Source organism: Macaca mulatta, chromosome 10, assembly GCF_049350105.2.
Source record: "Macaca mulatta isolate MMU2019108-1 chromosome 10, T2T-MMU8v2.0, whole genome shotgun sequence".
NCBI lineage: Eukaryota > Metazoa > Chordata > Mammalia > Primates > Cercopithecidae > Macaca > Macaca mulatta.
Window position 1 is genome coordinate 102,737,326 of NC_133415.1, and position 141,512 is coordinate 102,878,837.

A 141,512-nucleotide genomic window follows, 5' to 3' on the forward strand; every position below is an offset into this window, starting at 1 on the left:
CACTGCACTCCAGCCTGGGTGATAAAGTGAGACCCTGTCTCAAAAAAAAAAAAAAAAAAAAAATCTATACTGCTGAAAGTGGATCTACAGATTCAATGCAATCCCTATAAATGGCATTTTTTACAGAAATAGAAAAATAAAACCATCCTAAAACTCATATGGGATCTCAAGGGACCCTGAATAGCCAAAACAATCTTAAAAAAGAACAAAGTTGGAACCTTACACTTCATGGTTTCAAAACATATTACAGAGCTACAGTAATCAAACTAGTGTGGTACTGGCATGAAAACAGGTATACACTCATAAACCAATGGAATAGAGAGCCCAAAAATAAACCCTCACATATATGGTCAAATGATGTTCTACAAAAGTACCAAAACCACTCAATGGGGAAAGGACTATCTCTTCACCAGATAGTGTTGGGAAAACTGGACATTCATAAGGAAAAGAATGAAGTTAGACCCTTACCCTATTCTGTATACAAAAATTACCTCAAAATAGATTAAAGACCTAACCCAAAACCAACTAAGGGGAAACTACATGACATTGGATTTGGCAATTATGTCTTAGATATTATACCAAAAGCATAGGCAGTAAAAGCAAAAATAGACAAATGGGATTACATCAAACTTTTTTTTTTTTTTTTTTTTGAGACAGTCTCACTCTCTTATCCAGGCTAGAGTGCAGTGGCGCAATCTTGGCTCACTGCAGTCTCTGCCTTCTGGGTTCAAGTGATTCCTCTGCCTCAGCCTCCTGAGCAGCTGGGATTACAGGGGTTTCACCATGCTGGCCAGGCTAGCCTCAAACTCCTGACCTTAGGTGATCTGCCAGCCTCAGCCTCCCAAACTGCTAAGATTACAGGTGTGAGCCAGCCGACTACATCAAACTTTTAAACTTTTGCACATCAAAAGAAACAACAGAATGAAAAAGATAACCTATGGAATGGGAGGAAATATTTGTAAATCATGTATCTGATAAGGGATCAATATCCAGACTATATAAAGAACTGCAAATAAAAAACAAAAAATTTACCCTAAAGTGGGCAAAGGGCTGGGCACAGTGGCTCATGCCTGCAGTCCCAGCACTTTAGGAGGCCGAGATAGGAGGATAATTTGAGCCCAGGAGTTTGAGACAAGCCTGGGCAACATAGAGAGATCCCGTCTCTATTTTTAAAATAACAAAAATTAAAAGTGAGCAAAGGACTTGAATAGACATTTCTCGAAAGAAGATATATAAATGGCCAAAAAGCATATGAAAAGATGCTCAACATCACTAATCATTAGAGAAATATGAATCAAAACAATAAGATATCATCTCACCCCATTAGGAAGGCTGCTATAAAAACAAACCCCAGAAAATAACAAGTGTTAGCAAAGATGTGGAGAAATGGGGACTCTTGTACTGTGGGTGGGAATATAAAATGGTACCGCTGGCCAGGCGTGGTGACTCAAGCCTGTAATCCCAGCACTTTGGGGGGCTGAGGCAGGTGGATCACTTGAGTCCAGGAGTTTGAGACCAGCCTGTGTGTATATGATGAAACCCCTCTCTACTAAAAATACAAAAAAATTAGCCAGGCACGGTGGCATGCCTCTGTCGTCCCAGCTACTGGGGAGACTGAGGTGGGAGGATCACCTGAGCCTAGGAGGTCGAGGCTGCAGTGAGCCAAGATCATGCCAACTGTATTTTAGCCTGGGTAATCGGAGTCAGACTCTCTCTCAAAAAAATAAAAAATATTAAGTTCAGGGGTACAATAAGAAAATTAATAAAAATAAAAATGATAAAATGGGTACAGCTGCTATGGAAACAGTATGGAGACTCCTCAAAACATTAAAAATAGAACGCCCTATAGTCCTGCAGTTCCACTTGAACCGCCGCCTCCTCCTCACACAGGACCTGAAATGTGTTGCCAGCGGAGATTCGCATGTCTGAAAACCTGGACCTACTCGCATCCCTTAAGCTCACCGCTGCCTTAGTTCAGTGATTTCCTCTTATCCCTCGTTTATGAAGCTGCAGCCTGGAATCATACCTATAAGAAGTGTTTATTTTTCTGCTTTTGCACAGTATGTGCAAATAACAGTAGGAAATTGGGGGTAAACAGAGAGAATAACTACCCCCAGTGCTAAAACAACAAGCAGGCTGAAATAAACATTTAGGCTCTGGCAAACTCTAAAGGACAAACAATCCAGTTTCCTCAACAAACACGTCACAAGAAAAAAGTCAGATGTGATGGTAATACTGTCTCAGCCTGTTCAGGCTTCAAAATACCATCGACTGGGTAGCTTTTATACAACAAAAATGTATTTCTTAGTTCTGGAGGCTGAGAAGTCCAAGATGAAGGCACTGGCAGATTCAGTGTCTGGCAAGGGCCCAATTCCTGGTTCACAGAGGGTCATCTTGCCGGGTCTTTTTGTGCTGGGAGAACTCCATTCTCTTCAGCCCTTGTAAGGGCACCCATCCCATTCATGAAGGCCCCATCCACATGACCTCATCACCTCCCAAAGTGCCCTCCTAATACCAGGACACCAGGGGGATTAGGTTTCAACATTTTTTTTGGCGGGGGGGAGGGGGGACATATGCAGTCCGTAGCAGGTATCAGGTTTTAAAAGCCCTTGTCTTTTAGATAAACACTGAAAAATTCACAAATGAGATAGATGTCTAGAATTTGCTTCAGAGGAGTTCAGGAGCAGGGAAGTGGATGGCCAGGGTAGAGACAAAACCAGATTGGCCTCAAGTTGGTAACTAACTGTTCAATTGCTGAAGCTTGGATTCATTATACTAGTTTCACTTTTTTGCTTGTTCCTCCCACCTCAGCCTCCCAAGTAGCTGGGGACCAAAGGCATGTGCCACCATGCCCATCTAATTTTTTTTTTAATGGGGTCTCACTATGTTGCCCAGATTAGGCTTCACGTCTTTTGTAAACAAAAAGGTTTTAAAAATAGACAAACTGGGGGGAAAGTGACTTAAGTGACGTAACAGTTTATTTTTCATATAACAGACCTAGAGGCAGGCAGCATGGGCAGGCCCTGGGGGCAGCCTCCAGAGCATCAGGGCCAGCTGCTGTACCTGCTGCCCACCCTTTCCTCAATCGGCCCCCTCAGCTTCACAGAGCAGCTCCATCTCCAGCCATCACAGCCATTCCAGCCAGGAAGAGGGGCGGGGTGGGAAGGGCAAGCTCCCTTCCTTGAAGGCCATGCCCAGACACCACACAAACACCTCTCCATCCAGACACCAGACAGTCATCCGACCACATGTGGCTGCAGGAAGACTTTATTATAGCTGGCCACAGATTTGAAAACCAGGGCTTCTACTACAAGGGGGAAGGGATGGAGACTGGGGTACAGTTTGGTGTCTGCCACAGCTCTCATCCCTGAGATTGGTAATCTGGCATCCCAGGTGCCACAGATTGGTCAGCGGAGCTAATGCTGTCCAGCTGGTGGGCCCAATGAGGTTTAAATATGCTTGTCATTTACATGTGCAAATGGAGCAATCTGCTCTGAAGTCCCTGCTCCCCTTTGGATGCGGAGCGAGCGCCTGGCTTCCTTAGCTCTCCCAGGGTAGGTGTGCATCTCCAGGAAACTGCTAACCCCAACAGCCAGGGTGGCAATGCTGTTTCCTATGCTATAGCTCAAAGCAATCCAGCACCTGAGCCTCGTTTTGGCCCAAGGCCTGGGTATTTGTTCAGCCAGCGAATGAAATGGAGAAACCTGTTCAGTGTCTGCCCTGACAGCTGAGCTGCCTGGTGGGAGCCCACACAGCAGCATGGTCAGTGGGTGGGCACAGGGCTGCTGCTGCTGCCTTAACATTTCTGCCATGTATTTGGTTTTAAGTCAATCCTCACTTAAGAAAAAAACACCTTGATTTTTTTTTTTTCCGAGACGGAGTTTCACTCTTGTCACCGAGGCCGGAGTGCAATGGCACGATCTTGGCTCGTTGTAACCTCCGTCTCTCGGGTTCAGGCGATTCTCCTGCCTCAGCCTCCCGAGTAGCTGGGATTACAGGCACCCGCCACCACGCCCAGCTAATTTTTGTATTTTTAGTAGAGACGGGGTTTCACCATGTTGGCCAGGCAGGTCAACCTCCTGACCTCAGGTGATCCTCCCGCCTCGGCCTCCCAAAGTGCTGGGATTACAGGCGTGAGCCACTGCGCTCAGCCCTTAAATTTATTTTTAAAGCAAACCTGTCACTGTTATAATGGAAAAGTAGTATGGTCTGCCCTAGACAGAAGGTAACAAAACCTGCTAAGAGCCTGCCACAGGCTGTGTCTGATGCCAGGTTTCTCTGTTAAAGACAAGGAAGCATCAAAATGACTCCCTCCTCGAGACAGTTAAATGGATGGAAAAAAATTTAAATGGAATTAACTTTTAAAAAACATTTTCCAGGCCGGGCGCAGTGGCTCACGCCTGTAATCCCAGCACTCTGAGAGGCCAAGGCGGGTGGATCACGAGGTCAGGAGTTTGAGACCAGCCTGATCAACATGGTGAAACCCCATCTACTAAAAATACAAAAATTAGCTGGGCGTGGTGACACATGCCTGTAATCCCAGCTAATTAGGAGGCTGAGGCAGGAGAACTGCTTGAACCCAGGAGGCAGAGATTGCAGCGAGCCGAGATTGCGCCATAGCACTCCAGCCTGGGCAACAGAGCGAGACTCTGTCTCAAAATAAATAAATAAAGAAATACATCTTCCAATGTTATTAATGCTTCTTTGTCTGTACTAACAAGCATTTCTCCTGGATGATGCAGTCCCCTCCTTGGAAAACATCTGAACTCTGTACCGCCATTTCCCCATATGCAAGATGGAGATCGTAACAGTGCCTATTTAACAGGATGACTGAAGCTAGCAAACAAGATCATGCACATAGTCTCAGGATACAAATGCCTGGTGAAAGGATCACTTGAGCCTAGGAGATTGAGACCAGCCTGGGCAAGATAGTGAGACCCCACCTCCACAAAAAATTAAAATTAGCCAGATGTAGTGGTGCGCACCTGTAGCTACTTGGGAGGCTGAGGTGGGAAGATCACTCAAGTCCAAGAGGTCCAGGCTACAGCTAGCCATGATCACACAACTGTACTCCAGACTGGGAAGTAACAGAGCAAGACCCTGTCTTAAATTAAAAAAAAAAAAAAACTAGGCCAGGCGCAGTGGATCACACCTGTAATCCCAGCACTTTAGGAGGCAGAGGCGGGCAGATCACGAGGTCAGGAGATGGAGACCATCCTAGCTAACATGGTGAAACCCTGTCCGTCTCTACTAAAAATAACAAAAAATTAGCCGGGCGTGGTGGCAGGTGCCTGTAGTCCCAGCTACTCGGGAGGCTGAGGCAGGAGAATGGCGTGAACCCAAGAGGCGGAGCTTGCAGTGAGCCAACATTGCGCCACTGTGCTCCAGCCTGGGTGACAGAGCGAGATTCCGTCTCAAAAAAAAAAAGAAAAAAAAAATCAAAACATTTTTTACAAAAAATTTAAAAAATAAAAAGTGCCAGGCTCACAGTATAGCACTCAAATGCTATTTGTCAGTTTCATGGAAGAGAAAATTTAAGTCTTGTCATTAAAAAACTAAATACCACTTGAGGAAAAATAAACTCCCAAGTAACCAAACTTCAAAGAAGCGGGGACAGAGGACATAAGACCCCAAACACTTCATTTAACAATGGAAGACACTTTATTATTTTTAATCATCTCTCAACATTTCAACTCTTGGTAGAAATCAAATGCAAAACACCTGCATTTTTAAATTAGCATGTATTTAACTACCTCAGTCACGGCAACCTCATCCAGTAAGATGCACACCAGGGAGCAGGGCTGTAGTATCTCCTATTCCAGTCTGTGACCACAGTGCGTCCGTGATGACAGGTACACTGGACTTTCCCTCCTACGATGTGTTAGTCACTCCTGCTTTCGTCCACTGGGTAAGTTACGTGGCATCACGGTTGGTTAAAAAGAGTTAGTTACTGTAATGCTGACGCAATCTGGAAATGGAAAACTAGAAAACTAGGGCTCTCAGGAGCGGGCCAGCCAGTGCCGATTCTGAAAGGTGAAAAGGAAGAACATCAAAGATGAATACCCCGCTAGGCTGGTCTTAGGAATAAAGTTGGTTGAAATTCAGCTTAACATACACACTGTACATCTACATGTGATCTACCAGAAAGAGATATATATATATATGTATATATTTAAAAAAAAGAGCCATAGAAGATTTGGAAAACCTTAAAATCACTCAACTGAGTTGGAAGAACATCAGCAAATTCACAGTGGCCTCAGGATTCAGCCAGACTTAAACTTGCTCAAGAGCTGAATAACTTTCTCCCAGAAAAACCCACTGCATATAAATCCCTTAACATTGTGTACATCACAAACAGTTATGGCTAAAATATGTTAGTTCACAAGGAAGGGGCTTTATTTCCAATCTCTTGCCCCACTCCTGCTCTTGTACCCCCACGAGGAAACTCCGGGGGCTGGTAATTCACATGAGGAGCTGAAGGGGCCTTCAGGCTTGGAAGCGCTTAGGCTTAGCTGAGCATCTGAGGAGCCGTCTGTCTGATGGGCACATGCCGACTCCTGCCCACTTTTAGTGCAAAAAGATCGCAAATGTTGCAGATGAGTCCTGGAAACTGGTGAAGAGAAGAGGACTGAGATGGAGGGGCAGTAGGAATCCCAAATGATTTTCCTTCTGAAACGAGACTCAAGAAGTGTGAAGTGCGAGGTTCCTGCTCAGCAAGCTATAGGTCCGACAGGTGAGGTCCCTGAATTGTCACTAGGTTAGCAGTCTGCGGGCACACAGACCTCGACACCCGCACTCACCCCCTAAGTGCACACTGGAGGTAGGTGTATAGCTAGTTACTGCAGGGAAGACAGTGACTCTCCACCAGCTCAAGAGAAGGAGGCTTCGTGTCTGTTCCTCCCTACCCCAAACTCTCCTCTCCCCTTGGGCCGTAGTGAGTGGAGGATACAATATGATGGGCGCGAGGCCCTCCCTTGGAAGACTAAAGAACCCAGGGCATTTAATAAATAGCTACATAATTCATTTTTTTAACCACGTTGAAACACACAGCAAGTTGAATATTTATTTAAAAATAAATCTCAAAAATATCTATTGGTAGTACAGTAAGAGGGGCATGTGCAAACAACAGAAAAGGGGGGAAGTCAGTCCTGCTGTGGGAAGCCCCCACATCAGTGTGTTGGAGCAAAGTTCACGAAGGCCATGGGCTGACTGAGCTGTGGTGTACAAAATGACATTCAGCTAATACTGGACTTGGTTCACCTTTGACACCTGGAGAGGTGGGAAAGCCAGGGGTGGGAAGTCCAGCTGGGGATCCTTGCGTTTGGGAAGGGGGCGGCCAAGGGATGAGCCTTTGGGAGAGGCCCCGTGTGGCAGGAGGGCTCATTTCACAAGCCAACAGGCCTCTAGCTCGCCGCTCCAGGTGGATGTCTGGTGGCCTGAAGGGCCCTTCCCAGTCCAAGTCGGCTTTGTAATGGGAGGGGTAGGTGCGGTGAGGGTCCCAGAGATAGAAATCCTCTTTAAAGGAAAAACAAAACAATAAAACCAAACCAAACCCAAAAAAAAGAAACAACTGAACAGGGAGTGGAGAGATCAGCAAAATGAATCTGAACGGAAGTGCCACCTTCTCCCTTGTCAGACAACAAAGCAGCCATTGGTTGAAACATCTGAGTCGCTAAGTGAACTCCCACGTGGACACAGTCAGCCCACGATCTCTGCCACCTACATGGTCAAGTGCAGGCCTCCGCCTCTGAGATCAATGCATGAGTACTTCTTCACCGTGAAACCCGAAAGGTTGGTGATGTAGCCCTTGGAGCTGGAAGGGGCGAGGCCGGTCTATCTGTACACGAGATGGGAGAGCTGGGTGGACTTGTAGTTCAGCTGCTTGTTGGGCATGAACTTGTGCAGCTCACTCTTTTTGTAGCAGGGGTCGTAATGGTAAGCGCTGAGGCAGGCGTCACATGAGACTTTTGAACACTGGGTGCAGGTGTTGGTGGCACCTGGGCGGTTGCAGAAGCCACAGCGGGAAGTGGGCGTGGAGGTGGGCTTCGATTTGGAGTGAAGGTGCGGGAGGCGGTCGAGGCCCTGAGTCTGGCCTGGGTACTTCTCCCGCAGAGATGCCCCGTGGGCCAGGCTGTCATGAGTGGAGGCCTTGCTGGGGAAGACGCTGGGCTTGGAAGCTGGAGGACAGGTGAGCAGGCTGTCACAGCGCTGGCAGAGGGAGGAGCTGCAGGACAGCCCACAGCTTTGGCACTTGGAGAGGGCGGACTCTTTGGCAGGGGGCGAGCGCTTGTGGTAGAGGGGGTGGGCGTCGTTTCTGACCAGCCACACATCCGGCCGCAGAGCATCCTGCCGACGGTAGGTGGCCCTGGGTTCGGAGTCTGTGTACAGATCCACGTCATCCTGAGTGGAGAAGTAGGTACCACGCAGCAGGCCAGGGCCGTTGCTGGGGGAAGCAGGTGGAAGGGCATCCGGGCTGCCGTGGGGAGAGCTGGCCATGGTCAGCAGCGAAGGGGACGGGCGGATGATCTCGTCCTTGAGGTCATCCCCCACATCCGCTGCCACAGGCTCCTTCCGAAGACTCAATGAGGCCTTCAGTGGTGGCTTCCGGCTCTCCCAGTAGCTGTCATAGGCATCCACCGACCTCGAGGGCTTGGTCACGCGGGGCTTGTAGTAGTCCTTGGCCGCCCGCTCGCTGGCTGACTTCTGGAGTGCCACTCGTGACATGGAGGCCGTCAGGTGCTCCCGGCCCTCTGCCCGCCGCCGTAGGGCGTCTGAGCAGCCGCGCACGTCCTCCGCACTGCTCTTGCGCTCGCTCACGATGTCCAGCTCGGAGTAGCCCTTGTCCTTCACTTGTGAGTGGATTTCCAGCATCTGCTCACACTCGACTTTGGCCAGAAAGAGCTCGAAGGAGACCATCTTCACCTGGAGGGTCTCTACGAGCTCTCTGAGCTTGTATGCAGTGCCCAGCTCAGGTGCGTAGCCCATGCAGCTCAGGATGGCTCGGATGTCCTCTTCCAGTAATGTCGACTTGACATAATAAACAAAAGGGCCCGTGTAGGTCTAGAAGGAAGGGAGTAGAAAAGAGAGGTGGGGTTTTCTCTCAGAGACACAAGACAGACTATGTCAAAGCAAAGGATATCCAGCTCTGAAGTGGGGCGGCGGGGAAAGGGCAGGGCAGGGAAGGATCCTGACAGCCTTACCCTGCGGGAGGCAGAGGAGGCAGGGCTGGGACTTACTAAGCACTCAGGAGTTGTGCAAGGAAATGACCCAGCAGCTCCTTTTTTTTTTTTTTTTTGAGACGGAGTCTCACTCTGTCGCCCAGGCGGGAGTGCAGTGGCTCGATCTCGGCTCACTGCAAGCTCCACCTCCCGGCTTCAAGCAATTCTCCTGCCTCAGCCTCCTGAGTAGCTGGGATTACAGGTACCCGCCACCACACCCAGCTAATTTTTGTATTTTTAGTAGAGACGGGGTTTCACCATGTTGGTCACGCTGGTCTCCAACTCCTGACCTCATGATTCACCCGCCTTGGCCTCTCAAAGTGCTGCGATTACAGGCGTGAGCCACCAGCAGCAGCTCCTTTCTTAAACACAGGGAGCAAAACCTCTCGCTTCCTAGTGGGGCGCAAAGACTCGGCTCCATATGAAGAGGGAGCCTGGGTGAATAAAGGGGCCAGATTATAGGCAGAGCGGTGACAATCAGAACCTTCCTCTCTGGCATTTCCATGATGGGCTGAGTAACACGGCAGACTGAAGGGGCTGGCTAGGTGACAGCTCTCCCGTGCCATCCCCTCTCTCGATTACTGCTCCTCCCACGGCAGAATGAAGAAGCCTGGCTAGGTGACAGCTCTCCTGTGCGTGGTCTGATTCAGGATCCCTCTCTCAATTCCCCCTCCTCCCCTACTATTACCACTTAGTCCAGAACACCCCTCAGCTTGCTGGGACCGCTGAGAAGCTTCCTAACTGCTCTCCCCACCCCTCTACAGCCCACTTCCCATACCACAGCCAGAATGACCCTCTTCAGATGCAAGCCAGATCCCACACTGCCTCCTTTCCCGCCTACTCTGAACAAATTCAAGCCTTGCCCTAGGCTACAAGACCCTGTATAACCTGGCTGCCCCTGCCTTCCCAGTCTCTCTGCTTAAGGTGTGGCAGCCAGGCCAGAAACAGTTCAGAGGTGATGCTGGAGAGAAGGGGAAGGTATGGAGCCCAGAAGGATCTGAGAGCAGAGGACGGATGGACTCAGACTGGCATAGCCTCTCAGGACGGACTGCCAGGGGCAGGAAGAGAGGAGGAGGGCCTGTATGGAGGCTGCTCCAGGACCTCACCTTGATGCTCCTGAATTCCTTCTTCCACGGGTAAAGGAAGAGGTTGATGCCCACTGTCTCCAGCATGCTGAAGGCACCGTGCAGAGCCCGCAGGCTGGAGGAGCTGAGCGAGCGCAGGGAGCTCTCCACCACCTCATAGAACTGGATCAGCCGGAATCGATAAAAGGGATCCACCTTGTGCAGGCTGAGCAGGGTCGATGCTGCCACCCGCAGACACTCATCGCCGCCAGGCCGCTGCCTGCTGGTGGTGGTATCCACTTTGCCCTCATGGAACTGCACATACTTCCGAAATAAGTCATCCTTGAATTTTGTATCCATTGAACTGGGCTTCCCCATCCGATCGAGGGGGGCTACCTTATCTCCTCCATGGCTTCTGGATTAGAGGCAGGGACATCGCTAAAAGCAGGGACATGTTGCCGCCTGGACCAGCGGAGTGCTCTGGAAGGAGGGGAACAAGAAGCATGTCATTCCTCGAAACGGTCCGCGCTTCGGCTTCAGGCCGCTGAGGCAAAATGAACAGCAGAACTGGCCTAGGCTACCCCGGGCCCCAGCAGCACGTTACAGAGCAGGTCCTACAAGCAGGGGTACCACAGAGGCCAGAGAGAGATGGACCTTGACTTTGTTGTGCTTGCAAATGAAAAATACGATTAATATTCCTGAAAGAGAAGTGTGGGTGAGTACAGAAAGGGCTCCTGTCCTGGTTTCACTGGGGAAGGGGGAGTTTAGGAAAGCCCTCTTGAGACAGCAACAGACCTGAAGGATGAGGAGTTTGCCAGGTCAAGAGGCCAGGGAAGGAGCTGCAGCAGAGGAAGGCCCTGAGCTAACACTACCAGACGCTCCAGACACGTGACAAGCTTCGCACACACTAACTCGCCTTTTTTTTTTTTTGAGATGGAGTCTTGCTCTGTTGCCCAGGCTGGAGTGCAGTGGTGTGATCTAGGCTCACTGCAACCTCTGCCTCCCGGGTTCAAGCGATTCTCCTGCATCAGCCCCACAAGTGGCTGGGATTACAGGCACCCGCCAACATGCCTGGCTAAGTTTTGTATTTTTGTCAAGACGGGGTTTCACCATGTTGGTCAGGCTGGTCTCAAACTCCTGACCTCAAGTAATCAACTGGCCTCGGCCTCCCAAAGTGCCAGGATTACAGGCGTGAGCCCCCACACCCAGCCTCACTTTCTCTTCTTAAACAATCCTAGGAGAGAGGCGCTACAGTTAGCCCCAGTGGACCCATGTGCAAACTGAGACACAGACATTAGAAACTGCTCAAGGTAGGCCAGGCACGGCGGCTCACACCTGTAATTCCTGAACTTTGGGAGGCTGAGAGGGAAGGATGGCTTGAGTCCAGGATCTCGAGACCAGCCTGGGAAACATGGTAAAACCATATCTCTACAAAAATACAAAAAAATTTTTAAGAAAAAGAAACTGCCCAAGGTTACAGAACTCTTAAGAGGCAGAGGAGCTGAGCTCAGAACCCAGGCAATCTGGCTCTAAAGTCCATGCCCTTACCCACCACACCCTGCTTTCCTGAGGCAGGAAGCCTGGCACAGGAACAGAACTGCAGCCAGTGAGGCCGAGGCCACGAGGGCAGGGGCGTGAGGAGAGGCAGCTGCCAGCACCAGCGGGACCCTCAGCCCCAAGGCTGCAAGAGCACATTCAGAATTTGATATTTTATACAAAGAGCCACGTGAAGCCACTGAAGAGTTTATAGCAAGGGGAGAGGGATATGGTCTTCTTTACAATTTTCAAAAGAGGCCACAGTGGCTGCCAGCCCCTGGAATGCTGTTACCAGCCTTTGACAGCCTGCATCCCCTTTATCACAAGAGCGCTTTGCAGCCCCCTGTTGGGAGAGGATAGAATGTTCTGAGCTGGGACACAGGCTTTATACAATCTTGTCATCTGCTTAGCCACTTGTTAGTAGAACAGGCACAGATCCAGCAATATTCTTGTCACCACAATGCTGGGAGCGAATCCAGATTAATGGAGGGACACTGCCAGGGCCAAGGAGACAACACGCGCAGGGTCATGGACATGGGGTCCAAGGCCAGGTACCTGCGAGCGAGGCCAGGGCTGCTTCTCCAGGTTACTCGGGCAAATTGCTCCACCTCCCTGGGTGGCGGTTTTCTCATCTGAAACAAGGGGTTAATAATAGCGCCTCTGTCCAGAGCTGGCAAGAGGATTAAGCATGACGGGATACGAAGCTGCTCAGAGAGCCGGCTCCAGGAAGTCCTCGATGGCCGCTGCTGTAGCCCTAAGCGGCCAGGCCTTCTCTGAGTGGGGCAGATACCACTGACTGGGTGGTAGATGTGCATTTTCACATGCTCTGGGCCTGCCGCTCCTGCCCAGAAGCTCCGTGGGTACAGGACTGTGACCATCTTGCTCAGTAAGGTGAGCTGTGTGCTTCATAAATGTCTGCTGAGTGTGGGAGATGGCAAGGGACTGAGAGAAGTTGCAGCAGGACTGGGCCTGGCGTGTGGGGGGCTCCTTTAGCAGACCTGTGTTCAGCCAGGAAGGTCCTACAAGCCTGGCAACTATCATGAGGTCAACAAAATCATCCTCATCTCCATGAGCCACTAGTCTGGCTCCTCCATGGTTTTTGTACCCAGGAGGAGACTCCTGGGGGTATTAATGGTGGGGTGAGAGGTAGGATGTGTAGCAAAACTAGGGACACAGAGAGGCCACTGTCTCCAACACACTGCACTGCTGAGGGAGCCCAGTGCTACAGCGACAAACAAGGCTGAGGAGCGCAGGAGGCAAACACATCCACTTAGGGGCCAGGCGCGGGGGCTCACGCCTGTAATCCCTGAAATTTGGAAGGCCAATGCAGGAGGATTGCTTGAGGCCAGGAGTTTGAGACCAGCCTGGGCAACATAGCAATACCCTGTCTTTACAAAAGAAAACAAAATGCACTTAGGATAAAATTATGCCTCATGAAGATTCTCATCATTCAGGCCTCAGTTCAAACATCAGCCCCTAGAGGTACCACCCTATTTCACCTTCCCAGTTCCGTATTGTCACATTCTCCTACGATAACCACAATCTGAAACTATCAACTTTATTCATTTACTAGCTTCCTCTCTTTGTCCACCCCCCACCCTCCCTGGTAAGCTGGCAAGCTGGTAAGCTCCTGGTAAGCTCCATAAAGGCAAGGACCATGTCTGTGTTGTTCACCACGATGCCTAACACAGAGCCTGCCTGTGCCTGATAAAGTAGGTGAAATGGATGCTGCAGCCGGGCATGGTGGCTCATGCCTGTAATCTCAGCACTTTGGGAGGCCGAGGCAGGTGGATTGCGAGACCAGCCTGGGCAACATGGTGAAACTCCGTCTCTACTAAAATTTTTTTAAAAAATTAGCCGGGCATGGCAGCATGCACCTGTAATCACATCTACTCGGGAGGCTGAAGCAGGAGAATTGCTAGAACCCAGGAGGCAGAGGTTGCAGTGAGCCGAGATTGCCCCACTGCACTCCAGCCAGCCTGGGTAACAGAGCGAGACTCCATCTCTAAAAAAAAAAAAAAAAAAAAAAAGAGAGAGAGAGAAAGAAAAAAAGAGAAATAGATGCATGGATGCTGTAAAGGATGTCAGCATTCATGATGCCACCACTTTAGTTTCTCATTGGTACCTCCCAAGAATCCTGGGAGATCAGCTGGAGAGCAAAGAAACAGGCTCAGAAAGACGGCATGAGGTACAACAAGTAGCTCAAGGTTAGCAGCAGATGGACCCAATAATCCAAGCCTGGCATTCTGACTTGGAACCTGTATTCCTCTCACCACCCCACGATTCCCATGTCCAACAAGCATTTCTGCAGCCCCCACCTTCTGCCTGAGCTGGACCCAGTGGGGGAATGGGGATGGGTGAGGAAGGTAGAGGACAGCAATGAAGGAGACACATCCTGCCTGCAAATCTAGCTGGAAGAGCATACCACTTCGTATCAAAGTATGTATGTGCTCTATGTTCATACTGTTCTGTCCATAAAAAAATAAACAATTTAAAATGTATATTCTCTTAAAAAATAAAAATGTAGGCCAGGTGCGGTGGCTCATGCCTGTAATCCTAGCACTCTGGGAGGCCAAGATGGGTGGATCGCCTGAAGTCGGGATTTTGAGACCAGCCTAGGCAACATAGCAAAACCCCATCTCTACTAAAAATACAAAAATTAGCTGGGCGTGGTGGCGAACGCCTGTAATCCCAGCTACTGAGGAAGCTGAGGCAGGAGAATGGCATGAACACGGGAGGAGAGGCTGAAGTGACCTGAGATCGTGCCATTGCACTCCAGCCTGGACAACAGAGCAAAAACTCCATCTCTACATAAAGAAATGTATTTTGCAACACTGGAGAGGATAGTCACACATGCATTTACCATTCTTGACTTAGAGAAGCTGCAATCACGCCTCTGGCCCCAGGGCTTGTTTTCTGGTAGCCTGAGAACCATTCAAACACAGAGACATTAAGTTTCTGAATACTGCTGTAATTTTTTTCCAAGGAAGTCAGCCTTGAACTCAAAGAGACTGATTTTTTACAAAGTCAGCCAGTCGCAAGCTCGGCTCAGCGTATGCTGCTCTATAATCGCACCACAGTCCACACCCTTGTTTGTTGCTGAAAAACAATAAATAAAGCAAAGGGATCCAAACAGCCCAGCTGATGTTCAAAATCTGAACAACAAGGACAGGAAGTCCAAAATATCTAAAACAAATCTCCAAACAACCTGGGTAGGTGAGGGAAAAGGCGGAAGAAAGTAAAAGCTAAAAGATAATTAAGGGCAAGACATGCCTGGACAACATAGACTCCATCTCTACAAAAATAATAATAATAATAATTATTATTATTATTATTAGGTGGGTGTGGTGACATGCACCTATAGTCTTAGCTACTTGGGAGTCTGAGGTGGGGGGATCCACTGAGCCCAGGAGTTTGAGGCTGCAGTGAGCTATGATGGCACCACTGCACTCCAGCCTGGGTGACAGAGCAAGATTCTGTCTCAATCAGTCAGTAAGGAAAGGAAAGAAAGAGACTAACAATTACTGAGGTCCTACTATGTGCTAAGTATTGGGCTTCCCACTTTACCTACATCATCCCATTTAATCCTCACAACTCTATAAGGAAAACAGGCTCTCCCATTAAAACAACCTGTCCAACAGAGTTTGAAAGGATCAGAGCTGGAATCTGAACTCTTGTTGGCAGGCCCTGATGCCTGGGGCTTTCTCCAATTTATCTCACTCATTTATTGTTACATCAGTACCATTTACCAAGGGATTACTGTGTGGCAGCTCTCTGCTAACTGCTCTATGAAAAACAATGAAATCCATAGGATAGATCCAAGGTTAAAGAGGAAACTGAGGCTCGGAGAGGCCAACTCACTTACCCTAAGTCATAAGGCTAGGAAGAAGTGGCTCTGAGCTCTGAACCTAGGTCTAATGCCAAAACTCTGACTCTTGCAAAGCCATCCTGCTGCATCTGCTGGACAGCTCTACTCGAAAGTGTCTGGCTAAGTTAGAATGCCTTATGGCGGCGCGAGCAGAGTTGAGTTACAAAAATTCCTGTAGTAGCAAAATTCCCATCTTCCCACACCGAATGGGGCTAGGAGAGCTAATCTCTATATGATGTAAGCTCAAGGGCCGAGGAAAGAGGCTGGCCGGAGACATCGGCCAGTGATGAAGCAGCTGACATCATCCCTGCTGAAAACATTTTCTGAGAATACAAGATGCCTTGTAGCTGGTCATAGCTGGTGTTTTTTCTGAGCACAGAGCCAGCAATTCATTCCCAGCACTCTGCAAGAACAACAAAATACGCTCTCTGCAAAAACATCGTGGTTACAGGAGACCGAGACAGCCCAACGACAGAAGCTGTTAATTTCTCCAAGCAACCCAAGGATTGGAACGCCAAGCCGTGCCAGTCTGGTGGGAGAAAAAAAAAAAAACCCAAAAGACAAAAAAACAGCACTGTGAATATCCTGAACATAGAGGCAGGCAGGTGCCCAGAGTCAACAGCTCCAGTCAGCACCTCCTGAACCCACAATCTAGGCACCCTCTTGAAAAGCAAGTCAATGGAAAGAGAGATATTGCAGTCAGGGAGGCAGTGGCTTATTTAGTTATTTTCTAAACATCTAAGAGGAAAGCTGTATCTGTTTAGACTCCCACTGCATGGAAGTGAAGTGATTCCGAGTAACAAAGCATTCGCTTGGCTTTACCTCAGCTGGCCCATTCAAGCAGAAATGTTCCCCAAGCAGTATTTGAAGGCGCCCCCTCTCTGCACAGGCAGAGCTATTTTGGTCTGTGCACTGCCCCTGTCCACAGGTTTACACATCCCTGGTCTAGCTCCATCAGCCTCCAAACAGCAGACGAGGAAGTCAGTTCAACCCCCTCCACCTCCCCACCCACACCAATGCACTCGTTCCAAGCAAGAGGCTCCGAGACACATCCAAGGCACCTTCCACGGGCTGTGAAACACCAGAAGGTCCCCACACTCCTACTAGATTCCAAAGAAATTCACACAGAGTCCTTCCAAACCTCTGAAAATAACCTCAGCGGTGCCGAAAGAAGCTTCCCTAGTGGCAGCTGCCTCTGAAGGAAGCTGTTTCCCTCCCTGCAAGGGACAGAAGCTGGCGGCTGCTAAGTCCCAGCTCGGTCATTCCTACAGCCTCGGGGGGCCACGTCAGTTGTGAAAAACAGCCCAGTCTCAAATTCTGGCCCTCCCCACGGGTTCGTGAATTGAATGAAGTAACAGGAACTATCACTTACTGGACGCCTGCTGTATGCCAGGGGCCCTGCATGATCTCATTCCATCTCTACTCCAGCCCTAGCAACCAGGTTCAATCACACTTAAACAGGCAACTGAGGCTCTTAAGATGAAGTGACTTATCCAAGGTCACACAGTGAGTACAAACCCAGGTGTGCCGCCAGAGAGTCTGAACTGGGAACCCCTGCGCAGTAACCGCCTCGTGGCGAAATCGGGGTGTCCTTCTGTTTGGCCAGTCGCCGAAGAGAGGGTGCTCCTCTTGAGCGGCCCTGAGCCACCCTCGGTGGGTTCCAGGAGCTTACAAGGCAGCTCCCAGGAGAATGGGGATCCTGAGGATAGGCTGGGGGTCCCGGGAGCGCCGAAACAACGGGCCCACCTGTAGTCCTGCCTGACGTGAGGGGACCCCGCTCACGGGCCAGCAGAGCCCTGCCGCTGTCTGGCGCCCCCTCCACCTGGGGAAGCCCCGGACACAGTTTCCGCTCGCGGCCGCCCGTCACTCACCCTGACACTGCCGCCGAGGGCTGCCCGGCCGAGGGAAGCAAGCGGGAGGCGCGGCTGCCGCCGGAGCCGGGCCCCACTGGGCTCTAGCCGCTCCGGCCGGCTGCAGGGGTACTGAGACCAGTACCCGCGGGCCAGCAGCGACCCGGAAACACTCGGCCCGGAAGTGAAGTCGCCAGGAGGCGGGTCCGAAGAGAGGGTGGACCACGGCTGCGCGCTGGCTCCGGGAAGCGGTCGATGCCCGCGGCCGACGGAGACTACAAGCCAGAGGCCGAGAACAAAGCGGAAGGCCGAAGAACGAGGACGAAAGCGGCGGAACGGCAGTTTGGAGCCTAACGAGCCATCGTCGCGTCTGGAGCTAGGACCCGGAAGTAAACAGGCCGGACGTGACGGAAGCCACTCGGTTTAGGGATGGTGGCTGGCCGGGTTGTCATGGAAACCGCTACGGAGCCTGGAGCTGCATTCATGACTCCGCACAAGCAAGCAGGGGCTAACGGTCGGATCCCTCGCCCCCATTGTACGAACAGAAATACTGAGGCTCAAAGAGAGCCAGTGAGACGCTGAAATCACGCGTGATTGGAATCCAGCCTTGCTAGGGCTGTCGGTGTTACGGGCTGTGGGCGACGGTTAAGAGCGTGGGTCCCATTTTTAGCTTTGCCACTTACTAGCTGTGTGACCTTGGACAAGTTACCTAACCTCTCTGAGTCTCAGCTTTATAACCTGTAAAATTAATAAAGCCAGGCGTGGTGGCACGCGACTGTAGTCCCAGCTACTCGTGAGGCTGAGGCGGGAGGATCGCTTGATCCAAGGTGTTCGAGACCAACCTGGGCAACATAGCAAGGCCATGTCTCTTAAAAAAAAAAAAAAAAAAAAAAAAAAAAGCCGGGCACGGCGGCTCACGCCTATAATCCCAACACTTTCAGATAAATTATATATATATAAAATATATATAAATATAAAATATATATATAAAATCTGACATCCCCACCAGACCCTGAGCTTCTTATTCATCTGTTTCCCCCCAAGCTCCGCACATGTCTGATGAGGAGGCACACAATAGATGTTCATTGATTGTAGGATTCTCACTCTGAGTCTCGGTGACCCCAGCTAAAACCGGTGGGCCTTGTGTGATGAATCAGTGACTTTAATACTGGGAAACGTTTGGAGAACCAGCAATCTGCTGTCCAAACAGTAGCATTACTGTGTTTACCTGTAATTGCCTGAGCACCGCTCAAGGTCCCTGTGTTCTTTATCAGCTCATGTTTAAGCTCCTCTCTTCATTATCTGCAACGTGATAATGTTCACAGGAATTTCATCTGAGACAAACTGTCCCACCTTAAGTCTGCCTTTACAACAACTCAACACTCTGGTTTGGTAGCTCTTACAATATTGCATTTTCACGTGGGACTGCTAAAAAAAAAAAAAGTCCCCTCCAGCTCTGTGGGTCTGTGACAGCCAAAAGAGAAACAAAGATTTTGAAGAAGGGCTTTACCAGTAGGAAACCCTGGTCATCGAAACTTGGTGACATCTACTATCAGAAAAGACCCAAAGTCTCCAAAGAAAGTCACATTTCTCATCTTTTTTTTTTTTTTTTTTAAAGATGGAGTCTCGTTCTGTCACCCAGGCTGAAGTGCAATGGCACGATCTCAGCTCACTGCAAGCTCCAAGCTCCGCCTCTCGGGTTCACACCATTCTCCTGCCTCAGCCTCCCGAGTAGCTGGGACTACAAGGGCCCGCCACAACGCCTGGCTGATTTTTTGTATTTTCAGTAGAGACGGGGTTTCACCATGTTAGCCAGGATCGTCTGGATCTCCTGAACTCGTGATGCACCCGCCTTGGCCTCCCAAAGTGCTGGGATTACAGTTGTGAGCCATCGCGCCCAGCCTTTTTTTTTTTTTTTTCTTTTTTTTTTGAGACAGAATCTTGCTCTGTAGCCACGCTGGAGTGCAGTGGTGCAATCTCGGCTCACTGCAACCTCTACCTCCTGGGTTCAAGTGATTCTTCTGCCTCAGCCTCCCAAGTAGCTGGGATTACCGGCAAGCGCCACCACGCCCAGCTAATTTTTGTATTTTCAGTAGAGACGGGGTTTCACCATGGTGACCAGGATGGTCTCGATCTCTTGACCTCGTTATCCCCCACCTTGGCCTCCCAAAGTGCTAGGATTACAGGCGTGAGCCACTGTGCTCGGCCATGCTTCTCATCTTTTAAACACAGTTGAAGGCTTGTGACTTCTCTACGTGGTGATGTAGAAATGACAGGAGCATCCTTTCCCGACTTTATTATATAATGATTAGCAGATTATATAAGGGTCACATGACAGTGATTAGGCACTTCTACTTCCGAAGAGCCAACAACACGAACAATCTACCTACCTCTTTCTATTTTTTAGGTTTTTTTTCCCATCACCAAAGTAATACATGATTCCAACAATACAGAGGAGTATAGAACAAAAAGCGAAAGAGAAAAGCTACCCCATGACCCAGCAATTGGATTTCTCAAAATCTACTAGAGAAACATACACATGTGCACAAAGAGAACTTTTGCATCATTGTTTCTAATGCAAAAGCAATAATGGGGAATATTTAAATCTCCATCACTGAGGTAATGGTGTATCCATACTAACAAATACTGTGGATCGCTTAAAAAGGGTGATGCATGGCCGGGCAGTGGCTCATGCCTGTAATCCCAGCACTTTGGGAGGCCGAGGTGGGCGGATCACGAGGTCAGGAGATTGAAACGATCCTGGCTAACATGGTGAAACTCCCGTCTCTACTAAAAATGCAAAAAATTAGCCAGGTGTTGTGGCGCCTGTAGTCCCAGCTACTTGGGAGACTGAGGCAGGAGAATGACATGAACCCGGGAGGCGGAGTTTGCAGTGAGCCGAGATTGTGCCACTGTACTCCAGCCTGGGCGAAAAAGCGAGACTCCGTCTCAAAAATAATAATAATAATAAAATAAAATAAATAATAAAAAAAGAGTGATGCAAACCTACATAACTGCAGGACACACCATGGAATAAAAACAGAGAGACATACTGTGAAATGGAAAACAAAACATCACCCAATACTTTATATTTTCTTTTTTTTTTTTTTTTTTTTTTTTTGAGACGGAGTCTCGCTCTGTCGCCCAGGCTGGAGTGCAGTAGCGCGATCTCTGTTGACTGTAAGCTCCGCCTCCCGGGTTCATGCCATTCTCCTGCCTCAGCCTCCCAAGTAACTGGTACTACAGGTGCCTGCCACCACGCCCAGCTAATTTTTTGTATTTTTAGTAGAGATGGGGTTCACTGTGTTAGCCGGGATGGTCTTGATCTCCTGACCTCGTGAACCGCCTGCCTCGGCCTCCCAAAGTGCTGGGATTACAGGCATGAGCCATCGCACCCAGCCAATACTTTATATTTTCTAAGGGTATATATATAGTCAACTAGGGGCCAGGGCGATGACTCACACCTGTAATCCCAGCACTTTGGGAGGTTGTGGTGGGCGAATCACCTGAGGTCAGGAGTTTGAGACCAGCCTGGCCAACATGATGAAATCCTGTCTCTACTAAAAAAAAAAAAAAAAAAAAATTAGCTGGGTCTGGTGGCAGGCGCCTGTAGTCCCAGGAAGTCCCAGCTTCCTGGAAGGCGGAGGTTGCAGTGAGCCGAGATGGCGCCACTGCACTCCACCCTGGGCTACAGGGTGAGACTCCGTCTCAAAAACACAAAACAAAAAGTCAACTAGGGACAGGAACACAGATACAGATATCTGTCTTTCATTCCACAAACACACATTTATGTGATCTATATTAACATCTTTCTCCCCCAGAAGTCAATGAACTCCACGAGGACAAAACTATGTCTATTTTGTTCATAATTATATCGCTACTACCTGGCATATATGCACTACCTAGCACACAATAGGGTGTTCAACATAATTCGTTTCTAACCAGAATTTTCACTGAATACCTACCATGTGCCAGGTTTGATGTCAGATTTTTTTTTTTTTTAATTGAGACAGGATCTCACTCTGTCACCCTGTCTGGAGTGTAGTGGCATGATCATAGCTGACTGTAGCCTCAACCTTCTAGGTTCAAGCGATCCTCCCACCTTAGCCTCCTGAGTGGTGGGGACCACAGTTGCACACCACCACATCTGGCTAATTTTGTTAACTATTTTGTAAAGAGAGGGTCTCGCAATTTTGCCAAGGCTGCTCTCGAACTCCTGGGCTCAAGTGATCCTCCCACCTTGGCTTCCCAAGGTGCTGGGATTACAGGCATGAGTCACCACGCCCGGCCTGATGTTAGGTTTAAAGGGCATAACTGTTGAGTGAGGACAGACACAGTTCCTGCCCTCACAGAGCATCCAGTCTCTTTATCAGAAAGAGAATATTCATAACATAGGAGTAGGATGAATAAAACCCTAGAATTCAGGATAGAAGATGGTGAATGATATGAGAGGGGTATAGAGCTTAGAGCATGGAGAAGTGACCTCTGAAAGGGTAAATTAAGGGTAGCCTCCAGTAGGAGGTAGAATTTGAGCTGGGCTTTGAGTGACTTGGACATGAGAGGATGTCCAGCTTTTCTTCTAGCTGGAGTAAAGGGAGCAATCAAAGGCAAGGACCTGAGGTCAAAAACTCAGCTACCTGTGACTGGGCTCAGTGGCACACGCCTGTAATCCCAGCACTTCGGAAGGCTGAGTCAGGCAGATCTCTTGAGGTCCAGAGTTCAAGACCAGCCTGACCAATATGGTGAAACCCCATCTCTACTAAAATCACAAAAATTAGCCGGCCTGTAGTAGCACGTGCCTGTGGTCCCAGCTACTCAGGAGGCTGAGGCTAGAGAATCGCTTCAATCTGGGAGGCGGAGGTGGCAGTGAGCCAAGATCATGCTACTACATGGTAGCCTGGGACACAGAGGGAGACCCTGTCTCAAAAAAACAAAAACAAAAACACAAATTCAGCTACCTGCAAGTACATAATGTGGACAAATACGAGGTACTAGAGTACTATAGCCTCACACTGCGTAGGACCGGAAATTAGTAATGTAATCTAACATAGTACCTGGCTCACAGCAGGCATCCAATAAGTACTTCTGTGAGAAAACAAATATTGTTGAATCCCTTCCATCTTCAGCTGACTTGTGGCCAAGCTTCCTGCTCACCAGGCGTGACCAGATACTCTGATTTTTGGAGACAAGTTAGAGATCCAGATTGTTTATTTATTTATTTACTTACTTATTTAGAGATAAGGTCTTGATCTATCATCCAGACTGGAGTACAGTGGCACGATCATGGCTTACTGCAACCTCAAACTCCTGGGCTCAAGGGATACTCCCACCCCAGCCTCCCACATAGCTGGGACTACAGGCTTATGCCATCATGCCCAGTTAATTATTTTGTGAAGACATGGGATCTTGCTATGTTGCCCAGGGTGGTCTCAAACTCCTAGCCTCACGTGATCCTCCCACTTCAGCCACCAAAGTGCTGGGATTACAGGCACCAGCCACTGCGTCCAGCCTGGAATCCAGATTTTTAAATAAAATTTCTTAATTGTAAACACCATTTGTAAGTATACCTCCTGTTTCTATCTGTTGACAGGGCCTAGAAGAAATGGCACCCCTGTAGCAACAAGCGCCTAGACTAAGACTAACCAGAGCTTAGTCCCTGGAACCAGGGCTTCCTGGAGAAATGGCTGATTCCCAGGGATGGGTCAGGGAAACTACAACATAAGGTTGGAACATATTATTCAGCCAGAAAGTAGGAAGTGCCCAAAGAATGATGGGACATGTTAAAAGCACACAAAAGCCAGGATGGAGAGTCCCTATTGGCCAGATCTGGGGCAATGTGAGTATCAAAATAAATAATAATAGCAGATTATAATAACTTAATTGTGGGGAGAGAAGTTATGAGCCCATACTAATGCTAAACATAAAATATCATGATTCAGCCAGTAATCTCAGCACTTTGGGAGGCCGAGGCAGGTGGATCACCTGAGGTCAGGAGCCTGGCCAACATGGTGAAACCCCATCTCTACAAAAATACAAAACAAAATTAGCCAGTAATGATGGCGGGTGCCTGTATCCCAGCTACTTTGGAGGCTGAGGAGGGAGAATTACTTGAACCCAGAAGGTGGAGGTTGCAGGGAGCTGAGATCACACCACCGCACTCCAGCCTGGGTGACAGAGCGAGACTCTGTCTCAAAACAACAACAACAACCACAACCATGTTTTATTTGTTTATTTTTTTTAAGCTAGTCAAGTGAAGCAATGGGAATGGAGAAGAAACAAATCTATAACTGGTTTGGATGAATTAGTTGTAAGCACCACTGCCATTGGACCAGCTAATACCATGGTTATCACAGGAGCGTGTCTGAGGCTGTGTTTGGCCCTGAGTGCCAGGTCTGCACCCTGCACTAAGGATGAGTGAGGAACAACAGGCAGTCGAGCTGGTTGGTGCTACAAGTAACAATAGTACCTACCAAAATACAAGTTAAATGAGATAGTCCTTGTGATACGATAACATGTTAATTACTCAATTAGCATTAGCTATCATGAATCAACCCTTTTATATGTTTTAAAGATTAGAGAAGCACTTTATCCATAGTGGCTGCTTATTACATTTATTACATTTCTCTTGATTGAATGAAATGATACGGTTTTGCTAACTACTAGCTCTTATTTCCCATACTGTTTTCTTTTCAGGATCCTCACTCTAGTCTAAGAGCATGATTTAATTGTGTTGTCAGACAGCTTATCTTCAGGGTTATGATATGGAGTCATACTGCCTGGGACATCATCTTTATTTATTTAGTTTTTTGAGACAGGGTCTCTCTCTGTCGCCCAGGCTAGAGTGCAGTGGTGCCATCTCGGCTCACTGCAACCTCCACCTCCCAGGCTCAAGCGATCCTCCTACCTCAGCCTCCCAAGTAGCTGAGACTACAGGCGTGCACCACCATGCCCTTGTATTTTTTGTAGAGACAGGCTTTGGTCATGTTGCCCAGGCTGGTCTCAAACTCCTGAGTTCAAGCAATCCACCCGCCTTGGCTTCCCAAAGTGCTGGGATTACAGGCATAAGCCACTGCGCCCAGCCTCACCATCTTTCTAAGCCTCAGTTTCCCCACCTGTAAAATGGAGCTGATCATAGTATCTTCTTCATAAGGTTATTTGCATTTTGAATGGGATAACATGTGCAAAGAAGTTCCCCCGGTGCCTGGAAGGGAGTGATCCTGCATCAAATGTTATCCACGATTAGGATTCTTGTTGTCCCACATGAATTTGCTGGGTGCTACAGATTCCGTCTGGCTCCCAAAGCTCAGAATTCATTCTGGCCTCCCACGGGTGGAGGCAGGGTTTGGGGGAGGTTTGTAATTCTAAAGATGGCACGTCTTGAACTGAAAGCTGGCGCTGTCAAGCTTCTTCACAATCAGTAAGAACGGCTTTCTTCCCCCTTTTCCCTAAATATAAACCCAACTGCCAATCGCTTTAAAGTCTTCATGTCTGCAGCAGAAGCAATCCATGAGTCCAAAAGTGAGGCAGCTGGCAGAGGGCTGTTGTTAGTGGGATCCACCCAGCCCGGCCCAGCTCCAGGGAGACACACTTCACGGGATTGGATGTGGGCAACTCAGCATTTCTTCCTTATGATTCTTAATTGCACCTGAAAACAGTAACCCCGAGGTTACGAGCCCCGGGTGTGTACTACAACAGTCTCTTAAAGTACTGGGTTTCAGGGCCAGGCACAGTGGCTCACTCGTGTAATCCCAGCACTTTGGGAGGCCAAGGTGGGCGGATCACTTGAGGACAGGAGTTCAAGACCAGCCTGGCCAATATAGTGAAACACCATCTCTAGTAAAAATACTAAAATTAGCCAGGCATGGTGGCGCATGCCTGTAATCCCAGCTACTTGGGAGGCTGAGGCAGGAGAATTGCTTGAACCGGGAGGCAGAGGTTGCAGTGAGCCGAGATTACACCACTGCACTCCAGCCTGGGCAACAGAGCAAGACTCCGTTGCAAAAAAAAAAGGTATTGGGTTTTAGAAGACTGCTTGCTGGAAGCAAACATCATTGTCCTTGCCTCTCCCTTGAAGCAAGCAAAGAAAAGCCACACACAGGTTGTCCTTACTACATAGCAACATTATCCCTAGGCTAGAAGTCAAAGTAGGCTCTGGAGCTGAAAGGCTTGAGTTCAGATCCCAGCCCTGCCGCTTTCCATCTGTGTGACCTTGGACAAGCTATCTAACCTTTCTGGGACTGCCTCCATTTCTTATCAGTAAAATGGGATTAATAGTAACCCTGAGGATTACTGAGAGATTAAATGAGCTAGTAACATACGATGCCAACTGCAGAGTGAGCATTCAACGCAAGCCAGGTATAACTGACTCAGTCACAGAGCTTGCCAGGCTGGGGTGTAGAGTCAGCCTCAGACCAATGGGGAACATAATGGGACTTATGCCATTATGGTCAGGCCTTGACACCTTGCATTTATGCTGCTCAAAAGAGTAGGATTTTGGCCAGGGGCCATGGCTCACCATGTAATCCCAATGCTTTGAGAGGGCAAGGCTGGAGATTGCTTGAGGCCAGGAGTTGGAGACCAGTCTAGGCTATATAGTAAAGCCCCATCTCTCCAAAAAATTTTTAAAATTAGGTAGACACGTGGCATGAGCCCATAGTCCTAGCTACTGGGGAGTCTGAGGTGGGACAATCTCTTGAGTCCAAGAATTTGAGGTTACAGCAAACTATGATGGCACCACTGCACTCCAGCCTCAGTAACAACAGAGTGAGACCCTGTCTCTAAAAAAAGTAAGTTAAAAAAAGAGTAGAATTGTATAACATCAAGAATATATGAAGAATTTCTGTAACTCAACAACAAATAGACAATCCAATTTAAAAATGGGCAAAGGTGGTTGGGCATGGTAGCTCACACCTATAATCCCAGCGCTTTCAGAGGCCAAGGGGAGGCGGATCATTTGAGCTCAAGAGTTCAAGATCAGCCTGGTCAACATGGCAAAATCCCATTTCTACTAAAAATACAAAAATTGGCCGGGTGTGGTGGCTCACGCCTGTAATCCCAGCACTTTGGGAAGCCAAGGTGCGTGGATCACCTGAGGTTGGGAGTTTGAGACCAGTCTGGCCAACATAGTGAAAGCACATCTCTACTAAAAATACAAAAATTAGCCAGGCATGGTGGCATGTTTCTGTAATCCCAGCTACACAGGAGGCTGAGGCAGAATTGCTTGAACCCAGGAGGTGGAGGTTGCAGTGAGCCGAGATAGCGCCATTGTACTCCAGCCTGGGAGACTCTGTCTTTAAAAAAAAAAAAGAAAAGAAAAGAAAAATTAGCCAGGCATGGTGGCAGGCACCTGTAATCCCAGCTACTCAGGAAGCTGAGGCAGGAGAATCGCTTGAACCCAGGAGGCGGAGGTTGCAGTGAGCCAAGATCACGCCATTGCACTCTAGCCTGGGTGACAAGAGCGAAACTCCGTCTCAAAAAAACATATATAAGGCCGGGCACGATGGCTCACGCCTGTAATCCCAGCACTTTGGGAGGCCAAGGCGGGTGGATCACGAGGTCAGGAGATCGAGACCATCCTGGCTAACACGGTGAAACCCCGTCTCTACCAAAAAATACAAAAACTTAGCCTGGCGTGGTGGTGAGTGCCTGTAGTCCCAGCTTCTTGGGAGGCTGAGGCAGGAGAATGGTGTGAACCTGGGAACCAGAGCTTGCAGTGAGCCAAGATTGCACCACAGCACTCCGGCCTGGGCAACAGAGCAAGACTCCATCTCAAAAAATAAATAAATAAATAAATATATATATATATATATATAAAATTTAAAAAAATTAAAATACAAAAATTAGCTGGGTGTGGTGGCAGGTCCCTATAATCCCAGCAACTAGGGAGACTGAGGTGGGAGAATCACTTGAACCTAGGAGGTGGAGGTTGTAGTGAGCCAAGATCTCACCACTGCACTCCAGCCTGGGCCAAAGTGTGAGATTCTGTCTCAAAATAAATAAATAGGCCAGGCGCGGTGGCTCACGCCTGTAATCCCAGCACTTTGGGAGGCTGAGACAGGCGGATCACGAGGTCAGGAGATCGAGACCATCCTGGCTAACACGGTGAAACCCCGTCTCTACTAAAAAATACAAAAAACTAGCCGGGCGAGGTGGCGGGCGCCTATAGTCCCAGCTACTCGGGAGGCTGAGGCAGGAGAATGGCGTGAACCCGGGAGGCGGAGCTTGCAGTGAGCTGAGATCCGGCCACTGCACTCCAGCCTGGGTGACAGAGCGAGACTCCGTCTCAAAAAAGAAAATAAATAAATAAATAAATAAATAAATAAATAAATAAATAAAATAAAAAATGGGCAAAGGACTTGAATAGACATTTCTCCAAAGAAGATACACAGATGGCCAATAAGCATGTGAAAAGATGTGTGTCATCACTAATCATTAGGGAAATGTAAGTGAAAACCACAGTGAGATTCTACTTCAAACCCTCTAGGGTGGCTATAATAAAATGTTTTGAAAAGAAAAATAACAAATGCTGGCAATGATGTAAAGAATGGAATACTTGTACTTGCTGGTGGGAATGTAAAATGGTACAGCTGCTGTAAAGAACAGTCTGGCAATTCCTCAAAAAGTTAAATGACCATATGACTCAGAAATTCTACTCCTAGGCATATGCCCAAAAGAATTGAAAATAAGGACTCAAAACAGACACTTGTACATTAATGTTCATTGCAGTATTATTCACATTAGCCAAAAGGTAGAAACAACCCAAGTGTTTGCTGACAGATGAATGGATAAACAAAATGTGGTACATCCATACAATGGAATATTATTCAGCCTTAAAAAGGGAGGAAATTCTTTGGGAGGCCAAGGTGGGCGGATCACAAGGTCAGGAGATCAAGACCATCCTGGCTAACACGGTGAAACCCCGTTTCTACTAAAAATACAAAAAATTAGCCAAGCATGGTGGCGGGCGCCTGTAGTGCCAGCTACTCGGGAGGCTGAGGCAGGAGAATGGCATGAACCCAGGAGGCGGAGCTTGCAATGAGCCGAGATAGACTCACTGCAGTCCAGCCTGGGCAAAAGAGCAAGACTCCATCTCAGGAAAAAAAAAAAAGAGGAAATTCCAATGCTACATCATAAATAAACCTTAAAAATGTTATGTTAAGTGAAAGAAACCAGTCACAAAAGGACAAACATTGTTGTGATTCCATTTATATCAGATGTCTGTAATAGGCAAATTCATAGAGGCAGAAAAAGGATTAGAGGTTACCAGTGACTGGAGAGGGAGGAATGGAGAGCTATTTCTTAATATATGGAGTTTCTGTTTAGGTTGCTGAAAAAATTTTGGAAGCAGAGGTGATATTTGCACAACATTGTGAATGTAATTAATGCCACTGAAGTATATGCTTTATTGTGGTTACCATGGCAATTTTTATGTTATGTATGTTATCACAATAAAAAACTTTTTGGGGGGACCAGGCCAGTGGCTCACACCTGTAATCCCAGCACTTTGGGAGGCTGAGGCGGGTGGATCACTTGAGGTCAGGAGTTCGAGACCAGCCTGGTCAACATGGTGAAACCCTGTCTCTACTAAAAATGCGGAAAAAAAAAAAATAGCTGGATCTGATGGCACACACCTGAAATCTCAGCTACTCAGGAGGCTGAGGCAGGAGAATTGCTTGAATCCAGGAGGCGGAGGTTGCAGTGAGCCATGATCACACCACCGGACTCCGTGCACTCCAGCCTGGGCAACAGAGCAAGACTCTGTCTCAAAAAAAAAAAAAAAAAAAAAAAAAAGAATGGTGTGGCCAGGCACAGTGGCTCATGCCTGTAATCCCAGCACTTTGGGAAGCCAATCTGGGTGGATCATTTGATGTAAGGAGTTTGAGACGAGCCTGGCCAACATGGTGAAACCCTGTCTCTACTAAAAATACAAAAAAATTAGCTGGACGTGGTGGCACACACCCGAAATCCCAGCTACTAGGAAGGCTAAGGGAGAAGAATTACTTGAACCCCAGAGGCAAAGGTTGCAGTGAGCCGAGATGGCACCACTGCACTCCGGCCTGGGTGACAAAGCGAGACTCCATCTCGAAAAATAAATAAATAAATAAATAAATAAATAAATAAATAAATAACAAAAGATCTGGACAGACACTTCACAGAGGTAAAACATACAAATGGCCAATAAGCAAATGAAAAGGTACTCAATGGCATTAATCGTTATGAAATCTAAAACTGCACGATACCACTACACACTCACTAGAATGGCTAAAATAAAAGTGTCTGACAACCAAATGTTGGTGAGAATGTGAAGCAACTCATACCTTGTTAGTGGTCATGGGAAATAGTTGGAAAATGGCTCGGTTTGGCAGTTTCTAATAAAATTAAACGCACATTGGCCAGGCACAGTGGCTCACGCCTGTAATCCCAGCACTTTGGAAGGCCGAGGTGGGCAGATCACCTGAGATCAGGAGTTCAAGACCAGCCTGGACAACATAGTGAAACCCCATCTCTACAAAAATACAAACATTAGTCAGGCATGATGGCAGGTGCTTGTAATCCCAGCTACTTAGGTGGCTGGAGCGGAAGAATCACTTGAACGCAGGAGGCAGAGGTTGCAGTGAGCCGAGATCGTGCCATTGCACTTCAGCCTGGGCAACAGCGCAAGACTCCATCTCAAAAACAAAACAAAAATTAAACACACATTTACCAAATGACCTGGAAATTCTACTTCTATGTGAATGCTTAGTTTTGAAATGTCTTGTTAATTGTGATGACTTTGTTCTATCCTCAGCCAATGTCTCAAGTCACAATGTACACATGAGGTGCAGTTTATTGTAGATGAAGGTGGATTCAAATCCCCCATTTCAATGTCTTCTTGTTAGTATTCATTATTTGGTTGCAGCTCTTGTCAGATATTATGAGATCGTTATGTTTTTACCATTACGTGGCTGACCCTTGATATAATAGAAACTATAAAATGCTATGAGCTGGTGGGATAACGAATGAATACAATTTTCTGGAGGCAGTTTTTTTGTTTTGTTTTGTTTTTTTGAGACAGGCTGTCACTCTGTCGCCCAAGCTGGAGTGCAGTGGAGTGGTCTCGGCTCACTGCAACCTCTGCCTCCTGGGTTCAAGCGATTCTCCTGCCTTAGCCTCCCGAGTAGCTGGGATTACAGGCATGTGCCACCACACTCGGCTAATTTTTGCATTTTTTTTGGTAGAGACGGGGGTTTCACCATATTGTCCAGGCTGGTCTCAAATTCCTGACCTCAAGTGATACGCCAGCCTCTGCCTCCCAAAGTGTTGGGATTACAGGCGTGAGCCTCCGCGCCCTGCCAGGGGCCGCATTTTTATGTGATCATTCCCGCGTGGCTTTCTTGTTTGAGATGGAATCATTCACTGTTACATTTCCAACACTTAGCAGGATACTTAGCACACAGGGTTACTGGTTGAATGAATATTTACCTGCCAGTGTCTCCTCTGTTAAGATTCCTTTTAGGCCTAGACTCTGTCTTTTTTTTTATTTTTGTTTTCAGGCAATGTACAGTAAGCCATGATGGGCAGAGGCAGGAAATACTTACAGAACTGGAAAGAATAAAGGAGCCCGTGTTCTCTGCAGAGCCAGGTAAGTCTGTGAGATGCTCATACGCCCCCTGGTGGTGTCAGTAGGAATTCCTCCTGGCTCTCAGCAATTTGGCAATCTTGAAGAATCAGCTGAAATCAAGATGAAATTATCTGCCCACAGGTTTAAATATGTAGCAATACATGATGGGGTAAATTATGCCTAACTTAGATAAGTATAGTGATAAATTTTACATGTGGCCTGAGGCTGATAGAACTCTGACGCCTGAGAGTTACAGGATTTGAGGGCTGGAGTTATTTCTGATTCATCTTAACTGTTCTTAAAGCATCATTGTTTGTTTATTTTTTTCTTTTTTTAAGAGAAAAAAGTCACCCAGGCTGGAGTGCAATAGCACAATCATGGCTTATTGCAGCTTCAACGTCCTGGCATCAAGCAGACCTCCTCAGCCTCCCAAAGTGCTGAGCCTACATGTGCATGCCACCATGCCCAGATAATTTTTGTATTTTTTGTAGAGATGGGATCTTGCTATGTCGCCCAGGCTGGTCTCGAACTCCTGGGCTCCAGGAAAGTGCCTTAGCCTCTCAAAGTGCTGGGATTACAGATGTGAGCCACCTCACCTGGTCCCGAATTTTTAATTAAAAAGTGGTGCATGAAGTTGATATAAATATTCAGACAACACAAAAGGAAACAGAAGGACGAGTCTTTCTCCAGGCCCAGAACCTAAGACCCAGTTCCCTAGATGCCCTTTTGTTGTTGTTTTCTTTTCATATAAAATAGGGACAGGGTCTTGCGATGTTGCCCAGGCTGGTCTCGAACCGCCAGGCTCAAGTGATCCACCTGCCTTAGCCTCCCAAAGTGCTGGGATTACAGGCGCGACCCACCACGCCCAGGCCAGTTTCCCTTTCTAATAGGAACCACTGGTACCAGATTCTCAGAAATCTTCCCAGGGGCTGGACGCGGTGGCTTATGCCTGTAATCCCAGCACTTTGGGAGGCCAAGGCAGGTGGATCACCAGAGGTCAGGAGTTCGAGACCAGCCTGGCCAACATGATGAAACCCCATCTCTACTAAAAATAGTAAAAAATTAGCCGGGGCCGGGCGCGGTGGCTCAAGCCTGCAATCCCAGCACTTTGGGAGGCCGAGAAGGGCAGATCACGAGGTCAGGAGATTGAGACCATCCTGGCTAACACAGTGAAACTCCATCTCTACTAAAAAAAAAATACAAAAACTAGCCGGGCGAGGTGGCGGGCGCCTGTAGTCCCAGCTACTCGGGAGGCTGAGGCAGGAGAATGGTGTAAGCCTGGGAGGCGGAGCTTGCAGTGAGCTGAGATCCGGCCACTGCACTCCAGCCTGGGCAACAGAGTGAGACTCCGTCTCAAAAAAAAAAAAAAAAAAAAAATTAGCCGGGCATGATAGTGGACGCCTGTAATCCTAGCTACTCAGGAGGCTGAGGCAGGAGAATTGCTTGAACCCAGGAGATGGAGGTTGCAGTGAGCTAACATGGTCCCACTGCACTCCAGCCTGGGTGACACAGTGAGACTCTATCTCAAAAAAAAAAAAAAAAAAAATCTTTCCAGTGGGGCAATTGACTCATCCTGTTTTGCCCGGGACTTTCCCAGTTTTGGGAAAGTCCCAAAACTGGGAAAAAAAAGTCCCACATCTTGGGAAACCCCTCGCTCCCAGGCAAACCTGGACACTTGGTCACCCTACTTTCCAAAGGCATCTATTTATCATATACAAACATACACATATATTAGTTGCATTACTTGGCATCTTGATGTTGTTTTAAAATGTTAAAAAATATATTTTGGGCCCGGTGCGGTGGCTCATGCCTGTAATCCCAGCACTTTGGGAGGCTGAGGTGGGCAGATCACCTGAGGTTGGAAGTTCAAGACCAGCCTGGCCAACATGGCAAAACCCTATCTCTACTAAAAATACAAAAGTTAGCCGGGAGCAGTGGTGCGTGCCTGTAATCCCAGCTACTCGGGAGACTGAGGTAGGAGAATCACTTGAAACAAGGAGGCGAGGTTGCGGGGAGCCCAGATTGTGCCACTGCACTCCAGTCTCGGTGACAGAGCGAGACTCCATCTGAAAAAAACAAAACAAAACAAAACAAAATATATATATATGAGATGATTCAATATCAGCTTCATATTTATTTAACAAATATTTATGTAGTTATCTAGCATGCACCAGGCATTATTTTGGAAGCTGAAGATCCAACAGTAAATGAAATCGACAAAACCCCGTGACCTCATGGAATTGACATACTAGTAATTATATCTATTGCATTTATTTAATCAACCCCCAATCATCATTTTGGTTGCTTCCAGTATCTTCCTACTGTGACAACACTGTCCTGGATATCTGTGTGCATGTAGCTGTCTCACATGCATGAGGGTATCTATAGCAGCGCTGTCCAATAGATCTTCCCGCAACGATGGAAATGTTCTATGTCTGCTCTTTTCAATGTGTAGCCACGAGTCACATGTGGCTATTGAGCACTAGACATATGGCTGGTAAGACTGAGGAATAGAATTTTAAATTTTATTTATTTTGTTTTTGTTTTTTGTTTTTTGTTTTTCTTGAGATGAAGTCTCGCTATGTTGCCCAGGCTGGAGTGCAGTGGCGCGGTCTTGGCTCACTGCAAGCTCCTCCTCCCAGGTTCACGCCATTCTCCTGCCTCAGCCTCCCAAGTAACTGGGAATACAGGCACCCACCACCACGCCCGGCTAATTTTTTTGTAATTTTTTAGTAGAGACGGGGTTTCACCATGTTAGCCAGGATGGTCTCGATCTCCTGACCTTGTGATCCACCCGCCTCGGCCTTCCAAAAGTGTTGGAGTTACAGGTGTGAGCCACCGCGCCTGGCCTGTTTTTTTTTTTTTTTTTTTTTTTTGAGAAAGGGTCACTGTCAGTCAGGCTGGAATGCAGTGGCACAATCATGTCTCACTGTAGCCTCGACCTCTAGAGCTTAAGCGATCCTCCCACTTTAGACTCCTGAGTAGCTGGGACCACAAGTGTGCACCACCACATGTAGCTAGTTTTTTTTTTTTTTTTTTTTTTTGAGACGGAGTCTCGCTCTGTCGCCCAGGCTGGAGTGCAGTGGCGCGATCTCGGCTCACTGCAAGCTCCGCCTCCCGGGTTCACGCCATTCTCCTGCCTCAGCCTCCCGAGTAGCTGGGACTACAGGCGCCCACAACCGCGCCCGGCTAATTTTTTGTATTTTTAGTAGAGACGGGGTTTCACCGTGGTCTCGATCTCCTGACCTTGTGATCCGCCCGCCTTGGCCTCCCAAAGTGCTGGGATTACAGGCGTGAGCCACCGCGCCCGGCGCTAGTTTTTTTTTATGTAGAGATGGTGGGCGGGGGGGTGGGGTCTTGCTATGTTGATTAGGCTGGTCTTGAACTCGTGGCTTCAAGTGATCCTCCCATGTTGACCTCCCAAAGTGCTGGGATTACAGGCGTGAGCCACTGCACCTGGCATTAATTTTTTTTTTTTTTTTTTGAGACAGGGTCTTGCTCTTGCCCAGGCTGGAGTGCAGTGGCAAGATCACAGCTTACTGACACTTTGAACTCCTGGGCTTAAGCAGCCCTCCTCCGAGTAGCTAAGACTACAGGCACATCCATTCCACTGCACTCGGCTAATTTTATGTTTGTTTGTTTGTAGACAGCGGGGTCTTGGTACGTTGCCCAGGTTGATCTTGAACTCCTGGCCTCAAGTGATCCACTTACTTTTGTATTTTTTGTAGAGACAGGGGAGGGAGTTGGGGGCAGTGGGGTGTCTCACTATGTTACCCAGGATGGTCTCCAACCCCTGGACAAAAGCGATCCACCCGCCTCAGCAACCCAAAGTGCTGGGATTACAGGCGTGAGCAGCCATGCCCAGCCCCTTCTTAAATTTAAGCAAACAAATTTTAATAATGATGCCTGACGCCTGTAATCCCAGCATTTTGGAAGACCAGGACAGGAGGACCATTTGAGCTCAAGAGTTTGAGACCAGCCTGGGCAACATGGTGAAACCCCGTCTCTACAAAAAATTTAAAAATTAGCTGGCTGTGGTGTGCACGCCTATAGTCCCAGCTACTTGGGAGGCTGGGGTGGGAGGATGGCTTGCACCCATGAGGCGGAGGTAGCAGTGAGCCAAAATTGTGCCATTGCCCTCCAGCTTGGGCAACAGAGCCAGATCCTGTCTCAAAAAAGAAAAAAAAAAAAACGCCTAGGCAACATAGAGAGACCCTGTCACTACAAAAAATAGAAAAGATAGCTAGGTGTAAATGGCACATGCCTGTAGTCTCAGCTATTCAGGAGGCTGAGGCAGGAGGCTCACTTGACCTTGGGAAGTCAAGGTTGCAGTGAGCTGTGATCATGCCACTGCACTCCATCCTGGATGACAGAGACCCTGTCTCAAAAAAAAAAAAAAGGAAAGAAACAGAGGAAGAAAGAAAGGGAGGGTGGGAGGGAGGGAAGGAAGGAAGGAAGGAAGGAAGGAAGGAAGGAAGGAAGGAAGGAAGGAAGGAAGGAAGGAAGGAAGGAAGGAAGGAAAAATAATTTTTTTTTTTTTTTGAGACGGAGTCTCGCTCTGTCGCCCAGGCTGGAGTGCAGTGGCCTGATCTCAGCTCACTGCAAGCTCCGCCTCCCGGGTTCATGCCATTCTCCTGCCTCAGCCTCCCAAGTAGCTGGGACCACAGGCGCCCGCCAGCTCGCCCGGCTAGTTTTTTGTATTTTTTAGTAGAGACGGGGTTTCACTGTGTTAGCCAGGATGGTCTCGATCTCCTGACCTTGTGATCCACCCGTCTCGGCCTCCCAAAGTGCTGGGATTACAGGCTTGAGCCACCGCGCCCGGCCCAGAATTTTTTTTTTTTTTGAGACTGAGTTTCACTCTTGTTGCCCAGGCTGGAGTGCAGTGGCTCGTTCTCCACTCACTGCAACCTTTGCCTCCTAGGTTCAAGCGATTCTCCTGCCTCAGCCTCCTGAGTAGCTGGGACTACAGGTGTGCACCACCAGACCCAGTTAATTTTTGTATTTTTAGTAGAGACAGGGTTTCACCATGTTGGTCAGGCTGGTCTTAAACTCCTGACCTCAGGTGATCCACCCACCTCGGTCTCCCAAAGTGCTGAGATTACAGGCATGAGCCACCATACCCAGCTTTTTTTTTTTTTTTTTTTTTTTAAAGAACATGATTCAACTGTATTGCTGTCTACAAGAAACTCACTTTATAGACTGGCTCTGAAAGGATGGAAAAAGATATTTCATGCAAATAGTGACCAAAGAACAGGAGGGCTGGCAATACTAATATCAGAAAAATTACTTGTCCAGGCCGAGCACGGTGGCAGGAGTTCGAGACCAGCCTAACTAATATGGTGAAATCCTGTCTCGATTAAAAATACAAAAATTAGCCAGGCGTGGTCGTGCATGCCTGTAGTCTCAGCTACACAGGAGGCTGAGGCAGGAGAATCACCTGAACCCAGAAGGCAGAGGTTGCAGTGAGCCAAGATCACACCGCTGCACTCCAGTCTGGACGATAGAGCAAGACTCCATCTCAAAAAAAGAAAAAAGAAAAATTACTCGTCCAAAAGATTACAAGAGATAAAGAAGGCATTGTATATTAATAACAAGTTCAATGCAGCCAGAAGATATAACAATTATAAACATTTATGTACCTAATAACAGACCATCAGAACATATGAAACAAAAATTGGTAGAATTGAAGGAAGAAATAGACAATTCCACAATAATAGGTCGAGACTTCAATGCCCCACTCCCAAGAATAAATAGAACAAATAGGAGATAAGTAAGGAAATAAAGGACTTGAGCGACACAGTAAGACAACCAGATCTAACACATATACAGACACTACCCAACAACAGCATACACATTCTTCTCAGGCACACATGGGATAGCCTACAGGATGGACCATATGTTAGGCCACAAATTAAGCCTCAAGAGATTTTAAAAGGTAGACATCAGCCAGCCGTGGTGGCTCAGGCCTGTAATCCCAGCACTTTGGGAGGCTGAGGCAGGAGGATTGCTTGTGCCCAGGACTTTGAGACCAGCCTGGGCAACACAGCAAGACTTTATCTCTACAAAAAGAGAAAGAAGAAAAGAAGAAAGAGAGAGAGGGAAAGATAAGAAGGAAAGAAAGGGCCAGGGGGCGGGGGTGGCTCACGCCTGTAATCCCAGCATTTTGGGAGGCCAAGGCGGGCAGATCACAAGGTCAGGAGATCGAGACCATCCTGCCTAACACGGTGAAACCCCGTCTCTACCAAAAATACAAAAAGAAATTAGCCGGGCGTGGTGGCGGGCACCTGTAGTCCCAGCTACTTGGGAGGCTGAGGCAGGAGAATGGCGTGAACCCGGGAGGTGGAGCTTGCAGTGGGCCGAGATCGTGCCACTGCACTCCAGCCTGGGCGACAGAGCAAGACTCCGTCTCAAACAAACAAACAAACAAACAAAACAGGAAAGAAAGAAGAAATAAAAGAAGAGATCATACCAAATGTCTTCTCCAAGCACAACTGGATAAGGCTAGACATCAATATGGGGAGGGGGGATGAAAAAGAAGAAATCAATATCAAAGAAAAACTGGAAAATTCACAAATTTGTGGAAATTTACACACTCTTAAAGAACCAATGGATCAAAGAAGAAATCACAAGGGAAATTAGAAAATACTCAGAAACAGGCCAGGCACAGTGGCTCACGCCTGTAATTCCAGCACTTTGGGAGGCCGAGGTTGGTGGATCACTTGAGGTCAGGAGTTTGAGACCAGCCTGGCCAACATTGTGAAGCCCTGTCTCTACTAAAAATACAAAAATTAGCCAGGAGTGGTGGCAGGCACCTGTAATCCCAGCTACTTGGGAGGCTGAGGCAGGGGAATTGCTTGACTCCAGGAGGTGGAGGCTGCAGTGAGCAGAGATCGCACCAATGCACTCCAGCCTGGGCGACAGAGTGAGACTCCATCTCAAAATAAATAAATAAATAAAATAAATAAAGAGAGAAAATATTGAGAAACAAATGAAAACAAAAACACAGCATGCCAAAATTTACTGGACACAGTGAAAGCAGTGCTCAGGGGAAATTTTATAGCTATAAGTGCTTCAAAAGCATAGACAAAATTGCCAGGGTCTGGGGTTATGGGGATGGGAGGAGGGAACAGGAAGTTATGGTTTAATGGGGACAGAGTTTCAGTTTCAGTTTAGCAAGACGACCAGAATTCTAGAGATAGCTGATGGTGATTATTGCACAATTTGAAAGGAATGTGCTTTATTGTTGGGGTTTTTTTTTTTTTTTTTTTTCAGATGGAGTTTTGTTCTTGTTGCCTAGGCTGAAGTTCAGTGACTGTTGGAGTGAGTGAACGATCTTGGCCCACGGCAACCTCCGCCTCCCAGGTGAAAGGCTTCTCCTGCCTCAGCTTCCTGAGTAGCTGAGGCTACAGGCATGGGCAACCACGCCTGGCTAATTTTTGTATTGTTAGTAAAGACAGGGTTTCACCTTGTCGGTCAGGCTGCTCTCGTATTCCTAGGCTCAAGCGATCCGCCCGTCTCGGCCTCACAAAGTGCTGGGATTACAGACGTAAGCCACCGTACCCAGCTCCTTTGCATAAATAAATGATATTGACTTTCTTCTTGCAGCTCAGGAATTAGATGTTATTAAATTTGCTTAAATTTAAGAAATGGCTGGGTACGGTGGTTCACCGCTGTAATCCCAGCACTTCGGGTTGCTGAGGCAGGCGGATCGCTTGCGTCCAAGAGTTGGAGGCCAGCCTCGGCAACAGTGAGACCCGCCCGCTCTCGGCATCGCCCCTTCCCCACCTCCTTTCCCCATCTCTACAAAAAAAAAACCAAAAATAAATAAATTAGTCCGGCATAGTGGTGACTGCCTGTGGTCCAGCTACGCAGGAGGCTGAGGTGGGAGGATCGCTTGAACCCTGGAGGTCGAGGCCGCAGGGAGCCATGATCGCTCCACTGAACACCAGCCTGGGCGACAAAACAAGACCTTTTCCCAAAATAGATTAAATAAATAAATAAATAAATTTAAGGAAAAAGCAATTTGATTCGAAGATAAATAGTGATAAGTGCAAGTGGTGCCGAACTAACGACTTAAATTTGGAAAACAGCGGCCCACGCGCAGAGCCCGTCCCAATTCTGGCAGCCTTTGGATCTGGCTTCCACGTTTTCCAGATTTCCCTCGGCCTCCAGCTCGCTTGGGTCAGAGGGGCCCCAGGGGCCGCGAGGGGCCGCCCACCCACGAGCCCCGCCCCCAACCGCTCACCTCCCCGCGAGCCCCGCCCCCTCCGGCCGCGAGCCCCGCCCCCTTGGCCTACTCCTCATCGGCCGCCGTTGCGCGGCGCAGAGCGGCAGCAAGATGGCGGCGCAACAGCAAGACGGCGGGGGAGCTGCGCAGCTGGCGGGGCCGGCGGCGGAGGCTGATCCCCTAGGCCGCTTCACGTGTCCCGTGTGCTTAGAGGTGTACGAGAAGCCGGTACAGGTGCCCTGCGGACACGTGTAAGCGGCGAGCCCGGGCCTGGTCGGGAGGCACTTAACTGACTGGGAAGGAAATGGAGCCGAGGAGCGAGATGCGTCTCAGGGCGGGAGCCAGAGGACCCACCCAGAGGGGCCTCCCGGGGGTGTCCCCCGGGGCTCCTAAGGGCCGTGAAAGCTGCCGGGGCGCTCTTCTGTCCCGCCCCGCTTACTTCTAAGTATCCCGTCCCTCCGCCCGTCTTAGCGGGGCAGCTGCTGTCCGTTGAGCGCCTGCAATGTTCCAGGCGGCCTGTCAGTCTCCTTCCCACACGTGATAGTGGACTCGTGCCCTGCGGGGACTTTAGGCTCGGAAGTCCGCCCTTGGAGAGCCGACGTTTCCTTTCTAGACCGCGTCGCTCTTAAAGCATAGGACATTTGGCATTGAGTCTAGCTGTGGCGAGTTATTCTAATACGAACCAAAGTTGGGAGAAACGCTGGACTAGACTAAAACAACAAAAGGGAAGTCTTTATGGGGATCTGGCCAGTTTGCCCTTAGCTGTGAAAGGGGGTGGGAGTTGGCAGATGGGATTGTTAGCATTCTACTTCCTGTGTAGGAGGTTTGTTTCTTTCAGTTTTCAATTAAGCCTTTATGACCTGAATACTGTGAATAGACTGGTTATAATGATTAAAGCAGATATGTGTAAAGATGTCCAGTCCTGGGCTGTGGCCGGGGCTTTCGAGGTTGGTCGATTTGAATCTAAGCCTTGTTCCGTCAGACGCACAGACACACCTGAGTTGAAAGAATTGTAGACAACGTGGCCACCTGCTTCTTGCCTCAGAATTGGCTTTTCCTCTCGTCTCTCTCAGTGCTTACTGTGGGATCACCTTGGCATTGGTCTTGGCACCCCTTCACTAGTCAGCAGACACAGTAGCCATTGCACTCCATGGGCATTATTCTATAGCCACCCTGCAGCGGGGGAGGGTTGGCAGCCATTTTACAGGTGAATACACCGAGGGTCCGACGCTTGCCTGTCGAAGGGTCGCCGTGGCCTAACTCTTCCCAGATATACTGCAGGTGACCGTTTTAATAGTCTAGAGAACAGTGCTTGGCACCTAACTGGCTGCTTTTTGCCTCATCATGTAGCTTTAGGCTATTCCTCTTTGCAATTCAGTTAGCCTGGAACTCCTCCCCAACCCCCCCCCCCCCCCCCCCCGCTTCGGGCTTCAAGTCCCTGGTTAGTTTACCTCATCAAACACCCATCCCCATCTAAATTACTTCCCCCACTTCCTTTCTGGGACTTAACTTCCTTCTCCTTGCTTGCACAGAGCAAAACTTACAGCTCATGATGGAGTGGCCATATCTTTTTTGCCCCTCAACTGACTGGAATGGCCTCTATGTGCCAGATCTTGGGGTAGACTCTGCCTTCAGAGTTTACAAATCAGTACCAATGACTCGTCAAACTATTGTAAAAATTCATTCTGCAAGTGGGAGGGTATTTCAGGGATCACACCTCTGTGCGTGGGGTGAATGATCAGGTAATGGTTGAATGAACTAATAAGTCGTGTAAGCAAGCTTCATGAGAGTTGAAGTGGTCTTTAGCTTTTTCATTGAATCCGCTTATCCTTGGATCAGGTTTACCTGATTTTGGATTAATTCAGTGGATTTCATTTACTATTAACATTTGTAAAAAGGCTAGACCCAGCACAGTTTGCTAAATGAAGAGCAGCAAAATTTGAGATTTTCTTGAGCTGGGTGAACCTTTCCTAGGTCAGAGGGCAAGGAACTACTGGTATTCAAACCTTGGCTCTTCTCTATCCTATCCTCGCTGTCCTAGCCCCACGTGCTCAGCAGTTCAGTGCAAATTGAAGACAGATGGAAGCACCTCTGTGAGGGCAGCCTGAGTCCCCCTTAGCTCCAACCGAATGCTTTCTCCTGTGCCTACTTGATTTTTACCTTTTGTGCTTGGAAAGTTGAGCATCACTACAACTCTGGCTGGGGCACTGGATTTTTATAAAACTTTATTTCAAGCCCTGAATGACTGCGTTCTCCAATCCAGTAGAATACAGCTGGAGAAAGGCAGCTGGCTGGGTGCCCAAGAGAGGAGAATTTCTTCCTAGCACTGTGACAGAGTGGAGCGTCAGAAGGCTGAACTAGGAAAGGGCCCATAAATAGGAAATAGAAACTGAAAAGCCAGCCCAGGATATTTGAGCAGTTCAAAAGCAGTCTGGTAGTTTGGGTATGTCTCAGGCACAAAGTGACTCATGAACATTTGATAGATGAGCTGAACCTGTGTGTGTGCTTGCAAAGAGACTTCGAGCTGCTTTTATCTGCATGCTGGGTTTGGTTGCATTATACTCACTGGACCCTCTGTGCTCTCTTGGGTTCCTGTTGTCATCTGCATTTGTGAACAGGCAACAGAAGTGATGGCCACAGGCCCTGCCTGTGTCTACTGCCTTATCGCTTGCCCTTCTCACCATGGTCTACCGCATTGTGGCCCCCAAGGTCTGCCTGCCTGCCTTTCCAGTCCTCATTTGTGTGTGGCATCATCTTGGTGTGGAGCTCTGCACCCAGATCTGTGTGGCTGTCCTCGTAATCAGGTCCCACCCAGCTCAAATGCCAACTCCTCAGAAGCAGCTTTCTGTGATCCCTCCAGCTGGTCTGTTTGCCATATTTCCTTCATATATTTAATCACTATCTGAAATTAACATTTGTGTTTCCCTTCACTCTAGAATGTAAGCATCATGAGAACAGGGCTTTGTCAAGTTTCCATTGCCCTTAGTGGTGAATGAATAGACTCCCTTACCTTCTCTGTACCTGGTCTGGAATTTTGCCTAACAGCATTAACATCTAACTTAGTGACAAGGAGGAAGGAGATTCTTAGAGGCAATAGAAAATGGTCAAGTGTTCAGAAGATTGCCTTTCATTATATTTCCTTAGTTCTTTCTGGCAGATTTGGTTATACTGCCTTAATCTATCAGGTTGGGTAAGTAGCCCAGGGTGTCTTCTCCATTCTTTCTGTATGCCTTATCTCAGCATTACCATCTGCCTAGGCTTTAGGATAGAAACTCGGTCATCTTTGACTTCTTTTCTTCAAAGTCAGTAAGTTATCAAGTCCTCCTGATTCTGCCTCTCCATGAATGGTTTCCTGAATTCATCCCCTACTGCTTCAGTCAGACCCTCACAGTCCTCTGCCTTTAGCCATCTGTTTGGTTTCTACGTTGTCTCTTCTCACCTAAAAAAAAAAAAAAAAAAAAAGAAGTATAGGACTGGGTGCAGTGGTTCATGCCTGTAATCCCAGCATTTTGGGAGGCCAAGACAGGTGGATCACCAGAGGTCAGGAGTTCGAGACTAGCCTGGCTAACGTGGTGAAACCCCGTCTCTACTAAAAATACAAAATAGCTGGGTGTGGTCGCACGTGCCTGTAACCCCAGCCACTTGGGAGGCTGAAGCAGGAGAATCGCTTGAACCCGGGAGGCGGATTTTGCAGTGAGCCAAGATCGCACCATTGCACTTCAGCCTGGGCAACAGAGCACAACTCTGTCTCAAAAACAACAACAACAAAACTTTGTTTTCCGTGATAGCACAGAAATATTTTTCTGAAACCTGGATTTGGTCTTGTTTTGTTAATACCTTGCTTTAAACTTCTGGCTCCCTACTGCTTATGAGGAAAAGTCTGTTAGATTTTTATTTCCTCAGATACATATGAATTTTAAGCCTAAATTAGGCCTAGAATAGTCTTCCCTTCCTCTGCTAGCTGACCTCTTTTTTTAAATGTCAGATGGGTAATGGGCCAACATCTGTAACAAGGTTCGAGGGTGGCACATCTCACACATGCACATGAACACCCAGTCCTCACGTCCATGAACTACAAAAGGATCCAGCTGAACAGTTTTAAGGCTGATCAGAGACGCTGTCTCTGCAGTGTTGGTTTTTTTTTCCCCCTTGAGACAGAGTCACGCTCTGTTGCCCAGGCTGTAGTGCACAACCACCTCTGCCTCCCAGGTTCAAGCGAGTCTTCTGCCTCAGCCTCCCAATTAGCTGGGGTTATAGGCATCTGCCACCTTGCCTGGCTAATTTTGGTATTTTTAGTAGAGACAGGTTTCACCATGTTGGCCAGGCTGATCTCCAACTTCTGACCTCGTGATCTGCCCACCTTGGCCTCTCAAAGTGCTGGGATTACAGGCATGAGCCACAGCGCCCAGCCGTCTCTGCAGTCTTTCCAGCCCTTTCCTTCTCAGGTCACAACTAGTTGCTTTTCCCTTTATGTTCCTGTAGAGCTTTGCCTTCACCTCTAATGATAGCAGCTCCCCTTTATAGTGCGTTTTGTACATGCTGGATACTCTGCCAGGGGTCTGCTATACAAACTGTATCCTCCCAGCAATCCTAGAGGTAGGTACTACTCTCTCTATTTCACAAAGTAAAGAATAAGATTCAAGAAACCCCACTGAAGCCGGCTCGGTGGCTCAAGCCTGTAATCCCAGCACTTTGGGAGGCCGAGACGGGCGGATCACGAGGTCAGGAGATCGAGAAACACGGTGAAACCCCGTCTCTACTAAAAAATACAAAAAACTAGCTGGGCGAGGCAGCGGGCGCCTGTAGTCCCAGCTACTCGGGAGGCTGAGGCAGGAGAATGGCGTGAACCTGGGAGGCGGAGCTTGCAGTGAGCTGAGATCCGGCCACTGCACTCCAGCCTGGGCGACAGAGCGAGACTCCGCCTCAAAAAAAAAAAAAGAAACCCCACTGAGATCCCTCGGTGGCAGGGCCTAAGGCTTGAACCCTCAACCTTAACACCTTCATTGCATATCACAGGAGTTTGCATTTGTTTCTGTAGTTGTGTGTTCTTTGTAGTCCACTCCTATCCCTCAATTCTTCTGGCCTGGAAGGACTTAGTATTTGAATTGGGAGGAGAGAGCAAGTTGTTTTTTACTCCATTATCCATTGATGTCTTTTTAAAAGTTGATCCATATTTGTTTTCTTGTCTCCATGATGCGTGACAGAGGTTCTCCGTATGTCTTGTTCTAGCTTTTGCTCTGCATGCCTGCAGGAATGTCTGAAGCCGAAGAAGCCTGTCTGTGGGGTGTGTCGCAGCGCTCTGGCACCTGGCGTCCGAGCCATGGAGCTCGAGCGGCAGATTGAGAGCACAGAGACTTCTTGCCATGGCTGCCGTAAGAATGTATGTGGAAGTAATGTGGAAGAGGCCGTGTCTTTCCATGATAAGATGGGGTAAAACGTTCAGCTACCATGTTGTTTCTGAAGTTAGAGCATGACTAGGTCACTAACAGCACGCGTGCATGCCAGTTACCTGTGGTGATGGCTGGGCTGGTTTGTTTTCATAACCTACTGGTTTTTGTTTCTTTTTTTAAGAGTTGGTTAAGTATATATTTTAGCTTTGAAAGCCATAGAAATGAGTTATCCCAGTTTTTTCCTATAAAAGATCAATTTTGGCCGGGCGTGGTGGGTCATGCCTGTAACCCCAGCTCTTTGGGAGTCCAAGACAAGAGCTTGAGGCTAGGAGTTAAGAGACCAGACTGGGCAACATAGTGAGACCTCATCTTTACAAAAAATAAAAGTAGCCGGATGTGATGGTATGTACCTGTAGGCCCAGCTACTCAGCAGGCAGAGGCCGGAGGGATCACTTGAGCCCAGGAGTTTGGGATTACAGTGATCTATGATCATGCCACTGCACTCCAGCCTGGCTGACAGCAAGACCCTGTCTCTTAAAAAAAAGTCAATATGAAATCATTGGATTATAGTAACAATAGCTAACATTTGAAATGCTCTTGTATAATCAGAGTCAAGTATATTTATTTTCATACGTGTTATAACTGCTACTGGAAAGGAGAAATACTGTTGTCTTATTTTCCAAGAGATATACACAGCCTTGTTGATTTTAGAATCATTAAAATTTTTAAAATTGCAGACCATACAAAAATACACAATAATGTAGGCTTGTTCCTCATTCCAGAGATTATTTCAAAAATGGTTCAATTTAAGGCCTGGCAAGGTAGTTCATGCCTGTAATCCCAACACTTTGGGAGGCCGAGGTGGGTGGATTGCTTGAGTCCAGGAGTTCTGGACCAACCTGGATAACATGGTGAAACCTCAGCTCTACTGAAAATACAAAAAACTAGCAGGGCATGGTGGTGTGTGCCTGTAGTCTCAGCTATTCGGGAGGCTCAGGTGAGAGGATGGCTTGAGCCCAGGGGGCAGACATTGCAGTGAGCTGAGTTCTCACCACTGCACTCCAACCTGGGCGATAGAGCTGGACTTTTTTTTGTCTCAAGAAAAAAAAAGTGATTCAGTTTCGAAAGCTACATAACATTTTCTGCCCTTTGACAAATTTTTACCAAAAGTTGGTAAAAACTGTAGAATGTTTACCAACCCAGTTGTAGAATTTTTGCAAAATGAGATCACACTATAATATATATGTTTCTTCAACTTTTTTCACTTGTTTAAATGTACATTCATTCCCAACTTTTTTTTCACTTTCAGTTTTTTTTTTCTCTTACATATTGGACAGCCTTGCATGTCAGTTTCATTATTTTTTAACACTTCGGTATGGATGCCCATAGTATGAATATACCTTACCATCTCCTTTTCAGGGTGATTTAGTATTAGCGATGCATAGTAGGACCATTTTAATGCTGAATAGGGCTATTTTCTATATCTTAATTGGGGGCTTCACTATTGAGGCTGGGCATGGTGGCTTATGCCCGTAATCCTATCACTTGGAGAGGCCAAGGTAAGAGAATCACTTGAGCCCAGGAGTTCGAAATCAGTCTGGGCAGCATAGTGGGACACTGTATATACCAAAACAAGCCAACAAACAAAACTAGCTGTGTGTAGTGGTGTCTGCATGTAGTCCCAGCTCCTTGGGAGGCTGAGGTGGGAAGATTGCTTGAGCCCGGGAGTTTGAGAGCAGCCTGGGGAATATAGTGGACCCAGTTTCTACAAAAAAAAAAATTGGGGATTCCTCAGTTTGTAGCTTAAAGTCAAGTTCTTTAGCTGGAGGTGAGACAATCATCATGGTAAGCTGGAGCTCCAATCTTGGAGCATTTTTCCCCCTTTGAAGTTTACTTTTAGAAACTCAAGATACTGAATTACAGTTTCCTACTGCCTTTTTTTTTTTTTTTTTTTTTTTTTTTTGAGACGGAGTCTCACTCTATCGCCCAGGCTGGAGTGCAGTGGCATGATCTCGGCTCACTGCAAACTCCGCCTGTTGGGTTCACACCATTCTCCTGCCTCAGCCTCTGGAGTAGCTGGGACTACAGGTGCCTGCCACCACGCGCGGATATATATATGTATACATATATATGTATATATCTCGTTTTGTTTTGTTTTGTATTTTTAGTAGAGGCAGGGTTTCACCGTGTTAGCCAGGATGGTCTCGATCTCCTGACCTTGTGATCCGCCCACCTCGGCCTCCCAAAGTGCTGGGATTACAGGTGTCAGCCACTGCACCCGGTCTCTTCATCTTTATTTATGCATGCATAATGTGGTTTTTGGTTTTGTTTTGTTTTGTTTTGTTTTGTTTTTTGAGACGGAGTCTGGCTTTGTTGCCCGGGCTGGAGTGCAATGGTGTGGTCTCGGCTCACTGCAACCTCTGCCTCCCTGGCTCAAACCATCCTCCCACCTCAGCTTCTCAAGTAGCTGGCACCACAGGCATGTGTCACCACGCCCACCTAATTTTTTTTGTATTTTTAGTAGAGACAGAGTTTTCATGTTGCCCATGCTGATCTGAAACTTGGGAGTGCAAAGTGATGGTCCACCTCAGCCTCCCTCAGGATTACAGGTGTGAGCCACCACGCTCCACCCATGATGAGCTTTTTGTTTGTTTTACTGTGTGCTTTTGCTTTTCTCCATTTTCAAGATCAGTTATTGTATGGTTGGCATGCCTCTAAAAATGTTTTTCTTTCCTCCCTCTTTTCTTCAATTCTTAAAACTTTCTTTCTTTTTAGAAAACCTGTAATGAAGCATTATTCTCTGGGTTTTCTTCTCTTTCTATTTTACTATTGCACAGCCTAGATTTTATGTGAAAGGTTGGGCTAGGCATGGTAGCTCACACCTGTTAGCCCAGCACTTTGGGAGGCCAAGGCAGGCATATCACTTGAGGTCAGGAGTTCGAGACCATCCTGGCTAACATGGTGAAACTCCATCTCTACTAAAAATATGGAAATTAGCTGGGCATGATGGCACACGCCTGTAACCCCAGCTACTCAGGAGGCTGAGGTGGGAGAATCACTTGAACCCGGGAGGCGGAGGTTGCAGTGAGCCAAGATGGTGCCACTGCACTTCAGTCTGGACAACAGAGTAAGTGAGACTCCATCTCAAAAAAAAAAAAATTTAGATTTTAAAGATTATTTCTCAGAGTCTGGTGATTGATACTTTAATCAGGGTTGGTGGCTTTTATACGTTTTACCTAAATGATCACTTTTCTCTGCTGCACATAACAGAATGTGGTTTTTGGCTTGCTATAAGGAGACTAGTTTAAATGCTAGTATAGAAAACTTTTAACAACATCCTAGATTTGGAACTTGTCTGTGAGCACACAGCCTGTCATGAATAGGAGCAAACCTCTAGAAGAGTTATTTTAGAGTGGAAGCGGATATCCTGATTTAGTCAAATAAAATAGCAGCCTTGTTATTAATGGGAAATCTGCAATAATCAGGGTTTCAGCCCCATCAGCATAGTCAGGAGTCTGGTGAGATTATTTGCCAGGGTGGTGTAGGTCTAGTTTTCTTTGCGCCCTTGTTTGGGACTACATTTGGCCTGTTACAAGGTCCTCACTAACTTGTGGGCTCTGATTCTTCCTATTTGAGTTCTTCCTATCCAAGATCCGGTCCCATGTGGCTACTTGTTCCAAATACCAGAATTACATCATGGAAGGTGTGAAGGCCACCATTAAGGATGCATCTCTTCAGCCAAGGTAAATGACTCAGTCTCCCCTTAGGTGGAGGTCATCTCTTGCTATTAATACAAAGAGGTTGGACACCTTGCATGGTCAGGGGTTTAGTTGTATGAATTGTTATGCTGGCTAAAGCTGATACAAGTATTTTGGGAGGAGTATGCAAGGGAGGACTCTGGTGTTCACTTCAGATGTTAGCTGAGCTATTCTTTTTTTCTTTTTTGAGATGGAGTCTCGCTCTGTTGTCTGGGCTGGAGTGCAGTCGCGCAATCTCAGCTCACTGCAACCTCTGCCTCCCGGGTTCAAGAGATTCTCCTGCCTCAGTCTCCCGAGTAACTGGGATTACAGGCACCTGCCAGTAATCCTGACTAAATTTTATATTTTTTAGTAGAGACAGGGTTTCGCCATGTTGGCCAGGCTAGTCTTGAACTCCTGACCTCAGGTGATCCTCCTGCCTTGGCCTATTGGGATTACAGGTGTGAATCACCATGTCCGGCTAGCTGAGCTATTGTCTTCAAAACACTTGATCTGAGTCTAAAGTGATCATCAGCGTCCTTGTCGTTACACATTCGGTGAGCTTTGCTCCTTTTGGGAGTGTACTGTGGTTGAAGTTGAATGGAAAGGTACTCACAGAAAAATTTTCTTTTTTCCTGTCTTTCACCTTCCAGGAATGTTCCAAACCGTTATACCTTTCCTTGTCCTTACTGTCCTGAGAAGAACTTTGATCAGGAAGGACTTGTGGAACACTGCAAATTATTCCATAGCACGGATACCAAATCTGTGGTAAGAGTAACCTTTTTTTTTTTTTCCTCTTAAACTCTATTATGGGAAAGGATCAAGCTTGGAGAAAAATGATGGGATTAGTAAAATGAACTCCTGTGTGCCCTACACCTAGATTCACAGATTGTTAACATTTTACCATATTTGCTTAACCATGCTCTATAATACACACTTTTTGCTGACCACTTGGGAATAAGCTACAGATACCATGACTTTTTTGCACCCTGAATAGTTTGCACCCTGATACAGTAGTGTATATGTCTTAAGAACAAGAGTGTTTTCCTGGAAAATTATATTTTTGTGTGTATAATCATATTCAAGAAATTTAACATTGATACAATCTAATATCTAACATAAAATTCATGTTTTAATTTTAACAATGGTAATGTCCTTCATAGCAATTTTCCCCTCCCCCCAAAGCAGAGGCAGGGATGGTACATGAGTTCTCTGGGTGCTACATTAAGTCATGTGATGTCTATTGTTGCTAACATTAACTTGGATCCCTTGGTATCCACCAAATTTCTCCATGAAGCTTTTGGAAGTAACTTCTTCGTATTTGTGGGGAAAGAGGATTTAGGTGAAATTATTAGGAAAAGGCTTATCAATCCTTGGACATTTTACTCAGATATCACTGACTGGCATGTGTAGTCTCCTTTTAAAAAAAAAAAAAAAACATAGGCCGGGCACGGTGGCTCACACCTGTAATCCCAGCACTTTGGGAGGCCAAGGCGGGTGGATCACTTGAGGTCAGGAGTTCCACATCAGCCTGGCTAACATAGTGAAACCCCATCTCTACTAAAAATACAAAAATTAGCCAGGCATGGTGGTACGCGCCTTTAATCCCAGCTACTTGGGAGGCTGAGGCATGAGAATTGCTTGAACCCGGGAGGCAGAGGTTGCAGTGAACTGAGATCATGCCACTGCACTCCAGCCTGGGCAACAGAACGAAACTCCCAAAAAAAAAAAAAAAAAAGTATTTGTTCCATCTCAGCAATGCGTTACCTTTCTCTCAATGTGATTGACAGACTAGGTCTTTTTTTATAGTTAGGTGTATACTTCCTCTATAGTTTTGTTTTAATTTTTCCATTTATCTCATACTGCTTCTCTTGAACTACATACTCTGTTGTATGGGCAGCCTTCAGCTCCATTGCTGTAAACAGTGGTGCAGAGATTTTAGAATTTTAATGAGCTTTTGTGAGAGTACTAGGGCAGCTATCAATGCTCATCTTAAGATAGAACTGGCCATTTTGAGAAACATATCTTTGCCTGTATTTATGTATGTTTATAAGCTAAATTCTTAGATACAGATTGACTTGGTTAAATGTTACTTGCACTCATAATTTTGTTGGATACTATTATTGCTGAACTTTTCTGGTATGGCAGCCTAATTTTCTGTCTTTTTGCCCTCCTTTGGCTTCTGAAATCCCTCTGATTATGTTGTCTATGTTGAGGCTTTCTCTTCAGCCTTTGGCCCTCTGTTCTGTCTTCCTCTTCCTCTGCAGGTTCTTAACTCTGCGTTTCTCCCTTCCCTTTGGAAGCCATCTCCTTTTCAGTCTCTAGTCCCGTCCTATGTTCTAGCTCCCCAGCTACAGCTGCCTGTCCACCTCTTCCACTCAGTCTTCTACCATCCCAGATTTCTCTCATGTCAGTCCCCTTTATCACTGTATCCTCTTTGCTGTGGGGTAGGGTTGCACCTTTAAGTGGGGGCACTTAGGTCATCTCTCTCCCTGGCATGAGTTTTCCATGCTCACTGGTCTGGTCGTTTGCATGTGTTGACAGTAACCGCCACCTTCTGGCCTTTTCTCCGTGCTGCTACCTCTTCTGGAGCAGCATTTTTTTTTTTTGAGACAGAGTCTCACTCTGTTACCCAGGCTGGAGGCTGGAGTGCAGTGGCACAATCTCGGCTCACTGCAACCTCCACTTCCAGGGTTCAAGCAATTTTCATGCCTCAGCCTCCCAAGCAGCTGGGACTACAGGTGTGTGCCACCATGCCCAGCTAATTTTTGTAAGTTTAGTAGAGAAAGTGTTTCACCATGTTGGCCAGGCTGGTCTCAAACTCCTGACCTCAGGTGATCTACCGCTTTTGGCCTCCCAAAGTGTTGGTATTACAGGTGTGAGCCACTGTGCCTGGCCTGGAGCACTCTATCTTGTTCTCTTTGCCTTTCCAAATACCCAATCTTCAAAACCCAAATCAACCTGTTGCGTGAGGGCTTTTTGGCCCCATCCCCCTTACCTGAGTATTTCCTTTGTTAAGATGCATGTGAGGCTGTGTTTTACTTCCCTGGGACATCGCTCATTGGCTTATTTTCTTAGTTTTCCTCGTGCTTTTGGATTGTCTTCTGTGCTGGATTGGAAGGCCAGTCTAGGCCCCCCACCAGGCTGACTCACTTCTCTGCCTACAGTAGGGAATGAGAAAGGGTGGTATCATGATTTGAACTTTACCCACTCCCACGTGTCATTTGACTTGAGTAGGAAATTTGCAGTGTTTTCTGGGCTGCTGATGTGCACAGGAAGGAGTTACTGGCCCTGGACAGTATGTCAGGAAAGCTGTCCTGGAAGAAAGGAGGCCAGACACAGGCTACAGAGGGCTGGTGCAAGCTTGGAAATTGGGTGCTTAAGACCTTGCTTTTGTGTTGAAAGGTTTGTCCGATATGTGCCTCGATGCCCTGGGGAGACCCCAACTACCGCAGCGCCAACTTCAGAGAGCACATCCAACGCCGGCACCGGTTTTCTTACGACACTTTCGTGGTAAGTCTGGAGCCTAGGCTCTGATCCCTCCCCTGGGGGAATGACACGGCTACTTCACTCTTCTCAAAAGGGGAAGTGGGGCCCCCCCGGTGTTGAACTTTGTCACTGTTGTGATGGGCTTCCAGTCTGTATACTGGATACAGTGATAAAGGGGATTGTCAAGAGAGAAATCTGGGATGGTAGAAGACTGAGTGAAAGAGGTGAGCAGGCAGCTGTACCTGGGGAGCTAGATGGGCTTCCAGTATGTATACTGTAGCTACTATACAGTTTCTATTCATGGGCCAGGCAGGTGGCCAGAGTGACATTTATTTGTTTATTTGAGATGGAGTCTCACTCCATCGCCCAGGCTGAAGTGCAATGGCATGATCTCAGCTCACTGCAACCTCCACCTCCTGGGTTCAAGTGATTCTCCTGCCTCAGCCTCCTGAGTAGCTGGGACTACAGGCGCATGCCACCATGCCCTGTTGATTTTTGTACTTTTAGTAGAGACAGGGTTTCACTATGTTGGCCAGGCTGGTCTCGAACTCCTGACCTCGTGATCCGCCCACCTTGGCCTCCCAAAGTGTTGGGATTACAGGCGTGAGCCACCACGCCCCACCCAGAGTGACATTTAAGAAGATGATCTGGGCCAAGCGCAGTGGCTCACGCCTGTAATCCCAGCACTTTGGGAGGCCAAGGTGGGCGGATCACGAGGTCGGGGTTCGAGACCAGCCTGGCCAACATAGTGAAACCCTGTCTCTACTAAAAATACAAAAAATTAGTCGGGTGTGGTGGCGGGTGCCTGTAATCCTAGCTACTTGGGAGGCTGAGGCAGGAGAATCGCTTGAACCTGGGAAGTGAGGTTGCAGTGAGCCAAGATTGTGCCACTGCACTCCAGCCTGGGCAACAGAGCGAGACTCTGTCTCAAAACAAAACAAAACACAAAGATGATTTGGTCAGTCTTGAGACAGAGACAGTGATGCTTGCTCTTTCCATTTCCTAGCCCTGCCCCCAAAGTTTTGTCTACTTTTCTTGTGGTTTATATAACTTCTGCCTGTTATAGAACTTGGTTTGGGGCCAGGTGTGGTGGTTCATACCTATAATCCTAGCATTTTGGGAGGCTGAGGCAGGTGGATCGCTTGAGCTCAGGAGTTTGAGACCAGCCTGGGCAACATGGTAAAACCTTGTCTCTGCAAAAAAATATAAAAATTAACCAGTTGTTGGTGGTTCCTGCCTGTAGTCCCAGCTACTTTGAGGGAGCTGGGACAGGAGGATCTCTTGAGCCCAGGAGGCAGAGGTTGCAGTGAGCTGAGATCATGCCACTGTACTGCAGTCTGGGCAACAGAATGAGACCCTGTCTCAAAAAAAAAAAAAAAAAAAACAATTTGGACTTGGGAGGCTCAAGCTCACATGTCCATGGGGACCATAATTGAAATGATCCTCCTGAGGATTTCCAAGCCGGGTTGTGTCCGACTCTATGCTGCCATCACCTCCACCCCTTGTTTTCCTGTGGAAATGCAGGCGCAGCATTGCCTAGCTTCTCCATTCCCCCACCCCATGCCCAAAGCAGGACAGGAAAATTTCACAGGAAGTTTCACAGGTTTTAATTATCTTCAAAAGTACTTCAGGTCAAATAGCATATATCCACTAGCCAAATACGGCTGTCAGGTTTATATTCTTTCCCTAGAGCTGGGTGGTTTCAAAGGGGCACACTGTTGTCTTGGCATTATAGTAATAGGTAAATTTGGCCAACTATATCAGGTAAACCTCCTACGTATATAGATGTCAGGTTAGGATTTTAGAGTGGTGTTCGGTCTTAATGGCTGAATTTCAGTATCTAAGAAAGAAAGCTCTTTCCTAAATTGTCATAAAGAATATTTATTCTCAGTCTGACAGTGTCTGAAACTCAGACTTCAGAATAACTCCCTTTTTGTTAATGTGACACAGATTAATGTAATTCCTAAAAATGCCTCATTAAAGAGGGCTGGTTGCACTATAGTTTCTGCTGTACTGTATGGCTCTAAAAAACTGATTCTGTACTGGGCACTGATTCCACCTCTCAGAAACAACTCTTCAGCTCAGTGCATCTGCGTGTTCTGTTCCAACAAACTTATAAACGTTCTGAGCACTTGGTCTGTGCCAGGCTCCATTCATGTGCTGTCTGGGTCTCTCAATCTCCATTTAAAGGAGGCATCCTTATCTTCATTTAAGAATAAGGCAGCAGACTGGCCAGGTGCAGTGGCTCACACCTGTAATCTCAGCACTTTGGGAGGCCGAGGCGGGTAGATCACGAGATCAAGAGATTGAGACCATCCTGGCCAACATGGTGAAACCCTATCTCTACTAAAAATACAAAAGTTAGCTGGGCATGGTGGCACACGCCTGTAGTCCCAGCTACTTGGGAGGCTGAGGCAGGAGAATCACTTGAACCTGGGAGGCAGAGGTTGCAGTGAGCTGACATTGTGCCACCGTACTCCAGCCTGCAACAAGTGAGACTCCATCAAAAAAAAAAAAGAATAAGGCAGCAGAGACAGATTAATTTTCCCAAAGTTACATAGCTAGCATCACAGACAGTTGAATCAGGGATCCAGTTCCTGGCAGCCTGCTCCAGATCCAGTTGCTAGGCTGTCCTGCTTCTACTGAAAGCCAGTCTTTGCATCTGGGAACAGTTGCTGAGGCTGCATGTCTGTTTTTGCCCTTAGGATTATGATGTTGATGAAGAGGACATGATGAATCAGGTGTTGCAGCGCTCCATCATCGACCAGTGAGCAGAGTCTGTGCTTGCTGTCTGTCTCATGTTCCAGAGCTTCCATTACATATTAAACGTGAAACCTATGACTCCTGTACCTTACCTGTTCAACAGACCTGAAAATGAGCCATGGCATTGGGACAGGGTCACTTCTGACAGGGGAAATGGGTCCCCAGGTCAGCCCTCCTCTTCCCTTTGGGCTCTTGCCAAAGCTGTCTTCCCCTACTGTTAACCTTGTTTGTCACATGGTTGAGTTTGTGTTGGTTCTCGGCTACTTTCTGGAGCTTCTGCCGCCTCCTGTGGAAGAGAATCTAGCTTCTCCACCTCTTGTTTCACACTCATTCCTCCCATCCAGTGTTTGTCTCTCGAGTCCTGCAAGCCAGCCAGGACCTTTTCTGGGTCATGAATAGCACAATGAAGCAAGCGTCTCCTTTCCTTGTCCCCGAGGTGTGCAGACTCTGGCAGCCGTGCACCTGACCAGAGCTGAAGCTTCCGCTGGGCTGTGGGGTTGCCAGAAGCTGGGGTTGCCATCCCGGGGTACATGTCACCAGTCCTCTTGGGGTTTTGCACCATCTGATGCTGGATGTTTTGATTAGTGATATTTTCCTAATACTACATATCCTTAGAGTTCACTGGTTCAGTCTTAAATGCCTGCATGGTGCCTTTTTAGGATAAGGTATAACCATATATTTTTGGTGGAAGTGTTTCTGGGTTAGGGAAGTTAAAGTCTGTTTATCCATAAGTGGGGAGGAGGGTCAGCAAAGAGAAGTGGGAGGGCCAGAGCTTTTTGGTTCTGATTTACAAATTAATGAAGTAGTTTCAAACAACGCGGTCATGTTTACCTCTCTATTTGGGAGCCTGCCTAATTCTTACTCTAGAAGCACAAAAAAAGAATCCTCAGATGAATTAGAAGAAAGAAGTTTGGGGACTCAGCGGATACTAGTTCTTTTACCTTCTGCTTGGTAACAGATTAAACTGAGCATTGTTTTTCTATCACATATGTTTTCCTTATGACACTGGTTTCGACATGTAAAATGTGTTTGAAAACCTGCTTTGTAGATGCAGAGAGAAGCTGTAGGAAACCCAGTACCGCCCCCTGGTCTGTTGTGACGAGACATTGTTCATAAGGCACAGCACATCGCATGATGAACAGTTGTTAATAAAAGCTGTTGCTGGAAACTTGCTTTAGTAACAGCTCAAGAAGCTTGGAGTTCATATTTCACAAATATTAATAAATATAAGTCCAAGAGCTGTCAGCCTAATCTGTAGGAGCAGAACCTCTGACCAAAAGGCATATGGGTTTAGGTTGGTTCTTTGATGTCATATGTCTCTAATGGGGCTGCAAGTGACCTTGTGCTTGTACACTGCTGCTGCGGGGCTCCGTGCCTGCCAGTGAAGAGCTGCAGATGCCGAGAAGCCAGCAAAGACAGGCCCGCTGGAAAAAACAGTTCTTTCATTAGTATTTCTCGGGAGGACCCAAAAGTTAAGGTCAGCTTGTTCGCTGTAATTTCTGGAAACAGTTCTCTCAGACCTTCCTGAATTCAGATCATCTCAGAAGTCTGGAGGGAAATCTGACGAAACCTTCATTTGAGGGAACTGATATGAGTGTATGTCCACCTCACTGGTGGCACCAAGAAACTTATTTCCTTGTATTAAGTGCACTTCTTGTATTTCTAGTAAGATGACTTTCCAGAAAGTGAGATTTGTTATGTTCTGGCTTTTAAAGGTCAAATATAAATAAATTTCATAACTTAATGTAACTGGGAAGCTATGGTTCTTGTTTTCATTCAACATCATTTGCCACAGCATGGGCTTGGGGAACCTCCAGGAGATTGTTAACCCTTTCTAGAAGGGAAGTTCTTGCTTGTTGCTGAGTCCTATTTGGTGTCTAATCTCTGACGCCACCAGCTGGGCCTCATGGTGCCTGTCCTCTGTAAAAAGAACACTTGTTACAGTTGGGAGGCTCTGGGAGGTGAGAAGTGACAGTGCTCCATATAGCAAGGTTTTAGACATGCGGCTTCTGCTGCGTGTGCATAACGGCAGCAGTGCTGAGGGCTTGTAGTAAAGGGACTCTGCAGGGTCAAGTTTCAGGTCCTGGATGTGTTTAAGTTCATACTCTGCTGTGAGCTGTGGGGCATCTAGTGAATATTTTCTGAACCTGTCTCCTATGAAGTGGAGATAATTTTATCTGCCTCTTAAGGATGCTAGGATCCAAGGAGCAAAGTATACAGAGCTCTCCCTGCACAGCATCGTGGGTGCCCACTGTAGTGTTTGGCTGCTTGAGCTTCATTCCAATCCCATAGAAACCTTAGGTTTTTTTTTTGGTTTTTTTTTTTTTAAGTAATACGGGGTCGCCGGGCGCGGTGGCTCAAGCCTGTAATCCCAGCACTTTGGGAGGCTGAGACGGGCGGATCACGAGGTCAGGAGATCGAGACCATCCTGGCTAACATGGTGAAACCCCGTCTCTACTAAAAAATACAAAAAACTAGCCGGGCGAGGTGGCGGGCGCCTGTAGTCCCAGCTACTCGGGAGGCTGAGGCAGGAGAATGGCGTGAACCCAGGAGGCGGGGCTTGCAGTGAGCTGAGATCCGGCCACTGCACTCCAGCCCGGGCAACAGACCGAGACTCCGTCTCAAAAAAAAAAAAAAAAAAAAAAAAAAAGAGGGTCTCACTATGTTGCCTGGGCTGGGCTTGAACCCCTGGGCTCAGGTGGTCCACCTTGGCCTCCTAAAGTGCTGGGATTACAGGTGTCAGCCACCGAGCCTGGCCTGGAACCTGTTTGTTTTGTTTTGCTTTTTTGAGTTGGGGTTCCGCTCTTTTTGCCCAGGCTGGAGTGCAGTGGTGCAGTCTTGGCTCACTGCAACCTCTGCCTCCCAGGTTCAAGTGATTTTCGTGCCTCAGTCTCCCGAGTAGCTGGGATTACAGGCGCCCACCACCATACCCAGCTAATTTTGTATTTTTAGTAGAGATGGTGTTTCATCATGTTGGTCAGGCTCGTCTCCTGACCTCATGTGATCCGACTGCCTCAGCCTCTGAAAGTGCTGGTATTACAGGTGTGAGCCACTGCACCCAGCCCTGAAACCTCATATTTAATACAGCCAGCATCTCCAATCTTCACCCATGCCCTCTTTTGTATTATTCCATCTTGCAGTGGTAACTACCCCAGCCAGATACCTGGGAGGCCTCTTCCGCCTCCATATCCATGCAGGCCACCTTTGTCTAAGTATCGGTTGAGTCCTGGACTCCAGTTACCTCAGAGAACTGCAATTTGTGCCTGTTTCTTTGAGGTCTGACATCCTCTGGAAATGAAATCCTGTGTCATGCCAAAACAGGTCGAGAAAATGACATTTGAACTGAGACATTAGTCCTTGTCCAGCTCCCTCTTCAAGGCGCTCTTGATCCCTCCCTCTTTTCACAGAAGTTGCTTCTGTTGACTTTTCAGCTGGGAGGCCCTCCTGGTTTCTCAGTTCTCTGCCATATTCCTATTCTGTTTCCTCGGCAGCCTGCTCCTCCTGGTTCTCTTCTCCTCGCTAGTGGGATTCCTCAGGCTCTGCTCCCACTCACCCTATGTTCCCTTCCTGGGCAGATTCACCCACTCACCCCTCTGCCGTTGGTCTTCATTACCATTCTTGTGTCAGTGCGCCCAGAACGATGATCCTAGGCCTGACAGCTCTCTGGAGCTCTAGGCCAGCTTCCTTGTAGACCTGCTCAGCTGTGTGATTTAAAGGCATCCTAGGCTGGGTGTGGTGGCTCACGCCTGTAATCCCAGCACTTTGGGAGGCCGAGGCAGGAGTTCGAGACCAGACTGACCAACATGGAGAAACCCCATCTCTACTAAAAATACAAAATTAGCCAGGTGTGGTGGCACATGCCTGTAATCCCAGCTACTCTGGAGGCTGAGGCAGGAGAATCACTTGAACCCGGGAGGGAGAGGTTGCGGTGAGCCAAGATTGCGCCATTGCAGTCCAGCCTGGACAACAAGAGCGAAACTCTGTCTCTAAATAAATAAATAAATAAAGGCATTCTAAGTTCTGCATGACTCAAACTGAACTCATCCACCACCTTCCTACCACCCCACGCTGTCTGCTCGGCTTCTCTTTCCCAGCAGACATAACCACCATCCTTGTAATTGCTCAAGAATTAACCCACACCTCATCTTTAACTCCTTGTCCACCTCCATGCCCCATATTACCAAATCAAGTTAATTTTATTTATTTTTATTTTTTTGAGATGGAGTCTCGCTCTGTTGTCTCAAGTTAATTTTAGCTCTTAAATAACACATTTGGGCCAGGTGTGGGGGCTCACACCTGTAATCCCAGCACTTTGGGAAGCCTAGGCGGGCAGATCACTTGAGGTCAGGGGTTTGAGACCAGCCTGGCCAACATGATGAAACCCCGTCTCTACTAAAAATACAAAAATTAGCTGGGCATGGTAGTGGGTGCCTGTAGTCCCAGCTACTCGGTAGGCTGAGGCAGGAGAATCACAGAACCCTGGACGCAGAGGTTGCAGTGAGCCGCAGTTGCGCCACTCCAGCCTAGGTGACAGAGTGAGGCACTGTCTCAAAAAAATAATAAAAAAGAAATAATGTCAGCAAAGCCTGAGTCCTGTCCTCTCACTCTCCCCCCTGGACAGCATGAGCTTCACCACTCCACCTTCTCCACCAACTACCCTACTGGTCCCTGGGCTCTGTCCAGACGCCTAGCTATGGCACCTTGCTGGTCAGCAGCCCAGTCAGCATCTATGCAGGCACCAGGGGCTCTGGTTCCCGGATCTCCAAATCCTGCTCCACCAGCTTCCGGGGTGGCATGGGGTCCGGGGACCTGTCCGTGGGGATGGCTAGGGATCTGGCAGGAATGGGAGGCATCCAGAATGAGAAGGAGAGCATGCAAAGCCTGAACGACCTTCTGGCCTCCTACCTGGACAGAATGAGGAGCCTGGAGACCAAGAACCAGAAGCTGGAGAGCAAAATCTGGGAACACCTGGAGAAGAAGGGACCCAGGTCAGAGACTGGAGCCATTACTTCAAAACCATCGAGGACCTGAAGGCTCAGATCTTCACAAATACCGTGGACAATGCTCGCATCGTTCTGCAGGTCGACAGTACCCATCTTGCTGACTTTAGAATCAAGTAGGAAACAGAGCTGGCTATGTGCCAGTCTGTGGAGAGCAACATCCATGGGCTCCACAAGGTCATTGATGACATCAGTGTCACTTGGTTGCAGCTGGAGACAGAGATCGAGGCTCTCAAGGAGGAGCTGCTCTTCATGAAGAAGAACCACAAAGAGGAAGTAAAAGGCCTACAAGCCCAGATTGCCAGCTCTGGGTTGACCGTGGAGGTAGATGCCCCAAATCTCAGGACCTCGGCAAGATCATGACAGACATCCGGGCCCAATATGACGAGCTGACTCAGAAGAACCGAGAGGAGCTGGACAAGTACTGGTCTCAGTAGACTGAGGAGAGCACCACAGTAGTCACCACGCAGTCCACCAAGGTTGGAGCTGCTGGGATGACTCTCACAGAACTGAAATGTACAGTCCTTGGAGATCTATCTGGACTCCATGAGAAATCTGAAGGCCAGCTTGGAGAACAGCCTGAGGGAGGTGGAGGCCTGCTATGCCCTGCAGATGGAACAGCTCAGCAGGATACTGCTGCACCTGGAGTCAGAGCTGGCATAGACCCAGGCAGAGAGATAGCACTAGGCCCAGGAGTAGGAGGCCCTGCTGAACATAAGGTCAAGCTGGAGGCTGAGATCACCACCTACTGCCGCCTGCTGGAAGAGAGCGAGGACTTCAATCTTGGTGATGCCCTGGACAGCCGCAACTCCATGCAAACCATCCAAAAGACCACTACCCACCAGATAGTGGATGGCAAAATGGTGTCTGAGACCAATGACACCAAAGTTCTGAGACATTAAGCCAGTGGAAGCAGGGTACCCTTTGGGGAACAGGAGGTCAATAAAAAGTTCAGAGGTAAAAAAAAGCAAAACACACATTTGTGTTTTCTTATCATCCCACTGGCACCTACATCTTAAAAGCCACTGTGATCTCATCTGAAATATTGCCACAACTTTCCATTTGAGCTCTCTCCATTGCTGCCCAGCCAACATCCAATCCCCCGCCACCAAGCAGCCAGAAGGATCTTCCAAAAATCCAAATGTGACCATATCCTTTAAAACCCTTCAGTGGCTTCAGTTACCCTCAAAGCCCCACACCCCACAGGGTCCTCAAGATCCTGTGACCTCTGCCAGCTGCCTCCCTCTCCAACCTCGGCTTCTTGTGATTCTACGTTTCAGAATCAAAACATAGTCACTAGTGTGAAACAAAACAACCCTGACACCAGGAGTGAAACTGCCTCTCAAAAAAACCCCAAAAAACCCTGACACATAGTCAGGCAAGGCTATGCAATGAATGCTTGTATGCCTAATAACAAAAACCATCACAAAAGATCACAAACATCACAAAACAACCTTGCACAAAGGCCATTGCAATGCAACTTTTTTTTTTTTTTTTTTTGAGACGGAGTTTCACTCTCGTTGCCCAGGCTGGAGCATAATGGCATGATCTTGGCTCACTGCAACCTCTGCCTCCCAGGTTCAAGCGATTCTTCTGCCTCAGCCTCCCTAGTAGCTGAGATTACAGGCACGCACCACCATGCCCGGCTAATTTTTGTATTTTTAGTAGAGACAGGGTTTCACTATGTTAGCCAGGCTGGTCTTGAACTTCTGACCTCAGGGGATCTTCCCACCTCAGCCTCCTAAAGTGCTTGGATTACAGGCATGACCCACTGCACCCAGCCCGGAATGCAACTTTATACAAAAAATACTTCTACAAGGACATCTGCTCAGCAACTGCCTGTACAACCTCACACTGCCGACACCCGTGTTAATGATCTTTGTAGCCAAAGATAAATTAAAAAAAAAATTACCTGCCCAGCGCAATGGCTCCCACCTATAATCCCAACATTTTGGGAGGCCCGAGGCAAGAGGATCGCTTGAGGCCAGGAGTTAGAGACCAGTCTGGCCAACATAGTGAGATCTTGTCTTTGAAAAAAAATTAATTATGTAGGCTGGGCACGGTGGCTTATGCCTGTAATCCCAGAACTTTGGGAGGCAGAGATAGAAGGATTGCTGGAGCCCAGGAGTTCCAGCCCAGGAGTTCGAGACCAAAGCCAGACCCACCTCTTAAAAAAAAAAAAAAAAATTAGCTGGGTGTGGTGACACCCGCCTCTGGTCCCAGCTATTCAGGAGGCTGAGGCAGGAGGATTGCTTGAGCCCAGGAGGTTGATGCTGCAATAAGCCAAGATTGTACCACTGTACCCCAGCCTGGATGACGCAACGGGACCCTGTCTCAAAGATAAAAAATAAAATTTTTAAAAAGCATAACCCTCATTTTGTCCTTTAAAAACCTTTGTCTGTTCCATAGCTCGGTTGATACTTGATCATCAAAAAGAACCAACCTTTGTCTATCCATGTGTGGTGGCACGCACCTGCAGTCCCAGCTACTCAGGAGGTTGAGGCGAGATCGCTTGAGTCCAGGAGTCCAAGGCTTCCCTGAGCTATGATTGTGTCACTACACTCCAGCCTGGGCAACAGAGGGGGACCTTGTTTCAAAAAACAAACAAAACGAAAACCTTTGTCTTCCTTTACCTCCCCAAATATACAGTAGTTTGCTATGACACATGTACCCATGGCAATGCTCTATTCCCGACTAAATATCTTTTTCTTCTAGAGAGCCTCTCTCTGTTAATTTAGGTTGACATATATGGTGTCAGAAATGGGACCTGAAAAAGATTAGCACTGGAAAAAATCAGTGATTCTTGGAATTGGTGTACAGTATACACTAGAGCCCTTTGAGCTCACTGCTTCCATGGCTCACCTTTTCTGCGCTGGTGAGTTTTCTCTCAGGTGAGCCTCCCTCTTTTTGGTAGAGGCTTTTTTGTTTTGTTTTGTTTTGTTTTAGAGACAGGGTCTTACTCTGTCCCCTAGACTGGAGTATAATGGCACAATCATAGCTCACTGCAGCCTTGAACTCCTGGGCTCAAGTGATCCTCCTGCCTCAGCCTCCCAAGTAGCTGGGACTATAGACATGTGCCACCACACTCACCTAATTTTTTTTTTTTTTTTTGAGACGGAGTCTAGCTCTGTTGCCCAGGCTGGAGTACGATCGCGCGATCTCGGCTCACTGTAAGCTCCACCTCCTGGGTTCATGCCATTCTCCTGCCTCAGCCTCCTGAGTAGCTGGGACCACAGGTGCCCGCCACCATGCCTGGCTAATTTTTTTTTTTTGTATTTTTTGTAGAGACAGAGTTTCATTCACCGTGTTAGCCAGGATGGTCTCGATCTCCTGACCCCGTGATCCGCCTGCCTCGGCCTCCCAGAGTGCTGAGATTACAGGCATAAGCCACCGCGCCCAGCCAACCCACCTAATTTTTTTTTTTTTTTTGTAGAGATAGGGACTTACTATGTTGCCCAAGCTGGTCTTGAACTCCTGGCCTCAAGTGATCCACCCTCCTCGGCCTCCCAAAGTGCTGGGATTACAGTCGTGAGCCACTGTGCCCGGTCAAAACTGTGGTTTTTTTTTTTTTTTTTGATGGAGTCTTGCTGTGTTGCCAAGCTGGAGTGCAGTGGCGCCATCTCTGCTCACTGCAAGCTCTGTCTCCCTGGTTCACACTATTCTCTTGCCTCAGCCTCCCGAGTAGCTGGGACTACAGGCGCTCGCCACCACACCTGGCTAATTTTTTTATATTTTTAGTAGAGACAGGGTTTCATCGTGTTAGCCAGGATGGTCTTGATCTCCTGACCTCGTGATCCGCCCGCCTTGGCCTCCCAAAGTGTTGGGATTACAGGCGTGAGCCACCGCACCTGACCAAAAAATGTGTTCTTTATTGAAAATAAAAGAATAATTTTGTTTAATTTGGAAGTTATGTAAGTTTTTAAAAAATATGGACTGGCTGGGCGCGGTGGCTCTCGCCTGTAACCCCAGCACTTTGGGAGGCTGAGGTGGGCAGATGACCTGAGGTCAAGAGTTTGAGACCAGCCTGGCCAACATGGCAAAACCCCATCTTTACTAAAAATACAAAAATTAGCTGGGCGTGATGGCTCGTGCCTGTAGTCCTAGCTACATGGGAAGCTGAGGCAGGAGAATCGCTTGAACCCAGAAGGAAGAGCTTGCAGTGAGCCGAGATTGCGTTACTGCATTCCAGCCTGGGCGACAGAGCGAGACACCATCTCAAAAACAGAAAAGAAAAAATGGACTTATGAAGGAAATAGAAACAAGATAGTAGTACCAATAACTGAGAGAGATATGAAGAAAGTTATGGATATGAAGATATATTTTTAATAAGGAAGGTTAAGAAAAGAGAATAATTTTGTATGGGAAAGAATCTTTGGTAAATTTATGTTCTAAAGTAAGGAAGTATAAGAGAAGAGGAAGTATAAGACAGGGCAGAGAGTCAAAGCACATCTTCAGTGGTCCGAATAAGTCATGATGATGTTCATGAAGGGAGAATTTATGAAAAGCATTTTGTGTGTGATTAAGTTGGCTATAATTAGAAGGGAATTATTTATATGTCCTTCTAAAGATATATTAAAAATACACTGCTACAAAACTAAAAACTTGATATCCCCTATGTTAACCAGGTTTTCTTTTCTTTTTCTTTTTTTTTTTTTTTTTTTTTTTTGTTGAGATAGAGTCTCACTCTGTAGCCCAGGCTGGAGTGCAGTGGCACAATCTCGGCTCACTGCAAGCTCCGCCTCCTGGGTTCATGCCATTCTCCTGCCTCAGCCACCCGAGTAGCTGGGACTACAGGTCCCCACCACCATGCCTGGCTAATTTTTTCTATTTTTTAGTGGAGATGGGTTTTCACCATGTTAGCCTGGATGGTCTTGATCTCCTGACCTCGTGATTCGCCCACCTCGGCTTCCCAAAGTGCTGGGATTACAGGTGTGAGCCCCCGCCCCCAGCCCAGGTTTTCTTCTTCTCCTTCTCCTTCTCCTTCTCCTTCCCCTTCCCCTTCCCCTTCTCCTTCCCCTTCCCCTTCTTCTTCTCCTTCCCCTTCTTCTTCTCCCTCCTCTTCTTCTTCTCCCTCCTCTTCTTCTTCTCCCTCCTCTTCTTCTTCTCCCTCCTCTTCCTCTTCTTCCTCCTCTTCCTCTTCTTCCTCCTCTTCCTCTTCTTCCTCCTCTTCCTCTTCTTCCTCCTCTTCCTCTTCTTCCTCCTCTTCCTCTTCTTCCTCCTCTTCCTCTTCCTCCTCTTCCTCCTCCCCCTCCTCCTTCCCCTCCTCCTCCTTCTTCCTCCTCCTTCTTCTCCTCCTCTTTTTTTTGAGACAGAGTCTCGCTCTGTCACCCAGGCTGGGGTGCAGTGTCGCGATCTCAGCTCACTGAAACCTCCGCCTCCCGGGTTCAAGCAATTCGCCCTGTCTCAGCCTCCCAAGTAGCCTGAATTACAGGCACGCCGCCACGCCTGGCTAATTTTTGTTGTTGTTGTTGTTGAGATGGAGTCTTGCTCTGTTGCCCAGGCTGGAGTGCAGTGGCGCAATCTCAGCTCACTGCAACCTCTGCCTCCCAGGTTCAAGCAATTCTCCTGCCTTAGCCTCCTGAGTAACTGGGATTACAGGTGTGTGCCACAATGACGGGCTAATTTTTGTATTTTAGTAGAGACGGGGCTTCACCATGTTAGTCAGGCTGGTCTTGAACTCCTGACCTCAGGTGATCCGCCCGCCTCGGCCTCCCAAAGTGCTGGGATTACAGGCGTGAGCCACCATGCCTGGCAGGTTTTCTTTTTCTTTTAAATTTGTATTTATTTGTTGTTGCAGAGATGGGAATCTCACTATGTTACCCAGGCTGGTCTGGAACTCCGGGCCTCAAGTAGTCCTCACGTCTCAGCCTCCCAAAGTGCTGGGATTAACAGGCCTGAGTCACCACGCCCAGCCAATTAAGTCTTTTTGAACTGGAATGAACTTTGGGATTTTGCAGTTGGGCCCATGGAGGGCCTCTAATGATGTATTTCTCAACTTGTAGAGATATTAAACGATTAGATTTATCTGGTAAGTTGTACAGGAAGCATTGTCAAGTGATAAGTGATTCTATTACTAGATCTTTCAGTTACATTTATGGGTATGTTATTGGTATAAATATTTCAAAAATTATATAAATCCATAGATTCCTAATGTTATCTGTCATAATTTTGGTTATGTTAATCTCTTCTAAAGTTAAATGTGTATGGATATTTTATTAATGTGATTTTTTTTTTTTTTTTTTTTTTTATGAGACAGAGTCTTGCTCTGTTGCCCAGGCTGGAGTGCAGTGGCACGATCTCGGCTCACTGGAAGCTCCACCTCCCGGGTTCACGCCATTCTCCTGCCTCAGCCTCCCGAGTAGCTGGGACTACAGGCGCCCACCACTACGCCCAGCTAATTTTTTGTATTTTGTTTAGTAGAGACAGGGTTTCACCGTGTCAACCAGGATGGTCTCGATCTCCTGACCTCGTGATACATCCGCCTTGGCTGCCCAAAGTGCTGGGATTACAGGCATGAGCCACCACGCCCAGCTGTGAATTGCATGAGCCACCACACCCAGCCATGAATTTTTTGTTTTTGTTGTTGAGACAGAGTCTCACACTATTGCCCCAGCTGGAGTGCAATGGCACAGTCTCAGCTCACTGCAACCTCTGCCTCCCAGGTTCAAGCGATTCTCCTGCCTCAGCCTCCCAAGTAGATGGGACTACATGCACCCGCCACCACACCTTGCTTATTTTTTGTATTTTTTAGTAGACATGGGGTTTCACTATGTTGGCCAGGCTGGTCTCGAACTCCTGACCATGTGATCCACCCACCTTGGCCTTCCAAAGTGCTGGGATTACAGGCGTGAGCCACCGTGCCTGGCCAATTAATGTGAATATTCTACAGATTATATTCAATTTATGAATGTCTGATGTTCCTTATGTGACTCTGTCAGTCATGATTCTGGTTGTTATCTTAAAATCCTGCATATGGCCAGGTGCAGTGGCTCATACCTGTAATCCCAGCACTTTGGGAGGTGGAGGCAGGAGGATAGCTTGAGTCCAGGAGTTCTAAACCAGCCTGGGCAATATAGAAAGGCTCCACCTCTATAAAAAATTAGCCAGACATGGTGATGCACCCCTGTGGACCCAACTACTCAGGAGGCTGAGGACTCTTTCTCTTTTAGAGAGCCTCTTTCTGTTACTTAGGTTGATATTTTCACATCTACTTCTGCACTCTTTTTACTCCAACCATACGGGCCTTATTATTATTTAAAAAAACAAAAAAAACAAAAACAAAAAAAACAGAGTTTCGCTCTTGTTGCCCAGGTTGGAGTGCTGGAGTGCAATGGTGCAACCTTGGCTCACCTCAACCTCTGCCTTCCAGGTTCAAGCAATTCTCCTCCCTCAACCTCCTGAGTAGCTGGGATTACAGGCATGCGCCACCACGCCCAGCTAATTTTGTATTTTTAGTAGAGATGGGGTTTCTCAGGCTGGTCAGGCTGGTCTCGAACTCCCAACCTCAGGTGATCCGCCTGCCTCGGCCTCCCAAAGTGCTGGTATTACAGGGGTGAGCCACTGCGCCGGGCCCCATACAAGTCTTCTTTCTGCACCTCAAGTGGGTCATGTTCCCCACCTCAAGGAGTACACACATTCCCTTTCCTCTGAAATATTGGGTGCCCCAGGCCCATCTTTGCCTATTTTTTTTTTTTTTTTCCAGATAGGGTCTTGCTTCATTTCCCAAGCGGGAGTGCAGTGGCACCATCAAGCTCGCTGCGACCTCTCCCTCCTGGGCTCAACAGATCTTTCTGCCTTGGCCTCCCAAAGTGCTAGGATTATAGGCACAAGCCACCGCACCTGGCCAAATTTTTTTTAGTATAAATATTTTCCAAATATTGCATATGAGTGTGAATAATTTGCACAAGCAGGCCAGGAAGTAAATGCCAGGAATATTCATACTAAAAATTATTTGCTATTTATCTGAAATTCAGTTAACTGAGCATTCTGTATTTTTATTGGTTAACTCTAGCAACCCTACTCGACATACGTTTGCAGAATAAACGTTCTGAACATCTGCTCTGTGCCAAACGACCGACACCTTCTCATTAAATTATTTGTTCAATTACAAGAAGTTAAGCCCTTGAGTGTAATGGCTGTGTCTGTCTTATGCACCACTGGTCTCCATGCCTCACCCCGGGTAGACTCAATAAGTGTTTCTAGAATTGAAATAGAGCTAAAAGGGGGACTTTTTCCAATGGTTACTTTCTTTCCGTGGCAGCTTGTCCACCCTGGAAGGAGTCTGGTGCAGCGGTAAGGAGAGCCTGAAGGGGGCAGTGTCACCCCCTGGCTCTGGCCTCCCGTTGTCCATCACCATGGGGAGGCGGGGCCTCAAATCGGAAGCACATGAAGTCGGAACTTGGAAGGCAGAGAAGGCAAGACAGGTGGGCAGGCAAGATGGCTGCTGCCAGGTGGGGTCCTACCTGCCGAGGTCCTCAGTGTGGTCCCTTTATTCCTCCCTTGTTATTTCCTGGCTCTCTGCAGTGTCTTCTGCTGAATGTCCCATGCAGGGCTCAGCTGGGCTCCATGAATACAAGAATAGCGACAATGATGGTAATTATTTTCATCCCTGGTTCCTGACAGTAATTTTGATTTAATCCTTCCCACTTTAGGCCCTGAAAGGTGATCAAAACCAAGCATTCAGTTTCTCCAGGAAAGTGGATCTCATGGAATTAGCTTAGCCAGCGTTGGTGGAGGGATACTAAATAGCATTACCTTTGTAGAGGAGGGAATGGAGCCCAGAGAAGCTGAGGTCATTTGCCCAGGACAAGAAGTGAGACTTGATATTCCAGTGCAGAGGTGCGATTAGATGTATAGTCCCCAGCACAGACTGCGTGGAGTCTCCTATTCCCAGCATCCACACTAGCTAATCTAGGGGTCAGGTGACCACTCACTAACTTGACCTTGAACAAGTTATTCTAATCCGTTTGTGCTTATCTGTAAATGGGGCTAATAAGTGTCTTTCTCATAGAGTTGTGGGAATTTAGTGAAATAATCCAGAACATTGCACAATGTAAGTGCTTAATCAGTGCAAGCTACCAATGTCATTATTGTTTGTCTCATCCATTCCTGAGACCTCCCAGGGCCCAACCCCATCCCAGCAGGCTAGCTGTTAATGTTTGATGACTAAACATTACTATGAAGTGAAGTGATTCCCTAATTTGGCCTGAAGAGATGAATTACCTGGGGGACACTTGCTACAAAAATCTATTCTCAGGCCCCTGCCTTAGAGATTCTAATTGGTGGGGCCTGGGAATCTGTATCTTTAAAAAAGCCTCAGGTGAAATCCATCTGTAGGCTGGTTTCAAAAGTCCTTAGGTAATGTAAGACCAGAAAGGCAGGGCGTGGTGGATCATGCCTGTAATCCCAGCACTTTGAGAGGCCAAGGCAGTTGGATCACGAGGTCAAGAGAAACCCAGTCTCTACTGAAAATACAAAAATTAGCTAGGCGTGGTAGCAGGCTCCTGTAGTCCCAGCTACTCGGGAGGCTGAGGCAGTAGTAATCACTTGAACCCAGGAGGTGGAGGGTGCAGTGAGCCGAGATCATGCCACTGCACTCCAGCCTGGGTGACAGAGCAAGACTCCGTCTCAAGAAAAAAAAAAAAAAGACAGGATAGTGCTACATTAAACACATTGTGACAGGGGTGGGGTGGAGACTCCTGGTGATTAGAGTCAGGTGGATTAGCTCAGCCCTTACAGGTTGCAAGAATTTAAAGTCATGATTACCTTTCTGATTATAAAAATCATCTAGGGCTGGGCGCAGTGGCTTACACCTGTAATCCCAGCACTTTGGGATGCCTAAGTAGGAAGATCGCCTAAGCCCAGGAGTTTGAGATCAGCCTGGGCAACATGGTGAAACCCCCTCTCTACAAAAAACATGTAAAAAAAAATAGCCAGGTGTGGTGACGCACACCTGTAATCCCAGCTAGGAGGCTGACGTGGGAGGATCTTTTAAGTCCAGGAGGTGGAGGTTGCAGTGAGCCGAGATCCCGTCAACTGCACTCCAGGCTGGGCAACAGAGTGATACACTGTCTAAAAAAAAACCAAAAAAACAAAAAAAATCATCTAGTCTATTTACATGGTCTCAGATGATTGCATACATTATTTAGAAAGGGAAAATTAGTGACTTTGTAGAATCGCTGCTAGTGTCAAAACCTAGCTGATCCCATCTTAACTAAGCGATGAAAGTTACTGTCACAGATAATGGAACAGACCATAGGTGACTCAATGGGATGTACTGAAGAGGCAGCACCACTCCTGCGGTTCCAGGAAGGAAAACATAGAGGCTGAGTGTCATCATAAGGAAGCATCAGGCAAATCCAATGGAGGGAGTCCGCAAATCTTTCAAAACGTCAAGATCAGAAACTAAAGATGCCTGACAACTAACTGCAATGCTGCACGATCCTGAATTGAATCCTTGAGGTTGTGAGGGTTGCTATAAAGGATGTTATTGGGCCAACTGAATATGGCCTATGGAATAAGGAATAAGTAATTGATCCCTGTTAGATTTCCTGATTTTGATAATCATATCACAGTTACATAATAGAATGTCCTTGTTCTTAGCAGACATACAGTAAAGAGTATGGGGTAAAGGGGCATGACATCTCTAATCCACTCTGATATGGTTTAGAAAATAATAGTGTATGTGCATATAAAAAATATACATATACACACACACATGAGCACACAGGTAGGGTATAATAAAGCAAATATGCACAAATGCACAGTGTTAAAAATTACAATGCCCCTTGTTTAAAAAAAAAGTAACAGGGAAGACAAATATAAAGAAGGAAGTGGAAGCCACTCCTCCTCCTACGGCCCCCCCGCCCCAGTCCCTGAGACAACCAGGATGACAATTTCAATCAGTAGTGAAACTCTTACATGTCTTTGCGTTATTATATATATATATATATTTTTTTAATTTTTATTTTTATTGAGAGAGTGTCTTGCTCTGTTGCCCAGGCTGGAGTGCAATGGCGCAATCTCGGCTCACTGCGATCTCCACCTCCCAGGTTCAAGTGATTCTCCTGTCTCAGCCTCCCAAGTAGCTGGGACTACAGGTACACGCTGCCATGCCAGGCTGATTTTTTGTATTTTAGTAGAGACAGGGTTTTACGATATTGCCCTGGCTGGTCTTGAACTCCTGAGCTCAGGCAATCCACCCGCCTCATCCTCCCAAAGTGCTAGGATTACAGGCGTGAGCCACCTTGCCTGGCCCGGGTCATTATAGTTTTGATTGAAACCGAAAATGCGCGAATGCTTTACTGTCCATCTATAACTTGTGTTTTTCACGCTGATATCTGTCAACATCTTTCCATGTTGATGTGGTTTTATTTCCAATGGCCGCATGATGCTGCCTGGTAGGGACGGAGCATACTTTGTTTAGCAATAGGTGTTTAGGTTGTTTCTAGCTTGACTCCTACAGACAGTACTAGAGTGAGCATCCTTAAAAATACATCTTCCCCAACTTGTCAGATTATTTTGTTTGTAGAGCTGCTGGGTCAAAAGGAGAAAGTCTCTGAGAAGGGACAGAGGCTGACAGTCTGGGGAGATTGCGAGAGAAAGACTGAGAGTCAGAGATCTATAGAAGCAGAGAGAGGCGGAAAGAGACAGATGCAGAGAAACAGAGGCTGGGTGCGGTGGCTCACGCCTGTAATCCCAGCAATTTGGAAGGCTGAATTGGGCAGATCACTTGAGTTCTAGAGTTTGAAACCAGCCCGGCCAACATGGCGAAACCCTGTCTCCACTAAAAATACAAAAATTAACTGGGCTTGGTGGCACACGACTGTAGTCCCAGCTGCTCAGAAGGCTGAGGCACAAGAATCTCTTGAGCCTGGGAGGCAGAGGTTGCAGGGAGCCGAAATCGCGCCACTACACTCTAGCCTGGCCAACTGAGCGAGACTCTGTCTCAAAAAAAAAAAAAAAAGAGAGAGATGGAGAGAGACGAGAAAGAGCAAGGTTGATAGAGAGTGAGATTGGGAGAGTGACAGGGAGTTGCTTTCGATGGAGACTGAGAAGGAATTCCTCTGATCCATGGGGTCTCCATGGCCACAGGAATCTAGTCAGGAAAGTGACTAAGCGACTTTTAGGAACACACCCAGTGGATACAATCGTAGCTGAGGTCAGAGTCCTTTGTGCAAGGATCTTCATGGGGCTATTGTTCCTGGAAAGCAAAAAATGGGAAACGACCTAATTGCCCATCAACAGGGGACTGGTTATAGATTGTGCTGGAAACGCTGATAGGAGCCCATCTCCAAGTAGGGTTGGCAGATAATAGCAAATAAAACCACAGAAGGCCCAGTTAAATTTGAATTTAAAATGAAGCATGTGTCTCATGCAGCCTTATACACTAAAAACCTATTTGTTGTTTATCTAAACTTCACATGTAATTGGGCATCTGTATTTTATCTGGAAACTATTAATCTCTAAGATAAGTGAGAAAAGCCAGGTGAGGTCAGGAGAGGGGCTGCTCTTGGTGAGGGGGTGTGTGTTGGCGGGGGCTGCTGAGGTGGCCGTCAGTTTCAGCTCCTGTCCTGGGTGTGGTTACAGTTGAAGGGAAGGGACTGACCCGGGGTCACAGAAGCAGAGGTTGAAGGGCTAGGCTCCACCCCAGGCTCCATGCTCTGTAGTGATTTGTATATATGTGTTAAAAGTGTTAATGTTTTCAATAAAAGTACGACAAACAGACCATAATTTTCTAAACTCCATTTAAGCATTTCTGATTTAAAAAAATACTGGCAGTCTCAGCTGGGTGTGGTGGCTCACACTTGTAATCCCAGCACTTTGGGAGGCCAAGGCGGAAGAATCACAAGTTCAGGAGTTCAAGACCAGCCTGGCCAAGATGGTGAAACCCCATCTCTACTAAAAATACAAAAATTAACCGGATGCAGTGGCAGGCGCCTGTAATCCCAGCTACTTGGGAGGCTGAGACAGGTGAATCGCTTGAACCTGGGCAGTGGAGGTTGCAGTGAGCCGAGATCACGCCATTGCACTCCAGCCTGGGTGACAATGAGACTCCGTTTCACCAAAAATAAAACAAAATAAAATAACAACAACAACAAAAACTGGCAGTCTCAGAAACTCTAAGGGGCCTCCCTGAACACTTTCATTTCCTGGAACACTCATCTGCCCCTGGGCTTTTTTATCACTGTCACCTGGAATGTCCTCTTACCCCACCCTCCGCCAGCCCCTTCACTCACCTGCTCATGCCTGTGACCTCAAGCTGGAGTCAGCCTGGCTCTCACTCCTCTGAGTCACCTTAGGTGCCTCAGAGTTGCATGAACACTGAACCAGCTGTTACCCCGCTTCCCCCTCGCCTGTGAGCTACGCGGTGCAGGAACCTTGTCTGCACAGCTGGTTTATCACAGTATCCTAGCCCATTCAGCCAGGTACCCGCCACAGCTTGCTCACTACGCCTTGGGCATGTTAGTACAGCATCTCTCTGAGCCTCAGTTTCCTCATTTATAAAATGGAGCTGATAATCTTGCCTACCACTCAAGGCCAATGTGACAGAGATGGGAAAGGGAAATGGCATTAACATCACTAAGGTAATATTTGAACTGAGGCCAGCTCTGGGAGGATCTGGGGAAGGGTGTTCCAGGCATCCTTGGGGAAAAAGGAGACTGCGGGCAGCCGCGAGAGCCAGGTCACTGTGGTCTGCGCGGCAGCCAAGTCCCTAAATAAAAAAGAAAAAGAAAAGAGTTTGCTCTCACTTTCCTCTTCTTGCCAATACCTCTCACCTGCTGGGGATCAAAGATGCACAAAGCTCTACAGGTATGCAAGGCAGGTGCCGGCAGGGGAGCCCGGAGACCCTGGGATTTTCCTGGAGGCAGATTCTGCCAGGAAGATGGAGAGAGCAGGGCTCTATCAGTGCAGTCTGATGGGTAAGGGGCCAAGTCTGAGACAGTCTGAATGAGAAGTGTGGGAGCAAGTGTGCATGTATGAGACCCTGAGCCCGCCCACCCTGCAAGTGCCCAGAGACTCACTGGGGAAGGTGTGCTTTGCACTATAGGGACATCCCAGTGGCCTATCTCAGGCCTTGAGCTCCAGAGGCATCGATCTCCCAGGTGTGGAACTGGGCTCTGGCAGACATGTGATCGGACCCGGGCAGGTGCACAGAGGCCTGGCTTCGGGGCCCAGCTCAGCCCCCCAACATCCACCTTTGAAGGCTTCCACAACTTTCCTTTTTCCAAGGTGACCACCTCCTCCCACTTTGTCTGGGATTGCCCCAGAACACCCTCAGTGCCAGGCAAACTGGGCCGGTTGGTCACCAGACATACTACTCCATTGGACAGAGGAAGAAGAGTCTCAGAGGCTGTCAGTATCTGCCTCATTTTTTGTCGCTGGATTTTTTTCATGAAAAGTTTACTTGAAATAGTGACACATAATCTCTGAAATAAAACATTCATATTCTTTAAAATGGCTTCTAGGCTGGGCTCACACCTGTAATCCCAGCACTTTGGGAGGCCGAGGCAGGTGGATCACCTGAGGTCAAGAGTTCAAGAGCAGCCTGGCCAACATGGTGAAACCTCGTCTCTACTAAAAAAAAAAAATTAGTTGGGCATGGTGGTGCACACTTGTAGTCCCGGCTACTTGGGGATGCTGAGGCAGGAGAATCGCTTGAACCCAGGAGGCAGAAGTTGCAGTGAGCTGAGATCATACCACTGCGCTCCAGCCTGGGTGACAGAGGAAGACTTCATCTAAAAACAAAAACAAACAAACAAAGACTTCTAGAGGCCGGGCACAGTGGCGCACGCCTGTAATCCCAGCACTTTGGGAGGCCAAGGCAGGCGGATCACCTGAGGTCAGGAGTTCAAGACCACCCTGGCCAACATGGTAAAAACCCGTTTCTAATAAAAATACAAAAATTAGCTGGGCACAGTGGCATGTGTCTGTAGTCCCAGCTGCTCCTCAGGAGACCAGGCAGGAGAATCACTTGAACTTGGGAGATGGAAGTTGCAGTGAGCCGAACTTGAGCCACTGCACTCCAGCCTGGACAACAGAGCCAGACTCCATCTCAAAAAAAAAAAAAAAAAGTGCCGGGCGAGGTGGCTCACGCCTATAATCCTAGCACTTTGGGAGGCCGAGGCAGGTGGATCACGAGGTTGGGAGATCAAGACCATCCTGGTTAACACAGTGAAACCCCCTCTCTACTAAAAATAAAAAATTTAGCTGGGCGTGGTGGTGGGCACCTATAGTCCCAGCTACTCAGGAGGCTGAGGCAGGAGAATGGCATGAACCCGGGAGGCGGAGCTTGCAGTGAGCCGAGATAATGGCACTGCACTCCAGGCTGGGTAACAGAGTGAGACTCTGTCTCAATAAATAAAAATTTTAAAAATGCTTATAGAAAAAGAAGCCATCTTTCTTCCCCGCCCTGCTCCCGTCCTCTGAAGCAGCCAGCTTCTTGGATCTCTCAGAGACAGATATTATCTTATTTACTTCTGCACAAAAGGCAGCCTATTACATATGCTGTTCACCTGATATATTTTTTTAAGAGATGAAGTCCTGCACTCGCTTTGGCAGCATATACACTAAATTTGGAATGATACAGAGAACATTAGCATGGCCCTTGTGCAAGGATGACACACAAATTCATAAAGCATTCCATATTTTTAATTTAAAAGAAAGAAAAAGTGATGGAGTCTTCTCTGTCACCCAGGCTGGAGTGCAGTGGCATGATCATAGTTAACTGCAGCCTCCAACTCCTGGGCTCAAGGGATCCTTCCACCTCAGCCTCCCAAGTAGCTGGGACTACAGGTGTGTGCCACCATGCCCAACTAATTATTAATTTTGTTGTTGTTGACACAGTCTTGCCATCTTGCCCAGGCTGGTCTTGAACTCCTGGGCTCAACTGATCCTCCTGCCTTGGCCTCTCAAAATGCTGGGATTATAGCCATGAGCCACTGCACCTAGCCCGCTTGATTTTTTTTTTAAAACACCTGTTTTGTTTTTGTTTTTGTTTTTGTTTTTGTTTAGATGGAGTTTTGCTCTTGTTGCCCAGGCTGGAGTGCAATGGTGCGATCTTGGTTCACTGCAACCTCCGCCTCCTGGGTTCAAGTGATTCTCCTACCTCGGCCTCCCAAGTAGCTGGGATTACAGGCACCTGCCACCACGCCCAGCTAATTTTGTATTTTTAGTAGAGACAAGGTTTCTCCATGTTGGTCAGGCTGGTCTCCAACTCCTGACCTCAGGTGATCCTCCCGCCTCGGCCTCCCAAAAGTGCTGGGATTACAGGCATGAGCCACCGCGCCCAGCAACACCTGATATTTTTTTCAGTTAAAAATATATGAGGCCGGGCGCGGTGGCTCAAGCCTGTAATCCCAGCACTTTGGGAGGCCGAGACGGGCGGATCACGAGGTCAGGAGATTGAGACCATCCTGGCTAACACGGTGAAACCCCGTCTCTATTAAGAAATACAAAAAAAACTAGCCGGGCGAGGTGGCGGGCGCCTGTAGTCCCAGCTACTTGGGAGGCTGAGGCCAGAGAATGGCGTGAACCCGGGAGGCGGAGCTTGCAGTGAGCTGAGATCCGGCCACTGCACTCCAGCCTGGGTGACAGAGCGAGACTCCGTCTCAAAAAAAAAAAAAAAAAAAAATATATGAGTTCAGACTGGGCATATATAACTCTCGAACTAGAGTTCGAGACCAGCCTGGCCAACATGGTGAAACTCCATCTCTACTAAAAATACAAAAATTACCCTGGTGTGGTGGCTCGCGCCTGTAATTCCAGCTACTCGGGAGGCTGAGGCATGAGAATCACTTGAACCTGGGAAGCAGAGGCTGCAGTGAGCCGAGATCATCCCACTGCACTCCAGCCTGGGCAACAAGAGCAAGACTCTGCCTCCAAAAAAAAAAAAATTATACATATATGTGTGTGTACATATATATATACACACACGTGTATGTGTGTATGTGTGTGTGTATATATATGTATGAGTTCATTCATTTCATTCAGCTAATAATTACTGAACCAGACCCTGTTCCTGGCGCTCAGGTCATAGCAGCGGACAGACGAAGTTCCTTCGTGTGCGGAGCTGTCTAGAGCACAGAGTGAATGTTTAGGTTTTGCAGACTTCAATAGCAAGGATGTTGTCAGTACTCATATAACAAGATAAAACAAATTTCCACAAAATTTTTATGGACAATATTTAAATTATGATAATATTTGAGTACAATTTTGTTTTTCATTTTTTTTATTTAATTTTTTTTTTTTTTTTTGAGGCAGGGTCTCCCATTGTCACCCAGGCTGGATTGCAGTGGTGCAACATTGGCTCACTGCAGCCTCGATTTCCCAGGTTCAAGCAATCCTCCCACCTCAGCCTCCTGAGCAGTTGGGACTATAGGTACACACCACTACACCTGGCTAATTTTTGTATTTATTTTTTGGTAAAGGCGGGGTTTTGCCATGTTGGCCAGGCTGATCTCAAACTTCTGAACTCAAGCGATCCACCCTTCTTGGCCTCCCAAAGTGCTGGGATTACAGGTGTGAGCCACCATGCCCAACCTGTTTGTTTTTAAAATATAAATAATCGAGATAGGGTCTTGATACATTGCCCAGGCTGGTCTGGAACTCCGGAACTCAACTGTTCCTCCCGCCTTGGCCTCCCAAAGTGCTGGGATTACAGGTGTGAGGCACTGGGCCCAGCCAGTTTTTTTTTTTGTAAGCATGAATTATTATTATTATTATTTCAAGACAGAATCTCTGTTGTCCAGGCTGGAGTTCGATGGCACAATCACCGCTCATAGCACCCTTGACCTCCTGGGCTCAAGTGATCCTCCCACCTCAGCCTCCCAAGTAGCTGGGACTACAGGTGCACGCCGCCATGCCCGGCTGAGTTTCGTATTTTTTGTAGAGATGACACTTTGCCATTTTACCCAGGCTAGTCTCAAATTCCTGGGCTCAAACAATCTGCCTGCCTCACCTTCCAAAGTGCTGGGATTACAGGCATGAAACACGAGGTCCCGCAAGCATGGAATTTTGAAGGTTTACATATTGCCTTAATTGAGGTTCCAAGTTAGTGTTATCTATCATTAAATCGGTTGCAGTGTTCATCTGTAGAAGCTACTCTTAGCTCAAGGACCATATAAGAAACAAACCTTGTTCAGATTTGGCCTGAGGGCTGTAGTTTGGCAACCTCTGGTCTAAAGGGAAATCAACAAAATAAGTGAAACATACACCATGCCAAATTGTGAGCGAAGTGGAGAAAAACTAAGCAGCAAGTGGGTAAGGAGTGCCAGAGGGAAAGGGAGGAGAGGGGGATGAAATAGTGGCCTGGGAGGCTTTGCTGCGATGGGGGTGAGCCCTGTGGCTATCTGTGAGAAGAGCTGGGAGAAGACAGGGAACACCAGATGCAAGGTCCCCAAAGCAGGAGCATGGCTGATGTGGTTCCCCTGTAGCCGGAGCCTTGTGGGCAGTAGTGAGTATGGGGGCTAGGGTGGGGAGCTCCAATGGTCACAGGGGGCCAATCTTGTAGGACCTTGTTGTGGGCCATGGTGAAGGCTCTGGCTTTTCCTACAAGAGATCCGGGATGGGGGAGGGTTTATGTACCCACAGAAGGGCATCAACTTTTTTTTTTTTTTTTGAGATGGAGTCTCGCTCTGTCACCCAGGCTGGAGTGCAGTGGTACAATCTTGGCTCAGTGCAACCTCCACCTCCTGGGTTCAAGCGATTCTCCTGTCTCAGCCTCCCAAGTAACTGGGATTACAGGTGCCTGCTGCCACGCCCAGTTAATTTTTTGTATTTTTAGTGGAGACAGGGTTTCACCACATTGGCCAGGCTGCTCTCAAACTCCTGACCTCAAGTGATCCGTTCACTTTGGCCTCCCAAAGTACTGGGATTACAGGCATGCGCAACCACGCCCAGCTAATTTTGTATTTTTAGTAGAGATGGGGTTTCTCCATGTTGGTCAGGCTGGTCTTGAACTCCCAACCTCAGGTGATCCATCCGCCTTGGCCTCCCAAAGTGTAGGGATTACAGGTGTGAGCCACCATGCCCAGCCAGGCATCAACATCTTTTTTTTTTTTTTTTTGAGACGGAGTCTTGCTCTGTTCCCCAGGCTGGAGTGCAGTGGTGTGATCTCAGCTCACTGCAAGCTCCACATCCCGGGTTCACGCCATTCTCCTGCCTCAGCCTCCCGAGTAGTTGGGACTACAGGTACCTGCCACCACACCCGGCTCATTTTTTTTTTTTTTTTTTGGTATTTTTTAGTAGAGATGGGGTTTCACCGTGTTAGCCAGGATGGTCTTGATCTCCTGACCTCATGATCCGCCCACCTCAGCCTCCCAAAGTGCAGGGATTACAGGTATGAGCAACCAGGCCTGGCCGGGCATCAACATTTTAACAGCTGTAAAAAATTCCATTGATGGACCAGTTTTACACTCAACAGTTCCTCTATCATGGATGACTTTTTGCTACCCTATTAAAAATTAATCCAATTGTCCAGATTGATGGCTCACACCCGAATTCCAATACTTTGTGGGCAATAGTGAGTATGGGGGCTAGGGTGGGGAGCTCAAATGGCCACAGGGGGCCAATCTTGTAGGACCGTGTCGATGCAGGAGGCTCACCTCAGGGGTGTCCCTATAGCATCCCAAATTTGTATTCTAGGCTCCTGCACACAGGCCAAGGCCATGTGGGGACCAGTGAATACATTACCCATCTGCCCCAAAAAGGAAAAGTCCTGGGCACCTATAGTCCTAGCTACTTGGGAGGCTGAGGTGGGAGGATCACTTGAGTCCAGGAGGTCAAGGGTGCTGTGAGTGGTGATTGTGCCATCAAACTCCAGCCTGGACAACAGAGATTCTGTCTTGAAATAATAACAACAATAATTCATGCTTACAAAAAAAAACTGGCTGGGCCCAGTGCCTCACACCTGTAATCCCAGCACTTTGGGAGGCCAAGGCGGGAGGATCAGTTGAGGAGGGAGGATTGCTTGAACCTAGGAGTTCAAGATCAGCCTGGGCAATATAGCGAGACCCCATCTCTAAATAATAATAATAATAATAATAATGCCGATAATACTTGTAAATGATAAAAAATAAAATCAAGACATGGGAAAGGATATTTAGTAAAGAATCTTCCTTACACCCCTGCTGACAGCCACCAGCTACTCCTCAGAGACAGGCACATTACCCTTTCTCCAGAGATGGTTTATATGTCTCTAAGAAATACCTGTATAATGGTGTTTCACACCTTGTTTTTTTGTTTGTTTGTTTGTTTGTTTTTTTGAGACAAAGTTGTTGCCCAGGCTGGAGTGCAGTGGCGCAATCTCGGATTACTGCAACCTCCACCTCTCAGGTTCGAGCCATTCTGCCTCAGCCTTCCAAGTAGCTGGGATTACAGGCGCACACCACCGCGCCCGGGTAATTTTTTTCTATTTTTAGTAGTGACGGGGTTTTGCCATGTTGGCCAGGCTGGTCTTGAATGCCTGACCTCAGGTGATCCACTTGCCTCATCCTCCCAAAGTGCTGGGATTACAGGCGTGAGCCTCCGAGCCCAGCTTGCACCTTGCTTTTTAGTACTTAATATCTTGATATGATTTCATTACAACCAGAGCTTTTTCCTTCTTTTCCGGGCAGATGGGTAATGTATTCCCCACATGGTCTCAGCCTGTGTGCAGGAGCCTAGAATACAACTGTGGGATGCTGTAGGGACATCCCTGAGGTGAGCCTCCTGCATCGAGCCTGGCACCCAGCAGGTGTTCAGTAATAGGAATGAAAAGGCTAGCTGTAATCCTAGTACTTTGGGAGGATTAGGTGGGAGGTTCGCTTCAGCCCTGGAGTTTGAGACTAGCCCGGGCAACATAGTGAGACCCCCGTCTCTAATTTTTAAAATTATAAAAAATAAATACAAATTTTAAAAGGCTTGTATAGCTTATCTTGGAGCCTCCACCTGTGGGTCATGCCCAACAGACTTAGACCTTGACCCAGAAACTTCCCTTGGACGCAATTTGTATTCTGAAATGGTGACTTCACAGAGGGCTTATTGGGTAAGGCCCACGGCTGAATCACTATTTGTTTTTAGGCAAGTGGGAGACATCGGAAGAGGTTAAATCCAGGATGAGGTTGGCAGTAGAGTATTGACTCATTCATTGAACTTTCTGTAGACAATGTCTTTCTCCTGGTCAAGATAAACTTTCCAACTCCTGATCAATTCATTCACTGATAATGATCTAATCAACAGGGGCCAGCAGCCTAATAAAGAGCTCTTAGAAATTAAGAAGTTCGGCCGGGTGCAGTGGCTCAAGCCTGTAATCCCAGCACTTTGGGAGGCCGAGACGGGCGGATCACGAGGTCAGGAGATCGAGACCATCCTGGCTAACACAGTGAAACCCTGTCTCTACTAAAAAATACAACTAGCTGGGCGAGGTGGCGGGCGCCTGTAGTCCCAGGTATTCGGGAGGCTGAGGCAGGAGAATGGCGTGAACCCAGGAGGCGGAGCTTGCAGTGAGCTGAGATCCGGCCACTGCACTCCAGCCTAGGGAAGAGAGCCAGACTCCGCCTCAAAAAAAAAAAAAAGAGAAATTAAGAAGTTCATTCACTGGAAAGACATGCAGGATTTTAAAAAAGGAAAGAAATCAAGTTCATCAATTTGGTGACTAAAGGACATGAAGCAATAGTTCAGAACACAGAGAAACAGAAATGGCTTTGCAGTATGTAAAAAATGCTCTACCCTGCCGGGCACGGTGGCTCATGGCTGAGCATGGTGGCTCATGCCTGTAATCCCAGCACTTTGGGAGGCTGAGGCGGGTGGATCACCTTGGTTGGGAGTTCGAGACCAGCCTGACCAACATGGAGAAACCTCATCTCTACTAAAAATACAAAATTAGGTGGGTGTGGTGGCACATGCCTGTAATCCAGCTACACGGGAGGGTGAGGCGGGAGGATCTCTTGAACCTGGGAGGTGGTGGTTGTGGTGAGCTGAGATCACACCATTGCACTCCAGCCTGGGCAACAACAGTGAAACTCTGTTGCAAAAAAAAAAAAAAAAAAAATGCTCCACCCTAGTCATGTGAAATGCAAATGACAACAGGAGATCCCATTCTCCCTTATCAGACAGGCAAAGATAAAAGAGTTAAAGGCCAGCAAGGTGGCTCATGACTGTAATCCCAGTACTTTGGGAGGCCGAGGCAGGTGAATCACTTAAGCCAAGGAGTTTGAGACCAGCCTAGACAACATGGCAAAACCTCAGCTCTACAAAAAAAAAAAAAAAGAAAAGAAAAAAAAATTGCAAAAGACAATTAGCCGGATGTGACGCCTCGCACCTGTAGTCCCAGCTACCCTGGAGGCTGAGGTGGGAGGATCACTTGAGCCTAGGAGGCGGTGGTTGCAGTGAGTAGGAATTGTGCCATGGCACTCCAGCCTGGGTGACAGAGTGAGACTGTCTCAAAAAATAAAAAATAGACAGGGTCAGGTGTGGTGGCTCATGCCTGTAGGCCTGTAGTCCTAGCCGCTCAGGAGGCTGAGGTAGGAGAATCACTTTAGCCCAGGAGATGGAGGCTGCAGTGAGTTATTATCATGCCACTGCACTCCAGCCTGGGCAACACAGCGAGACCCTGTCTCAAAAAAGAAAAACAAAAAGACAATACTCTGTGTTGGGCAACTTTTGAAAAGGGGCCCTCAACTCCCTGCTAGTGGGAGTATAATTCAGTTTAATCTTTTTGGATGACATTTAGACAAATGTATCAACATTTTATATAACACACCATTTGATCTGGAGTGCAACGCTGTGTGTAGAGGGCATTCATTGAAATTGCCACATTATTGGTAGTAGCCAATACATTGCAATCTAACCTAAATGCCCATCATGAGTCTTCTCATTAGGTAAATTGTGATTGTGGTATAATCCATACAATGAATAGTCTGCACCCCTGCAGAAAATTAAGGGAGCTGCGTGTAATGATATGGAATGATTTTCAAAACAATGAATATTGTTATAGCATTACCCGTGTAATGACAATTCAAAAGAAAAAAAATATTATAGCAAGGTGTAGGTTAGTGTGGAGGTTCCTATCTGTAATACATAAAGGGTTGTACATATATATTTATTTTATTTTATTTTATTTTTGTTGTTGTTGTTGAGACGAGTCTCGCTCTGTCGCCCAGGCTGGAGTGTAGCGATCTCGGCTCGTTGCAAGCTCCGCCTCCCGGGTTCACGCCATTCTCCTGCCTCAGCCTCCCGAGTATCTAGGACTACAGGTGCCCGCCACCACGCCCGTCTATATATTTTTAAAAATACAGGATCTCGCTTTGTTGCCCAGGCTGGAGTGCAGTGGTGCTTTCTTGGCTCATGGCCGCCTCTACCTCCTGGGCTCAAGTGATCCTCCCACCTCAGCCTCCCGAGTAGCTGGCTGGTTTTTTGTTTGTTTGTTTGTTTTTGTTTTTTTTTTTTTGATACAGGGTCTTACTACGTTGCCCGGGCTTGTCTCAAACTTCTGGGCTCAAGTGATCCTCCCACCTTGCCCTCCCAAAGCGCTGGGATTACACGTGTGAGCCACCACGCACTGCCCCTGCACATATTAATATATACATAGGCCATCCCTGGAAGGTCATACAAGACACTGGTTTTATAAAAAAAGGTTGCTTTGGGGAGGGAAAAGGAGGTCTGGAATGGAGGGAGACTCTTCTTTTAGTTGGGTAATTGTAAATCACATTATTTAGCTAATCACAAACCTAAAGCTATTTAGGTTTTACTTCTAGTGGGAGATTGGCACCTGCAGAAAATGGAAGCGTCTATTCAAATGTATCTTCCTTCCAGAAGCCACTAGGTATTCCCAGATTGCCCCCCCGGCAGTCGTATCAGCCTTCATCTCCGTGAAAGGCGCGTGCCCCCGCGACGATTGCAGGGAAGTGCGTTGGACAGCAGAGGGCGCCAGAGGACCGCGCCCCGGGCCTGGGGCGGGACCCCTTGTGCAGGGAGCTGGGGAGGGCCTGGCCCTGCCGGGTCCGAGGCCACCTGGGCCGCAGATGTCGCCCATTTCCGGGAGGACCTGACACCACAGTATCAAAAGTGTCACCTCGCCTTCCCCTGCAAAGGGAGCTGATCCGCGGCCGAGAGGCCTGGCCTGAAGCCTCCTTACCTCGTGGTCTCCGCCGCCTGCAGGAGGGAGTGGGATGAGGGCGGGCCTGGAAGGGGCGGCGAGGACAATTCGATCCGATATGAGCAATGCCCCTCCCCTCTGCGTTGCCTCCCACCCCCATGCCCCACGCAGGTACCCGACCACTGAAGGAAAGTGGAAAGCGGGAGGCCCAGGCAGTGGCTACCTGCAAGTACTTGATTGAGCCCCTACTATGTGCTTTGAAGAAAACAGAATAAGGCAATGACTGTGGGCTGGGCACCGTAGCTCACTCCTATAATCCCACCAATTTGGAGGCTAAGGTGGGAGGATCAATTGAGCCGCAGAGTTTGAGACCAGCCCGGGCAACATAGCAGGACCCCATCTCTACAAAAAATAAATTACCCAGGCATGGTAGCGCGTCTCAGTGAAAAAGGGGAAAAAAAGAAAACAGAAGGTGGGTGCTGGGGCAGGGGTGGGTCCTACTTTGGCTAGGGTGATCAGGGAAGGCTCCCCTGAGGAAGTGACTTGTATTTTTTGTGTTAAATATATTATTCATACCTAAAAGTGTTTAAATTGTCTCAGTACACTGGATGTCATGAAGATATGGTAAAATAAAGTCTAGGTACAGTAGAAAGACTTACAATAAAGATCCCTCCCTGCCTAGGAAACAGATCATTACCAAAATTCTAGAAGCTTCATGCGCAGCCTGTTCTCGCCTCCCCTCCTCACCAGACACTCTTCAGATTTTTGTATTAAACATTTCCTTGCAGCCAGCATAGTGGCTCACCTCTGTAATCCCAGTACTTTGGCAGGCTGAGTCCAGGAGTTCCATGCTGCAGTGAGCCATGATCGTGCCACTGCACTCCAGCATGGGTGACAGAGCAAGACCCTGTCTCAAAAACAGAACAAAAAAAACCTTCCTTGCTTTTCTTTCTAATTCTACAACCCCCACACACATCCCTAAATAATATAGGGTTTCATTTGCCTGCTTCAGAACCTCATATAAATCCAAATAACTATGCATTTGTTTGTGACCTCTGCTGGACATTGTGTTTCTGAGATTTATCCCTGTTGCTACATGGAGTTGTAGTTCATTTTTATTGCTGCATAGTATTCTATTACAGGATCGCACCATGGTTCATTAATCCAGTCTACTGTTTATAAACATTTGTGCTGTATCCAGTTTTGTTTTTGCTTTTGCTTTTTTTGCTATTAGGAAAGAGGGTGCAATGAATATCCTTTTTTGGGGGGGCAGGGTTTGGGCTGGACAACAGTTCTTTACCTTGCTTGGTTGCTCATTATAATCCCCAAGGGAGTTTTTTAAAATGCTGATGCCAGAGGCCCTACCCAGACTAATTAAATCAATATGTGGGTGGGGGTGGGGTGGGCCGAGGCTTAGGTGTTTTAATCCTTCCCTGTGGGGACCTAATGTGCTGCCAGAGCTGAGAACCCCTGGGATGCAGTTGGTTTGAGGACAGACAGGGAGAGGAGTCACCTGTTGCTAGCTGATGCCAAACTTTCCCAAAGTGACTCTGCCCACCGACACTCTCGCCAGCTCTCACCTCCTCATCAACTCTTGATTGTGACCAAATTTTTCCTTGTTGTCCTTCGGATGGGCGTGAAATGGCAGCTCACTGTGGCTTGAAATTGCCATTTCTCTCTTTATTAAACGAGGCTGAGCAGTTGGTAAAGTTGCTGCTGAAACAAAGAATGAAAGGAAGCCAGCGTGAAGATCTAGGAGCAAAAGACGTAGGGGAGAGGAGGAGCAGCAGGTGCCACGGTGGGAAAGGTCTGGGATGTTGGAGGAACAGAAGGAAGGGTGGGGGAGGGATCCTTGTTCATGGGGGAGGGAGAGAGGCTCAAGCCAAGGTCAGCCGGGGTCAGAGCAGCGGGGCCGAGTTGGCCGAGGAAAGGACTTTGGCTTTTACTCTGAGACAGGCGCATGGGAGGGTTTGAGCAGAGGAGGGGGTGCTCTGGCCTCACTCTGGCTTCCAGCAGAGGATCCTGATTGGAGCTAAATTGACACGGGAGGGAGAGTATTCCGCCTAATAACTGCTTCCTGCCTATGTCCTCCACCCTACTCCCCACTCTCCAGCTAGAAACAGGGGAAGACGATTTTGTTCACGGCTGTTACATCCGGCACCAAGTGACCAAAACAGACAGTAGTTCTGCCCTTCATGTTGCTGGTGGTGGTGTGGGGTGCTTATAGGTTTTTCTAGTCTTCCTTCACAGGTGGAAACAAGAACGGTGAGACCTGTGAGGTTTATTTCAGCGCTACTCCCGGGCCTGGTATGCCTCCCAGGGAAGCTGGGGTGGGGGTGCAGCTGCCCCTCACCTGGGCCCACCCCACATGCATTCAGTCAGGGCCCCTACAGAGCAACGTTAGAGCCTTTAGACACAGGATCGAGGATCTTCACAGGGGTGAGGAGACACGCCCGGCCCATCCCTTCTTTCTCCCGCCGGCCTACAAGGATCTTTTTCTACGAAACTCTAACCAGGTCCCTCGTCAGCTGAAAATCCTTCGGTGGCTCCCCAGTGCCTTTGAGGCAAAGTCCAACCTCCTACGAGGCCCTGGGGCACAGCACATCTGACCCTTCCGGGCCTGCCCACCCCACGCCATCCCTGAGAGCTGCTCTCTAGGAGTTACTCTGAAGCAGTTGCCACTTCTTCCCTCGGGCCTTTTCCCTTGATAATTCTTCACTTCCTCTGGGAAGTCACCCCGACCCCCTGTCAGGTGACCCGCCTCTTAACGGTCGCTGCGTCCCGTCTCTCCCCCGCCAAAGCACACTTCCCTTTGCATTGTAATTGTCTGTTTACTTCGTCTGTCTCCCCCACTGGACCGGGAGCTACCCTTCGGGAGAGGCCTTGAATGTCCTGTCCGGGGCTGTGCCCTGCCCCAGGTACAGCTGGGCCCTCCGCAAACACTGGCTAAGGGAAGGAACGGGCGCTCTTCGCTAGCTGGGCCAGGCTGCTTTGCAAAACGGCCGTAGCATTTCACGCCGCCAGGAGCCACGTGCGGTGTCCGTTTCCTCGCTTCCTCCCCAGCAATGTGCATTTCCCTCGTCAATGCCACGCTCTCCAGGCGCCAGCCGGGCGGAGGAAATTTCCGCCCCCTCCTAAGCCCGAGGCGGGGGCGGGCGTCGGAAGGTCAGGTGTCCCGGCCCGCGCGCAGCGCCAGGGGGCGTCAGAAGCGCTCCGACCACGGGGCGCTGAGCAGGTGGGCGCGCGGCGTTCTGGCGGGGTCCCACCTCGCAGGGGCCTCGCTTCGCTCGACGTCCCGCCCCGGACAGTCCGAGCACCACGGACGACCCGCGCTGCGCCTGCGAACTCCGCCTCGGAGGAGCCCCCGCCCGGGCTCCCAGCGCCACGCGGCGCGAGCCCGGCCAGCCCCCGGCGCACCTGCTCGGGGAGTGGCCTTCGGCGGAGACGGGCCTCCGATTGGCGCGGAGGTGACAAAGGGGCGTGGCAGATGAGGCCCCTCCCCTCCCACCCCCTTGGAGTATTTAAGGGAGTTGGCGGCGCGGCTGCTCTCATTGCGCCGCGGTCCGGCCTTGTGAGTGGTACGTTTGCGCTGCTCCTGCGCGACTCGGCGACCCCAGTGCCTCGGCCACCATGCCGCGCTCTTTCCTCGTCAGAAAGCCCTCCGACCCCAATCGGAAGCCTAACTACAGCGAGCTGCAGGACTCTAATCCAGGTGTGTTGGAGGGGTGGTGGGCTCCAGGAGGTTTGGGGGAGACAGGCGAAGGCTGCGTGGGGGCCACCTGAGGGAGGCGGCCTGTCTGAGCCAGGATCGAGTCACAGGGTGTTTTGTGGAGCATTGCGGGCTCGGGCTCGGGCTCGGGAGACCGGGCAGGTGGGTCCCCAGTCCTGGGGATCGGTCTGGGTGGTTGGGGGAGTGCTGTGTAGAGAGCAGGGGTTTTGTGCTTGGGTGGCCTGTGTAGCCGGCGAGAGGCGGAGGAGCTCCGCGAGAGTGGGAGAGGAGGCCTGTGTCAGGAAGGCCCTCTGGACGCTGCTGGGGAGAGTCCGGAGTCCAGAGGGTTGAGGGGAGGGGTGGGGAGACGAGATGTGTGTGAGGAGGGGGATTGGGGCAGGGTGGTGGCTCCAGGGCTGGGGTGATGGGGTTCTGGCCTCAGGCTGGGGACTTGGGACTTAGGAGAGGGAGATCTGGAAATGACCCCCTTCAACTGGGGGTCCTACCTGTGAGAGACTCAGATTGGGTGACCTGGGCCAGGAGGGCAGGAACCTGGTCTGTCCTGTGGATCATTTTTTTTATCTAATTATGTGTTGAGAATCAGCCCTACCCAGCCCCTGGCCAGCGGTGGGTTCATGTTTGTTGATTGAGTGAATGATTTAATTAACGCCTGACTCTGCTTTTTCTCTCTCAGAGTTTACCTTCCAGCAGCCCTACGACCAGGCCCACCTGCTGGCAGCCATCCCACCTCCAGAGATCCTCAATCCCACCGCCTCGCTGCCAATGCTCATCTGGGACTCTGTCCTGGCGCCCCAAGCCCAGCCAATTGCCTGGGCCTCCCTTCGGCCCCAGGAGAGTCCCAGGGCGGCAGAGCTGACCTCCCTGTCGGACGAGGACAGTGGGAAAGGCTCCCAGCCTCCCAGCCCACCCTCACCGGCTACTTCGTCCTTCTCCTCTACTTCAGCCTCTTCCTTGGAGGCTGAGGCCTATGCTGCCTTCCCAGGCTTGGGCCAAGTGCCCAAGCAGCTGGCCCAGCTCTCTGAGGCCAAGGATCTCCAGTCTCGAAAGGCCTTCAACTGCAAATACTGCAACAAGGAATACCTCAGCCTGGGTGCCCTCAAGATGCACATCCGAAGCCACACGCTGCCCTGCGTCTGCGGAACCTGCGGGAAGGCCTTCTCCAGGCCCTGGCTGCTACAAGGCCATGTCCGGACCCACACTGGTAAGTGCCCCTCCAGGCGCCCCCACCGTTGCTTTCTGTGGCAGCTTTGTGAATTGGGACTTGCTGTTCTCATTCGCAAAGTTGTGGACACTGAGGCCCCGAGTCTCCTAACTTCCAGCTCAAGTTCAGGGGCCTGCTCTCTGGAAATGTTTGGCAGAAACGTTCCTTCATCAGCTAAGCAGATGAGCAAAGCAGACACCTTCCCAATCCCTGCAGCCTGTTTCTCAGCCAAATGGGCTGGAGCTGGATATCGGAAAAGTGCAACCAACACCTTGCTCTGGGGGCCACAGGTGTGAAGGGGCCCACCCAGCCCCACCCTCTCCCGGTCCGCCCCCTCCCTAGCCAGACAGGATGTTGTCAGACCCCCCACCTGGCTCTGAATCCTTTGAGAACTTTCTCAAAGCTTAGGCTGATGTTTCACTTCTGTGAGCCTCATTTTCTCTATCTTTCAGATGGGCATGAGAACAGCTTGTGGGGTTTCTGTACGGGCTAAATGCAGGAATGCATATGGGAATCACCTGGCAAAGTGCCGGGTACCTGCTAAACTGTCACAAAAATGGTTCCTTGGCATTTGCTCTGCTTCCCTGCTGTGTGACTTTGGGCAAGCAACTTAACCTCTCTGAGACTCGGGAGAATTATGATGGCATATGTTTTAGAGAGTGGCTGTAGGCCGGGCGCGGTGGCTCAAGCCTGTAATCCCAGCACTTTGGGAGGCCGAGACGGGCGGATCACAAGGTCAGGAGATCGAGACCAGCCTGGCTAACATGGTGAAACCCCGTCTCTACTAAAAAAAATACAAAAAACTAGCCGGGTGAGGTGGCAGGCGCCTGTAGTCCCAGCTACTCGGGAGGCTGAGGCAGGAGAATGGCGTAGACCCGGGAGGCGGAGCTGAGATGCGGCCACTGCACTCCAGCCTGGGCGACAGAGTGAGACTCCGTCTCAAAAAAAAAAAAAAAAAAAAAAAGAGAGTGGCTGTAAAGGTGGCTAATCACTTTATAGTAATTTATTATACCCGAATAGTTCTCAGGTCGGCTTCCCCACCCCCACTCAATCCTAGCACACACACCAGAAAACAGCAATTTTAGGGCAGAAAACACAATCACGTCTTTCGAAAATTTACTAAATATGTGGAAAACTTTCTGGACATGGAGAAAAGGTAGAACTTTTTAGAACTTGAATGGTGGCAGCCACTGTGCCTGGAGCTGGTCTTTGGAGAGGGACAGTTGAGGGAGAAGATTCCACAGGGTTCAAGCTGGCCAGGTTCTACCATTCCTGGCCCGGCGCCTGACCTCTGAGCAGTGAGGGTCAGTGAGGTATCTGGGAGGACTGGCATTTCGCGGGCTTTATTGGCATCTTATTCGACTAAGGCTACCCATTTCTTTTCCTTCCTGCACCAGTAGCCCTGATTTTAACATGTAAAGGTCCAACTGCTGGGCTCCCCGTGCCTGCCCAGCTCACAGGGAGATTTGAACCCCTCAGGATGCTGCTCTCCTGCCTGCCTCTCTCGCCTCCCATCCGGACATTATTTTAATGTAAAGGCATGGCTGAGGCACAGAAATCCCCTTGAAATGTATCATTTCGGTCCTCATTGACTCCCATTGTGTGCCTTAATGGTGGGCCCAGTGGGTGGGGGCTGGGAGGGGTGGAGCAGGTGCATGGGGCAGGGGTGCCCAGCACCTGTTCCAGTCGCAGCTGCTGGCGCACTGCGTGGCAGGCCCCTTTAATCCGGGGGTATCGCATGTACAGTGCCCCCCTCGGCGCCCTTTGTCCCCACCGGCCTGGTGCCGATTTCACACTTGCCAGGAGTACCATGAAGGCGTCTGGGGGGCGAGGGATCTGAGGAGTGGGGGTCAGTGCCTCCTGCATATGCGTGCAGCCCCCGCCCCCAGCCCATCATGTCCTAGAATGTCTCCTTCCCCTTTTGTTCGGGTTTGTGTCTCATCACACTTAGAGCACTTACTGTGCAGGAGGTAGTGCTCGGGACTTCACCAACAGCCCTGGGAAGGGAAGGGGGGTGCCATCGTAACTCCAGTCTTACAAATGGACTCCAGCCCCTTTTCCAGATCTCTAGAGTCAGCCCTTAGTTCACAAGGGTGAACTTACCCTTCTCATTCACATGAAGACTTAGAATGCAATCAGCAAACGCTTCAGGCCTGGCGTGGGGAGGCTGCTGAGTAATGGCAGAGTGGAGTAGTGCTCAGGCACCCCTCCCCCAGTCCTCTGTGTCCCCCACCCTTTGGAGTGTCGAGTTTCCATTTCTGCCCCATGAGAGTGAGTCCAGCTCTCAGGTGCTCCATAAGTCCCTATGGAATGCATGGGTCCCATTGGAATCATTCTCTGGACTCTCTCCTACCCTGGTAGCTCAGTGTAGCACCCTAGGCACCCAGGAGGTGATGGAATGAATTCACTCTCAGCTCTTAAATTCCATCCAGCGCTGGGATTTCACAGACAGGCCCTGGCCTCGCGGGCATGTCAGGCTGGGCGTGAGGGGATTGGAGAATTGCATATTTTTTAAAGAGACTATTCAGTATTATAGAGTAGTGTCTAGCACATAGTAGGAGATCAATAGATTTAAAAAAAAAATTATAGACAGGGTCTGGCTTTATTGCCTAGGCTTGTCTCAAACTCCTGGCTTCAAGCAGTCCTCCTGCCTCACTCGGCCTCCCAGAGTGATGGGATTACTGGCGTGAGCCACCACACCCGGCTTCAATAGATTTTTGTTTAATGAGTTATTGTTATGACCTTTTATGTGGAAAATGCTGCATCCCCCAGAAAAAAACAAACAGCATTATTGGTGTTTTTGGAACTGTAGCCTTTTGGTTGGAGCAGGGATTATTACAAGGCATGAGTGAGGGGCAGACTCCTCTGAGGCCTTTTTAATTTTTAAAGCAGACTTAATTATTCTCTAAGGGCTTATTGAGGACTTACTGGGTACCCAGCTCCATATGCAAGACTTTTTCCGACACAGCCTTGGCCAGGCAGATGGTGTGTCAGAGGCACAGGTTTCTATAGCCTCTTCGGTGTTAGAAAGGGGCCCAGGCCCTGGGCTGGGGCTTAGAATGGACTCAAAGAAGGCCCCTGCCCTTATGGGACTCAGCCTGATTGGAGAACAGACAAGGAGATTTGGGATTACAGCACCAGAGGTGGGGTAGTGAGGAAAGCAGGCTGCTGGCCCAGCCCCAGGAGTGGCCTAACCAGCTTGGAGGTGGGGGTGGGGAGGCCTCTTAAGGCTGACTCTGGCTTTGGCCCCGATAAGTGACAGTAGGACGAATCAGTAAAGATGTTCGGTCGTCGTTGACCACTTCGCACATCTCTGCGGGATGTGGATGAGTACTGTGCCCTACCTTCTGTCACTTACCAACCCCTATGAGTGGGGGATGGATAGCCCGATTTTACAGGTGGAAAAATGGAGGCTCAGAGAAGCCAGACAACTTGCCCAGAGTTGCACAGTGGGAAGCAGCAGAGCTCCGTCAGGTCCCAGCCTTTGGACTCTGGCTGCGTGTTTGAGTCCTGACTTTCCTGGGATCGTGGGATTCTTTCGGGGTTTAGGGTATGCGGGGAGGGATTCCCATCACTGCCAGCTGTTGTCCCACGGCTCATTCGGCCTTTCTGGCATTCTCTCCCCAGGCGAGAAGCCCTTCTCCTGTCCCCACTGCAGTCGCGCCTTCGCTGACCGCTCCAACCTGCGGGCCCACCTCCAGACCCACTCGGATGTCAAGAAGTACCAATGCCAGGCGTGTGCTCGGACCTTCTCCCGAATGTCCCTGCTCCACAAGCACCAAGAGTCTGGCTGCTCAGGATGTCCCCGCTGACCCTTGAGGCTCCCTCTTCCTCTCCATACCTGCCCCCTGCCCGACAGCCTTCCCCCAATCCAGCAGGAAGGACCGACCCCACGTCCTTCTCACTGCCATGGAATTCCCTTCTGAGTGCCCCACTTCTGGCTGCATCAGCCCCACAGGACCTTGAAGACCATTTTCTGGTTCTGTTTCCTCTGCCTGGGTCCCTCAGTGGGCTCTGGAGGAGGCCTTCCCGTGGCCTTTTCTGTGGAGGGAGGGCAGCTGGCAGTCCCAGCCCCCAGGGGATTCCTGAGCTGGCCTTTCTGCATGGGTTTTTGTATCCAGAGCTGTTTGGATACAGCTGCTTTGAGCTACGGGACAAAGGCCGACAGACTCACTGGGAAGCTCCCACCCCACTCAGGGGACCCCACTCCCCTCACACACACCCCCCTACAAGGAACCCTCAGGCCACCCTCCACGAGGTGTGACTAACTATGCAATAATCCACCCCCAGGTGCAGCCCCGGGCCCTGCGGAGGCGGTGGCAGACTAGAGTCTGAGATGCCCCAAGCCCGGGCAGCTATTTCAGCCTCCTGTTTGGTGGGGTGGCACCTGTTTCCCGGGCAATTTAACAGTGTCTCAAAAGGGACTGTGAGTAATGGCTGTCACTTGTCGGGGGCCCAAGTGGGGTGCTCTGGTCTGACCGATGTGTCTCCCAGAACTATTTTGGGGGCCTGACAGGTGGGCCTGGGAGGAAGATGTTTACATTTTTAAAGGTACACTGGTATTTATATTTCAAACATTTTGTATCAAGGAAACGTTTTGTATAGTTATATGTACAGTTTATTGATATTCAATAAAGCAGTTAATTTATATATTGAAAAGAGTCTGGTGTAATAGAGGAGTGGGTATTTTAAAAGGTCTTTGGTAGGGGAGGAGGAGACAGGAATTCCTGAAGCTTAGATATTTCTGACACAGCCTTAAATCTTGTCCTTGGAAACGTCACAGGGCTTTGGAGTCCTGGGTGTTCTGTCTGCTGGTGTTTGGGTGAGCCAGCAGCATCCATATGAGCTCTTCACTATACACTGTGGCTCTTGTTTACTTTCTCATTCTTGAATTTTGAAACCGATTTGGCGCATGGGGTACAGAGCTGGCTTCCTGGGTCTTATCAACTAGGCAGGCTGCAAAGCTGCCCCAGCACTGCAGGTCTTTTGGGGCCGCTTCCCCCACATGCGAGTGGAATGCGACCAAGGAGACAGAGGATGTCCTTCCTGTTTCCAAGGGCTCCCGGCCCCCTCGGGCCTCCTTGTCAGTCCCACACCTCCGTCTTGCTGCTGGGTACCAAATGGCCTTTGATGCAAGGAAATTGGCTGGCTGGAGCCAGGAGGGTGAGAAGCCAGGCCAAAGGGTAGGGGTCACTCAGCTTCCTGCTCCGAGGACTGCGGGACGGTCAGTTTGCGTCCTGGGCTAGGGTAATTCACTCCCCGCCGGCTGGGCCAACGGTGGTGACCTCACCACTGGGGGCCTCCTGGGGCCAGGAGAAAATGAGTGTCCTTTTTGAACACAAAAGGTGCTGGAGGTGCCAGTTTCCTGCGAGGAGCTGAGGCGTCCCGGAGCTTCGGAGCCCCGGAGTCAGGCTGGGGGTGGGGGGAGCTTCATGTTCCAAAGGAGAGATGATTCTTTCTTCTAAACAGGAAATGGTGACCCGCAGGCCGGGAGCAGCCCTTAATGACTTGCAGCTTTCCTCCCAAAAGGAAAAAAAAACGTTCTCTAACAATCGCCAAATTGTGGCCTGCCTCCCTGAAGGGAAGTTAGGGAGTTGGGGGGATGGGGATTGGGCATCCATGAGCTGAAGGCCTACTGTGTCCTGGGTCCCTGCGGGTCCCTCTAGGTCGTCTCCATCCACCCACAGTAGGTGCTGACTCTGAGTGAATGATTTCATGACTTCACATAATCCCTGGGGGTTGGGCCTCTGGAAAATGAGGCACAGAGGTGGGCTTGCCTGAGGTCATCAAGCCCAGCCCTCAGGTCATCCTGGGAGTTAGGTAGGCTGGGCTCATGCCCCTGACTCTCAGGGCACTTGGAGCAAGGCTCTCTCCCTCTGAGGGCCCCAGTTTCTGCCTCTATAAAACGGGGTGACAGTAGTGCCTTCCTCTCGGAGACTGTACAGAGGCATTCATTCATTCAGGGGTTTCAAGGGCACCATGTGTGCCAGGCTCTGTTCCAGGCCCTGGGGTTACAGCCGTGAACAAGACAGACCATCCCTGCGCTCATGGGACGTATGTTCTGGTTGGGGAGAGGGAAAACAAACAAGCGATTAAATAAACAAGCCGCTTTTCTACAGCGATGGTGCCAGGACAGAATGAAAGAGTGCCAGGCACTAGAGAACAACGGGGTGGGGCTCCCCAGGCCAAGGCGGTGAGAGCCCTGAAAGAACTGAATTCCAGCCTGGACCTGAAGAAGGAGAAAGATGCCGGCAGGGGAGGATCTGGGGGAGGGAATAGCAAGCCTGCTGGAATGTGCTGCCCCCATGAGAAAGACCAGGATGGCAGAGGGACTGGGAAGACAGGGTGGGAGAGGAGAGTGTGCCCAGCTCTGCAGAACTTGTGGTGCTAAGCAGGTGGGAATTTTGTCTAAGCCCCTAGGGCAGCCACTGGGGCTCTAAAGCAGGCTGGTGCTGAGGCCTGCTGTACCTTTCCTTCGAAGATCTCCCTGGCTGCTGCGAAGAATGGATCTCAGGGGTCCAGGAGAAGAAAGACAAAGGCAGGGAGACCATGAGAAAGCCAGAGGGGGTCAGACACCCTGGCTCATGCCTGTAATCCCAGCAATTTGGGAGGCCGAGACAGGCCTCACCTGAGGCTAGGAGTTCGAGACCAGCCTGGCTAACATGGCAAAAACACATCTCTACTAAAATAAAAAAATTAGCCGGGTGTGGTGGCATATGCCTGTAGTCCCAGCTACTTGGGAAGCTGAGGCAGGAGAATCGCTTGAGGACAGGAGGCTGAGGTTGCAGTGAGCTGAGATCGCGCCACTGCACTCCAGCCTGGGCCACAGAACGAGACCTTGTCTCAAAAAAAAAAAAAAAAAAAAAGGCCAGAGGGCAGGGAGGGAGGAGTGGGAGGGAGGATGGTGGCCTGGCTCAGGGTGTTGGTGGCCTTGGAGATGAAGCCTGTATTTAAGAAACTTGTGGCAGTTGTGGCCACCCAGCCCATGGCGCAGCACATCTGAGCCCTAGTGGGTGAGAGTTATTTAGTAGTATTATCTGGGGAAGCTGGGCATGGTGGTTCACATGTGTGTAGTCCCAGCTATTTGGAGGCTGAAAGGTGAGGATCGCTGGAGCCCAGGAGTCCAAAGCCAGCCTGGACAATGCAGTGAGACATCGTCTCTACAAAAAAATTTAAAAATTGGCCAGGCGAGGTGGCTTACGCCTGTAATCCCAGCACTTTGGGAGGCCAAGGTGGGGCAGATCACTTGAGGTCAGGAGTTCGAGACCAGCCTGGCCAACATGGCAAAACCCCATCTCTACTAAAAATACAAAAATTAGCTGGGTGTGGTATCACACCTGTAATCCCAACTACTTGAGAGGCTGAGCATGAGAATCGCTTGAACTCAGGAGGCAGAGATTGCAGGAAGCTGAGATTGTACCACTGCACTCCAGCCTGGGCTACAGAGTAAGACTCCGTCTCAACAACAACAACAACAACAACAAAAAAGCCAGGCTTGGTGGAGCGCACCACCAACGGGATGTTGGATCTAGTAGGGGTAGATACTATGAAACTGAAAAAAGAATGGGAAGAGCCTCTATATTCTGATCCAGAGCAAACCCCAAATCACTAAACGAAAATGAAATCACCGGCAGATGTGCTCCCTTCTGTGGGCAGAAGAGGGGTGAAAATCATCAACACGTGGTTCATTCTTGTTTGTATTTGCATGCGGAGACTCTGGAAGTTAGGACAATATACTAACAAAAGTGGTTCCCTAGGGGGTTGCAGGAGGTGGGACTGGGGTGGATAAAGACTGGAGGGAGGGAGGAAAGGAGCCATCTTTTAAAGATTTTTAAGACGTTTTACTTCGAAATAATTGCAACCTGACAGAAATTGCAAGAAACAGTAAACTGGAATCATTCATTCAGATTCTTCAATATGTTAACATTTTCTCATGTATATATCTTCCCTCTCTCCCTAGACATACACACATTATTTAGTTCTGAACCATTTGAATTTTTTTTTTTTCAGATGGAGTCTCACTCTGTCGCCCCAGCTGGAGCGCAATGGCGCAACCTCGGCTTGCTGCAACCTCCGCCTCCTGGGTTCAAGCGATTCTTGTGCCTCAGACTCCTGAGTGACTGGAATTACAGGCATGCGCCACCATGCCCGGCTAATTTTTGTGTTTTTAGTAGAGACAGGATTTCACCATGTTGGCCAGGCTGATCTCGAACTTATGGTCTCAAGTGATCCACCCACCTCAGCCTCCCAAAGTGCTGGGATTACAGGTGTGAGCCACCATGCCCGGCCTGAACCATATGAGAGTAAGTTATAGACACAATGCCCCTTCACTGCTAAATATTTAAGCTGTTTCCTAAGGATAAGGACATTCTCCCATAGTTTCATGATCAAAATTAGGAAATTTAACATTGGTGCAATGCTACTCTGTAATCCATAGTCATGATCACATTTCTGCATGTGTCCTAGTGATGTCTTTCACAGAATTTTGTGGGGTGTAGTTGGAGGGGAAATGACCAGGATGCAATGCAAGGATCACACACTGCATTCACTTGTCCTGACTCTTTTATGTATTAATTTAATTTTTTTTTTTTTCTAATAGAGACAAGGTCTCACTCTGTTGCCCAGGCTGGTCGCAAACCCTTGTGGGTTCAAGCAATCCGCCCGCCTCAGTCTCCCGAAGTGCTGGGATTACAGACGTGCCCAGTTACTTGTCCTGACTCTTATTTATTTATTTATTTAAGACAGAGTTTTGCTCTTGTTGTCCAGGCTGGAATGCAATGGCACGATCTTGACTCACCGCACCCTCCAGCCTCCCGAGTAGCTGGGATTACAGGCATGTGCCACTATGCCTGGCTAATTTTGTATTTTTAGTAGAGATGGGGTTTCTCCATGTTAGTCAGGCTGGTCTTGAACTCCTGACCTCAGGTGATCTGCCTGCCTTGGCCTCCCAAAGTGCTGGGATTACAGGCATGAGCCACTGCGCCCTGCCTGTCCTGACTCTTTAATCTCTTTTTTCCCAAGGCAGCTCCTCAGCCTTTCTTTGTCTTTCACAACATTGACGTTTTTTGAAGAGTACAGGCCAGCTGTTTTGTTTAATGCCCTCCAGTTTTTTTCCTGATGTTTCCTCATAATTACATTTGAGATATGCACTTTGGGCAGAACCACAGCAGCAGCGCGTGTCTTGTTTGGTGCAAGGTGTCATGAAGCACCTGAGGTCAGCTCATCCCAGACTGACATCAACTTTGACTGCTTGGTTAAGGTGGTACCTGCCAGGTCCCTCCTTGCTGAAGTTCCTCTTTTTCCCTTTGCACTCAATCTGTATCTTGTGAGGAAATACTTGGAGACCATGTGATGCCTCCAAGTAGCTCCTCACAAGATACGGAAAGGACCATGTGATCCTATGATGCCTCAAACTTCCATCCACAAGTTTCATCCCTTTCAGGTTCTTTTTGCCTAAATCAATTACATGTTACGATGGTAGTTACCAAATGGTGATTTTCTAACCCCATCATTCCTTCTACTTTACTGGCTGGCTTTCTCCTGCAGGACTTCCCCTCTGTCGAGGCAGCGGCTTAGAGCTGTCGGGTTGGGAGAAATGGGGCCGGGAGCAGCAGGATCTGGCCAGGCCATTAGATCCTCCCTGGGGATTTTCTTTAAAACGAGTCCAGGAAATAAAATGGCTATAAAGCCAGTCTCCATGCAAGTGTCAAGGCAGGCAGGTCTGGGGCCAAGGCCATCTCTGGGCACATCTGGGCTGCATTAGTGACCTGGTGGCTACTTATGAATATCCTCTGAGCTGGGACGAGGGTCTCCTGGTAGACAGGGATCAAGACTGTCCTTGTTCTTCTTTGCTTTCGAAGTGTTATTTTTTCTGTTTTCTTTTCTTTTCTTTCTTCTTCTTCTTTATTATTATTATTTTTTTTTTTTTTTTTGAGACAGAGTGTCACTCTGTCACCCAGGCTGGAGTGTAGTGGCTCAGTCTCGGCTCACTACAGGTCTAACCTCCTGGGCTCAAGAGATCCTCCCAGTTCAGCCTCCTGAGTAGCTGGGACTAAACGCACATGCCATCGTACCCGCCTAATTTTTGTGTTTCTTGCAGAGATGTAGTTTGGTCATGTTGCCCAGGCTGGTCTTCTGGACTCAAGCTATCCTCTCACCTCAGCTTCCCAAAATGCTGGGATTACAGTCATGAGCCACCACTCCTGGCCCAAATTGCCAGTTTCATGAATGTTACAGGAATGTATTCCCTCCTTTAAAAGAGTGAGAAGGTGACATGTGAAGCTCAAGTGGCATGTGATCAACACTGTCTATCCTTATGCCTTTACTGTCCCAGCATGACACCATGGAGATCTTGGTTTACATCTTTGTTAGTTAAAAAGATGAGCAACTGCCAGGCGCGGTGGCTCAAGCCTGTAATCCCAGCACTTTGGGAGGCGGAGATGGGCGGATCACGAGGTCAGGAGTTCGAGACCATCCTGGCTAACACGGTGAAACCCCGTCTCTACTAAAAAAATACAAAAAGCTAGCCGGGCGAGGTGGCTGGCGCCTGTAGTCCCAGCTCCTCGGGAGGCTGAGGCAGGAGAATGGCGTAAACCCGGGAGGCGGAGCTTGCAGTGAGCTGAGATCCGGCCACCGCACTCCAGCGAGACTCCGTCTCAAAAAAAAAAAAAAAAAAAAAAAAAAAAAAGATGAGCAACTATATTTCTTTTATTTATTTATTTATTTATTTATTTATTTATTTATTTGAGACAGAGTCTCGCTCTGTTGCCCAGGCTGGAGTGCAGTGGCGTGATCTCAGCTCATTGCAACCTCTGCCTCCCGGGTTCAAGTGATTCTCCTGCCTCAGCCTCCTAGTAGCTGGGATTACAGATGCCCCCCATCATGCCCCACTAATTTTTGCATTTTTAGTAAAGACAGGGTTTCACCACGTTGGCCAGGCTGGTCTTAAACTCCTGACCTCAGGTGATCCACCTGCCTCGGCCTCACAAAGTGCTGGGATTATAGGTGTGAGCCACTGCACCCAGCCAAAAAAAAAAAAAAAAAATGAGCAAATACATTCCCATGCATACACGGCTCCATCTCACTTACCTGGTTCCACAAGGGCCTCCACCACCTCTGCCTCATCCCTTTCACCACCCCGCTCACTCCTTCCAGTGCACCAGGCTCACTGCTCCCTCAGGGCCTTTGCACTGCCACTCCCTCTGCCAGGAACACTGGCCCAGAGAGCCACATGGCCACTCACCTCCCATCCCTCTCCATTTCATTCCAACCCCTTTCCCTGTTGTTATTTTCTCCATGTGACCAAACACTCATTTCCCTGTTCAGAGTTTCTCTGCTGACTGTCTTCCTCACCAGAACGTCAGCTCCATGCAGGTGGAAATTTTGTCTGCTTTTTTCACTGTGCAGTGATCCCTGGAGTCCTGTTCACATGTGGGAGGCACACGCTCAGTGAAACATTGCTGAAGGAATGATGAATGAGTTGACGTGTGCCTCTCAGAAACACTGTGTGGTCACCATTCTTTTTTCTTTTTCTTTTTTTTTTTTTTTTGAGATGAAATCTCCCTCTGTGGCCCAGGCTGGAGTGCAGTAGTGCAATCTCAGCTCACTGCAACCTCCGTGTACCGGGTTCAAGCGATTCTCCTGCCTCAGCCTTCGGGTAGCTGGGATTACAGGTGCCTGCGATCACACCTAATTTTTTTTTTTTTTTTTGTCTTTTTAGTAGAGATAGGGTTTCCCCATGCTGACCAGGCTGACCTCGAACTCCTGACCTCAGGTGATCCACCTGCCTCAGCCTCCCAAAGTGCTGGGATTACAGGCGTGAGCCACCTCACCCAGCTTTTTTTTTTTTTTTTTTTTTTTTTGAGGCAGAATCTCACTCTGTCACCCAGGCTGGAGTGCAGTGGCTCGATCTCAGCTCACTGCAATCTCTGCCTCTTGGGTCCAAATGATTCTCATGTCTCAGCCTCCCAGGTAGCTGGGATTACAGGTGTGTGTCACCAAGCTCAGCTAATTTTTTTGTATTTTTAAAATACTGGTTTCACCATGCTGGCCAGGCAGATCTCGAACTCCTGGCCTCAAGTGATCTGCCCACCTCAGCCTTGCATAGTGCTGGGATTACAGGCATGAACCACTGCTCCTGGCCCATTTTGAATTTTTGTTTTTGAGTTTGTTTGGCTAGACTTCCTTCTTCTGTGAAACCCACAGTTGGGTGATATATTAGTTTCCACACCAAATTCCCATGAACTCTGTGGGAACAGCAGAAGTTTATTCCTTCATGGTCCTGGAGACCAGAAGCAGGACATCAAGGCATCCACGGGGCTGTGCTTCCTCCACCTACTCTAGGGTAGACTCCTTCCTCGCCTCTTCTCTATGTCTCCTTTTTTTTTTGAGATGGAGTCTTACTCTCTCGCCCAGACTGCTTACTGCAACCTCCGCCTCCTAGTTCAAGCAATTCTCCTGCCTCAGCCTACAGAGCAACTGGGATTATAGGCGAGTGCCACCACGCCTGGCTAATTTTTGGATTTTAGTAGAGAGAGGGTTTCACCATGTTGGCCAGGCTGGTCTTGAACTCCTGACCTCAGGTGATCTGCCCGCCTCAGCCTCCCAAAGTGCTGGGATTACAGGCGTGAGCCACTGCGCCTGGTTGGCTGTCTCTGTTTCTCTTAAGACACCAGTCATTGGACGTAGGGGCCACCCTAATCCAGGATGATCTAATCTTTACTTGATTGCATCCACGAAGATCCTATTTCCAGATAAGATCACATTCACAAGTCCTGGGAATTGACTTGAACATATCTCTGGGGTCTACAGTTCAACCCCAGGTGTACCGGTGGCTACAACCAAAGGTTTGGCAAGTCTTTCTCAGGGCCTGGAATGAATTCAGGTGCACTTGTCTATTTATTTATTTGGAGGTGGTGGGGTTGGGGGGACGGTCTCACGCTGTCGCCCAGGTGGAAGTGCAGTGGTGCAATCACAGCTCACTGTAGCCTTAAGCACATCCAGGAACTTCTTACTATTCACTCACCAAACACTGCAGGAGGGTCAGGAAGGTGGCCTGGAGGAGGGGGCCCTTAGGAGGAGACTTGGGAGGTGAGTAGGATTCTGCCTCTGACTCCAGGAAGAGAGAGAGAGCCCTAGGTCAAAGCTCCACCAAGCCCCGATTGCAGAGGTTACTGCATGAGCAGGCACCCCAGGGTTGGGTGACAGTCACAGAGGGAGAGGTCAGCTTGCTTCAGGGTCAGGCCATGCGGGCCTCGGAGTGGGAACTACAGATTTATCCTGAGGGCACTGGGGAGCCATGGGAGGGGCTGGTAGGGAGGGGACTGAGTGGGTTTACTCTTTGGAAAGATCCCTGGGGTCACTGTGATGAGAGCAGGTCTGGCAGCAGGAAGAGCAGGTGAGGAGGCGACCACCGCCCTGTGGTGGTGGCAGATGAGGCGGGGTGCTGTTGGCGACTCATGGATGAGCAGACTGAGGGCCTGGAGTTTTCACCAAGTGAGGGAAATAAGGACCCAGGGAAGCAAAGAGCAAACACTCAGGCAAATAAGAATGACAACGACGGTAACAGAAACACTTCATTCCAGTTCACTACCGGGTTTGCACAGATTATTTAATTTAATCCTCACCACAGCCTGAGGCTATATGGGTATAAGAGAAGGTCCTATAAGAGAGGTTAGGGACTCTAGAGTCAAACTTCCTGGGTTCAGTCTCTGCTCCATTGCCTACCTGCTGTGTGACCTAGAGCAAGTTGTTCAACCTCTCTGAGTGTCCATTTTCTTATCTGACAAGCAGCCCCTCCTTCCTGGGGTTGTTGTACAGATTCAGTGAGTAAATACTTGTAAATTGGCCAGGGTCGGTGGCTCACACCTGTAATCTTAGCACTTGGGGAAGTGGAGGGGGGGGCGGATCACCTGAGGTCAGGAGTTCAAGACCAGCCTGACCAACATGGAGAAACCCCATCTCCACTAAAAATACAAAATTAGCTGGGCGTGGTGGCACATGCCTGTAATCTCAGCTGTTTGGGAGGCTGAGGCAGGAGAATCGCTTGAACCCCGGAGGCGGAGGTTGCAGTGAGCCGAGATTGTGCCATTGCACTCCAGCCTGGGCAACAAGAGAGAAACTCCGTCTCAAAAAAAAAAAAAAAAGAAAGAAAGAAAGAAAAAAAGAAAAAAAAAATTTTTAAATTGCTTGCCCTCGGGCCTGGAAGAGTAAGCTTCAGTAAACAGTGGCTGTAACTGTACCCATTTTATGGATATGAAGAAAGGGCTCTGGGAGAGTAAGGAAGCTTTCCAAGTTCATCTAGAGGATAATCCTACTGTTTCAGGTACTCTGCGTCTCTTACCAAAGTCTGGGGACCTGATCTGTCCTGCAGATCCCAGGGTCTGGCATCCTGCGTCATCTCCTGGAATCCTGAGTGCCAGGACTGGGCAGCCCGGACCTGGAGGAGCCGGGAGACTTGCCATGCACACTTCCTCTCTGGGTACAGGCTGGAAGGTCCTCAGGCTAGGGGACCCAGGGCACCAAACTCAATTCTATTTAGCTGGAGCTATGGCAGGAAATGAAAGCTTTAATGGGGCTGAAAAGGTAGCAGCAAGGAGAAATGAAACCCATATGTCACTCGTGGGAGCCCTCGGGATGGGGATCCCTCAAAGAAACCCATCTTTACCCCAGGGAAAGACCCAGCACTGGGCAGGGGGCTTTCCCAAGGCTGTCAGTCTTCTGCTTGCAGGTACAAATGCCACCAATGCCTCACTTCGTGACCCTGGATGAGTCCTTGCCTTCTCCAGGCTTCACTTTGCAAGTCACCAAAATGTGCTCAACCTTTGACTCAATAACAAAATAAAAAGCACATAAACACACACATTTTACCCAGCACGTTTCAGTAGAGCAAACACCTCAACAATCTAAATGCCCAGTACAAGTGGATTATATACGTTACCTGGAGTCCTGGTGTGTTCTGAAAACGTTGCAATTATAGATGATTATACAATCCCTAAAACATACATGGTATGTATATTTATCTCTATTTTTTTTTTTTTTTGGAGACAGGGTCTTGCTCTGTCACGCAGGATGGAGTGAAATGGTGAGATCTCGGCTCACTGCAACCTTGACCTCTCGGGCTCAAGTGACCCTCCCTTCTCAGCCTCCTTAGTAGCTGGGACTACAGGTGCATGCCACCATTCTTGACTAATTTTTGTATTATTTTTTTTAAAATTTTTTTATTTTTTGTAGAGATGGGATCTTGCCACGTTGCCCAGGCTGGTCTCAAACTCCTGAGCTCAAGCAATCCTCACGCCGCAGCCTCCCAAAGTGCTGGAATTACAGACGTGAGCCACCACGCCCGACCCATTATATGTATCTCATATGAATGAACAGAGAAAGAATAAGCCTGGTACATGATTAGCAGTCCAAATGCTTTTTTTTCTTCTCGAGATGGAGTCTCCCTCTGTTGTCCAGGCTGGTGTGCAATGGTGCAATCTCGGCTCACTGCAATCTCCACCTCCGAGGTTCAAGCCATCTCCTGCTTCAGCTTCCCAAATAGCTGGGATTACAAGCTTGCACCACTACACCCAACTAATTTTGGGTTTTTTTTCTTTTTTTTTTTTTTTTTGAGACAGAATCTTGCTCTGTTGCCCAGGCTAGAGTGCAATGGTATAATCTGACCTCACCACAACCTCCACCTCCCGGGTTCAAGCGATTCTCTTGCCTCAGCCTCCCCAGTAACTGGGACTACAGGCACGCACCACTATGCCTGGCTAATTTTTGTATTTTTAGTAGAGATGGGGTTTCACTATGTTGGCCAGGCTGGCCTTGAACTCCTGACCTCGTGATCCGCCTGCCTTGGCCTCCCAAAGTGCTGGGATTACAGGTGTGAGCCACAGTGCCCAGTCGCAAAATGTTTCTTAAACAATTAAATGAATGAACGAATGAGCGGTCAGTATTCAGTGAATATTTGTTGACAGAAAGGAAAGGAGGAAAAGAAAGGAAAAAAGGAAAGATCTGGAAGGTTTGTACCCACAGTCACAGTGATTTTCTGGGAGGGGAGGCTGAGGCAATGGCGAGGAGGAGGGCATTTCCTGTGAGGTAATTTTTAACCTCTCTGTGTCTGTATTATGATAGCTTCCCTGTAGGGAGCATCTTTTAGTTCACAATCAAGCAGTCAGTAGTCCCACGGACAAACTTGATTGTCACGCGTTGCCTTGAGAAGGTGCTGACAGGCAGGAAAAGCAGTTTGCCAAGCAGCCTGGAAAAACGGTATGGCCCCATTTCTTTTTTTTTTTTTTTTTTTGAGAGACAGAGTCCCACTCCGTGGCCCAGGCTGGAGTGCAGTGGCACGATCTCTGCTCACTGCAACCTCCGCCTTCTGGGTTCAAGCAATTCTCCTACCTTAGCCTCCTGATCAGCTGCAACCACAGGTGCATGCCACCATGCCCGGCTAATGTTTGGTAGACATGAGGTTTTACCATGGTGCTCAGCTGGTCTTGAACTCCTGAGCTCAGGCGATCCACGTATCTCAGCTTCCCAAAGTGCTGGGATTGCAGGCGTGAGCCACTGCGCTTGGCCAGCGCCCCATTTCTGTAAAATTTTACCTCTAGCTTTATCCATCCTTGCCTTCACACAGAGGGAAGCGCCTGTCTGCCCTGGGGGTCAACAGTGGTTCTGTCTGGATAGTGGGGTGGCTGGGGTTAAGTTTTCTTTTTTATAGGTCTCTGAATTTCTGTAATGAGCATGCACCAGGCATGGGGTTTGGGTTTTTACAGGCTCACACCTTTAATTCCAGCACTTTGGGAGGCTGAGGCGGGAGGATCCCTTAAGACTAGGAGTTCAAGGCCAGCCTAGGCAACATAATGGGACCCTGCCTCTACAAAAAATAGTAATAGCAAGGAGTATGTATTTTTCTTTCTAAACAGAAGCACACACACAGAAGAAAAATGTGCAACACTTGGCAATGTCCCGGGATGTAGGGGGTCTGGCACTCTGCAGTCATGGCCACCCTGTCAATCTTGAGGGCCATGGAGTGACATTTGGGTGCCCTGTGGTGCCCACCCTGAGCACTGCCAGTGAACTGAACTCATCCTCCACCTCGGTATCTATGGACAGCTCATTCTTCAACCCTGGGGGCCGCTCTTCACCCAGACCACGAATCTTCACCCAGACCATGAATCTTCACCCAGACCACAAATCTTCACCTTGCAGGTGCTCACTGCTGTGATTCAATCATTCCAGGGAATGAGGTGGGTGGGGTGACAGCCCCTTTGAGAGAGGCAGGGACTGAGCACAGAAAAGACAAAGGACTTGTCCAAGAATGCACAGCCATTAGGTAAGTAGTGGCACCAGGTTTGTTTGTTTATTTATTTATTTATTTATTTTAAGATGGAGTATTGCTCTTGTCGCCCAGGCTGGAGTACAGTGGCGCAATCTCGGCTCACCACAACCTCTACCTCCTGGGTTCAAGCAATTCTCCTGCCTCAGCCTCTCGGGTAGCTAAGATTACAGGCATGCACCACCATGCCTGGCTAATTTTTTTATTTTTAGTAGAGACAGGGTTTATCAGGCTGGGCACAGTGGCTCACAGTTGTAATCCCAGCATTTTGGGAGGCTGAGACAGGCAGATCACCTGAGGTCAGCAGTTCGAGACCAGCCTGACCAACATGGAGAAACCCTGTCTTTACTAAAAATACAAAATTAGCCAGGTGTGGTGGTGCATGCCTGTAATCCCAGCTACTTGGGAGGCTGAGGCAGGAGAATAGCTTGAACCCAGGAGGCGGAGGTTGCAGTGAGCCGAGATCACGCCATTGCACTCTAGCCTGGGCAACAAGAGAGAGACTCCATCTCAAAATAAATAAATAAATAAATAAATAATAATAATAATAATAAGAGACAGGGGTTCTCCATGTTGGTCAGGCTGGTCTCGAATTCCCGACCTCAGGTGACCTGCCTGACTCGGCCTCCCAAAGTGCTGGGATTACAGACGTGAGCCACCGCGCCTGGCTGGCACCCAGATTTTTTGTTTTTTTTTTTTTTTTTTTGAGACGGAGTCTCACTCTGTCACCCAGGCTGGAGTGCAGTGGCGATCTCAGCTCACTGCAAGCTCTGCCTCCCGGGTTCATGCCATTCTTCTGCCTCAGCCTCCCGAGTAGCTGGGACTACAGGCGCCTGCCACCACACCCAGCTAATTTTTTTTTTTTTTTTTTTTGAGTCGGAGTCTCGCTCTGTCACCCAGGCTGGAGTGCAGTGGCCGGATCTCAGCTCACTGCAAGCTCCGCCTCCCGGGTTCACGCCATTCTCCTGCCTCAGCCTCCCGAGTAGCTGGGACTACAGGCGCCTGCCACCTCGCCCGGCTAAGTTTTTTTTGTATTTTTAGTAGAGACGGGGTTTCACTGTGTTACCCAGGATGGTCTCGATCTCCTGACCTCGTGATCCGCCCGTCTCGGCCTCCCAAAGTGCTGGGATTACAGGCTTGAGCCACCGCGCCCGGCCCAGCTAATTTTTTTGTATTTTTAGTAGAGATGTGGTTTCACCGTGTTAGCCAGGATGGTCTCTATCTCCTGACCTCGTGATCCGCCCGCCTCAGCCTCCCAAGTAGCTGGGACTACAGGCACGCACCACCACACCCGGTGATTTTATTTATTTATTTTTTGTATTTTTAGTAGAGACGGAGTTTCACCATGTTAGCCAGGCTGGTCTCAATCGCCTGACCTCGTGATCCACCCGCCTCAGCCTTCCAAAGTGCTGGGATTATAAGCGTAAGCGAACACACCCGGCCCCACACCAGGATTTTAAAAAATGGCTGTATTGAGATATAACTCACATGCCACACAATTCATCCACTTAAAGTCTACATCCGCTTAAAGGGTATTCAGTAGGCTTTAGTATCTTCACAAGGTTGTGCAACCATCATCCCTATCTAATTCTAGAACATTGCATCACCTGAAGAGGAAACCCCGTAGCCATGAGCAGTCACTCCCCATTTCCTCCTCCTCTCAGCTCCTGGCTTTCTGTCTCTATGGCTTTGCCTATCCTAGACATTTCATAGAAATGGCATCATAGTAACGGATCATACAAGTCATCACGTGGTCCTTACTGTCTGGCTTCTCTCATGCAGCATAATGTTTCTGAGGTTCATCCATGTTGCAGTGCATAATAGAACTTCATTATTTTTGTGTCTGGATGAATACAGCACATTCTATTTGTTCATTCATCAGCTGATGGACATTTGGGTTCATAAGTGGAAACACTTTGAGGCTATTATGAAGAATGCAGCTGTGAACATTCCTGTCCAGGTTTGTGTGTGGACTACAAGCAACGTATGTGAGAGTTGAAGTTGTTCTGCATCCTTGTCAGCACTTGTCATTATCAGTTTTAATTTTTTTTTTTGAGATGGAATCTGACTGTTACTCAGGCTGGAGTACAATGGTGCGACCTCAGCTGACTACAACCTCTGTCTCCCGGGTTCAAGTGATTCTCCCACCTCAGCCTCCCAAGTGGCTGGGATTACAGGCGCGTGCCACCACTCCTGGCTAATTTTTGTATTTTTAGTAGAGACGGGGTTTTGCCATGTTGGCCAAGCTGGTCTCAAACTCCTGACCTCAGGCGATCCACCTGCCTCAGCCTCCCAAAGTGCTGGGATTACAGGCGTGAGACACTGCACCCGACCCAGTTTTAATGTTTTGTTTTGTTTTTGTTTTTTGGGGACAAGGTCTCATTCTGTCACCCAGGCTAAAGTGCAGTGGTATGATCACAGCTCACTGTAGACTCGACCTCCCAGGCTCAAATGATCCTCCCACCTCATCCTCCTGAGTAGCTGGGACCACAGGTGTGCACTGCCATGCCTGGGTAATTTTTTAATTTTTTTGTGAAGAGGAGGGTCTCACTATGCTGCCCAGGTTGGTTTCAATCCCCTGGGCTCAAGTGAGCCTCCCGCCTCAGCCTCCCAAAGTGCTGAGATTACAGGTGTGAGTCACCACACCTGGCCTGTTTGTATCTTTTATTTTAGCCATTTTAGTAGCTGTGTGTGTGCATAACAGTTTTCACAAGATGTAATTGATAAACAGTAAAGTGCCATATATAAAGTACAAAATTTGATAACTTTTTCTTTCTCTTGGGAAATAAAGGAGTGGTATTTCTGGGTCACATAGTAACTCTCTTTTTTTTTATTTTTTGAGACGGAGTCTCGCTCTGCCGCCCAGGCTGGAGTGCAGTGGCCGGATCTCAGCTCACTGCAAGCTCCGCCTCCCGGGTTCACGCCATTCTCCTGCCTCAGCCTCCCGAGTAGTTGGGACTACAGGCGCCCGCCACCGCGCCCGGCTAGTTTTTCGTATTTTTTAGTAGAGACGGGGTTTCACCGTGTTAGCCAGGATGGTCTCGATCTCCTGACCTCGTGATCCGCCCGTCTCGGCCTCCCAAAGTGCTGGGATTACAGGCTTGAGCCACCGCGCCCGGCCCATAGTAACTCTCTTTAGGCACCAAAATTTGAGTGGGATCTGTCCTGTGGTAGGGCCAGGATCACTTCTGCTGGTGGGGTCCGCTGCCTTGGGAAGGAGAAGCTGAGCCCTGGCTGTCATCCCAACTCTCTTCTCTGGGAAGGGGGCAAGTCTGCAGAAGGTTCGAGGATCCAGCTCTGAGCCCCTGCAATCATAGCTCAGTCCTTCCCGCATTCACCACATGTGCACTCAGTCCTAAGGTCGCCGGGCCAGGAGTGACACAACAGGGAACAGACAAGTCTCTGTTCTCAGGATGCTGACAATTCACCTTGGCTTGAGAAGGACACAGCCTTGGGCTGGGCACCGTGGCTCACGCCTGTAATCCCAGCACTTTGGAAGGCCAAGGCGGGCAGATCATGAGGTCAGGAGATCGAGACCAGCCTGGCCAACATGGTGAAACCCTGTTTCTACTAAAAATAGAAAAATTAGCCAGGTGTAGTGGCGCACGCTTGTAGTCCCAGCTACTCGGGAGGCTGAGGCAGGAGAATCGCTTGAACCCGGGAGGCAGAGGTTGCAGTGAGCTGAGATCAGGCCACTGTACTCCAGCCTGGGTGACAGAGTGAGACTCTGTCTTAAAAAAAAAAATTTGTGCTGTTTGAGAAGGACATAGTCAGCCAGGCGCGGTGGCTCACGCCTGTAATCCCAGCACTTTGGGAGGCGGAGGCGGGTGGATCACGAGGTCAGGAGATCGAGACCATCCTGGCTAACACAGTGAAACCCCGTCTCTACTAAAAACACAAAAAATTAGCCGGGTATGGTGGCGGGCGCCTGTAGTCCCAGCTACTTGGGAGGCTGAGGCAGGAGAATGGCGTGAACCCGGGAGGCGGAGCTTGCAGTGAGCTGAGATTCGACCACTGCACTCCAGTCTGGGCGACAGAGCGAGACTCCGTCTAAAAAAAAAAAAAAAAGAAAAGGACATAGTCTGTCCAGGGTCCTGGCTGAGGCAGAGCAACTGGTTCTGAAGCCCAGGAATAGGTTCTCCCTGCAGCCCTCCAGAGAAGAACACAGCGCTGTTACTATCACGACCCCATTCAGATAGATGAGGAAGCCCAAGTCCCAGAGGGAGGAGGGATTTGCCCAAGGTCCTTCCAGGTGATAATGGCTGAGCAGGGATTCGAACCCATTTCTCAGGGAAGGGAGTGATGTTGCCCGGGAAGAGTGCAGGGTGCTATAGGAGAGCCACGGGGGGCACCAGCTTAGTCAGGGACTTGGGGACATTAGGCAGAGCCTTCCCAGAGATGGAAGAAGCAGGAGTTAGCCAGCAAAGATAATTGGAAGAGGGGGAGGAAGTTGCAGGCAGAGAGCATGACAAGTGCCAAGGCCCTTGGGTGGGGAAATGCTTGGGGTGTTCAAGAAATAGCAAGAGGTCAGTGTGGGGGAGAGAGGTAGGAGGAAGGCGGGCAGGGGCTGGCATCCCCCGGGCCTCATAGGCCACAGCCAAGGGCCAGGCGTTTGGATTTGATTCTAAGCTGTGGGAAGACACCAGGGGATTTTATGCAGGGAGCGACTTCCCTCTGGCCGCCGTGTGGGAAATAGGCTGTGGGGACTGAAGGAAGTGGGAGGCCAGGGAGGAGGCCCCTGCAGCTTGTGACTTTCCCTGGCAGGTCATCGAGAGGAAGAAGGGGTGGGAGCTGTCTTTGTGGATGGGCTGGGTGGGGTTGGAGAGTGAGTGAATGCAAGGACCAGGCTGGGGAAGGGTTGCAGCCCTCATGAAAGGGTTGGGGGATGGCGGTACCAAGACTGGGTGCCCAGGAGAAGAGACAGGGAGGAAAATGTGGAAATGCATTTCTTTGTTTCTTTTTGAGACGGAGTCTCGCTCTGTAGACCAGGCTGGAGTGCAATGGCATGATCACAGCTCACTGCAACCTCTGCCTCCTGGGTTCAAGTGATTCTCCTGCCTCAGCCTCCAGACTAGCTGAGATTACAGGCACTCACCACCTTGACCTGCTAATTTTTGTATTTTAGTAGAGACAAGGTTTCACCATGTTGGCCAGGCTGGTCTTGAACTCCTGACCTCAGGTGATCCACCCACCTCAGCCTCCCAAAGTGCTGGGATTACAGGCGTGAACCACTGTGTCCAGCAGCATTTCTTTTTTTTTTTGAGACAGAGTCTCGCTCTGTCGCCCAGGCTGGAGTGCAGTGACACAATCTCAGCTCAGTGCAACCTCCACCTCCCAGGTTCAGGTGATTCTCCTGACTCGGCCTCCCTAGTAGCTGGGATTACAGGCGCACCTCACCCTCCCCGGCTAATTTTTGTATTTTTGGTAGAGACGGGGGCTGGTCTTGAACTCCTTACCTCAAGTGATCCACCCACCTCGGCCTCCCAAAGTGCTGGGATTACAGGCATGAGACACCGTGTCCAGTAAAGGCTTTTTAGAAAAATAAAAACACAGGGGCCCAAGGGACAAGAAAGAATTCCTCTAAGTGCAGGCCTTCCACGATCTATCAATCTATCTATCTTTTTTTTTTTTTTTTGGATTTGATTCTAAGCTGTGGGAAGACACCAGGGGATTTTATGCAGAGGAACGACTTCCCTCTGGCCGCGTGTGGGAAATACGCTGTGGGGACTGAAGGAAGTGGGAGGCCAGGGAGGAGGCACCTGCAGCTTGTGACTTTCCCTGGCTGGATCAGGGAATGGGAGGATCTTACTTTGTTATCCAGGCTGGAGTATAGTGGCACAATCATGGCTCACTGCAGCCTCAAACTTCTGGGCTTAAGCTATCTTCCTGCCTCAGCCTCCTGAGACTACAGGCATGTGCCACCACCCTTGGCTAATTTTTTTAAATTGTATTTTAGAGATGGGGTCTTGGTATGTTGCCCAGGCTGGTCTTGAACTCCTAGCCTCAAGTGATCCTCCCGCCTCAGCCTCCCAAGTAGCTGGGCTTATATGCCCCAGCCACTATGCCTGGCTCAGAGTATTTTTAAACATAAATACAGACATGTTAGCACCTGTGTGTGGTGGCCTCTGTGGAGGAAACTTGGGGTTTGTTTCAGGGTGGGAAGGAGACTGACTTGTTACATTTTTTTCTTTCTTGAAATGTCTGGATTGAAAAAAAATCTTTAACGAAAGCATGACAATATAAAAGATGCATACATCAGAAGTATCCATCCCAAAAAACAAAAAAGAAAAAACAAACAACAGAAAAACCAGAAGTGTTCATCTCAATGCCTGTTTTCAGTGTGAACCCATCTGTGCAACCAGCACCTAGATCAAGAAACAAAACATTTCAGTCCCACACGAATTAGCTTCTTTTTAATTATTATTATTTATTTTGATTTTTGATTTTTTTAGAGACAGGATCTTGCTCTCTTGCCCAAGCTGGAGTGCAGTGGTGCAATCATAGCTTATTGCAGCCTTGAACTCCTGAGCTCAAGTGATTCACCCACCTGAGCCTCCCGTGTAGCTGGGACTACAGGCACACACCACCATGCCTGGCTAATTTATTTTATTTTATTTTATTTTTCATAGATACAGGATCTTGATATGTTGCCCAGGCTAGTCTCAAACTCCTGGGTTCAAGCAATCCTACCTCAGCCTTCCAAGGTGCTACCACATCTGGCTTTGATAAGTTGTTTTTGTTTTGTTTTGTTTTGTTTTGTTGAGACAGGATCTCACTTGGTTGCCCAGGCTGGAGAGCAGTGGCTGGATCATAGCTCACTGCAGCCTTAACCTTCTGGGCTTAAGCGATCCTCCCACCTCAGCCTCTTAAACTGTTGGGATTACAGGCATGAGCCACCACAACCGGCTACAGGTTCCTTATCAGACACATGGTTTATTTCTAGTCTTTGGGGATTGCTTTTCTGATTATCCTTTGCCCAGTTTTTTATTGGGCTATTGAATGGTCTTATTGATGTTTAAGATGGCTTTGTCTGTCTGTCTGTCTTTCCTTCCTTCCTTCCTTCCTTCCTTCTTTCTTTTCTTTCTTTTTTTTTTTTTTTTTCCCCGAGAGAGTCTTGCTCTGTTACCCAGGCTGGAGTGCAGTGGTGATCTCGGCTCACTGCAAGCTCTGCCTCCCGGGTTCATGCCATTCTCCTGCCTCAGCCTCCCGAGTAGCTGGGACTACAGGCGCCCACCACCACGCCCGGCTAATTTTTTTTTTTTTTTTGTATTTTTAGTAAAGATGGGATTTCACCATGTTAGCCAGGATGGTCTTGATCTCCTGACCTCGTGATCCACCCACCTCAGCCTCCCAAAGTGCTAGGATTACAGGCATGAGCCACCACGCCCAGCCTGTATTTCTTTCAATCTTCAATGCCCAGCTACGAATTCCGCCTTCGTCACTCAGGAGGTTGAGTTGGGGGTGTGGAAAGAGAAACATTGTGTAATCCAGGAACAAATTCTATCTCTGCCCTTCACTGCACCTCACACAGCCTCAGTTTGCTCATTCACGTAATGGGCATAAATAAAGTAGACTCGCCTCAGCTTACGTGAGTTTCCGCATGGAGTATGCTGGAAACACTGGCCGCAGTTTCATTACTGTGATTTTCCCCACTGTAGGTGTCTACATGTGGTTTACAGTGCAAGTGTTAGGGCTCAAATCCCAGCTGTGCCGCTCCCTGGCTGCATGACTTTGGGCAAGAGACCCTCCCGTGTTCCGGTTTCCCCATCTGCAATGTGGTAGATATGAGGTTTGAATACATGACTTACGTGAATGCGTGGGAAGTCCCTGGTACAGAGTAACGGCTCAGAAAAGGGTTTTGTTTTGTTTGGTTTGGTTTTCGAGACAGAGTCTCGCTCTTGTTGCCCAGGCTGGAGGGCAATGGCGTGATCTCGGCTTACTGCAACCTCTGCCTCCCAAGTAGCTGGGATTACAGGCGTGTGCCACCACGCCTGGCTAATTTTTATATTTTCAGTAGAGACGAGGTTTCACCATGTTAGTCAGGCTGGTCTTGAACTCCTGACCTCAAGTGATCCTCCCATCTTGGCCTCCCAAAGTGCTGGGATTACAGGCGTGAGCCACCACACCCGGCCAAGAAAAGGATATTTTTATTGCATGCATCTTCACATAGAGAAGAGCCACCAGGAAGAATCCTACCAATGGGTGTGGAGGTGGGCATTGTTCTCAAACTCCTCCTCTCTTTTGTCCTTCCCTTGCTGCCTGGGACAGTCCCTGTGCTAAAAGATAGGGGATCAGAGGTGAATCAGATCTGACCTTGCCTGGTCACATCAATGTACCAGTGGGAGAGACCCTAGTTCAACTCTCAGCTTAGCTACTGACCTGCTAGGGGGTCTCTTAACCTCTTGGTTCACTCTCTTAACCTCTTTGAGCCTCAGTGCCGTCAGCTGGAAAAGGAACATTCCACAGATTTCTGGAATGGCAGAGTTGTTGAATGGAATAGAAGGAAAGAAAGCATGAGAGGTACCTATAGTAAATGAGGAAGGAATGATAGCTAAGCATGGCCTTGCCACAGGTGGCCTTTGTGTATTCTATTTCTGCTTCTTGGAACACTCTTCCACGAAGATGCTTTTTGTTTGTTTGTTTGTTTGTTTGTTTGTTTTGAGACGGAGTCTCGCTCTGTCGCCCAGGCTGGAGTGCAGTGGCGCGATCTCGGCTCACTGCAAGCTCCGCCTCCTGGGTTTTACGCCATTCTCCTGCCTCAGCCTCCTGAATAGCTGGGACTACAGGCGCCTGCCACCGCGCCCGGCTAATTTTTTGTATTTTTAGTAGAGACGGGGTTTCACCGTGGTCTCGATCTCCTGACCTTGTGATCCGCCCGCCTCGGCCTCCCAAAGTGCTGGGATTACAGGCATGAGCCACCGCGCCCGGCCGAAGATGCTTTAATGAGGGGACTTCCAGCAGCATCACCAGTGGCAACAGGACAGCAGGGCCTGGTGGGCAGGGTCTAGATGTCCACAGGACTCCATCCCTCCAAAAGACCTTCTGGCCAGGCATGGTGGCTGATGCCTGTAATCCCAGCACGTTGGGAGGCCAAGGCAGGAGAATCTCTTGAGGCCAGGAGTTCAAGACCAGCCTTGGCAACATAGTGAGACCCGTCTTTATTTAAAAGAAACAAAAACAGGCCGGATGCAGTGGCTCACACCTGTAATCCCAGCACTTTGGGAAGCCAAAGTAGGCGGAGCACTTGAGATTAGGAGTTTGAGACCAGCCCGGCCAACATGGCAAAACCCCATCACTACTAAAAATACAAAAATTAGCTGGGCATGGTGGCAGGTGCCTGTAATCTCAGCTACTTGGGTGGCTGGGGTAAGAGAATCGCTTGAACCTAGGAGGTGGAGTTTGCAGTGAGGTGAGATCCTGTCACTGCACTCCAGCCTGGGCGACAGAGTAAGACTCCATCTCAAAAAAAAAAAAAAAAAAAAAAACAGGCCAAGCACTGTGGCTCACACCGGTAATCCCAGCACTTTGGGAGGCTGAGGTGGGTGGATCACGAGGTCGGGAGTTTAAGAGAACCTGGCCAAGATGGTGAAACCTTGTCTCTACTAAAAATACAAAAATTAGCTGGGCGTGGTGGCAGGCACTTGTAATCCCAACTACTCCGGAGGCTGAGGCAGGAGAATCGCTTGAACTCAGAGGGCGGAGGTTGCAGTGAGCTGAGATCGCGCCACTGCACTCCAGCGTGGGCAACAGAGTGAGACTCCATCTCCAAAAAAAAAAAAAAAAAAAAAAAAAAAAAAAAAAAATTAGCCAGGTGGCGCATGCCTGCAGTCCCAGCTACTCAGGAAGCTGAGACAGGAGAATGGCTTGAGCCTGGGAGGTGGAGGTTGCAGTGAGCTGAGATGGTGCCACTGCACTCCAGCCTGGTGAGCAGAGCAAAACTCTGGCTCCAAAATAAAATAAAATGAAAAATAAAAGAAACAAAAACAAAAGACCTTCTCTGACCATCCCAGGAGCCATTTCATGCCCACCACCCTCACTTCCCAACCCCCTTCCCTGCGTTATTTCCATCCCTCACCCCCACCCCGCCCGCACTCACTAGCACCTGACACTTTATTTCAGGGGTTTCTTTGCCAATGTCTGCTTCCCCTGATGGAATGTCAGCCCCAGGAGGGCAGGGAGGTTTGCACTGCAATACTCCACAACGAAGCTGGGCTGGGAGCCTGACTCATTGTAATTACCCCATTCCTCCTGCACAGCCTTGGACAACTTCTTCCAACCCCTGAGCCTCCTCTGCCCTCCTGCAAAGGCTCAGAGAAGCCTTTGCCACCCAGGTCGGCTAAGAGGGTGCCACGGGTTCTGAAGCCCCTCTGCACCCTTAGAGGGCCCAGCGCAGGCCGGCCGCGATCTTTGCTCTTTGTCTTTACGGTGTTTCTGAACTTGGAGTTCTGGAGGCTGCGCCTGCCGGGCCGAGAAGGCGGCCCTTTCTGCAGCCGCGGGCGGAGGCCCCTCGCAGCCCGGGCGCCCCTCCAGGCCGCGGCCCCGGCGAGACGAATGCAGCACACGGCCGCCTTTATGGGGCCCGCAGACAGCGCGTCGCCAGGCTAACCCTGCGTGGAAAATTCGGAGGTGGAAGGCGAGGCGCCTTAATGAGGGGGCCGCCAGCAGCGGCAGCGGCGGCGGCGAGGGGGCGGCGGGAGCTGTGCGGCCCAGGCCGGAAACGTGAGCCGGGCTTGGGGCGGCTGCAACCCCCGTGCATTCCCCGGCCCTCCCGGGACCACCGCGCGCCCTGGCCGGCAGGTGGAGGAGCAGAAGGCGCCCTCACCGTCCCCGCCCTGTGAGGACGGCTTCAGGGCCAAGCTCCCCTGGCCTCATTGACCCCCTCCGCTGAATTGGCCCTTCCCTTTTGGGGATGCAGGACTAAATCGCGGCCTGGGGCCCAGGACACGGGAGCAACCGGCGACACCAGTCACGGATGCTGTTAACACGATGGTCCGCCCCATGGACCACAAGTTGAGGCTGAGACATTCAGGAGATGGTGGCACACTCAGATGCCAGGGCTGTGCCCTATGGCCTAGGGGGACACCTGAACCACACTAGAAATTGGGGCGGCCCCTGAAAGTGGAGGCCATTAAAGATCAAAGTTAAGGGCCTATGACCTGCAGGTGCCCAGCCCGGGGCTGCCATGGTGGGGCTGGAGCCACCCCGAGGTACCTCTCTGAACCTCAGTTTTCTCATCTGTCAAGTGGGGATGGGCCAGGATCTGTGTCAGAAGCCCAAGGAAGAACAGAGGGCAGGTGCCACCAGCTTCTTGACTCCTGGGTTTCCGTCCCAGGAAACCCAACAGACAGATGCCCCTGGCAGGGGTACATAGAAACAAAAAGTCAAGCCAGGCCCAGTGGCTCATGCCTGTAATCCCAGCACTTTAGGAGGCGATGCAGGAGGATTGCTTGAGCCCAGGAATTTAAGACCAGCCTGGGCAACATAGCGAGATCCTGTCTCTACAAGACATTTAAAAATTAGCTGGGCATGGTGGCACACATCTGTAGTCCCAGCTACTCAGAAGACTGAAGTGGGAGGATTGCTTGAGTTTAGGAGACTGAGGCTGCAATGAGCTGTGATCATGCCACTGTATTCCAGCCTGGGAGATAGAGCAAGACCCTGCTTCAAAAAAAGAAAGAGCCCAGTGCAGTGGCTCACGCCTGTAATCCCAGTGACTCGGGTCCCAGTGACTTGGGAGGCTGAGACAGGAGAATCGCTTGAACCCGGAAGGCGGAAGTTACAGTGAGCCGAGATCGTGCCACTGCACTCCAGCCTGGGCGAGATTCTGTCTCAAAAAAGAAAGAAAGATAGAGCCCGGCACAGTGGCTCACACCTGTAATCCTAGCACTTTGGGAGGCTGATGCAGGCAGATCACAAGGTCAGGAGTTCGAGACCAGCCTGGCCAATATGGTGAAACCCCGTCTCTACTGAAAATACAAAAATTAGCCGGGTGTGGTGGCAGGCGCCCGTAGTTGCAGCTACTTGGGAGGCTGAGGCAGGAGAATCGCTTGAACCCAGGAGGCAGAGGTTGCAGTGAGCCGAGATCGTGCCACTGTACTCCAGCCTGGGTGATAGAGCAAGACTGTCTCAAAAAAAAAAAAAAGAGAGAGAGAGAGAGAAGAGAGGAAGGGAGTGGGGGAGGGGAGGGCAGGGCAGGGAAGGTCAGGGAAAAGCTGCACAGGTTACATATATAATTAATACCCTGGGGCCTTGGATTGGAAGGAGAGAGGAGGCATGAGAGGATGACTGGAGGAAGGGGAAGGCAGGTGACCCTCCAAGATGTGGGACTTGGGGAAGGGGCAAACCCCTAAAGGACCAATTTCTTTTTTTTCCTTTTATTTTTTATTTTATCTTATTATTATTTTTTTTAGATGGAGTCTTGGTCCGTTGCCCAGGCTGGAGTGCAGTGGCACAATCTCGGCTCACTGCAGCCTCGGCCTCCCGGGTTCAAGTGATTCTTCTGCCTCAGCCTCCCAAATAGCTAGGACTACAAGGACCCCCCATCATGCCCGGTTAATTTTTGTATTTTTAGTAGAGATGGGGGTTTCACCATGTTCGGCCAGGCTGATCTAGAACTCGTGATCTCAGGTGATCCTCCCACCTTGGCACCCCAAAGTGTTGGGATTATAGGCATGAGCCATTGCACCTGGCCCAAAGGACCAATTTCAGACTCAGACTCAGAGAAGGCAGAAGTGAAGCTCAGGGTAGCTAGGCGTTGGTCTTTGCATTTGCCGTTCCCTCTTCCCGGAACACTGTTTCTTACCCCTGTTGTCTCTGCAGCTGTTTCCCTCACTTCCGCTAGGCTGGGGCTTGAAGATCGCCTCTTTAAAGAAGCCTTCTCAGACCATGTGTCTAAGCCCTGCTGCCTTGGCCTTTCTCTTTGCCCCCAGCAAAGATACTTATTTCTTTTTATTATCTTGCATGCCTTTGGTTCACTTGTTTCTTGTCTGTCTCCTCCACCTGCCTGTGAGCTCAGTGAGGGTGGGACTTTGTTCACAGCTATAGCCTCTGCCTCCAACCCAGCACACAGTAGGTGCTCAAGAAATGCTCAAGCAGTGAATGAAGGAATGGACGAAGCCAGGCCGTAGAAGATAAAGCAAGCCTCAGCTTTCTGGTGACTTGGTTTCTGGCTAGCAGAAGACAGGTTTCCTGAGTTACAGACAAGCAGAAGGTCAGGTGAATTGACGATAAGGGATGATAAAGCTCCAGGGCCTGCCAGCTGTTCCTGCCTCCTGGGGCCCCACAGAGGAAGCTCATTTTCAGCTTACTGCAGAACCTCCAGCAGAGCCGGGGCCTGGGAGCTGGGAGCCTGCTCTGACTGCCACTGCTGCGTGGTGAGAATTCTCACACATTGTAAATGCCGCCCTGGCTCCCTTCTGGCTGGGGCAGCCAGGTGGACCCGCCCTGGGCTGGACAGGAGGTTCCCAGGTCCCCAGGGTGGATGGTGTATGTGGTGGGGCCTCCCAGACCCCAGGATCCTCTTCCTGGGGGCGGGGCTTGGGCACTGGGTTCCCACAGATAGAATAACTTAGAGCTCAAGGGTGAGCCAGCTGCCTGGGTTCAAATCCTGGCTCAGCCATTTATAATTGGGCAAGCTATTCCAACTGTACTATGGTTCTCACTGTAAAAAGCTATAATAGTAGAAGTGTGTCAGAATATAGTACCAGGGCCTAGATCAGCTCCTGTGCCATATATCTCGTTTTTGTTATACATTTAGATTTGTGTGTGTGTGTGTATATATATATATATTTTTTTTTTGTTTTTTTTTTTTTGAGACAAAGTCTCGCTCTGTTGCCCAGGCTGGAGTGCAGTGGCACACTCTTAGCTCACCATGACCTCCACCTCCCGCTCAAGCGATTCTACTGCCTCAGCCTCCTGAGTAGCTGGAACTACAGGTGGGTGCCACCATGCCTGGCTAATGTTTATATTTTTAGTAGGGATGGAGTTTCACCATGTTGGCCAGGCTAGGTTCGAACTCCTGATCTCGTGATCCGCCTGCCTCGGCCTCCCAAAGTGCTGGGATTACAGGCATGAGCCACCACTCCCAGCCTTAGATTTACCTTCATAAATGAAATTGTACAGCATTAAAATAAAACATTATACTAAAGTCATTAAAATATTTAATAGCTGAATGTTTGATATGGTGACAGCTGTGCTTTTTTGTTTTTATTTATTTATTTATTTTTGAGACAGGCACTTACTCTGTTGCCCAGGCTGGAGTGCAGTGGCATGATTATGGCTCACTGCAGCCTCCACCACCCAGGCCCAAGCAATCCTCCCACCTCAGCTCCCTGAGTAGCTGAGACCAGAGGCCCACACCACCACACCCAGATAATTTTTTGTATTTTTGGTAGAGACGGGGTTTTGCCATGTTGCCCAGGCTGGTCTCAAAGTGCTGGGATTACAGGCGTGAGCCACCGCGCCCAGCCAACTATGGTAATTTTGAAATCAAGAAGAGGACGAATGCTCTTTCTGTGACACTGTAAAGAGACATGGAAAAGGGACTTCTGAGTGACAAAGCCACCATCCAGCTACTGCCACTGTGGTTTCCCACGTCTGCTCGTAAGGGAAGGAAATGCCAAATTCCAGTTGGCGGTTAGTGAAAGTCAGGACATCCCTTTTTTTCCCCCAGTCCAAGTTCACAGATCCCTGAATTCTCCTCGAGGGCCCTGGAGGTGGTGGTGAGTGATAGAATCTCACTGCGGATGGTGCAGGTGCCTAGACAGAGGGGAGTCAGATGGGGGCTCCCTCAAGGGTTTGAGCTGGAGTGCTGAGTGCCCAGTGCAGGTGGCCTGGGTTGGAATCGGTCTCTGCCCACACTCCCTGGAGACCTCAGCCAGTGGCTGCTGGTCTCCAGGTCTCCTCTGAGGAATGGCTTCCTGGGCCTCTAGGGTTGAATAAGGAGGAGGTGGGACAGCGTGTGGCCTGTGTTGGCACAGGGGTCTGGGCTCTTGATAGAGGAGTTGGGGGAGAGGCCATCCTGTGCCTTGGAGGGAGCGCCTTCCCCATCCAATGGCCTCTCCGAGGTCTGGGCCTGTGTGGAAGTCACCGTTTTGTGTTTGTGTCATCTGGGTAAGCTGGTGTGTCTTTGTGTGTTGGGGTGGACGTGTGTGTGTGTGTGCAGGTGTGAGTGTAGAAGCACATCTGGGAAGGGTATCGGGCGGTGTGAGTCAGTGTGTACGAATCCGCGTGTGTCTGTGTGTGTTTGTGAGCAGGGGTCTGTTCTGAGAGTGCGTTGTTGTGTATATGTGTGTGTGTGTGTGTCAGGGTTTCGTATGGCGTTCACTGGTGTGTGTGTGAGTTGAAAGTCTCTGGTGTCAGTTGATGGGAGTGAATGTGAGATCGTGGGTGTATTTGGGGACGTGGGGGGTGGACTGCTGTGTGTGTGTGTGTGTGCGCACACATGCAGCAGGGTTGGTGGGGGGTGTCCAGTGTGTGTCTGTGTGAACGTGTGTGGCCCTGTCACCGCAGGCTCCAGGCCCAGCCACATAAACTTCACACCCCTGCGGGCGGGCTCCAGCGGCCCCGCAGCAGCCGCTTAGGGCAATGGGAAGCAGATGGGCCAGGAAGGAGGCCATATGGGGCCGGGGGTGGGGGCGCATTCCTCCCTCCCAGGGCCGCCAGGAAGCCCCCTGCCTGCCGGCCTCCCATCAGGGTGGGAGCTAGAACTGACACAGTAACAAATGTCCTGCAGCCAGCGTGGAGTCAGCGTGGAGCCGGCACGGAGGCAGCCCCCGCCCCACAGCCCACAGCGGAAAGAGAGAGAGAGTATAAATGAGGGGGATCCAGGAGATGCCGGCGGGGAAGACGCTGCCCTGATAAGCCACACCTGACCCCACTGCTCTGCAACCTTGGGCGCCGCACATACCCCCTCCGGGCCCATTTCCTCAGCAGGGTGGCTGTTTGGGATGGAATATAGGGAAGTCACCCCCGCCCCCGCCCTCCATTTCCAGACTCAGGGTAGGACCCTAACTCCAGAAATGTCAACAGCAACAGGGTAAGGGGCTGCTAACCTGGAACTTGACAGCATTCAGGCGCTGGGGAGTGGCTAAGAGGTGGGCTCTGGAGCCAGGTCTGCCTGGGTTCCAGTCCCTGCTCTGACACTTCCTGACTGTGTAACTGTCGTCTAGCAAGTCACCTCCTCTGTGTCTCAGTTCCTTCTCTGTAAAGTGCAGGTAATAATAAGAGCACCTCCCTCCCCCCAGGCAGTGATGAAGGAAGTGCTTGCTCATCCTGGGCCAATCCCAGGTTTTGGCCAGGCTTGGGGCTTCCTAAATGTTAGCTACAAGCACCAGCTCCTGGGAGCTTCCCACACCCCCAGCAGGTTGCCTGGACATACTTTGCAGAGGAGACCAGAGAGGTCAGGTACTTGCTGGTTCACACAGGATTTAAGGGGCAGAGCTGGGTTCAAACCCAGGCCTTCCATCCCTGGTGCCCGCTCTCCTTACCACTCTTTAGGGAGCATGGCTGGCGCCTCCCTTCCCACTGTCTCCAGCTCCGCCCCTGCCCTGTCAAGGGCGAGTTGCTGGGCTGTTTCTTGTCATATCCAGATGAGAGCAGAGGCTGGGGCCCTCTTACAGCTGAGACAAGGCCCAGGAGGTCGCTGGAAAGGCGGCCGGCTCCTCCCACTGTAACCCTGGCCCCGATGGTGGGAGCCAGCCCTGCCTTTCAGGCCCTAATTAGACTTAGTCAGCTCTGGGTGCAGACCGAGGCTCCTCTCTCCCTGCTGTGTGACCCAGGGCAAATGGCTGGAGCGCTCAGAGCCTCAGGGATGTCGGGGACAGGCTCAGCAGGGACTCAGCCATGGGAAATGGCAGTGACTGTTCTCGAGGCGAGTGTCTTATGAACGGTGCCGTTAGTTCCCCTCTCGTGGAGGTCGAGATCAGGCAGGGCTGGGGTGGAGGGAAGGGCTCAGAAGCAGAGCTTGCTCTGCGTGGCCTTGGCCTGGTCTGTTCACCTCCTCCAAGGCTCCCTTTCCTGTTTCCCAAATCAACATCATCAGGCAGGTTTGTCGGGAGGCTTACCTTAGCAGGATCATGTGAATAAAGCACTTGGCACATGCTAGGTGCTCAACCAGTGCTATGTTGGCTTCTCTCTCTCTCTTTTTTTTTTTTTTTTGAGACAGGGTCTCACACTGTCACCCCGGTTGGAGTGCAATGATGCGATCATAGCTCACTGCAACCCCCACCTCACATGTTCAAGGGATCCTTCTGCCTCAGTCTCCTGAGTAGCTGAGATTACAGGCATGGGCCACCACGCCCGGCTAATTTTTGTATTTTTATTTTATTTTTTGGAGACAGAGTCTCACTCTGTCACTCAAGGTGGAGTATATGTTGGCTTCTCTCCTTCTCGCTCTCTCTTTTTTTTTTTTTTTTCCCCCTGAGACAGGGTCTCACTCACACTGTCACCCAGACTGGAGTACAATGGCACGATCTCAGCTCACTGCAACTTCTGCCTCCCTGGTTCAAGCAATCCTCCTGTCTCAACCTCCCAAGTAGCTGGGATTATAGGCGCCCACCACCATGCTTGGCTAATTTTTGTATTTTTAGTAGAGACAGGGTTTTGCCATGTTGTCCAGGCTGGCCTCGAACTCCTGACCTCAAGCAATCCACCCGCCTCGACCTCCTAAAGTCCTGAGATTACAGGCCTGAGCCACTGTGCCCAGCCAAGGCCTTTCTCCTATTCTTGTCCCTTGTGGGCCCTTGTAGGGACATCTGTTTTAAGTTCCTACCCAGCATGCACTCTCCTTCTCTGTGCCTCAGTCCAAGGGTTTTGGGTGGGGCGGACTCCATCATTAGGGGTGGGGCATGCACTCAGTACTGACCAATCAGGACACTGCATCCTCTCAGCCAATGAGAGCCAGACCTGGGATTTTTGCTAGACCGATGGGGAAAGAGGCACTTTGTTTCTATTGGGGTTGCTAAATGGGCTGGGTGAAAGCCTGGACGTGGAGGTTCATCCTGCCTTGTCGAGGAGAGGCTTGGCTGAGTGGAGGCTGCAAGGTTGGAGAGGAGGCAAGTCCCACCGGTGAAATGTAAATGCCCAGATGCAAACATGCTGGGACTGTTGTTGATTCCTGCTTTGTGGGAGAGAAACTGAGGCCAAATCCAAGGTCACAGAGCCAGGAAGGGGGCAGAACTGGGATTTGAACCCAGGCCGACTGGCGCCAGTGGCTGTGCCCTTAACCTCCAGACTCTACAGAGCCCTTTGGTGTAAATCCCTCCCTGTAGCCTGAAATCCTCACCCAGCCTAGTTTTTGAGCTCAGCTATTTTTGAGCTTCCCAGGGGAGCATGTTTTCTGCCTCTGGCAGAAAAATCGGGAGAAAATGAAAGCCCTGTGGTCTGGCTGCAAACTCAGTTTGGGCAAGCTTGGGACAAATGAAAATTCTTTCCTTCTTTCATTTTTCCTCTTTCTCTCTTTCTCCCCCTCTCTACCTCCTTCTTTCCTTCCTCCCCCTCCCTACCTCCTCCTTTCCTTCCTCTCTTCCTCCATCCATTCCTTCCTTCCTCTCTCTTCCTTCTCTTCTCCCTCCTTCCTTCCCTCCCTCCCTCCATTCCTACTCCTTCCCTCCATCCTTCCTCCTAACCCCTTCCTCACTCTCCTTCCTGTCTGAAATAAACCAGAGCTTACTCCAGCCCATCTCACATCCTGGGTCCTGCTCTCGCCTCTGCTGGATGACTTGCATCTCTGCCCAGTTCCAGGCCTAGTTTTCCATGTTGGGCCCCAGTACAGCCACCACCAGTGACACCTATTAAAATGCAGATCCCTGGCATGGCGCAGTGGCACATGTCTGTAATACCAGCACTTTGGGAGGTCGAGGTGGGTGGATCACTTGAGGTCAGGAGTTTGAGACCAACCTGGCCAACATGGTAAAACCCCATCTCTCCAAAAATACGAAAAATTAGCTGTGTGGTGGGGCACGCCTGTGATCCCAGCTACTTGGGAGGCTGAGGCAGGAGAATCGCTTGAATCTGGGAGGCAAAGGTTGCAATGAGCCGAGATCGTGCCATTGCACTCCAGCCTGGGCAACAAGAGTAAAACTCTGTCTCAAAAAAAATAAGTAAAATGCAGATCCTGGGGCCCCACACCAGCAGATGCATATTTGTACAACTGGGGCAAAGGCAGAGGAGATGAACACCCAGTGGACATTCAGATGCAGGTGGTTCTTGGGACACTGGGTGTCTAGGGTCTTGTAGGGCCTGGAAGACCAAAGTTAAAGGTTGTGCTTAGGGGCCAGGCACGATGGTTCATGCCTGTAATCCCAGCACTTTGGGAGGTCGAGGCAGGCAGATTGCTTGAGCCAAGGAATTTGAGACCACCCTAAGCAACATGGTGAAACCCTATCTCTATAAAAAATACAAAAATTAGCTGGGCATGGTGGCACATGCCTATAGTCCCAGCTAGTCAGGAGGCTGAGGCAGGAGGATCACTTAAGCCCAGGAGGCAAGAGGTTGCAGTGAGCCAAGATCGTGCCACTGCACACCAGCCTGGGCAATAGAGCAAGACTCTTGTCTCAAAAAAAAAAAAAAAAAAAAAAAGAAAAGAAAAGAAATAAAGAAAAGAAAAAGAAAAAGAAAAAAAAGTTGTGTTTAGGTAGAGGGGTCTGGGGAACTGGGCCCCTCTGAGCTAGAAGGGGCTGAGAATGGGAGCCCCGAGGAGGGGTCCTCTCAATCATTTAGACATTTAGATTCAAGTTCCAACTCAACTAGCTTTTTACCTTGGGCAGGTGCCATAAATTCTGAGGCTTGCTTTACTTTTCTGAGACATGGCGATTAAAAAGAAAAATACTGACCGGGTGTGGTGGCTCACACCTATAATCCCAGCACTTAGGGAGGCAGAGGCAGGAGGATTGCTTGAGCCCAGGATTCAAGACTTGCCTGGGCAACATAGCAAGACCCCGTTCTCTACAAAAAGGGGAATAAAAGACACAAAAGCACCCAATATATGTTGAGCTTTCCTGTCTCTCAGGCTCTGTGCTCAGCGCTTTGCTTGGAAAAATCTGTTGAATTTTCAGCCCCATGAGGTGGGTATTACTATTATTATTGCTAATTTTTCAGAAGATAAAAGTTTCAGGCCAGGCGCGGTGGCTCGCGCCCGTAATCCCAGCACTTTGGGAGGCCGAGGCAGGTGGATCACCTGAGGTCAGGAGTTCAAGACCAGCCTGGCCAACATGGTAAAACCCCATCTCTACTAAAAATACAAAAAATTAACCAGGCGTGGCGGCGGATGTCTGTAATCCCAGCTACTCGGGAGGCTGAGGCAGGAGAATCGTTTGAACTCGGGAGGCTGAGGCAGGAGAATTGCTTGAACCCAGGAGCGGGAGGTTGCAGTGAGCCAAGGTTGCGCCGCTGCACTCCACCCTGGGCAACAAGAGCAAAACTTTGTCTCGAAAAAAAAAGAAAAGAAAAGAAACTGAGTTTCAGAGTGGTCAAGCTATTTGCCCAAGACCACACAGCTGGTGGGTGGCAGAGCCGGGACTTGAACCCAGGCATCTGGCTCCAGACTCTGTGCTCTTACCGGTACTGTAGGAAGCTTTAGTTTTGCTTATTTTATTCACTGCTGCGTCCCCAGTGCCTGCCTTGTGCTGGGTCTTAATACAGATTTATTGAATGAATGGATGGATGGATAGATTGCTCATTGAAGGGAATTGACTCAATTAGGTGTTCTGCAATTGCTTATTCTAGCCTAAATATGTTGTCCAGGCTGGTCTCGAACTCCTGACCTCAAGCGATCCACCCGCCTCGACCTCCCAGAGTGCTGGGATTACAGGCGTGAGCCACCGCACCTGGCCGGCAGATCTTAGAGCAGTGCTAATCCTGTGGCAGAGTCCTGGCCTTGTCTTTCCACTCTGTGTAGCAGGGATAGTAGCAGTGCCGCTGCTCAGGGCTGTCATGACTTAAGTGAGACAGTGCCAGGGCTGCGTCCAGCACAGGAGTATATGCTCCATGAGCCATAACAGGTTTGATCAGTTTCCCAGGCTCTTCTTTACTCTGATTTCCTTTTCTGATCCTGTCTCCCTCTCAGGCCGAACAGGGCCACACACAGTGCCAGGCACACAGTAGGTGCTTGGGGAAGAAGGATAGCTACATGAGTGCTTGCTGTGTGCTAGCCTCCTTTTAAACACTCATCATCTGATCTACTTCTTCCAACAGCCAACAAGGAAAGGACCCAGTGTTTGGCCCAGCAGACCCTCCATAAATGTTTGTTGAGTGACTGAATGAAACGCAGCGCTGGCTGCATTGGCGGGGTGCCTGGCACAAGCTCTGTCCGCCTCCTACCTGCTGCCAGCTCACAGACAAGCCTGGGTTTCTACATCTGCCAGCGCTGCCAGGAGATGAACTGGCCTTGGGGGAGGTAGTTCCCGGCTGTGGAGCCCGAGGGAGCCAACTGCAAAGGAGGGTTTTCCTCCATGGAGTTCAGCCTGGGCTGAGTAATTGCTCACCGGGCCTTGGTCCAGTGGCGGCCAGGGCAGGTAGGTGTGGGGCTGCAGGATTCACTGGTTGATAGCCACGCCTGGAATTCTGCCAGCCACAGCTCTAGGGCCCCTGGATGACAGCAGCATCCAGGAGATGCCACCATGAGCTCGGAGGGGTCGCATCACTTCTCTGAGCCTCAGTTTCTTGGTTGGCAGCTGCTCCAGCTCCATGGGACCGTGTGAGATTTGAAGGAGTCGTGTGTGTGAGGCTAGGACAGGTGTTATGATCGTGTGGAGGGCAGGAGCTGCCTGGAAGTGTAAAAAGGCCTCGGCCTCAGACGCAGACAGGCCTGGAGGGCCTCGGGTGAGTCACTTCCCTCTGCAAGCCTCGGCTTCCCCCAGCCCGCTGTCTTGAGCCCACGAAAGGAGAAAGATGGTTCTCAAAAGCAGGAATTTTTGAACCATAAGTGAGAAAAGAGTCATAACCATAATAATAATGCCTGTACAAAAGGCCTTTCAATCACTCATTCATCTGTTTTTGTTTTTTTGTTGTTGTTGTTTTTGTGAGAGTCTCACTCTGCCCCACAGGCTGGAGTACAGTGGCGCAATCTCGGCTCACTGCAACTTCCGCCTCCTGGGTTCAAGCAAGTCTCCTGCCTCAGCCTCCCGAGTAGCCGGGACTACAGTCGTGTGCCACCATGCCCAGCTAATTTTTATATTTTTCTTAGAGATGGGATTTCACTGTGTTGGCCAGCCTGGTCTCAAACTCCTGACCTCAGGTGATCCTCCTGCCTCGGCCTCCCAAAGTGCCGAGATTACAGGTGTGAGCCACCGCGCCTGGCCTGTAAGAGTCCATTTTTATGTCTTCCATATCGTCACTTGATGCTGTTTCTCCAGCTGCCTTTTTGGTGTCAGATTCACAGAGAAATATTGGGAATCTTAAAATTTATGTTGATTCAATTGATTAAAGTGCTAGAGGACCAAAACATATGTTAGAGTATTCTTGGGTTTTCTCATCTGTTATGCTTCTTTTTTTTTTTTTTTTTTTTTTTTTTTTTTTTTTTTTTTTTTTTGAGACGGAGTCTCGCTCTGTCGCCCAGGCTGGAGTGCAGTGGCGCGATCTCGGCTCACTGCAAGCTCCGCCTCCCGGGTTCACGCCATTCTCCTGCCTCAGCCTCCCGAGTAGCTGGGACTACAGGCGCCCACAACCACGCCCGGCTAATTTTTTGTATTTTTAGTAGAGACGGGGTTTCACCGTGGTCTCGATCTCCTGACCTTGTGATCCGCCCGCCTCGGCCTCCCAAAGTGCTGGGATTACAGGCGTGAGCCACCGCGCCCGGCCCTGTTATGCTTCTGTTGTTTGGCATATGTGGGTTTAATTTTGTAATATATTCACTAAAATGTTTTGTTTACTGTATCATAATTTTGAACTTATACTCTCTATTTGGGATGGGATGAGCTTTTCAGTTGTCACTGATACATCCTGAAGTCTGCAGGATCTCTGAATTCCAACAATATTTGGACTTATGTCCCCGGAGTAGACCCTGAAGTTCTATAACTAGGGTGTGATCAGGCCATTTGGAATTAAATGCTCTATTGTTTTGTAGAAAATATTGATGCATTAACTTTGTATGAAGTTTTCAAATGGTTTGGAATATTAGTGACTTGCTTTCATACATATTTTATGAAACAAAGTTCATTTTATAGTGAAGAATTCTTTCACTTGTGTGGTTTGGGTGAGAAACCAGTTTTCCCTCATTTAAAAAAATTGTAAGTTTCCCTAAAATTCTCATTCATTAAAAATAAAACTGATTATCAAATTTTACTTATCTCAAAGTAAAAAACCTTACATATCTCAATTATATGGTATCAGTGTCCAATATTTTGAACCTAGTAGACCGTATTAGAGTTTACAACAGGGAAGGAAGGAGAGACTGCGATTTCTTCAATCACTCATTCATTTTTGTATTCCTTCAGCTAATACACTTTAGTTTCATTCATTCATTTAGTCATTTAGAGAACATTATCAAACATTTATTTCCTGCCAGACTAGGATAGTCAGATTTAGCAAAAACAGGCTGGGCACCGTGGCTCACGCTTATAATCCCAGCGCATTGGGAGGGAGGCCGAGGCGAGCAGATCATTTGAGGTCAGGAGTTTGAGACCAGCCTGGCCAACACGGTGAAACCCCGTCTCTACTAAAAATACAAAAATTAGCCAGGTGCCATGGCTCATGTCTGTAATCCTGGCACTTTGGAAGACTGAGGCAGGTGGATCACCTGAGGTCAGGAATTCGAGATTAGTCTCGCCAACATGTCGGAACCCCGTCTCTATTAGAAATACAAAAATTAGCCAGGCGTGGTGGCACGTACCTGTAATCCCAGCTACTTGGGAGGCTGAGGCAAGAGAATTGCTTGAGCCTGGAGGCGGAGGTTGCAATGAGCTCAGATGGTGCCACTGCACACCAGCCTGGGCGACAGAGCCAGACTCCATCTCAAAAAAAACAAAAGCAACAAGATCTGGTAAAGCGTAGTGGCTCACGCCTGTAATGTCAGCATTTGAGAGGCTGAGGCTGGCAGATCGCCTGAGCCCAGGAGTTCAAGACCAGCCTGGGGAACATGGCAGAACCCCACCTCTACAAAAAAAAAAAAGGCCGGGCGCGGTGGCTCAAGCCTGTAATCCCAGCACTTTGGGAGGCCGAGACGGGCGGATCACGAGGTCGGGAGATCGAGACCATCCTGGCTAACATGGTGAAACCCCGTCTCTACTAAAAAAAATAAAAAAAACTAGCCGGGTGAGGTGGCGGGCGCCAGTAGTCCCAGCTACTGGGGAGGCTGAGGCAGGAGAATGGCGTAAAAACCCGGGAGGCGGAGCTTGCAGTGAGCTGAGATCCGGCCACTGCACTCCAGCCTGGGCGGCAGAGCGAGACTCCGTCTCAAAAAAAAAAAAAAAAAAAAAAAAAAAAAAAAAAAAGAAGAAAAATACAAAAATTAACCAGGCATGGTGATTTGTACCTGTAGTTCCAGCTACTCGGGAGGCTGAGGTTGGAGGATCACTTGAGCCTAGAAGATGGAGACTGCAATGAGCCATGATTGTGCCACTGTACTCCAGCCTGGGTAACAGAGCAAGATCCAGTGTCAAAACAAAACAAAATCCAGCAAGATCAACAACGACAAACCCCAGAATGCCTACTTAAATTTGAATTTCAGATGAACAACAAACACTTTTTTGGTATCGATATGTCCCATACTGTATCTCTTAATGAAAGTATGTCCCTATGCAACACTTGGGCAAGTCCGTGGGAGGTGTCTTGCCCATGCAGCCGCATTTGTTGCTCACATAGCCCTGAGAGGTGAGAGTTATCGCCCGTGAGGGAATGAAGGCTCAGAGAAGCGTGTCCTCCTGCTCAGGCTTATGTGGATGGGCGTTCTGGCTGAGCTGGAGGCTTCTGTAGAGTCCTAGTGTTGTGGGCACTCTGTCACCCCTGCTCACTTCCCCGATGGCAGTTTCGGGAACAGAGAGCCGTTTTGGCAGCCACCTGGCACTTTCCCCTGCCCTAGCCCTCACCCGTTGGGGAAAGTCCCTATGGGTCACCCAGAGCTGGAAGCTGGTCTGGCCAGGATTCAGGCTAGGGAGTGGAGCGGGCAGAACTCCTAAGCTGTGGGGCAGAGGGGGCATCAGAGGGAAGGAGATAGGTGGGGCAGTGGTCCCCAAACCTGCTTTGGCCACATGGCTTCCTGCCTGCCCCACAGCCCCCCTGGTCAATAATTGGCCTCACTGACACCACAGGTGGGGCTGGGCAGAGAGAGGGTCCCTGGAGTCACCCCTCTCTCCACCTGTGTGTCGCTGGGGGGAGTCTTGGCCCCTCTCAGGGCCTGAACCTCCACTTGTCTACAAAGAAGCATTCATTCATTCACTTACTCACACATTTATTCACTCATATATTTGTGCTTTACTTCTATAGATATTTCTTGAGCACCTGTTATGTGTTGGGTTCTAGGCATGAGGACAAGCCAGAAAATGAGACAGACTGAAAGCCTCGCTCTCATAAAGCTGATGGTCTGATGGGGCAGACAGATCATAGACACATAAGGAAGATAATTGTGGGTGGGAAAAGTGCTAAGATGGAAACAAGGCAGGGGAAGGTGATGGAGTGTGACTGAGACCGGGCAGTCTGGGAGGGCATCCCTGAGGAGGTGATATTTGAGCAGAGACCCAGATGGTAAGAAGGAGCCTGGCTGGGTGTGATGGCTCACGCTTGAGGTGGGTGGATCATGAGGTCAGGAGTTCAAGACCAGCCTGCCAACACAGTGAAACACTGTCTCTACTAAAAATACAAAAATTAGCTGGGCGTGGTGGCAGGCGCCTGTAATCCCAGCTACTCAGGAGGCTGAGGCAGGAGAATCGCTTGAACCCGGGAGGCAGAGGTTGCAGTGAGCTGAGATCGTGCCACTGCACTCCAGTCTGGCGATACAGCGAGACTCCATCTCAAAAAAAAAAAAAAAGAAGGAGCCTGTCCAGGGGATGCGTAGAAAGTGAGCCTGGTGGGGCTGAGGTGGGAGAGGTGGGCGGGGGTGCATCACCTAGAGCTTTGAAGGTCGAAGTTAGAGATCCCTTGGCTCCTCCTTCGCTTTGTTCAGACTCTGCGTCACCTCCTCTGAGGAGCCTTCCCTGATGACCCTGGCTAAACCAGGCCCTTCTTTACCTCTTACCCTTATCTGTACATGGCATCATAGTCTCTGTTTATTGGGTGTGGGGGGCTATCTTGTCTTTCTTTCTCCACAGTTACAAGGCCAGCTGGGTAGAGTTATCATGAGTTGCCTGTTGACTCCCCTGTGGTGCAGAAAATGTGGCCGCAAGGATCCCAGCATGGGTGCCATTGATGGATGGCAGGGAAAATCGGTGCCGTGTTTTGTGGATTGCAGTTTTGACTCAACTTAAGCCTCAGAAGCCAACTCTGGAACCCAAGCCTTGAGCCCAAAAAGATTCCCCTAAAATCACAATGACAATCATGACTTTCACTGGATGCTTGCTGCATGGCACGCACTGCTACGCAACCTATTCAACATGTGCAATTCACTGGTATTTCGTACATCTGCAGTATTGTGCAACCACCACCACCGCCTAGATCCGGAACATTTCCACCACCCCAAAAGGAAACCCTGCACTCACAAGCTGTCACTTCCCATCCCTCCAACACTCCAGCCCCTGGAAACCACGCACTGAGTCTCCATCTGCGTGAATTTGCCTTTCCATATTAATGGAATCATGTACTATGTGGGCTTTCACATGTTCACCCGTGTTGTAGTGCGTATATGGTATGTAGCATGTAGGTACACATTTTATTTCTGCATCAGTTGATGGCCATTTCGGTTTCAGTTGCCTCCACTTTCTGGCTATTGTGAATAGTGCTGCAATGAACATCTGTGTATGAGGGTTATTTATTTATTTATTTATTTATTTATTTATTTATTTTTTGAGATAGAGTCTCGCTCCGTCGCCCAGGCTCGAGTGCGGTGGCGGGATCTCGGCTCACTGCAACCTCTGCCTCCTGGGTTCAAGCGATTCTTGTGCCTCACCCTCCTGAGTAGCTGGGACTACAGGTGTGTGCCACCATGCCTGGCTAATTTTAATACAAAAAAAAAATTTTTGTATTTTTAGTAGAGACGGGGTTTCACGATGTTGGCCAGGGTGGTCACGAACTCCTGACCTCAGGTGATTCACCCGCCTCAGCCTCCCAAAGTGCCGGGATTACAGGCGTGACCCACCATGCCTGGCCTGTGTACAAGTTTGTGTTTGAACATCTACAGTTCTTTGGAGCATATACCCAGGAGTGGAATTATTGGGTCATATTGTAATTCTATGTTTAAGTTATTGAGGAACTACCACCTAAGCCGAGAGATGGGACTCTCACTATGTTGCTCAGGCTGGTCTTGAATTCCTGGGCTCAAGCGATCTTCCTCCCATCTCAACCTCCAAAGTGCTGGGATTACAGGTGTGAAGCATTGAGTTCAGCTGACCTAAGCACCTTTTAAAACACTCGTGATCTTGGGGAATGCTCGCAATAAGCCAATGAGGGAGGCTCTGTGCTGCCCCCATTCTGCAGATGAGGAAACTGAGGCTCAGAAAGCAGAACTCATGAGCCAAGGTTACCCTGGTGAGAAATGCTGATGTCAGGCCTGTTGGATTCTGAACCAGCTTGAACCTAAAGTTGAGAAGGAAGAGAGTGTGAGAAAAAAGAGGGAGAGTGTGAGAGCAATAACAAGGGTGACTTCGGTCCACGCTTAGCCTCTTGAGTTGCCGTCTGTGGAAAAGGTGAGGAAAGAGGTAAAAGCCAGTGTTTCTCTATCAGACTTGCTTGGATTCCAACTCCCTCCTGCCCCGTCCTGGCTGAGTGAGGTTGGGCAAGCTGGTTCACCTCTCTGTGCCTCCGTTTCCCCAGTGAATGGTGCTAAGAAGAGAAACTCCCTCGGGCCGGGCGCGGTGGCTCAAGCCTGTAATCCCAGCACTTTGGGAGGCTGAGACGGGCGGATCACGAGGTCAGGAGATCGAGACCATCCTGGCTAAAACGGTGAAACCCCGTCTCTACTAAAAAATACAAAAAACTAGCCGGGTGAGGCGGCGGGCGCCTGTAGTCCCAGCTACTCGGGAGGCTGAGGCAGGAGAATGGCCTGAACCCGGGAGGCGGAGCTTGCAGTGAGCTGAGATCCGGCCACTGCACTCCAGCCTGGGCAACAGAGCAAGACTCCGTCTCAAAAAAAAAAAAAAAAAAAAAGAAACTCCCTCAAACGGTGAGGATAAGAAGGAAATAAGGCCGGATGTGGTGGCTTATGCCTGTAATCCCAGCACTTTGGGAGGCCGAGGCGGGTGGATCACTTGAGTTCAGGAGTTCAAGGCCAGCCTGGCCAACATGAAACTCTGTCTCTACTAAAAATACAAAAATTAGCTGGGCGTGGTGGCGGGCACCTGTAATCCTAGCTACTTGGGAGGCTGAGACAGGAGAATCACTTGAACCTGGAGGCGGAGGTTGCAGTGAGCTGAGATCATAGCCACTGAACTCCAGCCTGAGTAGCAGAGCAAGACTCCGTCTCAAAAAAAAAAAAAAAAAAAAAAAAAATCAGTAAGGCTGGCTTGCTGCTATGGTTATCAATGTTGTTATTATCCTTTCTTTTTTTTTTTTTTTTTTTTTTTTGAGACGGAGTCTCGCTCTGTCGCCCGGGCTGGAGTGCAGTGGCCGGATCTTGGCTCACTGCAAGCTCCGCCTCTGGGGTTTACGCCATTCTCCTGCCTCAGCCTCCTGTGTAGCTGGGAGTACAGGCGCCCGCCACCTCGCCCGGCTAGTTTTTTGTGTTTTTTTTAGTAGAGACGGGGTTTCACCGTGTTAGCCAGGATGGTCTTGATCTCCTGACCTCGTGATCCACCCGTCTCGGCCTCCCAAAGTGCTGGGATTACAGGCTTGAGCCACCGCGCCCGGCCGTTATTATCCTTTCTACACAAGGGTCCCCTTAGCCCCAGAATCCCATGCTCTCGTTTCGGGTGTAGCTTTGGGGCACAAGGGAGTCAGGGACCCCCAGAATCTTCTCCCCAGGGTTGGAAATGTTGAGTGACCCAGAAGTAGAAGTAGTGTCTACCTCGAAAGTCTCATGTCCATGCTACAACTGAATGTTCCAGATCAGAAAACAGCACATAGTTTTCCAGAACTGCTGGGACCTTAGCTCCTCAGGAGAGAGAGTAGCCTGGACCCATTAATTCACCAGAACCGCATTGTATTTTAGGCCAGAAACAATAATAACTGTGGCCTGTTAAGCGGATGTCAGAGAATAAAAATCTAATCTGAATTTGTAACTCTGTCAGAAGGAATGGGGTTACTGAGAATTCCACAAGTGAGTTTTCAACATGGACACAGGGGTGGGGGTCCCTGAGCCTCTCTGCTGAGGCTTTGCACAGATTCAGGGCTCGTGGAGAGCAACGGGGACGTTCTCTGAGCGCTCGCTGTGTGCCAAGGCACAAAACAGCCCTGGGAGGCTGTACTGTTAGAAGTCGCATTATTCAGATGGGAAACTGAGGCCCAGAGAGTTGGAGACGATTGCCCAGAGTTGAACAGCTAAGAAGCAGTTGAGCTGGGGCTTGAACCCAGACAGTCAGGATCTGACTGGAGCCCAAACTCTGAACCACGTGTGTCTTTCTCAGGGAAGGCTGGAAAAATGTGGTTTAGTGTTCTGCACAATGAAGTGACTATGTTCAACTGAGGTCACTGGCTGATGGTGGAGGTCACTGATGGCAGAAATGGGGAGAGGGCCCAGGACCCCCAGGAAGTGCCCCCTGTCTCCTTTGCTGGGTATTTTCCTTCCCTGACTCTTGGCCTGGTTGTTTCTTGGTGAGTGTATATGGGGTGGGGTTAGTGAGAAAGGGAGACCCCAGCTCTGGTGTTGCGGAAGTGTTAGGATCCAAGGCCAGGCCTGCAGCCCTGGGTCCCTCCTGCCTGGGAGGTACCTGGGGAAGTCTGCAGCCTGTCTACACTGGCGAAGCCTCAGCCCCAACCAGCCCCCTGCCCTGCACTTGCCAACTGGGCACCGCCACTGTCAGCACCACATCCCCAGGGTGTGTAACATGTGTAACAAGTGTCACAGCCTCACCGAGCCTCAGTTTCCTCCCCTGGAAAATGGGGATAGCCACGGCACATGGTGGGGAAGGTTATATTTACATGATCTGGGCTGTTACTCTTATTCCTGCTGCCAGTGAGAAGCCACGTGGAGTGTCTGCCATGCTGAGGAGAGGGCGCCCCTGGCCGGAGCCCAGCTGGACGTCAGGCCTGAGGTTGGATGTCAGGCCAAAGCTGGCTCCAGCCCAGCAGCCTGACACGAAGGGGAGGGAGGCCTGAGTCGGCCAGACTCCTGAGTCACTGTTTCCCGGCTCTGCCAGGCCAGGCGGGAAAAGGGGGAGCGGGGTGAAGGGAGGGGGAGGGGAGAATGAGACACCAGTTGTAACCATTGTTGGGTGGGACAGAGAGAAAGCCACCTGCCAGGGACTCATCAGAGATTCTGGGGTGTCAGAGTGGGGTCCTTGCACTTTCCTGGATTACAGGCTGCAAACTCCTCCCTCCGCTGCCACCAACACACACACACACTGCACTAAGCTTCTTTCTTCTCTTTCTTGATTGTGTTTACCGGGTTCCAGCCTCAGGGCCTTTGCACTGGCTGTATTTTCTGCCTGGAACACTTCAAGGCTCTTTCTCAAATCTCAGGCTTCAGCTTAAATGTCACCTCTTCAGTGAAGTTCTCCAGGCTGGAGTGCAGTGGTGCCATCACGGCTCACTGCAGCCTCGACCTCCCCAGGCTCTGGTGATCCTCCCACCTCAGCCCCTTGAGTAGCTGGGACCGTAGGTGTGCACCATCGTGCCCTGCTAATTTTTGTATTTTTCTGTAGAGATGGGGTTTTGCCATGTTTCCCAGGCTGGTCTTGAACTCCTGAGCTCAAGTGATCCACCTGCCTTGGCCTCCCAAAGTTCTGGGATTGCAGGCGTGAGCCACCACACCCGGGCCTGCCTGAGCCTTTTTTTTTTTTTTTTTTTTTTTGACAGAATCTCGCTCTGTCGCCCAGGCTGGAGTGCAGTGGCGCAATCTCAGCGGCTCACTTCAGGCTCCGCCTCCCGGGTTCATGCCATTCTCCTGCCTCAGCCTCCCAAGTAGCTGGGACTACAGGCGCGTGCCACCACGCCTGGCTAATTTTTTGATATTTTTTTTTAGTAGAGATGGGGTTTCACTGTGTTAGCCAGGATGGTCTCGATCTCCTGACCTCGTGATCCGCCTGCCTCAGCCTCCCAAAGTGCTGGGATTACAGGCATGAGCCACCGCGACCAGTGCCTGCCTGAGCTTTAAGTGTGCTCTTCCTACTCCCGCTTCCAATTCCTTTAGTTCATGCATTCATTCATTTGCCCAGAAGGTATCATGCACCTCCTTTGGGCTGGGCCCTGCTTTAAACAGTGAACGGAGTAGACAACCCACCTGCCCTCACGGAGCCATCACTCCCCCTAGGGAGATGGTACAATGAGCACACGGCACACTGTGCTGGAATAGGTGCCTCTGGAGGAGCCAGGCACAGCTGGGGGAGTCAGGACACTGCTGGGGGGCTTTCCCTGTTGGAGGGGGTTGAGAACGGTGTCTCAGAAAGTGATGCTAAGGAGATCTGCAGGACAAAACGAAGGGAGCCATGTGGGTGTCTGCAGAGAGAGAGTTCCAGGCAGAAGGAACAGCCAGTGTGAAGGCCCTGAGGCAGGGGTGTGGCAGACAGAGTCAACGAGCAGGCAGGAGGCCAGTTGGGAGGGAGCAGAGTAGGTGAGGTGAGGAGGTGAGGCCAGCAAGGGAAACGGGGCGGGCAGGTTGGGCAGCCAATGGGGAGGATGTGGCTTTTGCCTTGAGCCCCTGGAGGTCCTGAGCAGAGGGGTTGTGGAGACACGGTCAGGTTCCAGGTGGAGTTAGGGTGAGAACTGACCTTCCAGGCAGACAGGCAGGGTCCCCGCATCTTGCCCCTGCCCTGAGATGAAGCGCCAGCCTTGGATCAGGACCCTGTCCAGAGGTGGGCCAGGGCTCTCAAGCCAGACTCCAGTCTGCACAGACGGCTTCCCACGGCCAGCCTTCCCCGTGGAGGGTTGCTTGGGAGGAGGGGCCCCTAAGTCTCTCCTCTTTCTCCCTCTGTTTCGTAACCATCAGTCTAGCCAGACCTTTGGTCAGGCCTGGGAGGTGGCTGGTGGAGAGTGTTCTCTGTCATCATCTGGCCATGGGAAAGGTGAAGTAAAAGCCACCAGTGACGGAGAGAAGCAGCCTGTGGCCAGCCCAGCACCACCCCTCACCCCACGCACCCACAGGCTGAGTGCCTCATCCCTTGGCCATGGTTCCCCCAACCCCCCAACATAATCAGGCCCGTGGGAGCCTGGCCAGAGCTGTGGCCAGTGACTCAGCAGGAATCACCCCAGACAGGAGCCAGAGCCCCGGTGTCCAGACCAGAAACCACCCCGACCTGTCCGGCTGGGCAGGAACAGGGACAGAGTAGGCGGAAAAGCTCTCAGCCCAGGATAGCCGGGGGAGAGGGGGCATGGAAAGACCCCCATCCAGATGCAGTTCGTGGCCACCAGCCCTGATGGTGTCTGCCGAGGTCCGGATCATAGTTTTAGGAGGGGGTTCGTGGCTGTTCTGCCCAATTCTGTTGAAGCCCTGAGTATCAGCCTGACTTTGATGGGCTATACTGGACTGTTGTGGTATATCTTGTCTATTCCATTGTATTGTTTCTATTCTATTGTGTGTTCTGGTCTGTTCTAGAGCCTTCCAATCCTTTCTATTCTATTGTGTTTATTCATTCAGCAGATATTTACTGACCACCCCTATGTGCCTGGCAGTCTTCTAGATGTTGGAGTCACAACTTTGTTTATTTATTTATTTATTTATTTTGAGACGGAGTCTCACTCTGTTGCCTAGGCTGGAGTGCAGTGGCGCGATCTCAGCTCACTGCATGGAGTTACAACTTTGGATGAAATGAGACCTCTGCCCCAGGGCGCTCATAGGGACACCAGCAACAGATAAATATCAGGTAGTGGTAAGAGCCGAGAACAGCAGCAGCAGCATCAAAGCAGAGAGCCACACAGGGAGCAAGGTGCAGGCTGCGTTCACAGTGGCGGGGAGCAGGGTCAGGAGCAGCCTCACTGGCACGATGACAGTCTTTTTTTTTTTTTTTTTTTTTTTTTTGAGATGGAGTCTCGCTCTGTCACCCAGCCTGCACTGCAGTGGTGCAATCTCGGCTCACTACAACCTCCGCTTCCTGAGTTCAAGTGATTCTCCTGCTTCAGCCTCTGGAGTAGCTGGGATTACAGGTGCGTGCTACTACACCGGGCTAATTTTTATATTTTTAGTAGAGATGGGGTTTCACCATGTTGGCCAGGCTGGTCTTGAACTCCTGACCTTAAGTGATCCACCTGCCTCGGCCTCCCAAAGTGCTGGGGTTACAGATATGAGCCACCACAGCCAGCCAAGATGACAGTCTTGAGCAGAGTCGGGAAGGAGCTGAGGGAGGGAGGCACACAGATATTAAGGGGTCAAGAAAAGCATGCCAGGCAGAGAGAACAGCAAGTGCAAAGGCCCTGAGGCTGGAATGTGCCTAGTGTGTTCCAGGACTGGCCAGGAGGCCAGTGTGGTAGCCAAGGGGAGCAGTAGGGAAGATGGGGTGTGTGGGGACATGGCTTGGAGGAGGCAAATGCCGGGTGGGAGAGAGCAAGGACAGAGCGCCCCACGGTCCTGCCGGGGTGTGGGGCCAGCTGGACGGCCTTGGATAGGAGGTATGCATGTGAGTGCGTGTCTGTGATGTGGACATCTGCATGTGGGTCCGTGTGTGGTGTTGTGCATCCCTGTGTATCTGTGTGTGCCCATCTGTGCACCTGCATCATGTGTCTCTGATTCAGGCAGTTAGTGCTTCTGTATTTGTAGGTGCCTGTGGGCATCAGTAGTGTATTGTGGGTGTGTGTTGTGTGCCTGGAATTTGGTGTGACTTTGTAGGTGCAGGTCTGTGTGTGTCACGTCTTTTTTTGGCAGGTGCCTGGACGTGTATGTGTAGTGTTGTTTGTCTGCCATGTATTTGGGCATGTGTGGGTGTGTGTATGTGCATGAGAGTGTAGCAGGAGAGTCTGTGTTCCTGTGATTGTGGCATGGTGACAAGTTTTGAGGTTCCTGTGGGTGCAAGGGCACGGGAAGGAGCCTTCCTGCAGACCCACCCCAGGCCAGCAGCAGCCTCTCCCCATGGCAGCAGATACACACTCGTTCTGATGCTCCGGGAGGAAGCTGGGCAAGCAGCCCCAGAGCAGCAGGTGGAGAAAGCGGGCGAGGGCTCAGCTCAGCCACCTTTTCTAGGCCTTTCAGGGCCCATCAGAAGCTCCCATGGAAGATGTGGAGGTTGGGGGGCAGTAGACATTCACAGGCCTGGGAATGGGGGTGCTTGAGTATCTGGGGCACCCACTGGGAACTCTGGCCTCCTTGGGCTTAATGGGTGGAGCTGGGTTTGTGCACACACGGGGTGGGGGCAACTACATGCACTGAGCTCACGCCAGGGTGTGGGAGGAGACACTGCCCAGCGTAGGCACAGATGAACACACGTATGTAAGGATAAGTATGTATTCAAGGGTGGACACATGTGAACACAGACACTTGTATGTAGGGACAAACATTTGTGTGCAGGGACAGACACACACATACAAATAGACACAGGTGCAGGAGCAGACACTTCTGTGCATAAATGGATATGAGTGTACATGGATAGACACACATGATTGTCCTCTGTGGGCCCCAGAACCTCTCCTGCACACACATGCACACACATACACACTGACTCACACACACTCATGTGTGTGCAGGGCCTGGTCCACCATGCACACCATGCATATAGGGTCCCTGTGAATACAGAAAATCCCCAAATGGGCCTGGCATGGTGGCTCACGGCTGTAATCCCAGCACTTTGGGAGGCCAAGGCGGGTGGATCACCTGAGGTCAGGAGTTCGAGACCAGCCTTGCCAAGGTGGTGAAAACTCATCTCTACTAAAAATACAAAAATTGGCCGGGCGCGGTGGCTCAAGCCTGTAATCCCAGCACTTTGGGAGGCCGAGACGGGCGGATCACGAGGTCAGGAGATCGAGACCATCCTGGCTAACACGATGAAACCCCGTCTCTACTAAAAAATACAAAAAACTAACCGGGCGCGGTGGCGGGTGCCTGTAGTCCCAGCTACTCGGGAGGCTGAGGCAGGAGAATGGCGTAAACCCGGGAGGCGGAGCTTGCAGTGAGCTGAGATCCGGCCACTGCACTCCAGCCTGGGCGACAGAGCGAGACTCCGTCTCAAAAAAAAAAAAAAAAAAAAAATACAAAAATTAAGCTGGGTGTGGTGGCAGGCACCTGTAATCCCAGCTACTCTGGAGGCTGAGGCAGGAGAATTGCTTGAACCCGAGAGGT

At 49.4% G+C, this 141,512-nt stretch overlaps 3 protein-coding genes, 2 non-coding genes and 1 pseudogene across 6 annotated transcripts; 4 read left to right on the forward strand and 2 right to left on the reverse strand.

The window, feature by feature from the left end:
* Positions 1-5,642: 5,642 nt before the first annotated feature.
* On the reverse strand, positions 5,643-17,696 carry SPATA2 (spermatogenesis associated 2). 2 transcript variants are annotated; one of them, NM_001260963.1, is given in 3 exon segments: positions 6,305-9,060; positions 10,325-10,762; positions 17,558-17,586. In NM_001260963.1, coding segments are annotated over 2 exon segments (1,563 nt in total). In that variant the 5' UTR covers positions 10,661-10,762; positions 17,558-17,586; the 3' UTR covers positions 6,305-7,833.
* A 21,764-nt stretch (positions 17,697-39,460) lies between these two features.
* RNF114 (ring finger protein 114) lies at positions 39,461-56,491 on the forward strand. The gene is made up of 6 exons (XM_015148787.3): positions 39,461-39,614; positions 44,593-44,743; positions 48,390-48,496; positions 49,144-49,258; positions 51,896-52,003; positions 54,685-56,491. Exons 1-6 carry the CDS (start codon positions 39,475-39,477, stop codon positions 54,748-54,750), a joined length of 687 nt encoding a protein of 228 aa, XP_015004273.1. The 5' UTR covers positions 39,461-39,474; the 3' UTR covers positions 54,751-56,491.
* Positions 43,343-43,447, reverse strand: LOC114670700 (small nucleolar RNA U13). The gene has a single exon (XR_003720395.1). It is a non-coding gene; the product is annotated as a small nucleolar RNA U13 (small nucleolar RNA).
* A 2,682-nt stretch (positions 56,492-59,173) lies between the features above and the next one.
* Positions 59,174-60,244, forward strand: LOC702451 (keratin, type I cytoskeletal 18 pseudogene; annotated as a pseudogene).
* Positions 60,245-75,291: 15,047 nt separating this feature from the next.
* Positions 75,292-75,394, forward strand: LOC114670729 (U6 spliceosomal RNA). Its single transcript, XR_003720419.1, has one exon. It is a non-coding gene; the product is annotated as a U6 spliceosomal RNA (small nuclear RNA).
* Positions 75,395-86,975: 11,581 nt separating this feature from the next.
* Positions 86,976-93,408, forward strand: SNAI1 (snail family transcriptional repressor 1). Its single transcript, XM_001097698.5, has 3 exons — positions 86,976-87,530; positions 88,222-88,749; positions 92,377-93,408. The coding sequence occupies exons 1-3, from the start codon at positions 87,449-87,451 to the stop codon at positions 92,559-92,561; spliced, it is 795 nt and encodes a 264-aa protein (XP_001097698.1). The 5' UTR covers positions 86,976-87,448; the 3' UTR covers positions 92,562-93,408.
* The last annotated feature ends 48,104 nt before the right edge of the window (positions 93,409-141,512 follow it).

Bases quoted from the DNA above. Each gene is read 5' to 3' on its own strand.
- SPATA2 (XM_077948335.1), bottom strand. From the start codon at position 8,985: ATGGGCTACGCACCTGAGCTGGGCACTGCATACAAGCTCAGAGAGCTC.
- RNF114 (XM_015148787.3), top strand. From the start codon at position 39,475: ATGGCGGCGCAACAGCAAGACGGCGGGGGAGCTGCGCAGCTGGCGGGG. The intron at 39,615-44,592 runs GTAAGCGGCGAG...GTCTTGTTCTAG, and splicing joins CAGGTGCCCTGCGGACACGT to CTTTTGCTCTGCATGCCTGC. The intron at 48,497-49,143 runs GTAAATGACTCA...TTCACCTTCCAG, and splicing joins GATGCATCTCTTCAGCCAAG to GAATGTTCCAAACCGTTATA.
- SNAI1 (XM_001097698.5), top strand. From the start codon at position 87,449: ATGCCGCGCTCTTTCCTCGTCAGAAAGCCCTCCGACCCCAATCGGAAG. The intron at 87,531-88,221 runs GTGTGTTGGAGG...TTTCTCTCTCAG, and splicing joins GCTGCAGGACTCTAATCCAG to AGTTTACCTTCCAGCAGCCC. The intron at 88,750-92,376 runs GTAAGTGCCCCT...TTCTCTCCCCAG, and splicing joins CCATGTCCGGACCCACACTG to GCGAGAAGCCCTTCTCCTGT.